Source organism: Mytilus galloprovincialis, chromosome 8 (assembly GCF_965363235.1).
Source record: "Mytilus galloprovincialis chromosome 8, xbMytGall1.hap1.1, whole genome shotgun sequence".
NCBI classification, from domain to species: domain Eukaryota; kingdom Metazoa; phylum Mollusca; class Bivalvia; order Mytilida; family Mytilidae; genus Mytilus; species Mytilus galloprovincialis.
The window spans coordinates 93,338,973-93,462,199 of record NC_134845.1 but is presented as its reverse complement, the minus strand read 5'-3'; the positions used below and the strand labels follow the sequence as shown (position 1 = coordinate 93,462,199).

Sequence of the window (123,227 nt, the reverse complement as noted above, 5' to 3'; positions counted from 1 at the left end):
AAATAAGTCTGTTTATTACAGTTTTAAATTTATATAGGCAAAAAGAAAAATCACAAAAATACTGAACTTAGAGGAAAATCAATTCGGAAAGTCCATAATCACATGGCAAAATCAAATAACAAAACGCATCAAAAACGAATTCGAATGGACAAGAACTGCCATATTCCTGACTTGGTACAGGCATTTTCAAATGGTGAAAATGGTGGATTAAACCTGGTTTTATAGCGCTAACCCTCTCACTTTGATGACAGTCTCATCAAATTCCGTTATATTTACATTGATGCGATAACTAAACAGACACATCTGACTTTGGACAGGCAAATACATACAGAACATGGCGGGTTAAACATGTTAGCGGTATCCCTCTTACCTGGGACAGTTGTGTAACAGTACAATATACGAACCAACTATATACAGAGATCAGTTGAAAAAGGCTTAACTAATCATATTAATACAATTGGAAATACATCTAACAGAAACACAGAGTGAACGTGGCCATGCAGGTACTTGCATATGTATCCCAACAACAAAAAGACACCAAGTTGAAGTCCGTTCGTTGGTCTTTAATGGTTTACTTTGTGAAATCTGTCTTTAATGACTGTATGTATTTGCCTGTCCAAAGTCAAGTGAGAGGGTTAGCGCTATAAAACCAGGTTTAATCCACCATTTTCTACATCTTTTCTACCTTTTGAATAAAAATTGACAGCTTAGACAGCACATTACTATTACAATATTTTAAGCATGCCAAGTTTTTTTTTCCATTTGGATATTTTAATTAATATGCATGAGGTATGAACTTCCCCCTTAAATCTTTAACTTTAATATTGGTAAATTTACATATATAGTGGTATATCCCCAAGACCAGCTTTACAAAGTAGACAAATTCTCTCATTTCGTGGTACATTTCTCCATCTGCCTGTTTCGATGGGAAAGTTTGTATTACATACCCTTAATTTAACATAAATATACTCTTTGATCCCGCCTTAATTTTAACAGATATGATTCTAAGACGCTGCCTTACATTAATCTTAATATAATCAAAATCAACTTGCTCTGGAATATTATATAGTTCACAAAAGCCACAGTCATTAAAGACAGATTTCACAAAGTTAAACCACTTGAAATTATAACCTTCATGCTCATGCATGTACCAAAGTAACCTATACAGTTTACCCGATAGTTTTTTTTTATCATTTGTTGCTAGATCCATCTCTTAAACTTAAATCTCAATATCATCAATATATCGTCGCATAAATCTACAGTGTAGGTGACGTGCATCGTTACACAAAACACGTATCGCTTATTGATCACATACAAAATTCGTGTTTTCAGATTCTGTAGCAGATTGAGAAATATATATTTTTAGCATATCGGTGATGCGTGGTATTCATTCATATATTATTTGTATAGTGAAAAATGATTCCTCAAACCGATTGATAGATACATGAAAAATAGAGTCAATCTGTAGTTAGTGTTTAAAACAATTACTGTCGCTAACAGTTTTTCTATCTATAAGATATAAATATAAGAAGATGTGGTATGAGTACCAATGATACCACTTTCCATCCAAGTCACAATTTGTAAAAGTAAACCATTAAAGACCAACGAACGGACTTCAACTTGGTGTCTTTTTGTTGTTGGGATACATATGCAAGTACCTGCATGGCCACGTCCACTCTGTGTTTCTGTTAGATGTATTTCCATTTGTATTAATATGATTAGTTAAGCCTTTTTCAACTGATCTCTATATAGTTGGTGCGTATAGTGTACTGTTACACCACTGTCCCATGTAAGGGGGATACCGCTAACATGTTTAAACCCGCCACTTTCTGTATGTATTTGCCTGTCCAAAGTCAGGAGCCTGTAATTCAGCAGTTGCCATTTGTTAATGTGTTACATATTTGTGTTTCGTTCAATTTTTGTACATGAATTACGCTGTTAGTTTCCTCGTTTGAATTGTTTTATTTTTGTCATTTCGGGACCTTTCATAGCTGACTATGCGGTATGGGCTTTGCTCATTGTTGAAGGTCGTACAGTGACCTATATTTGTTAATTTCTGTGTCATTTTGTCTCTTGTGGAGAGTTGTCTCATTGGCAATCATACCACATCTTTTTTTTATATTCAACACGGAGCCTTCAAGTTGGATCACACCGAACAGCAAGCTATAAAGGGCCACAAAAAGTATGATACCCAATTTATTGCAAACAACCCTTGAATAAAGTCACCTCAAGTGGTAGATCCATGATTTTCGAAGGGAGAGACTCATCGAATATTTAAATGGGGATGGGTAAAAATTTGAAAAATTAACCTCAATCACAGTTACACCAATACGGGTGTGTGGGAGGTCGGACTTCATTCGATCCTCCCACTCCTAACGAATCAACTTTTGATCAGGCCAAAAACAAAAATAAAGGAACAGACAATTATAATTCAATTTTCGAAATTCTTCCATATGCGTCAAGCCAAGCAAAAACAATAATTTTGGGGACCTTTATAGCTTGCTGTTCGGTGAAGGCCGTACGTTGACTTATAATGCTTTACCTTTTATATATTGTGACTTTGATGGATAGTTGTCTCATTGGCACTCATATCACATCTTTCTATATATATATACGAAACCAAATTAGAAAAAAAAAACAATATCACAAAACAAACTTTTCAAGTGAAACCTTTTGACAGACATCTTGTCATGACTCTCATTTTCACAAAAGACGCTTTTATTAGTCAACCACTGATGGTAAATTTTGTGATCTAAAATTTTCTCAATAATTGCAATCGAAGTATTGTTTAAGTATTTATAAAAAAAAATGTATGCCTTATACTCTGTTGTAGAGTTGTCACTGGTTCAGACGTATTTATAAATAAATAAATAAATCCTTTACAATAGATAATTCAGCTGATCTGAAACAATAACACATTCATGCCTTATATATCATGTACTGTATTACGACGCTAGATTAAAACTGACGAGGAAAGCTTAAGGTAACAGCTTTATTTTTTAGTAATCCAAGGGGGTCTAGTGGTCTAGCGCGTCGGATACAGTGCAGGCGATTTGGTGTCAAGATATCTCAGTAGCATGAGTTTGAATCCTGGCGAGGGAAGAACAAAAAATTTGCGAAAGCAAATTTACAGATCTAACATTTTTGGGTTGATGTTTAGACGAGTTGTATATAATATATATATAATTTCAAATCACATTTGTGTTATCAATTTGAGTATAACTACATTTGTATTACATTCATTCACTTAAATATAATTACAACCAATACAAAACAACAGCGGATATATTAAAATTGATATAGTTCAAAAAGTATAACTATTTACCTACTCTAGTTCTGCTGTCAATCTGAAGTACTTTTGAACTTCAGAATTAAGTCTGACTTTTATATAAGAATTTTATTCTTAAAGTGCTTATAGACCTAATTGTAAAAGAATTTGATAATTGGAGTTCTTATAGACCTAATTGATTTTCATTAATCAATATTCATTAGCTTAAAGTACTTATTTATTATCATGTATTTTGAAATACGAGCAAATAATTTTCTATAGGGTCAGAATTTCAGAATAATTAACTGTTTCAATTATAATTAATGACTCAGTATAACTTTCAAGAATGAAATCGTTCCCCACACCTTTTGAAAATAAGATAATTTGTGTATGACGAATTTTATTTAAATTCTAAAATTTAACCAAAATATTTGACTGCGGGGTTAGTGATATGGATCTACTACCAAAAACTGTTATGTTTCTGATGGTATCATCGTATAAATTTTATTGTATTCCAACTATTTAGTAATGTCTAACCCCCGGCCCATCTTGTTCATTTCGATTTCGGTGTTTTTATGTACACACGTATTTGTAATAATTGGATTAAACAAGACAAAGGTAAAATAAATGTGTTTCTTAAATATATTGTTTAACTTATTTTTTTTATTTTAAATTTTTTAATTCTTATTCGAATTATTCTGTATTCAAATTATGAATTAGCGAATGTACTTAACGTTGAGATGATAAAAGAAGGTGCGGATGGAGTTTTCGGAATAGAGATTATTGAACCAAGAGTAATGAAATAGTATGAACCAGATATATAGAATATTAATAATAATGGGGTGCACAAATATAAAGAAAATAGAATAATGGGTCAATAGTACAGAAACATGGGCTAACAGTTAAGACTAAATATTATAATAGGGGTGTACACATATAATAAAGAATAGAAAATTATGGGGTGCACAAAATAGAGAATAACTGACAAGAAATATAAATAGTATAGACAAACTTCCAAGAAAATAATACCGAAGGACCTCTTATCTAGACCCACCTATCAAATACATTATTTTGTTATTTCGTCTGAGAGAAACCAGAATTTCGTAATGTTTATCTGTCAGAATATCAAGTAGACTGCGTAGATCTGTTAATTTCTATAAAAAGAAGATGTGGTATGTTTGTCAATGAGACAACTCTCCACAAGAGACAAACTGACACAGATATTAACAATAATAGGTCACCGTACGGTCTTCAACAATGAGCAAAGCCCATACCGTATAGTCAGTTATAAAAGGTCCTGAAATAACAAATGTAAAACAATTCAAACAAGAAAACTAACGGCCTAATTTATGTACAAAAATGAACGAAAAAAAAAAAAATAAGTAACACATAAACAAACGACAATCACTGAATTACAGGCTCCAAACTTGAGACAGGCATATATATACATACAGTATGTGGCGTGGTATGTTTATTTGAAACTTTTCCTTATCAATACCAATCACTGTATTTCTATTTTTCTATTTTCACACATATTTCTGTCACAATTTACTTATTTATTTGTTTGAATGTTCATTCATTTTAAAGTTTTACAATATTCATTTTAAAATCAGCATCACCATATTTTTTTCAGGAAAGGATAATAAATGTACATTTTACTGATACTGACTTACCTTCTCGAATGTATCTCGACAGCACCATTCCAAGTAGATACAAGAAATGGTAGGTCTATGTCTTTTCTACTGTTTTATACATATGTGACAGTAGAAAAAGCAGCTTCGTTTAATATTTTTGACTTTAATTCAAAATTCTCAATTTTGATACTTTAGGCTTTAATTCTCTGTGTTTTATACTTCATTTTATTTTATAATTCATTTCATTTTATAACTTCGTTTCTATTTACATTTCATATCCAGGACTTAAAATCAACATGCTTTGAAATGCAATTTAATTCTTTAAGATAGTTTGGACATTGAGTGACATGTTTCAATCGGTTAGCTAATTAGTGACATTTTACCTTATTCATAAAGTATGATCTTAATTGTCATAATCAGATTATCATTTAATATCTATTCTTCAAGTTCTAAAAATAGTTTAATCTTTGTCAGTGAACAATATCACTCAAATTAATTGTTATTTGTTATGTCCATACTTGTTAATTCAATTGTGTATAAATACTTGCTTATAATTTTGATAAGCAAGATTTGGACTCAGGACTTTACACTGAACACAGTCCATCTGTAATAAAAGTATTTGTATTCCATGCTGAATTATTGGTTTATTCATCGCTAGTTCCAGAGTCTCAGAAGTTAGTTTTCACCAGAGTTTCAGAGTTCAGAGTTTTCATTGCTATTCAGAGCAATCATTCGTTGTGTGATCAGGTGCATCACACAGTTTCAGTAACAAGAGGCCATTCAGTCAGGCTCTTGTTACACACCCGACAAGTCACCCAGTTTCCCCGGTGACAGATTGGTGGATGACGACGGCGTGCTGACTTCTATGCTCAGCACACAATCCAGAGACCTCAAGCAGCCAAGCGAGTTCCCCAGACAAGTTGCGTAGACAATATTCAGTGATGGAGTACAGCTTTCGACCACAATGGAGACCATGGAATATCCAGTCAGGTTACAGTCCAGCATGTGGGAGATGCGGTAAATACCATAAACATTATATTTGCAATTCAATCAATCAAAGATGCTATTCGTGTGGAAAATTCGGACACTATTCCACTAAGTGTTTTTCAAAAGCAGCAAAAGACCGACAAAGTACACCAGTTCAAGTGAAATCTAGAAAGCAAAAGGAGCGCGATTCAGCTAGGATACACAGCTTTATTCAACGTAAAAACATTATTCGATCCTTACCGTTCTCTGGTATGAGGAATTCAGCTTTCGTTCATTATTTGGATATTTCAAATGTGCTCAAAACAGAATTAAAAAGTGTGAAGCAGAAAATTATCAAGGAAAAAAATACAAATCTAGAACAGCAAAAGTGCATCGAGGCACTCAAAATTCAATTAAAGAATCAGCAAATTATCGAATCAGAGAGAGACCAGTTCAAGCAAGAACTTGAAAACCTGCGTCAACAGAAAGAAGAAAGTGCTTCGCGCATAAACGTACAGGAATATGTGGATCAAATTCAAGAATTAAAGGACCAAGTAATCGAAAAAGACGGGACTGTTAAAATGGTGCAAGATCTTTACTATATGCGTTCTACCGAATTTACGGATGAAATCCAATCATTGAAAAATGAAAAACAAGAATTAGAAAAAGAAAAAGCAGACCTATGTTCAAAGGTAAATTTTCAAGCGGACTCGATTTCTCAATTGACTTTTCAACTTCAGGACCTTAACCACGAACTCCATCTTGTATCCCGTCAAAACCAACAGCGTCCCAATAACAACAACAGACATAATTACAACCGCAGAGGAGGCCGATTCAGATAGTGCTAAGTCCGAGGACGGACTTAATTGGGAGGAGAGGCATATGTGACAGTAGAAAAAGCAGCTTCGTTTAATATTTTTGACTTTAATTCAAAATTCTCAATTTTGATACTTTAGGCTTTAATTCTCTGTGTTTTATACTTCATTTTATTTTATAATTCATTTCATTTTATAACTTCGTTTCTATTTACATTTCATATCCAGGACTTAAAATCAACATGCTTTGAAATGCAATTTAATTCTTTAAGATAGTTTGGACATTGAGTGACATGTTTCAATCGGTTAGCTAATTAGTGACATTTTACCTTATTCATAAAGTATGATCTTAATTGTCATAATCAGATTATCATTTAATATCTATTCTTCAAGTTCTAAAAATAGTTTAATCTTTGTCAGTGAACAATATCACTCAAATTAATTGTTATTTGTTATGTCCATACTTGTTAATTCAATTGTGTATAAATACTTGCTTATAATTTTGATAAGCAAGATTTGGACTCAGGACTTTACACTGAACACAGTCCATCTGTAATAAAAGTATTTGTATTCCATGCTGAATTATTGGTTTATTCATCGCTAGTTCCAGAGTCTCAGAAGTTAGTTTTCACCAGAGTTTCAGAGTTCAGAGTTTTCATTGCTATTCAGAGCAATCATTCGTTGTGTGATCAGGTGCATCACACAGTTTCAGTAACAAGAGGCCATTCAGTCAGGCTCTTGTTACACACCCGACAAGTCACCCAGTTTCCCCGGTGACAGATTGGTGGATGACGACGGCGTGCTGACTTCTATGCTCAGCACACGATCCAGAGACCTCAAGCAGCCAAGCGAGTTCCCCAGACAAGTTGCGTAGACAATATTCAGTGATGGAGTACAGCTTTCGACCACAATGGAGACCATGGAATATCCAGTCAGGTTACAGTCCAGCATGTGGGAGATGCGGTAAATACCATAAACATTATATTTGCAATTCAATCAATCAAAGATGCTATTCGTGTGGAAAATTCGGACACTATTCCACTAAGTGTTTTTCAAAAGCAGCAAAAGACCGACAAAGTACACCAGTTCAAGTGAAATCTAGAAAGCAAAAGGAGCGCGATTCAGCTAGGATACACAGCTTTATTCAACGTAAAAACATTATTCGATCCTTACCGTTCTCTGGTATGAGGAATTCAGCTTTCGTTCATTATTTGGATATTTCAAATGTGCTCAAAACAGAATTAAAAAGTGTGAAGCAGAAAATTATCAAGGAAAAAAATACAAATCTAGAACAGCAAAAGTGCATCGAGGCACTCAAAATTCAATTAAAGAATCAGCAAATTATCGAATCAGAGAGAGACCAGTTCAAGCAAGAACTTGAAAACCTGCGTCAACAGAAAGAAGAAAGTGCTTCGCGCATAAACGTACAGGAATATGTGGATCAAATTCAAGAATTAAAGGACCAAGTAATCGAAAAAGACGGGACTGTTAAAATGGTGCAAGATCTTTACTATATGCGTTCTACCGAATTTACGGATGAAATCCAATCATTGAAAAATGAAAAACAAGAATTAGAAAAAGAAAAAGCAGACCTATGTTCAAAGGTAAATTTTCAAGCGGACTCGATTTCTCAATTGACTTTTCAACTTCAGGACCTTAACCACGAACTCCATCTTGTATCCCGTCAAAACCAACAGCGTCCCAATAACAACAACAGACATAATTACAACCGCAGAGGAGGCCGATTCAGATAGTGCTAAGTCCGAGGACGGACTTAATTGGGAGGAGAGGCATATGTGACAGTAGAAAAAGCAGCTTCGTTTAATATTTTTGACTTTAATTCAAAATTCTCAATTTTGATACTTTAGGCTTTAATTCTCTGTGTTTTATACTTCATTTTATTTTATAATTCATTTCATTTTATAACTTCGTTTCTATTTACATTTCATATCCAGGACTTAAAATCAACATGCTTTGAAATGCAATTTAATTCTTTAAGATAGTTTGGACATTGAGTGACATGTTTCAATCGGTTAGCTAATTAGTGACATTTTACCTTATTCATAAAGTATGATCTTAATTGTCATAATCAGATTATCATTTAATATCTATTCTTCAAGTTCTAAAAATAGTTTAATCTTTGTCAGTGAACAATATCACTCAAATTAATTGTTATTTGTTATGTCCATACTTGTTAATTCAATTGTGTATAAATACTTGCTTATAATTTTGATAAGCAAGATTTGGACTCAGGACTTTACACTGAACACAGTCCATCTGTAATAAAAGTATTTGTATTCCATGCTGAATTATTGGTTTATTCATCGCTAGTTCCAGAGTCTCAGAAGTTAGTTTTCACCAGAGTTTCAGAGTTCAGAGTTTTCATTGCTATTCAGAGCAATCATTCGTTGTGTGATCAGGTGCATCACACAGTTTCAGTAACAAGAGGCCATTCAGTCAGGCTCTTGTTACACACCCGACAAGTCACCCAGTTTCCCCGGTGACAGATTGGTGGATGACGACGGCGTGCTGACTTCTATGCTCAGCACACGATCCAGAGACCTCAAGCAGCCAAGCGAGTTCCCCAGACAAGTTGCGTAGACAATATTCAGTGATGGAGTACAGCTTTCGACCACAATGGAGACCATGGAATATCCAGTCAGGTTACAGTCCAGCATGTGGGAGATGCGGTAAATACCATAAACATTATATTTGCAATTCAATCAATCAAAGATGCTATTCGTGTGGAAAATTCGGACACTATTCCACTAAGTGTTTTTCAAAAGCAGCAAAAGACCGACAAAGTACACCAGTTCAAGTGAAATCTAGAAAGCAAAAGGAGCGCGATTCAGCTAGGATACACAGCTTTATTCAACGTAAAAACATTATTCGATCCTTACCGTTCTCTGGTATGAGGAATTCAGCTTTCGTTCATTATTTGGATATTTCAAATGTGCTCAAAACAGAATTAAAAAGTGTGAAGCAGAAAATTATCAAGGAAAAAAATACAAATCTAGAACAGCAAAAGTGCATCGAGGCACTCAAAATTCAATTAAAGAATCAGCAAATTATCGAATCAGAGAGAGACCAGTTCAAGCAAGAACTTGAAAACCTGCGTCAACAGAAAGAAGAAAGTGCTTCGCGCATAAACGTACAGGAATATGTGGATCAAATTCAAGAATTAAAGGACCAAGTAATCGAAAAAGACGGGACTGTTAAAATGGTGCAAGATCTTTACTATATGCGTTCTACCGAATTTACGGATGAAATCCAATCATTGAAAAATGAAAAACAAGAATTAGAAAAAGAAAAAGCAGACCTATGTTCAAAGGTAAATTTTCAAGCGGACTCGATTTCTCAATTGACTTTTCAACTTCAGGACCTTAACCACGAACTCCATCTTGTATCCCGTCAAAACCAACAGCGTCCCAATAACAACAACAGACATAATTACAACCGCAGAGGAGGCCGATTCAGATAGTGCTAAGTCCGAGGACGGACTTAATTGGGAGGAGAGGCATATGTGACAGTAGAAAAAGCAGCTTCGTTTAATATTTTTGACTTTAATTCAAAATTCTCAATTTTGATACTTTAGGCTTTAATTCTCTGTGTTTTATACTTCATTTTATTTTATAATTCATTTCATTTTATAACTTCGTTTCTATTTACATTTCATATCCAGGACTTAAAATCAACATGCTTTGAAATGCAATTTAATTCTTTAAGATAGTTTGGACATTGAGTGACATGTTTCAATCGGTTAGCTAATTAGTGACATTTTACCTTATTCATAAAGTATGATCTTAATTGTCATAATCAGATTATCATTTAATATCTATTCTTCAAGTTCTAAAAATAGTTTAATCTTTGTCAGTGAACAATATCACTCAAATTAATTGTTATTTGTTATGTCCATACTTGTTAATTCAATTGTGTATAAATACTTGCTTATAATTTTGATAAGCAAGATTTGGACTCAGGACTTTACACTGAACACAGTCCATCTGTAATAAAAGTATTTGTATTCCATGCTGAATTATTGGTTTATTCATCGCTAGTTCCAGAGTCTCAGAAGTTAGTTTTCACCAGAGTTTCAGAGTTCAGAGTTTTCATTGCTATTCAGAGCAATCATTCGTTGTGTGATCAGGTGCATCACACAGTTTCAGTAACAAGAGGCCATTCAGTCAGGCTCTTGTTACACACCCGACAAGTCACCCAGTTTCCCCGGTGACAGATTGTTAAATTGAATTTAATATTTTCATACGCATTTTCCCAATAGTATACATTTTCCTTAATAACAATTGAAAAATATTGACACAGAGCCGGCCCGTGTCATTTTCACCTCCTTCTTTTTTTACATCTGTCCATGGAAATTTTTAGTAAATATCAAATTATAACTTATGTTTTGCTTTAAACTACAGTTTGTATCAAGTTTTGCTGATTTTGAATATTTATTTATCAATAAAAACGACATAATTATCAAAATTGAAAATTTAGTAAAAAAAGTATGCTTCGTCTGTCAGATATGTATTAACTGACTCATTAAAATAATTCATGCTGCAGTTGAAAACAAATCGTCATGAACATGCATGAAATATTTGCCACTGGCCGCAAAACAAACAATGATCAATCACTGAACAAATCTAATTAAAATATAGATCTCTGATTTCGCTATACTACATTTGATTAGATTGCCATTACACAAATAATTCTTTCGCTGTACTTATACTTATATAATTTAATTTTGGATGTAACGCGTCTTCTGATTGGATGACGTTATTTTGTTATGAGCCCATAGACATAATTTAGTCACGTGACCGTGACGTCATCAACGTTTTTTCATGGTTTTCTAAGGTTTAAAATGGAATTTAGAATTAAATTATAAGAAATGACTGTAATATTTTTTCTGTCTATTCGAAATAACATAAAAAATGTGGTGCACACTGTTAAATAACCCGCTACGCGCGTTATTCAGTGTGCACCAGATTTTTTATGTTATTTCTTCATAGACAGAAAAAATATTACAGTCATTCCTTAAATATACATATAATAGTAGATATGTTTGATGTTCCATACTGATATATACATAGAATAGTAGATATGTTTGATGTTCCATATCTATTTGACCTTCTTTTATATTATATGACTGATCGAGATTGTAAGGAGAGAATCTAAAAACAAAAGTATCATAGAAAATAACCCCCGTATAATTATGTTATATGTGTAAATGTACCGGTCTCAAGTCATGCACAAATTTATTTGTAAAAGAGGGACGAAAGATACCAAAGGGACAGTCAAACTCATAAATCTAAAACAAACTGACAACGCCATGGCTAAAAATGAAAAAGACAAACAGAAAAACAATAGTACACATGACACAACATAGAAAACTAAAGAATAAACAACACGAACCCCACCAAAAACTAGGGGTGATCTCAGGTGCTCCGGAAGGGTAAGCAGATCCTGCTCCACATGTGGCACCCGTCGTGTTGCTTATGTGATTACAAATCCGGTAAACAGTCTGATTCGGTAGGTCACATTCATGAAAGGGAAGGGGATTGTAGTTACGACGTAAGGAACATATCCGATATCATTTGTGAAACGGTTATTCCATAACGGTCAACCAACTCGTGATGGCGTCCGTAAAATTTACGAAGGATAACAATTTACAAGTATTTTTGTCAAATTGTACTGTTGAGCTGGTGTGTCTTTATTTGTGTGTCGTTGTTTGTTTTTTTTTTTAGCTCTTTGTCGTATTCCATATCGTCACTGGGCTTCTAAAATGTTGTAAATTACAAATTTTTCAAGAAAAAAATATCTCACAAACAGGCTTTGAAAATTTTGTCAAAATGCATGCTTCCAAAATGTCGTATGTGAACTTGAACATTTTTGTGAATAGCAGTGAAATAACAACTTTGACATTTCTGGATTATCCAAGAACTTAAATTATTTTCACTGAAATAAACTTGTCACTTAAGGAATGTACAATTATTTTTCCCCAAAAGCCATTCTGCAACGATTTTCAACTTTTCATACAACATTTTGGAAGCAAACTTTACAAACAACTGACATTGGAAACTTTGTAATATGTCTTATTTCAAACGTTTTGATTACCAAAGATTCCCTCCCGCCCAGACCATTGGTGTCAAAAAGTATTTTTAGCCAAAAAAGTCATATACGACATTTTAGAAGCCGAACGACGATATGTATTGTACTCGTATTTCTTCTAAACAGGAAATTCCAAAACAATATGTTTTGCTCTTGCTGCTTAGCGGAGGAGTTATCTATGACCTCAAGGGCAAGATAAGATAAAATACCATGTAAACATCATGTTAAGATCGATCGAGGTGATTTTTTTCGATATTAAAAAAATAAATTAAAATAAAATATATTGTGTGGTATATTTATCAAACATTGACTGGATTCTCTCTGCTTTTGATTTCTAAGTTTTACATTTATTTTTTTTTTGGTTCCATTTTTCTTTTCTTTTGTTACGATACATCTGTACTCCCTAAATATAATTATTCTTAGTTGATTCAATACAATTTACTTCACATTCGAGCGCATTGACAAATGAGCCCATTGAAAAATAAATTCACATTGATGCATTGAATATATTGTTTATAATGAAATAAACACATAGTTATAAATTTCATGCGTCAGAGCGGCTTTCTGAAATAACCTTCTTTACAAACGCACGAACTGGAACATGACATGGCTATTAATGAGTGAATATGTTAGAAGTTAAAGTAAAAAGGACATATTAAAATCTATTTTTCAGAGATATCCAAGAAGATAGATAAAAGAGACGGTAATTGGTATAAGTTAAGAATGAATTGTTTGATTGATTGATTTATTGGTGTTTAACGTCATTTTCAGCAACTTTTGTGCTATTTCGTGTCGGTCATTTTCATTGGAGTAGAAAATAATAAGTTGGACAGTTTCTATGATTTTTATATTATCAAAACATGCTACACTTATCACACAATAAAAAGTGCAAGGCGTGAACAAATTAACATTTATTCATGTTTTGTTGTTTTTATGACAATTACCACGGGGAAAACATCACGATATTGACTTATTTCGAAGAGTACATCGTAGATTTACATATATTGATACCTGCTTTTTACACACATCAACGCGCACAATACGAATATAGACAATTATTTGCATTTTAAGCTTAAGCCATCTCAAGTCTTACATATTAAGGTACTGTATTGATGGTTTTGCTCGTTCCCACCCTTCTCACCGTTTCAAAATTTAGTAACTCTAAAGAACAAGTATACATTGGTACAGGCTCAAGTTTTTACTATAATTATCAAAAAAAGGGTCAGAGATAGCCAAATAAATTAACTGAAAACAATTATCATAATTTATATAGATATAAGAAGAGGTGGTATGAGTGCCAAATAGACAACTCTCAATCGAAGTCACAATTTGTAAAAGTAAACCATTATAGGTCAAAGAATGGTCTTAATCACGGAACTGTGGCTTACACCATATTTATAGATATTACGCAATTACTGAAATTACTATCAGTATCTACAATTAAAAGTTGATTGCCGATTTCTTTTTGTAGCAACTTGTGATTTACAGAGATCCCCATTGGGGGACACGTATTTCCGAAAAACTACACCTTGGGGAGTGGAGTTTGACTTGCCATGTCCAACAGGGACATTATTTAAACTGGGAGAATGTAGTTGTGAAAAGAAAAGTAAGTTTGTTCCTCCCCTCTCAATGAATGCTAGGCAAGTTTGAAAAACACAATAAATCAAATTAAAAGAGTAAATTTCAAACATTTCCCCGGATTAACCTTTTTTTTTGTGTCTACATTTTTTTATAATACCGTAATTGGCCGTATAGTACGCAGTTATGTATAAAATATATACACTTTTCGATGCTCAGTTACTGTGTAATTCTCGTATCACGGTTTTGAGTCATTAGTAGAACTTACGAGTGGCGTCAGAATGGGTACGAAGAAGTTATCAGCGTTGTCACAACAACCAATATTAAAAATAGAAACCAACAACATTCTCTGAGTTATTGACTCAAGACAGGCACATTAAGAATGAGTGATAGGAGTAAACAATATAAAACAAGAAGATGTGGTATTGACAATGAGACAACTATCCACCGGAGGAATAGCACCCAATCCTCGCTAACATTGTACAGTGGTGTAGAAGAAAAAAAAACATTTGAACAAACTGTAAGAATCTGTTGGAAATCGTTCGACTCATCATTATTTTCACGAAGCTACATATAACCACATACAACTACTTTTTTCTCTCTCGCTAGCACGAAGTACATATATGAAATGATTTAATTTTAAGAAACGTAACAATCTTAAGAAGAAACAATACTCATGCAAAACTTAGCTGTAACCAACTATGATGATCCACTATAGAACGCACAACTAAATTACATAAAGAACATATTTGAGGGCCCTCATGGGGTTTTTGATTATGTGATTACTTGGCCGTTTTTTTAATGATTATTTGATTATTAAGCCAAATATTTCATGATTATTTGATTACCTAGGACTGTATTTTTAGTTTATGATTATTTGATTACTAAAGATAAGCAAATATTTAATGATTATGTGATTATATTGGCAAAAAAATGGTGATTATGTGATTACTAGGACCCCCCCCCCATGAGGGGCCTCATATTTCAGAGCTAATTTCCAAATGCTAGTATAGAAAGACTTTGGTTGGCTTGCTTTTTTTGTTTGAAGAAATGTTTGCTCAAGCATTTTAATTAAGATTAACATCTAAAAACAATATAGATAAACGGAGTTACACTTACAATGCTTAAGCAATCAGACTCGGACTTCTCTTGAACTGAATTTTAATGTACGTATTGTTATGCGTTTACTTTTCTACATTGGCTAGAGGTATAGAGGGAGGATTGAGATCTCACAAACATGTTTAACCCCGCCGCTTTTTTGCGCCTGTCCCAAGTCAGGAGCCTCTGGCCTTTGTTAGTCTTGTATTTTTAATTTTAGTTTCTTGTGTACAATTTGGAAATTAGTATGGAGTTCATTATCACTGAACTAGCATATATTTGTTTAGGGGCCAGTTGAAGGACGCCTCAAGGTGCGGGAATGGTTTTGCTCGTTCCCCCCTTCTCACCGTTTCAAAATTTTGTAACTCTAATGAACCATTAAACATTGGTACAGGCTCAAGTTGTTACTATAATTTTCAAAAAAGGGTTAGAGATAGCCGAATAAATTAACTGAAAACAATTATCCTAATTTATATAGATATAAGAAGAGGTGGTATGAGTGCCAAATAGACAACTCTCAATCGAAGTCACAATTTGTAAAAGTAAACCGTTGTATAGGTCAAAGAATGGTCTTAATCACGGAGCTGTGGCTTACACTCAAACAATATAAAACAAGAAGATGTGGTATTGGCAATGAGACAACTATCCACCGGAGGAATATCACCGAATCCTCGCTAACATTGTACAGTGGTGTAGAAGAAAAAAAACATTTGAACACCTGTAAGAGTCTGTTGGAAATCGTTCGACTCATCATTATTTTCACGAAGCATACATATAACCACATACAACTACTTTTTTCTCTCTCGCTAGTATGAAGTACATATATGAAATGATTTAATTTTAAGAAACGTAACAATCTTAAGAAGAAACAATACTCATGCAAAACTTAGCTGTAACCAACTATGATGATCAACTATAGAACGCACAACTAAATTACATAAAGAACATATTTCAGAGCTAATTTCCAAATGCTAGTATAGAAAGACTTTGGTTGGCTTGCTTTCTTTGTTTGAAGAAATGTTTGCTCAAGCATTTTCATTAAGATTAACATCTAAAAACAATATAGATAAGCGGAGTTACACTTACAATGCTTAAGCAATCAGACTCGGACTTCTCTTGAACTGAATTTTAATGTACGTATTGTTATGCGTTTACTTTTCTACATTGGCTAGAGGTATAGAGGGAGGATTGAGATCTCACAAACATGTTTAACCCCGCCGCTTTTTTGCGCCTGTCCCAAGTCAGGAGCCTCTGGCCTTTGTTAGTCTTGTATTTTTAATTTTAGTTTCTTGTGTACAATTTGGAAATTAGTATGGAGTTCATTATCACTGAACTAGCTTATATTTGTTTAGGGGCCAGTTGAAGGACGCCTCAAGGTGCGGGAATTTATCGCTACATTGAAGACCTGTTGGTGACCTTCTGCTGTTGTTTTTTTCTATGGTCGGGTTGTTGTCTCTTTGGCACATTCCCCATTTCCATTCTCAATTTTATTAATACAAAAAAGCAAGCAAGCTAACCAAAATCTCATTATACAAGCATAAGAAATTAGCTCTTATTCTATAATTTATTCTATTATTTATAGATTGTACAGTGATGGCAAATGATCCCACATCTTACTCAGAATACATTGACAGCATTCAGGACTGGGTGACGGGTCAATGTCCTCAAAATATGGTATATAGAACGGATTATTGTATGTGTACACTACCAAGTAAGTTCAATATTGTACTTCATGAGTTGAAGGCAATAGTATATCCATCTATATAATCATGTAAATGCAGGTATTTATATCTCGTGGCCATTTGTTGATTAAGAAACATTGGATCCTTAACCTTATAACTCTCAATGAAGAAACCAGATACGTATGAACTGGACAATCCTCTATTGTACATGTACTTACTGTCTTATGAAAGCAATACGTTTTGAGGCTCAACTGGAGTATATTGAACAAGTAGTTCAATGCTGAATAACAATTTTGATATTCATACGCAATTACAATGATACATGTAAAATAAACAAACTTAGACCAAATTGATAGATGGGATGAACAGTCCTGGCTGAGCATGAATCAACCGCCATAGGAACATACCCAAGAATATAAACAGCTAGCTATTTGTAGAGATAATATATAATTATATAAAATAGAGCAAAATATATTATATGCAAAATAGAGGTGAAAGATACCACCTTATAAGGGAGCTACCATTTGATTTTTAGGGGGGGGGGGGGGGGGGGGGCTAGGATGAAATTTGAAAAAAAAGGCAGGACAAATGTTTTGAGTAAAAAAAAGTCAGGATGAGAATTTAGGTAAAAAAAAGTCAGGATAAATTAAAAAAAAAAAAGGCAGGTCCGAACAGAGTGAAAAATAAAAAGGCAGAACAGAGATTACAGCTAAAAAAAAAAGGCAGGACAACATTTTTCATCCTACCCCCCCCCCCCCCCCCCTATAAAAATCAAATGGTAGCTCCCTAAGTCGAAATCAAACTGACAATGCCATGTCAAAACCACGAAAAACGAGGAGACAAAAAAACACCAAAAAAACCCACCCAACCAAAACGCAAGTAACGCAACATAGAAAACTAAATACTGAGCAGCACGAATCTTTCAAAAACACCGGGGGTAATCTCATGTGTTCCGGAATGCTTGGCAGATCCTGCTCTACATGCGACATAGAATAAAGATATTTAAAATACAAATAACGAAACGTACCGGTTCAAAATTCAAATGTTCCTATTCAATTGAATCATTGCCAATATAGAACAAGACTCATCATTGATTATTTTTTTTGTAGAGGATTACATTACCCCAGGTCCACCAACATTACTGGTAACTGTTCAGCCAGAAGGTAAGTCACGTGATGGTAACTTTTCAGCCAGAAGGTAAGTCACTTGATGGTTATTGTTCTGCAAGAAGGTAATTCACGTGATGGTTACTGTTCAGTCAGAAGGTAAGTTACGTGATTTTATATTTACAACAGGCTTATCTTTCAGGGGTACCCAATAACCCGAAAAATCCATCAAAAATCCAGTCGTTATATTGCACTCAATACGAACATGGCCGTAAGGGGTGATGTAAGTACTTAAGTTAGTGTATTCAAAAGTGTTTTAATGATGTATCCTGAATTAAAATTTTACTTTCATTTCGTACTTTAACAAATAATGAAGATGTGATATTCTTGCAAATGAGATATCTACCCACTATTCTGTGACACTTTCCTTTGCTTGCTACTAAGGGAGATACCATTTAATTTTATTGGGGGGGCTAGGATGAAATTTGAAAAAAATAGGCAGGACAGGAGTTTTGAGTAAAAAAAAAGGCAGGATGAGACACTTACAAAAAAAAAAGTCAGGACGACAATTTAGGTAAAAAAAAGTCAGGATAAACTATAAAAAGAAAGGCAGGACCGAACAGAGTAGAAAATGAAAAGGCAGGACAGAGATTACAGATAAAAAAAATGCAGGACAAAAAATTTTCATCCTAGCCCCCCCCCCCCCCCCCCCCCCCCCCATAAAAATCAAATGGTAGCTCCCTAATGTTGTGTTGCGTTGATGTCATTATAGACGAATTTCAGCCTGTCTATTGTGAATGATTATGAACAATGCTTCTGGAAATACCTTTCGAGGTAAATAAGAGGACTGTACGTTCCAAAGTATAGAACAAAAATAAAAGAGAGCCGAAAAATACCAGGGGGACATTTAAACTTATAAGCCGAAAATAAACTATAGAAAATAGTCTTAGATGCATGTTTTTTTTTATTAGTTGTTAGTAGCTTTGAACTAGCTTTCAGATAACTGCGAATACTCTCAGAGCTGTTTTTATAGTGTCTTTTTGTTGTCGGGATGTACAAGTACCCGGCCACGTCCACTTGTATTTTTGTCAATCTGATGAGTTAAGCCTTTTTCAACTGATTTTTATAGTTCGTTCTTATGTTGTACTGTTATACCACTGTCCAAGGTTAGGGGAGGGTTGGGATCCCGCTAACATGTTTAACCCCGCCACATTATTTATGTATGTGCCTGTCCCAAGTCAGGAGCCTGTATTTCAGTGGTTGTCGTTTGTTGATGTGTTACATATTTGTTTTTCGTTCATTTTTTTTATACAAACAAGGCCGTTAGTTTTCTCGTTTGAATTGTTTTACATTGTCATATCGAAGCCTTTTGTAGCTGACTATGCGGTATGGGCTTTGTTCATTGTTGAAGGCCGTAAGGTAATATATAGTTGTTAATGTCTGTGTCATTTTGGTCTCTTGTGGATAGTTGTTTCATTGGCAATCATACCACATCTTCTTTTTTATATTAACAACACCATAGCTTAAAAAGAAAAAGACAAACAGACTAACAATAGTACACAAATCACAACATATAATAAAGAACAATCCAATGTCGAAAAAAAACCCGGACGACGGATTTTTACTTTTTTGACGAAAAGTTTAGAACATACATTGTAACAAAGACTTACAATATCTTAATAAAAGACACTAATGAAACCTCTAAAACCACAAAACTAGTAAAACTTAAAATGGTATACAGAGGTGAATATCGAATTCTAAACCAGCAATTAAAAAATCTTGCAATACGTCAAATTGTTGTGATTATGGACCACATATTTCTTGAATGAAATAGCTATAAATATTTCGATTTATATATTTCAGATTGTCCCTAAAGACAGAAAGGTCCGTCGTCATACGAGCTATCATTACTATTACGATTGTTATATTTTAGATTGCCATTATAGACAGAAAGGTCCGTCGTCATACGAGCTATCATTACTATTACGATTTATATATTTTAGATTGCCCCTATAGACAGAAAGGTCCATCGTCATACGAGCAATCATTACTATTACGATTTATATATTTTAGATTGCCCCTATAGACAAAAAGGCCCGTCGTCATACGAGGAGTATTTTCCGTCCGTTGATGATTGGGTCACAAATTACTGCCCACATGGAACAATATATAGTGCTATGTACTGTAAATGTATTTCACAAGGTATAATATTTTGTTTATGGTATTAGGAGGCGGTAATAAAGTATTACGCATGAATATTTTCAGTAAATAATTAAACAGAATTATTCCAGTGTTAAAAAAAAAAAATAATATTGGTTTACAAAAAAATAAATAAATATGTGTTTACCACTTCTCTTAAGCTAACGCAGGGCAGATTATATCAATAAAGGTAACAGTAGCATGCCGCTGTTCGAAATTCACAAATTTGATAAATTGATAAAAAAACCAAATCCAATGTCTTTTTTATTTTTATAAATAATCATTTTCATAACAGCGTGGACAAGACCATTTCTTAGCGCGCTCAGGTATTGCTTGAGTCAGATTAGGTGAACGTTCGTCTGTAACGCCCACTTTTCAAATCGTACGTGTTTTAAGTGTTTAAACTATAGGGTCGCTAAAGGTTCTAAACGCCTAAATCAAATAATACGAATAACTAGCAGAGGACTAAACATTGCATGCATGTTGATTTAAATGTTGAATACATAAACTTTTTTCTTTTCGTGCATCTGCATGAACTTTACATTTTTATTCTTAAATTCTCACTGGAGGGCCCCTGACAGACTACGTGAGCGTAAACTCCAACATAAGAATTGCGGTTGTCCATGCTGTTATGAAAATGATTCTATCACTATTATTATATTTGTTCCAGCGAAACCCTATAATTCAAATGGATGGTAAATTTATAACAAAATATATAAGCTGCTTTTTACTTAACACCATTGAAGTCAAGACTTTAGCTTGACAGACTTAATTTAGTTTGTGATTTTTCCCCAACAGATGCATCGACACATTCACAGTCAAATAAAAACCCTACAGAAAAAACGTCACCGATTGTTTACACTTTTCAACCTCCTGCAAGTAAGTATATGTATTATTGGATGATTTTATTATTAAGTTTTTCATCAGTAGGCCTGTATAGATATATCTTGATGTATCTATCGTCTGTTAAAGAAATTATATGTTATAGATTTCTTTAAATACCTAAATATAGTACACAAAAATAATAATACAAAATTCAAAAACGTAATTGCTTACCAACGGAGTTATTAAAACAAAAACATATTACAAAGATCAAGTGTAATACATATCCAATATAACTGATCTCCTTTCTCTTTATACAGACTGTCCATACACACAGGATGGACCTTCATCATATAAGGAATACATAGACAGTCTTGGGAATTGGCTGACTTATGACTGCTCTTCTGGGAAGGTATATAGTCCTCTCTGGTGTACTTGTCTTATAGAAGGTAAGATATCTGTCGATGTATGAGGGCCGGAATGGGTTTCTCGGAAAAAAAATTAGTGCAAAAAGGAATAGAAAATAAATGCAAAAGTAGTATACTGCTATTTGATAATAATAATTCGATATAACCGATACAAATCCGGGTCACAAACAAAGAACGAGGGGTATAAATGCATTAATCCGGGTCACAAACAAAGACCGAGGGGTATAAAAAAATTAATCCGGGTCACAAACAAAGACCGAGGGGTATAAATGCATTAATCCGGGTCACAGACAAAGACCGAGGGGTATAAATGCATTAACTATAAGAGGAAAACAATGGAACAACAGAAACACTGAACTGCTACAAAAACAAACGCCAACACATATATAAACATAACAACAATAAATAAATTTGAGAATTTTGAGTAATGGGAAGCTAAAATATTAAGAATAGAAAATTGACTAGGTCTTGATGAGGTTTTAATAGAATAATAAACTAAACAAAGAGAATGAAACTGAAAAAAAAAATAAGAACAGAAAAAATAGACAAACATATAAAGTTAAAGACACCCTTGTAGATTTCGAAAAAGAGCAGGCTAATGCGACTACAATGCAGTTATCGCACCTGCAAAGTGGAAAGGGATTAATATAAGTTGCAAAACTTGTTTCCCAATCAACTATGAATAAATATGTTTAAACTAAATATATAAAGAGCACAAAATAGTGGGAGAGATCCGTTGGCGCCAAAAATGCGTCCTTTTGCGCCACTACTGTTTTCTCCAAATGCTACGTTTGCGCCAACTGTTTTAAAGTTAAAAGGTATCATTTGCGCCAAAAAAAAACAACATACGATTGCGCCAATAAGAAGAAAAGTTACTTTCCTCCTCCTTTAATTGGACTTTGAACCTGCAGTTTACACGGCAAATGTTTCCTTTTTCTGAAACATATCTTCTTATTACTGCTGCTGCATGGGTACTTCCAAATTTAATGTATGTAGTAGCTTGTAACTTCACTTTAGTGTCTAAAATCACAAATATTGAAGGATGAAATGCATAAAACGGTTAATTATAATTCCTGTGGTATGCTTCTGCTCCATTACTAATATGTCTTGCTGAAGATAGAGTGTCAGCCGATACAGACGGTGGGAACAAAGCACTGTGTCATCAACATGTGTGGCTGAAACATAATCAGCAAAAGCTTCTATTTTCTTCTCTTTTGGCATATCTTGTATTAAATATTCAGCAAAGTAAAGTTTTATTCTCTCTCTATACATTGACTGTCTAATGCATTTAAGTCATTTTTCTTCAGATGCTCATCTTCATGGTGAAATATCTCCGAACATATTATACTGTTTCAGCCAAAAAATAAGAACAAATATATTCTAATCATTAATATGTATGATAGATATGTGTACAGGTAAATTGGCGCAAATGAGTTACGAATATTGGCACAATTGATACATTTGGAAAACAAAACTTGGCGCAAATGATATCCCTGAAAAACAGAAATTGGCGTGAAAGGACTGCTGCCAAAATAATGGGGGTACTGAAATATAAAAAATAAAATAAAAATCCAATTAAAGAATATTGAAACATGGCATACATATGAAATAATACAGAAATTAAGAACCCCATGTAGACACTCAGTAGTAGACAACTAGGATTTTGTCATATAAACCCCGTCCACGATGACAGCGGGCTAAATCTCTAGAATGTTCCCTTTACACACCCTACAGTTTGGACACATCCTTTCTTTTTTGAAACCATTCAACCATTGGTCTACTATACATTGAACAAACATGGCTGAACTTTGAATTGAATATTATAAAGTAAAACAATGACGGTACCAATATTACTGCATCAGATCCGCATTTAAACGTCTCATCAACAATCCTCAATGCAAAACTCTTCTTGAATTCTAACTTAAACATCTAAAGGACTGATAAAACAAAACAAAAAACATGATTTAACCTTGTCATATATCTTAATGCTCATCTTAATGTGGTGTGTTAGTTCGAGAATTTTATGTGGGTTTAAAGTGCAGATCGTGACTATCTAATGTATTCAATATTTGTACAGACTCCAGACGATTAAAAGCTAAATCAATCGATATATAACCCAAGTCAAGAATATGACAGTTGTTTTCCATTCGTTTGTTCTATTTGAGCTTTTGATTTTTGCCATTTTGAATTTTCCTCTTGTTAATTTACTTTTTGTTGAAGACTGTAAATTGTCATCTTAATGTCTTAGATCTGTGCTTTATTTGCCCCCCCCCCTTTGTTTAACATATACCCCACTTCCACTTCAATTCTGATTAGAATTGCAGAATGGAGTTTGATGCGTCAATCAATGAATTATACATTGAATATGAATACAGATATTAGTTTTTGAAAATCTGTCTCAAATCTAACAATCAAGTTTAATTATATATATTTTTTTAAATATTAATGGACGCTATTGTCTATTATCATCTGTCGTCTGCTTATTACAAAAACCTTGAATTATCATTCCTGATGTATAATTTACCTACTTAGTTTTAATGGAAAATCAAAATCAATAGATAATTACAAATACATATTCATCATCTATTATTTACATATTCATCATCTATTATTTACATATTCATCATCTATTATTTACATATTCATCATCTATTATTTACATATTCATCATCTATTATGTATGCTCGTTTGAAAAACATAATCAATAAACGTAAGTACAAGAAGTAATGAATGTTTAATTTGAAGCATGGTACAATGACCTTTAATTATTTTCTAGGTCAAACACCTGATTACTCCGGTTACATGACAACACCACCCCTTGTAGCAAGTAAGTTTTCTCTATTTTTTGTGATATTGTCACATTTCTTGATCGGTGTGAGAAAATATTTCTCGTAATGTTTCTCACTAGTGAAATTTGTGTCCTCGGCAAATGATTGGTCGAAATTTAATTTTGACGTCAGATTTTCTTAGTATCTTCTGAATTTCTTATTGTGATGTCTTGACAAAAGGCGACCATGCCCGATTACGTCACATATAAAGAGCACAACTTTCGTCCCAATGCGGCCGATTCCGTATCTTCATAGACGGATAGGAGCGGAGTCACCCGAGGATTGCCGATTGTGAAAAGTAACGATAAAAGTCATTAGAGATACAGATTTCACCACTATAACTCGTGTATCTTTCTCTTCTCCAAACAGTTAAATTTTAATTATCAAAATACCAAAATTTATCTGTTTCGAGTGGAGAAATATCGTAACACACTTATTGCAGTGATGAAATCTATATTTCCTCAATATGTGTTAAAGTATATGGAGTGGTTCTTACATCGGGTTTCGGTACGCGACTTTGGCATAGACAGTGTTAACTTCTTTAATGTGTTCATTATTTGCGGTAGACGGTCTTGAACAGAGCATTTTAATCAATACATAAAAAAGTTTAAAATATTATCTTTTAAAACACTTAATTTCTTTTTTTAAACACAGGCATATATTGCCTTTCAAAGTTTTGGTTGTAAATAACTCTCCTTAGTCAATTTGTATTTGGCCTTTACACTTGTGTGTCTTTATCAGGCGAATCGCACGTCGGGTGTACTAAATTGTAATCTAAGGTATCTGCGAATAGTTTTCACGCGGAACAGTCGTGAAAAAGTCATTGAAAACCCATTTCTTTGATTTTTTAAATATACTAGTAATACAATTTATAACAGACTTTTCATTCAATTTGAAATTTTGGAATCTAAAGGCAATAGTAGTAGTCCGCTGATGAAAAATCATAAATCTATTGAGAGAACAAAAATCTGGGGAATTAGTTTAATGGTTTCAACGAAATACCTGTATGAATGAATGATTAAAGTCGAAAATATATGTAGAAATAATATGATTGTATGGTCTATTTAAAATAAAATTTACCAGTAAAAATTTGTTAAAATCAAAAACTTTCTGTTCTTTATCATATTGAAGATGTTAGCCAGTAAGCAGAAGGATGTTCATGATGCGATGTAAACTATAATTTGATTTCAGATTGTTTGCTACAACCTTCCGGTCTGACGTCATACAATGAATATGTGCCTTCATTGGGTGCCTGGGTAACCAATGATTGTCCTGTAGGAAAAGTATTTAGTAAACCACACTGTGCCTGTGTAAATGAAAGTAAATAAAACAATGTCTTTTCACAATCATTAAGTATGGAACGCCATAGCTGTCTTATAATAAAAAAGCAACCCCACATATTAGAAAAGCACCTTCTTATAGTAAGAAAGCACCATCACATAATAAAAAAGCACCTTCTTAAAATACAAAAGCACCATCACATAATAAAAAAGCACCGTCTTATTATAAAAAAAACACCTTCATATAAAGAAATATCCAGGACAGCATATTTAGAATATGACACACAAGACAGCTATGGCGTTCCATGATTAAGTATACATTAGAAATGTGGTACGAGTGCCAATCAGAGAACTCTCCATCCAAGTCACAATGTATAAAAAGTTAACAATTTTAGGCCAATGTACGCCCTTCAACTAAGAGACTTGGCTCAGACCGAACAGCAAGTTATAAACGGCCCCAAAGTAACTAACGTAAACAATTCAAACAGGAGAACAAACGGTCTATATAAATAAAATCGAAAAACAAGAAACACATAAGACACCAAAAAAAGATAACAACAGATTTGAGACAGGTGTATAAAATGCAGTAGTTTAAACACCAACCATAACCCTACTAGTCTGAGACATTAGTGTTTCATTGCAACATAAAACAATTACTACAAAACATCAATCAAAATGGCTCAACTCGACCAAAATGACATGTCAATTTGTAATGAAAATGTTTCATAAACCTCTTTTTCGTTCGGTCAGTATAACAATTGAATTTCATTTATATATGATGAAATATAAATAAAGGCAACAGTAGTATACCGCTGTTCAAAACTCATAAATCCATGGACAAAAAACAAAATCGGGGTAACAAACTAAAACCGAGGGAAACGCATTACATATAAGAGGAGAACAACGACACAACACTAAAATGTAACACACACAGAAACGGACCAAGCATCAGACAAAATCCGACGAGAATAACACATATTATATCAAAACCAAATACATGAATTTGGCATAGACAAGTACCGTGACACGTCTTATCGCAATGTGAAATTACACTAAAAAATAAGAGAAAACAAACGACACAACGTTAAAATGTAACACACACAGACACGAACAATAATATAACAATGGCCATTAAGCATTAAACATAAGCATGATAACTAACCTCAAACATGAAGTAAAAGGAAACATTTAGTCAATGAAAAACTATGTTACATTTTAAGGTGGTACCTAACACTACAGGAAGATAACTCTGTAAAGTCAGCTAAACGTTTTAATTACGTTGTGTTGTAAAAGGAATATTAAGCTTCTCAATGATCAAAATTGGTGTTTGTCAAATTGCTATATAACCAGTGTAATTTTTCTGAAAAAAAACGGTTGGTTCAAAAAATTTTAAATTTTTATATTTTTGTTTATGTGTCAAAGTAAATAATTTGGCAAAATGTTATGAAAATTAAACGAGCCAAATTAATTTTAGTGAAAGTGTTGGGTACCACCTTATTACCAGTTTTCCTCAAATATGATTGATAGCATCATTCTACTTATACCGTTATTTGTTTCATAAGGAAATATCGTAATATTAATTTTACTTTTGTAGATTTGGTGCCAAAATCAGAAATAACAACTTTAGCAGTTGATACAACATACGTCACAAATCCAGGTAATTCTTTTTTAGTTTAAACATATTTATTTATAGTGGATTGGGAAACAAGTTTTGCAACTTATATTAATCCCTTTCCACTTTGCGGGTGCGAGTGCTGCCTTGTAGCGGCATTAGCCTAACTCTTTTTCGAAATCTACAGGGGTGTCTTTAACGTGCAAGATATATGGCTCTCTCTTAACACGGGCCAGCCATTTATCGTCCCCTTCCGACGGACTATCATCGTTTCCTCAAGACCATACTCGCAGATGGTGTCAAGGGATTCTTTTTTATAACATTAATTGGCAGTAACTCTTTGAACGTCATTAGAACGTGTTTATTGCATTGCTTGTAAAATAATAGCAATGTATAGATACAGGCAATGGATTCAAAGAAGGTGACATCTACTTTTGGCTATTTATTTTTTTTTAAATTTTTTGTCGAATATTAAAGGTTTTCAATTTGCATTCGATTAAGAATTGTAAGCGCTTCAAAGACGAGTAGATGAACCCAAAATATTTTGTTCTATAGATAATTTATGAAGAGTGCCATGAGTTTGCTTATGATGCTATTATTCACCAGAGACCAACATGACTAACAATAAAATAGATAGCAACTTACCACAATCAATGAATTAAAAACTTTGACAAAACATACAGAACATGGCCAGCTGAAACCTTCTCTTGTTTTGAACAGTGGTGTACGTGCCGGTTTCTAAATTTTTATAGGTATCAGACATGTTTCAGTCGAATACTATGAGATACTTTATTTGCCAAGCATCATAAATGGCGTGTTGCACATAGCAGGACAACATATTGGGACTAGCTAAAATTGTATTTCAATGCTCAATTATAATTCAGTCGAGGTAGCAGTTATAATTATACATTAAGCAAATGTGTCCAATAATCTTCTTCGAAAAAGAATTAAATTAAATGTTATCAAGCTTTTTTTTTTTATCTTTTCTAATTTTAGATTGTGATTTGCGACCTGTTGGAAAAAGCACCTACCAAAAATATGAGAAAGCGATTGATGCCTGGGTGACAGAGGACTGCCATGTTGGTTTAGTTTTTAATGTCATGTTATGTCACTGTGTTAAAGATGGAGTCGGTAAGATATTGTCAATTTATCTTGATGCTTTGTACTTTTTTTAAAACAAGAACTGTTTTCATAAGGTTAAAGGAAAAAAGAGAGTGTTGGAAAAGTAATACATAGTAGATTATCGATCCTTTTGCAGTTCTTGCTATTCCCTTGCTACCTTGATTAGTTTTCTTGATCAATTTATCAGATTTCAACATCGGTAAACTTTTGGTGTGCATGTACTGTTTTGTGTCTTGAATGGATACCCGATATCTCTTGTTTCTCTATTGTATTGACTTAATTTAAAAGTGTGTTTTTTTTCGTGGTAGCCTGATATATTTTGAAAATATGGCTTGAAATAATTTAAAATAAAAGAGATATTAAGCTGATAATTTTGCACGCAATGCATGTGTCATGACACAGGTAAAACTATCATTATATACAAGTTGAAGATTGTTGAAACATCAACTTTAAACTAAATCCTTGCTCATACTGATTTTCTTAAAAGTAAAACCATATATCTAGTGTTTAAAATCAGAATACATGAATTCGAGTTTTTGATCAATTTGTATTGTCTAAGTTGTTATTTAATATGTGCATGCTGTCCAGGTTACATACAATTGATTGATCTGTTTTGTGTTTGCCTAACGCCACATTAAAACGGCTATAACGTAGATACACATGAGAAATCTAAACACTTACTACCACTCATCAGAAGCATTTGAGTTTGCCAGTATTCTCTCTTTGGGTTTCAGTCGCTTAATTTTTAGTTTTTCTGTGTTCTGTGTTTTGTGGATTGTTGTTGTATATCCTCCATTGACAAATGTTTCATTGCCACTTTATGTGTATCATTTTTTTTTCATTGTATTAATAATTTGATCTTTTCAACAGTTGTAACAGGACTACCCGTCACTAGTACAAAATCGTACACAGGAATCACAAACTCAAGTAAGTACTACTCTCCTTGATCTATTGTTTCCTTCTATGCTACTGTCATACAAGTGAGCTATAAATAGTTATCAAAGGTACCAGGATTATAATAAAACGAGGCTAAATCTACAATTTTTTACATAAGAAAAATGTAACTAGTGAAATTAATGTTCCATGTCAAGGGTAACTTTTTAAATGCACCTCTACTTATCTTTTAATTTTCGATTATGCAAATAACCTTTGATATGCAGTTTAATATTATGAATTATATGTTTTGGTTTAAAACTTAGGCATTGTTGACAAACATATTTCAGCTGTTCCCAACAATCCGAAAGTTTACTCTTAGGATATGTTTTGAAAGATTGATACAAAAATATACCTATAAAATATAAATGAAGTGGTTGAACCATTAAAGGGAGCGAAACATACCAGAGGGGCATTCAAACTGATAGATAAAAAATAAACTGACAACGCCATGGCTAAAAAAGAAAAAAACATAGACAGAAAAAAATAGTACATAAGACACAACATTGACAACTAAAGACTTAACAACGCGAACCCAACCATAAACTGGGGGTGATCTCAGGTGCTCCAGAATGGTAAGCAGACCCTGCTCCACATATGACACTTGTCGTGTTGCTAATGTTATTACATACCCGTCAACAGTATAACAATGGAACTGGATTGTAGTTACGACATTGGGAAAGAGGGACGCATATACCAAAGGGACAGTCAAACTCATAAATCTAAAATAAACTGACAACGCCATGGCTAAAAATGAAAAAGACAAACAGACGAACAATAGTACACATGACACAACATATCCAATATCGAAGTACGAAAAGATGATTTCAACTTCACCATTTGGAACCTCTGGTTTGATAATTCCTTTTGAGCAGCAATCCTCTATCAAGAAAATCATGACATAAAATACAAGCGCGGGAATGTCGTATCAATATCAAGGGAATACTGATAGTTTGTTGAAAAACACTTCCTCCAAACTTAACAAATATGTTGTCAGTCAAGAAATCAAGCATATTGATTATTTCAATCTCAGAGATTTTGTTTGAATTAAAGTGGCTTATCCCATAAGACCAGAGGCTTTCAATATTCCTCCCTTAAAGGTACAGAACATTTTGTTTCAAGTAAATGATGTTTGTCATTTGAATAATATTGTTTGTACATTGCTGTTGATGGTCACGACAAGTTGTACTTGAGTGGGTGGGTACCAACTTTCGTGGATGTTTGATTTCAGGGCTTTACCAAAGTTTTGCATATATTCCTGAACAAGAACTGTTAAACGTTGGGCATTGAAATTCGTTGTTACTCGGTACCACAAAATCCACGAACATTGGTATCCACCGAATAATAATACATCCAAATAAGTTGTATTATTTAGATGACAATTCGACTGCTTCTTTCAGTCAATTTATCCCTACCAGTTGTTTATATTCTTCTTAACAGGTTAAATAAAATAATTTACATTAATTTTCTACGTATTTCTTAGATTGTCCATACGTTCCTGTGAACCAGAGATCTTACAAGGAGTATGTAGCTGATATAGGAGCATGGGTAACAAATGATTGTCCTTCGGATATGGTGTTTAATGTTGTCATGTGCTCCTGTCATCCAGAGGGTAATTAATATGTTACATGGCAAATGCTTAAGTGAAGCAAATATTAAAAACTAAGGTCAAAGTTCCTCAGTCAAAGAAATAAAGGAAACAGCGGTATACCGGTGTTCAAAAGTCATAAATAGATTTGAAAAAAACCAAATCCGTGTTGCAAACCACAACCAAGAAAAAAACCATCAATGAGAGGAAAACAAAGGAACAACAGTAATACCGAAATGCAACAAAAACAAACGCGCTTACGTAGCAAACATGCTACAATCATTTTACTTTGTTCGTCCAAAAGATTAATAAACGATATAAGGCTTGTGATTTTGTACGCCATACACGCGTTTCGTTAACAAAAGATTAATCATGCTCGAATAAAAAAAAGTCACTTCTATAACATACATCACGCAGATGACTGAAATGAAGTTATGAAATTAAATTAAAACAAAAATATGGTTCAAAGTGTCCATCGAAAGCGGAACAATATTTGTTGGCGACAGTTGTAGCATCCACTGGTTTCAAATGAATAGATATATATGTTTTGTCCTTTTTCCGTTCTCATAAATATAAGCTGTTTAGAAGTTTCAATCCTTTTCATTACAGGGTCAGCTGATATCATTGTTGTTCCAATAACAACTGTTCCTCCATTGAACATCCCAACAGTTCCAAGTAAGTTTCATATCTTATATAATTCAATTTTGAATGTAACACGTCTTCTGATTTTCTGACAGTGTTTTGTCTATCATCTCATAGATCACATAAAAAAAGAAAAACATGTGGTGCACACTTTTAAATAACACGCTACGCGTGTTATTTAGTATGCACTACATTTTGAATGTTATTTCTTCAGAAAAAAAACCCATAACAGTCATACCTTAAATACATATATGTATGAATTACTTTGATATTTACAATAAACTCATCATAGATAGATATATACAAAATGTTGCAATGTAGTTACTTACGTTTTCAGAAAGAAAACCGGATTATAAAAAGTAGCATAAGGTCATATTGCAGTGATTTTGATTTTATATTATATTTTTATGAATATAAAATGTAGAAAATAACATTGAATTTGTGACTATAAAGTTTAAAACCATAAATACCATATGATACCACTGACAAATTGTAAAAGAATCTGTAGTTTTCTATCTTGTGTTCTGTGTACTATTGTTTGCTTGATGGTATTCTTCTTTATTAGACATGACGTTTTATTTTTATTTTCGACAAGAGTTTGCATCTACAAGAATTGGAATTGAAATTTAATTTATAACTGAGAAAAATTGGTACAGACAAGGCAAATATTTACATTGTGTGAATATCTGATGCTACGAAAGAGCCAACTTGTAATCAAATTTTAAGGACATAATCATCAAAAAGTTTTTTTTTTTATTACAGATTGTCCTTATAAGAAGTCTGATGATGGATACCTAGAATATATACCGGAAATGAAAATTTGGCTCAATAACGCATGTCCTATTGATCACGGATTCGTTGTGGAATATTGTACATGTCTGTCTCAAAGTAAGTATGAGTTAGATCACTCAAATGATTTTTTCGAAATAAATTTTTATTTGGTTTCATGGATGATATTAAAAACAACTAGTATGACCAGATTTAATTTTCAAGTCTAATTTAAATTCAAAAATAATTTTAAACGGTGAATTTCGCAAATTCTGGTGACTTACCAAAAAGCCAATTCTATATTGTTTTTTTTTCAAATTTCATTTAGAAGTTGACAGTGTTATTTTAAATTTAATGATCCCTTTATCTAATATTGTTAATAAATAATCTCCAAATGTGTTTTACAGGTGATATCAGCAAAATACCAGAAAAGCCATCAACTACAACAATAAAATCGTCAACAACATCAACATCAGTGCCTTCCACTATGACGTCACAAGTGACGTCATCAGCTAAATCTGAACTAACAAACACTCCGTCTTCAATGACAAGTAAAGCTACTACGCCCAGAAAACTTACTACAACTACAACAGCCTCCTCCGAAACAACAAGGACCTCCACCGAAACAACAACGGCAGCAACTGCTCCCAAGACTACAACAGCGACATCTACAACGCATTATGTTAAACCAACATCACCTACTACACCACTGACAACAACAGAAAGAACGACGACAACGATGAAACCATCTCCCACAACAGTTCAAACGACAACAACAAAACCGACGCTTGCACCTACGACAACAAGCGTCACATCAACAACAAACAGCATAACAACAACAAAGCCATCTATAACAACGACACTAGAAACCATTAGTACGTGATAGGTTTTGTAAACTCTAAATATAAAAGAAACTGTATTCATAACTTAAGTAGGGAGCATTTGGACATTAGACATGTTTGATATAAAAACAAAACGTTGTAGTATGATTGCCAATGAGACAACTATCCAACAGTTGAATGATGGCATTACCAATTCGACACACAATATTGTCTGAAGCTCTAGTTACGTTGTCTTATAGACTCTAAAATATTCAGTGCTTCAAATATACTTCAAGTCAGTTCAAGGATAAGCAAGATAAAATTCGAAAAATACACGTATTCATCATTTGCAAAAGGCTTATCAGATCCCCTTCCCCCTTAAAAAGCAAATCGAAAGTGAGATATTATTTAAAATTATCTTTTAAATCTGTTTAACAAAATCAACTGGTTTTTTTTCCTTTACAGGCAATTGTGACAAAATGAAATCGAGACTTGGAGAGAGATATTACACGACAATAGATTCTAGATGGGGAGAACTTACCTTTATGTGCCCTACGGGGAAGGTATATCATCCACCCAGTTGCGACTGTGTATCTAAATCTGGTAATAATACGGTGACCTATAGTTGTTAATGTCTGTGTCATTTTGGTCTCTTGTGGACAGTTTTTTCATTGGCAATCATACCACATCTTCTTTTTTATATAAATTACAATATGATGGAGTATTCAGCAATGAAACAGCATGACCATTAAACGAAAATCAGAATACAAAGTATTTAAATAATTTAATTTATTACTTTAGTTGCAATGAATTACATTGATTTCCACGTGAAATGAAAACGCACAAACGATGTTATTTCACTCCTCGGACTTAAATAAAAATAGGCGTAGTCAAGACGTCGATAAAATCGGATTAAAACTATAGTCGCGTCACGTAAAATTGGCACCATGTTTTTTGTCAAAATTTTCTTAAACATTGACCGCGTTTAATAAAGATCATGTTTTTCAATTAGCGGAAGAAAAATCCTGTCCAAATATCCACTACTGTCCTACCGTTTATTGTGTTTGCAGTGTATAATAATGACCTTCACATAATCCAAGATTATTTGTATGGTGGAATCCGACATTGTTATTACCGGACGTGTTGCCGTGGAGTTCCACGTGCTCTCCATTTACTTGTGTCTCTCGGAGCTTTTCGTCATCTTTACGTTAAAAGCTCGGGAAATTGTATCATCACTGACAATGATATTACCGGAGAGTAACGAATGTTATTGAATAAGGGATCCTCATAGAAACCAAGATGGCAGTTTTACAATGTAAATAATCTTGAAAAATGTGAAGGTCAGGATTATACAGTACAAACACAATAAAAGGTAGGACAGTAGTGGATATTTGGACAGGATTTTACTTCCGCTAAATGTAAAACATCATCTTGAGTAAACGCGGCTGATATTTAAAAAAGTTTTGACAAAAAACATGGTGCCAATTTTAAGTGACGGCGACTATAGTTGTGAATCCGTGGGAAAAGATATAGTTCCTTTCATGTTTTACTTTAATTTCATAAAAAAACATTTTCCAATGTAATAAAAAGAAATCAAATATAAAAACACATTATATACCAAATAAATGGATAAGGTCATTCCGGATGCCGCACTTTTGCATTTTTAAAAATATTTTTTGAGGATGAGTGAATCAGGTGAGTGGGTGTGTTCGTATGTTTTATTACATTGTGCTTCTTGATTTTGAGGAAGGTTAACTTTCTGGTAGTAAGACTCGTCACAGCCAGGCTGGCAAACTGGATAGGTGTCGTTAAACTTATAGACATACCCACATACTTATTTTCGACTACTTGCGGTTCTCTCAATTCATGTTTGTTACTTTAATGTTTTTTTCGGCGATTTATGTGATTCGAACATCGGAAAATTAATGTCGTTTTAATTTGCATACCCTGGCCTCTCATACTTATTTTTACTTTGAGATTTAGGGGGTAATGAGATGGCCACAAATGGATGTTATTTTGTTTCAAGTATCACAACTTAAATAATCATTGATAATTTGTTCTGTTAATTGAAAGCGTTTGGTATTGTTAACGTGTTATGGACTTCTCCTGCTTAAATTTGTTAAAGAGTTTAGTATTTTTGTTTTACTTTTTTATCATTATCCAGTGTCAAAAAATGTGTATGCTATAAACATATCTTCTATCTTCCATAGAAATCAAGACAACAACCAAAAGTGTACATAAAACGACGACACCAGTTACAACAACCATAAGACAACCCACAACAACGTTAGCAACAACAAGGCTTCAAAAAACAACGTCAATGACTACTACAACAAACCCGTCAGATACGACAACAGTTATCTTATCACCAACAACAACTGAAACAGGTTTGTGTATTTGATTAGAAGTAATTTTCCTTTCCATTTTTGATCTTAAAAAAAAACTATCCTATACTGTACTCTATACATATATAAACCCATCAAATATACCAGGATTAAAATTTTGTACGCCAAACGTGCGTTTCATCTACAAAAGACTCATCAGTTTGGACTTCCCCTTTTTTTTAAGTTACCTTGTGGAGTTTTTGTTTCGTTTTAATTCATTTAAGTAGGACGTTAAATGATTCTTTTAAACTATATGATTGTTCATGTATAATCATTTCCTCATTAGAATATTACTGAATCAATATTTCACATGCATTTGTTTCTAGTCTCTTGTTATGATGGCTGGCAATTTCATAAACACTCAATAAAATTCCGAACGGTAATCATATATTGACACATCCTTTTTCAATTATGATATGGAACTTAATACAAAATGACGATGAAAAATGTCCATGATATTACAAATGATTTCATCTATTTTAGCATGTCCATTGGTCCCGTCATCATCAGGTCCAGAATATTTTAAGATATTTCTGGGAACGTTTGGAGCAATTGAACTGACGTGCCCCTCTAAACAGATATTTGATCCTGTCAAATGTAGATGCTATATATAGACTTACAGTATACTGTGGGTATAAGGTATTATAAAAAGTACTTTTGTATAGACATGGATTCTCAAAGACATGGTAATGATTATAAATTAACAGTTTACAAAACTTAGATATTTTTGAAAAATAACCCATTTTATTGATTATATTAGCTGGGATTTTTTTTGGCAAAAACCTTTCAGAATTTTGACTCCCAAAGCTCTGCAACTTCGTTCTTGATTTTGGCCTTCTTAATTTTTTTTATTCGAGTGTGACTGACAATCCTTTGTAGCCGAAATGAGTATCTTGCATACACAAGTTTAAGACTGGTATCTATGGTGAGTTTTTTATGCATAAAAGTTTAGCTTTTTTTAGTTCATTTGTTCGTCTAAATCTTTAAGAATTGGTGAATAATAGGACATTGTTTTTATTTTCAGAAAATGAAGATTTTGTATTCAGCCACAGGCAATCATAACTTCCAGATACATTCAACACTATCATCGATGATCATCAGAAATCCATCACATTTACCAGATTATTCCAATAAATAACTAAGTTAACATGTTGGCGTTTGTTTTTGTTGCACCTCAGTGTTCCTGTTATTCCTTTGTTTTCCTCTTATAGTTGATGTGTTTCCTTCGTTTTTAAATGGTTACCCGGATTTGTTTTGTTTCCATCGAATTCAAACTTTTGAACTCCGGTATACTACAGCTGCCTTTATTTACATAGCATTTGCATTAAGCAATTACCACCTTGCTTTGAATTTGAAACATATGAAAATAGTTTATGCTGTAAATGATCAAAAATCTTACTGTGAAGAGTTTTGAATTATGAATTTTGAACAGCGGTATACTACTGTTGCCTTTATTGAATTATTGAGTGAAAGAACGTCATCTATATAGCGGAGAGTAGAGTTAACGGATATTGAGAACTTCTTATCTTCCTTCCTAGGAAGTTCATGTATGAAGTCAGCCTCATAATAATAAAGAAACAAGTCGGCAAGAAGAGGGGCACAATTGGTTCCCATTGGAATGTCGACAGTCTGTTGAAAAACACGTCCTTCCAAACGTAAAAGTATGTAAGAACAAGCATCTTGATAATGTCAGTTTTAGAGAATTTTTTGTTTGAATCAGAGTGATTCTTTAAAAAGTAGGAGTTATACCTCCCTAAGACAAGATACTTGTATCTACGTATGCCATTCTTTTTTATGAAAAAAAAAATGCAATACCAACTCTTTCAATTTGTCTTTTAGTTTGGAAGATGGAATACTTTTGTTAAGTGTAGAAAAGTCAAAAGTTTTAATACTATTGCAAGATGAAAAAGAGTTAGATTGTATGTACTCTAAAAGATCTTTGGAATTTTTAAGTATCCACATCCGATTAACGCCACCTCTAGAATAGGCAGTTTCACAATAACTTTGAAGCCCGTCTGTGATTGCTGATAAAATAGATGTTAACAATTTAGAAAGAGGTTTCGTGGGTCACTTGGAAGACCCGCAATTTACCGTTGTTTGTAAGGACACTTATGTAGTTTAGGTATCCAATACAATGATGGAAGATCCAGTACTTTATCTTTGGTTTAAATTCCAAAGGAACATGCATAGAACAGACCTATGATTATCCAGGATTTCCTCTTTGGTAAGTGTCGGGAGGGTATATGTTGAGTTTCCAAGTGAATTGTCAATACCTAATTTGTTTATCAAGCAGTTAATGTAATGAGTTTTACACACAAAATCGATGCTGTTTGGGGCCGTATTTGCTTAACACTGTCTAATTGCCACCTCCCATTTTGAATATATTTGATCCGCACATATAGGCTTCTTCTTTTAATTTGTTTAACTCTTATATATACATGTATATATATTATGCAACTAAAATCTGATCAGAAGTTTTGTGGTACATAGTCAATATACTGTTCCAATTGTTTCACAGTAAGATTTTAATGAAAGTTGTATCATGATACTTAAAAAACATGATATAATTTTATGTTTGGACTCATTTGTTAATGAATTAAAACGAACTAATTTAGTTCAGACTTCATACCTATTCCAATATGCAACACAGCATGCACTCTATCTAAATTGAATTCGAACAATTGATTTTATATAAAACTAAAAAGATTTGTCACCATTTTATACAAAATGAAATTCGCCAAGGGTGGTGAGGGGGGGGCTGCGAAAATGTGTAGCTATAAGTAAAAAGGACAAAATTATCCTACAACAAAAGGAAAGCGGTCTAATAGTGAGTTGGGAGATTTTATAGTGTTTCTAATGGATAACCCAATTCGTCCGGACCTGCCTTTAGATACATAGCTTAATCATTTTATAAGGAAGTAAAAATGTATTATTTCTAACGGAAAGCTTAAATATATTTGCATAATTTTGTGAACAAAGGGAGACAAAATTTATATATTATGATAAATTGACCTTTACAGTTCGTCTCGTTTTACTTCAAAACATTTCTCATTACTGAACATGATAAGTAAAATATTTGGTGGATTTTGAGATTATTTTTGTCCCAATCTGCAGATGTTAATTAAACGGGAAATCGTGACGCCAACTCCATGTAACTCTCTTCCTTTACGTGCATATTTTTTATCATTCAAGACGAAACATATCTGTCCGAACTTTTTTTAATGTTTCATTTAAGTTTATAAAAATGTTTTTCTGTTACAAATCATGATGTAGTGCTTAATGTGTATATGTTATGCTGCCCATCAAGGGCCCTTGATTGGAATAATAAAATATTCTTCTTCTTATTCTATCCAATAAAGATATAGAATACCTCAAATCCTTGGAAAAAATATGGGATTCCGATGCCAGAGACTCAATTATCAGCAGTTAGTAGCAACCCGTATCTCAAAGATTTTGAAACGATAACAAAAAAAAAATTAGATTTTAGAACTGTGTTCAAAACCAAAAATATCAATAGGAGTTGCAGTTTTATTAAATAATAATTTTGAATTTAAAGTATTAAAAGAAAAGGGAGATTTAAATGGTAATTACATAGCATTATATATTGTGATTGGTGAACAAAAGATAACTCTTGTCTCAGTTTATGGTCCTAATACAGACAGTCCTAATTTTTATGACAAGATTATGAACACTGTTGAAGATTTTGGAAATGAAAGTTTTATACTTTGTGGTGATTTTAATTTGGTATTGTATCCAAATATTGATTGTTATAATTATTTACATGTAAATAATCCTAATGCTAGAGATAAAGTGTTAGAAATTATAGACCAATGGTCACTTGTAGATCCTTTCAGAGAACTTTTTCCAGAATTAAGAAGATACACCTGGCGAAAAAAAACACCTTTTAAACAAGCTAGACTAGATTTTTTTCTAATTCCGGATTCTCTGTTATCAAATTTATCAAATTGTAAAATAGAGTCTAGCTACCGTTCAGACCACTCCATTGTGGTTCTAGAACTAGAATTTAATCCTTTTATACGTGGTAAAGGACTGTGGAAGTTCAACAATTCTCTACTATATGACAAGGAATATATTGATATTGTTAAAGAAAAGATTTTAGAAGTGAAAAAACAATATGGTGCATTGGTCTATAATTTTGAAAGTATACAGGAAATTTGTAATGATGATCTGCATTTAACTATTGATAACCAATTATTTCTTGAGATATTATTATTAGAAATTAGAGGTAAAACTATCTCGTATTCTAGTTACAAGAGAAAACAAAGGGATATAAAGGAAAAAAAACTTTTACAAGAAATTGAATTTTTAGAAGCTGCTTTGAATGAAAAATCATGGCAAATATTAGAAAGTAAGAAGCAAGAATTAGAAATGATAAGACAAGAAAAATTGAGGGGTAGAATTATACGGTCTAGAGTTAAGTGGGTCGAGGAAGGTGAAAAACCATCAAAATATTTTTGTGGGCTTGAATCAAAAAATTTTACAAACAAACTTATCCCAAGAGTAGAGTTAGAAGATGGGAAAGTTGTTGTTATCCAGTTTGATATCTTGAAGGAGGTTAAAACATTTTATGAAAATTTATACAAGAAAAGGGAGGTAAATTGTTGTAAAGCCAGTGATTTGGAAAGGGATCTAAAAGATTGTAATTTTAATAAATTATCTGTAGAGGAACAGATGAGTCTAGAAGGGGAGATAACTATTGATGAAGCAAGTTGTGTTTTACAAAAGATGAATAATGATAAATCACCTGGATCTGATGGTTTTTCAACTGAATTTTTTAAGTTTTTCTGGAGAGATTTAAAGTCATTTGTTGTAAAAGCATTAAACTATGGATATATTATTGGGGAATTATCAGTTACTCAAAAACAAGGGATTATAACATGTCTGCCAAAAGATAATAAACCAAGACATTTTCTTAAAAATTGGCGACCTATATCATTATTAAATACTGTTTACAAAATTGGTTCAGGAGTTATAGCTAGTAGATTTAAAAAAGTGTTATGTAAACTGATTGATCTTGATCAGACTGGTTTTATTAGTGGGCGTTATATTGGGGATAATATTAGATTAATCTATGACATTTTACAATTTACTGAAGAAAATGACATACCTGGTTTACTACTTTTGATTGACTTTGAAAAAGCTTTTGATACTATTTCTTGGGATTTTCTTTATAGTGTTTTAGAATTTTTAATTTTGGAGAATACATTATAAACTGGGTTAAAGTGTTCTACAAAAATATTTCATCTGCTGTTAATCAAGGAGGTAACCTTTCAGATTTTTTTAAGGTAGGACGTGGTTGCCGTCAAGGTGATCCTTTATCACCTTATCTATTTATACTGTGTGCAGAAATTTTAGCAATCAGAATTCGGGGAAATAAAAAAATTTGTGGAATAAATGTGACGAGAGTAGAACATAAGTTATCACAGTTTGCCGATGATACATCATTAATTTTAGACGGAAGTGAACAGTCTCTTAATGAAGCATTAATTGAATTAGATTGGTATGCTAAACTTTCTGGGCTTAATATCAATTTCACAAAAACACAAGTAGTTTGGATTGGGAACAAAAAATATAGTAATGATGTTTTATGTCCTGAAAGAAAATTATCCTGGGGTAAAACAGATTTTACTTTACTGGGAATTCATTTTGATGTAGATTTAGATAAAATTGTTGATATAAATTATGAGCAGAGACTTCTGGTCATAAAGAAATTAATTAAAACTTGGTCTAGAAGAAATCTTACTGTTATTGGTAAAATAACTGTGGTAAAAACTTTAATTCTACCTGTCTTAAATCATTTAATTATCTCATTACCAAATCCTAGGGATGCGATTATAAAAAAGATTAATGAAATTTGTTACACCTTTATTTGGGATTCACCTGTGCACAGGATAAAGAAAGAAATATTACAAAAAAATTATTGTGAGGGAGGTTTAAAAATGATTAATCTTAACCTATTTATCATAGCTTTGAAGTCAACATGGGTTAGAAAACTTTTTCGTTCAGAATGTAAATGGAAAAATGTATTTTTGTCAACAGTAAATAGAGATAGACTATTCAAATGTGGAAACGGATATTTATCCCAAATTAAAAATAATGTAAAAAACAAATTTTGGAAGGATGTTATAGATGCATGGGATATGATTATTACTAAAGAAGAAACCCATACATGGGATTATTTTTTGTCAAGTTCATTGTGGTTCAATAGATGTATTAAAATTGGTAATAAACCAGCTTTTTATGTAGAATGGTTTAACAAAGGTATTTGTTCCATAAATGACATAATGTCTGAAAATGGAAAATTTCTCTCCATTGCCCAGTTAAAGGAAAATTTTGATATTGAAGAAAATGCTATGAAATATAACAGTATTATTTCTGCTGTTAAAAAAGCAGCAAAAAATTATGCTGTTGATGATTATAAGTTATTGACTCCATTTATTCCATCTTTTTTGAAAATTCTGTTGAGAAGCTCAAGGGGAACAAAAGATATGTATTCAATACTTATCAAGAATAATGTTATATCAAATGGGCAAAGAAAATGGGATGAAATTATAAATTGTGAAAAAGGGGAATGGAAAGAAATTTTTAGACTATCTTTTGTAGTGACAAATAATACCAAATTGCAATGGTTACAGTATAGAATTAATCAGCGTATTTTAGGAACAAACAAATTATTGTATAAAATGAAAATAATGGATAACCCAAATTGTACATTTTGTCAAAAAGAAGATGAAACAATTGAACACTTGTTTTGGAATTGTGAGATTGTACAAATATTTTTAAATGAAACTAAACATTGGTTTCTTTCAAATGGTATAAATATTCCCTTTACTATTCAAAATTGTATTTTTGGAGATATCTCAAAGGCATTTAGTAGAAATGTGACCAACCTGATTTTTCTGCATATCAGACATTATATTTTTAGTTGTAAATACTTTAAGAGAAGACTTACATTATTTGGAGTGCAAAAGAAAATACAGGATCTTTACTGTATTGAGAAACACATTGCTGTAAAAAACAAGAAACTGGAAATTTTCGATGAAATGTGGAATACTTTCACTATATTATTTGACAGTTAAATAAATAAATGTACAAACATATAGAAGCAAACTTTTATGTTTAAATTTGACAGAAATAGGATAGGATGTTTTAAATTAAAATTCATCTAGGCAAAACTTTTTTTATTTTTTTTTTATTTCTTCTCTCTAATTATCAGTTCTCTCCAATATCTGGTCTATAATGCAGAATTCACTATGATTTTGTTTTTTATTCTTTCTTTTTCTACTTCAAACATATTTTATTTTAATTTATATATCTGTATGTTTTGTTATTTAAAGTATAGTAAAATTTAAGCTATTTAGATTGTTAAGGAACATTCAAATTGTTATTTTTGTTATGGTATATATTTTTATTTTATTATGTCATTATAATGTGTAAATTACTAACAAATACTAATATCTGCATATATATGTTATTTACTAATGTTAACGAGGCCGGGATAAGGTACCGGTATTCGATGTATTCAACTAACAAATGTACAGATTTCAATAAAATATGATAACATTTAAAAAAAAAAAAAAAAAAAAAAAAATATCAATAGGAAAATAAACGCAAACACAAGACACTAGTTTTGTTCCAACTTGTTTAACTTCTCACGTTTTCATGTCTTATACATATTTGGTTTCAAAGTTTTGGATTTGATCATGAATATGCCTTTTATTCAAAATTTCGATCATCTTTTTTGAGAAAATTCAATTAGCAATAATTTGGAGAGAAAAAAAGAAATACACGCCTATTATAGCTGATTATGCGGTATGGGCTTTGCTCATTGTTGAAGGCCGTACGGTTACCTATAGTTGTTAATGTCTGTGTCATTTTGGTCTTTTGTGGATAGTTTTCTCATTGGCAATCATACCACATCTTCTTTTTTATGCATTCTTTTTTTCGATTTATAAATTTCAACCAGCCAATTGAAAGTTTTATGCTAAATTTTATTCGAAATGTCTTACATACCATTTACAATATATTGACATAAATAAAGTTACCCTATATGTTTCTGCTCCTGTAATTGTCAAAATGTTTTATGCCTACCAACTAATTGATTGATGTTATTTGCTTAAACGGCCAGGGGCATATATTTCATGTGTATGCCAAACGAGAATGAATCATAGAGGAACCAGCTTCAGATTTTTATTATGATATTTGTATATCTTTATTCTCATAAACCAAAATCCATGGTACAGAGATATAAACAATTAATAATATAACATATAGTCAGAATTAATACAAATGTATGATCTACAACTGGAAAAAATATTTCCAGCTACATGTAATATAAAAAAACGCATTATGCATGTATACAATATTATATAAAAAAGTTATTAAACAATGTTTCCCCTAAGAGTCCAGCTGTTTATTAATCAGTCTGATAAATTTGCACAAATGATTCAACATACTGATGTTTCTAGTATTCATCAAATCATGAAATTTCAATATGTTTGGTCTATTTAGATAATATGGTTTCAAAAACTTTTCTCTATCATGATTAAATTTCGAACATTTAAAAATATAGTGGAATTCATCCCCAATATCTCCTGAATTACATAGTTTACAATTTCGATTTTCTCTAGGTACATTTTTCCACCTTCCAGTTTCAATAGGAAGTTTATGACTGACAATGACTGAGTATCCTGAATCTACAAAAAGTAATAATATTTTTATCATCTAGGATCTTAAAATAGTTTTCTCTTTCAGCATTATCTTTGAATAGACGATAATTAATAGCTTTTGGCGATTCTAATAAGATAGACCATCATCATCATCTTTATTCTCATAACCATTGCAGATACATAGGTACAGAGAGAGTGCAAAATATGTACATGAATGTGCATCTATTTACAAAACATATATAAAATACAGTGGTTTCAAAATAATATACATTTTAGCCAGGAGGACCCACATGTTTATTTATACACTTTATAAGCTTACATAATCTTTTTAACTCTGACTTTTTGTTTACTTTGCTCATCAGTTTTCCAAATTTTAGTGTATTAACACGAGCCAAATAATATTTATCAAGGTATAATTTTCTGCTGTCGTTAAAAAATGGACATTCTAGCAGATAATGTAATTCGTCCCCAATACTACCAATATTACAAAGATGACATTTTCTATCATTTCTATTAACATTATTCCACCTCCCTGTCTCTATTGGGAGTCTGTGGTTTGTGGTTCTATATCTACATAAAATAATACTTTCGTGCATATCCAAGATATCAAAATATTTTTCAAACTTCAATTCTAACTTAAAAATTCTATAATTTACTGCTTTTGTAGACTCTTGTAATTGCGTATTCCACAACTGTTTATAATGGTCTTGTAATCGCAACTTAAGTGCATTTTTTAACCATATATCATTACCAAAACATTGAGAAATCCAAATATTTGAAAAACCACATTCATCCAAAATATTTTTAACTTTACTCACAAAAAATGTACATACATTATTCACAGTAAATAGTGTTTTTAATAGTCTATATGCGATAGAAGATAGCTTAGTCTCTTTAGCGGATAATAACTTACACCAATATGACACTATTTTTATTTTAATATCAATGTCCAAAGGATATCTACCAAGTTCACCGTATACCATATAGTTAGGTGTGGAATTTTTCAGTTTCAAAAGAAGTTTACAGAATTTCAGATGGATTCTTTCTATAATTTCAACATTACCATGCCCCCAAATTTCACATCCATACAAAAGTATGGGTTTCACAACTTTATCAAAAAGATCTAAGTGACATTGAATAGAAAGATTATGCATGCGGCCTGCTTTCAACACATTAAACATAGCTTTTGTTGCTTTTTCTGCTAAGTGTTTCTGTGCTATTTTAGTATTACCAGTTCTAGATAATAATATGCCTAAATAGTTAAATTCTTTAACAATTTCAATGTCCGTGCCGTCTATATCAAAATGCAATTTTGACGGCATTCTGCCTCTAGAAAAAATCATCACTTTAGTTTTCGTGACGTTAACTTTAAGCTTCCAAACATTACAGTATTCACTGAAAGAATCCAGCTGTTTCTGTAAATCATCAGCACTTTCTGCCAATAGTACTGTGTCGTCTGCATAAAGGATTACAAACATTTTTAGATAAATTTGAAGCTTGGACTCCATTTCCTCAGAAATACTCTCAAGCCCCCGCAAGCTTTTGTCTTCCAAAAAGTGTTCTAGGTCATTCAAATATAATGCAAATAATATAGGGGATAAGTTTTCACCTTGGCGGACACCTTTGTTACACATAAAATAGTCTGACACATTACTGTTATATACAATATTTGATTTTATATTTTCATATAAATGTATAATTACATTATACATTTTCCCATTTATATGTTGAGTAAGCAACTTAAACCAGAGTCCATCACGCCAAATGGTATCAAAAGCTCTTTCGAAATCTATAAAGGCTGTAAATAACTTTTTTTTCTGTTGTTTCAAAATATCAAAAAAAGCCGACAAAGTAAATAAATTGTCAGTCGTACTATGTCCAGATCTAAAACCACATTGACTTTCATTCAATACATCAAAATTTTCGACAAATGTCTTTATTCTTTCATTCAAAAGTGCAGTGAATAATTTACTCATACAGCTTAGAATAGTAATAGGTCTAAAATTTTTGGGATTAAGTCTATCTCCCTTGTTTTTGTATACTGGTTTAATATTGCCAATCAACCATTTGCTAGGTATAATACCTGTGTCAAATATCATGTTAAACACTTTTTCATAAAATGGTAAAAAAACATCAACAGTAGATTTTATATATTCATTTATAACCCTATCTTCACCACATGCTTTATTATTTTTCATTTTTCTAATACATAATATTATTTCATCCCTTGTAATAGGGAGATTTATATCATTATTATTTGACCCATGTTGATCTGGGTCAATACCCGGTAAATCTGTGGTCGCTGTGTCAACATCAACAGCATCTAGACCTTTAAAAAAATCGAATAGAAACTCTATAGGTATATCAGGTTGTTGTTTTCTTTTCCCTTGGTTTAATAATTTCCAGAATTCTCCTGGATTTTTCGATTTTAAATTTTTCATATCACTCATCATTTTCTTTCTATGTAAATTGATTTTTTTATCTAAAATTTGTTTATATTTTTTTTCCGTAAGTCGTAAGTTCTGTTTATGTTGAACAGATGATTTTGATGAAATATTTCTCTTTAGTTTTCTATAATTTTGCCTAGCAAATCTACACTCCTCATCAAACCAGGGTTTATCTACTGGTTTTAATTTTTTTCGTTTCTTTGGTTTGAAAATACCAAACGTATTTCTGGCAGAATCAAGCATAATTTTACAAACATCATCAAAAATCGTATCAACCTTCAATTGGTCAATATTATCACTTGAAATTTGATCTAGACTTTCAAAAATCATGTCTTTTCTTTCTTGAGACAAATTATTTTTAAAATCATTTTGTAAATCCCAATTCCACTTTTTAATTTTTTCATCTTTTTCATTTGTGTTTTGTGAAATATTTCCAGAATCAGAATGTTCTTTATACGTGTTCTTAAAGGAAACTGTTATAGGACTGTGTACATCAGAAAATAATCCAGAAAAATCGTGCAGAAAAAAGTTGCACACAAATCTCAACAGATGTACAGATGTGATCACATAATCTACAACGCTAGCATTTCGACAGGTAAAATTTCCCGAGTTACCTCCCATTCGCCCATTTAAAATAAAAAGTGAGTTTGCCCGACAAAACTCTAATAAAAGATTTCCATATCTGTTTTTCGCCTTATCTAAATTTTGTCTTAATAAAGGAATATTAAGTTCATCTAAAACTACATAATCGTTCTCAATAAACCCAAAAATTTCAGTTTGACTCTCTTTATCATTCATTGTTGTATAATCAACGTCGTTACCCGTTCGTGCGTTAAAATCCCCAAGCAGGCAAACATTAATACTTTTCGCTGTGAGGTCTATATATTCATTTGCAATTTGTCGAAATGCATCGTCTGTAGAATATGGACTGTACTCAGGTGGGACATATACAATACCAAAATAAAGATCATCATGAGTTTTTAAATAAGTTTTACATACTTTAAACCACATTACAAAATTACAGTGCCAATTTTGTTTGAATTGGTCTACAACACTAACTTTAACCTTATGATATAACCATGTATTACTAACAAAGTACTGTGAATTCCAAACATATGACAGTCCACAACTATCTAGAATAGATTTTATATTATTAAGCCATGGAATGTTCATCCCATACTTTTTATATGCATATTTATACAAAATAACAGGAAGTTTTTCTTGCTTTCCACACATAAGTTTCGACCAGTAATTTAAAATCCGCAATTTGATATCAATTTCCAAAGGATATCTTCCAAGTTCTCCATAAATCATGAAATCTGGCGTTGACTTCTTTACATTTAACAAGATTTTACAGAAATTAAGGTGGACCCTTTCAATAACAGAATTATTGCCGACTCCCCAAACTTCACTCCCATACAATAAAATAGGCTTGACAATTTTATCGAAAAGATCGAGTTGGCATTCTATAGATAAATTATGTTTTCGACCTTTTCGGATAACATCGTACATAGCGTGTGTGGCTTTTTCTGTTTGCGCCTTTTTTGCCTTAGAAAAACTTCCTGTTCTAGAAAAAATAACACCAAGGTACGTAAACTCATTTACAATTTCTAAAACAGTATTATTATATTTAAATTCTAAATTTGATAATGGTCTACCTTTTGAAAAAACTACAATTTTGCTTTTATTTACATTAACCTTCAATTTCCAAAGTTCACAATAGTTATACAAAGAGTCAAGCTGCTTTTGTAAGTCATTTTTTGATTCTGCCAAAAGAGCTGTGTCATCTGCATACAGAATCAGAAACAGTTTTAAATAGTAGTCTAGCTCAATTTCTATATCATCGGATACTGTTTTTAACCCTTCTACATCTTGTTCTTTTAAAAAATGTTCAAGATCATTAATATACAGAGAAAATAATAAAGGTGAGAGGCTTTCACCTTGACGTACACCGACATTACAAGGAAAATACTCTGAAAATACACTACCATCAAAAATTCTAGATTTAATATTACTATACATATTTACAATGGTATCATACATTTTTCCACTGATAAGATTTTCCAGAAGTTTTTGCCATAAACCAGATCGCCAAACTGTGTCAAAGGCTTTTGCAAAGTCTATAAAAGCACAAAAAAGTTTTTTCTTTCGCATCTTCAATAGTTCAAAAAGAATATGTAGGACAAAAATACTATCTATGGTTGAATAGCCTTTTCTAAATCCTGATTGATTTTCATTTAACAATAAGTAATTTTCCAAAAAAGTGGATAGTCTTGAATTTAGAACTGAGGTAAATAGCTTTCCCATGCAGCTAAGAATTGTGATAGGTCTATAATTTTCTGGGTTTTTTGTATCACCTTTATTTTTATAAAAAGGAATAATGTTACCAACTAACCATGCTTCTGGAATTTTACCGGAATCGAAAACAATATTAAAAAATTGAACATAAATAGGCATAAAAATATGGCATGTGCTTTTAATATATTCGTTAATAATTTTGTCATCTCCACAAGCCTTTCCATTTTTTAAATCTTTAATACAGTTAAATATTTCTTTTTCTGTTATGATACTATTAAGAGTTTCATTGAACTGGTTTGGTACTTGCGAAACAGGGATATCGTCGACTGAATCCGACGAATTCAAGTCTTTAAAGAAATCAAAGAGAACATCGATGGAAATTTTTTGACTACGTTTTTCTCTTTTTTCATTTAAAATTTTCCAGAACTCCTTAGAGTTACTGTTTTTTAAATTTTGCATCTTTTTTCTAAAAGTCTTTCTATACTCTTGTATAGAACAATCCATCTGCTTTTTATACTTTCTCTCTGCATCTTTCATTTGAACTTGATTATCTGTTGTTTTGTTGTTTTTATATCGTCGTTTTGCAATTCGTGAGCACTTTCTTTGCTCCCAGCATTTTTTGTCAAACCATGGTTTGCTTTCCTTTGTGTTCTTTTTAACCTTCGTGTTATAAGTAATGGTACCTAGTACCTTTTCTGCTGATTCCAAAAGTATTTCATTTATATGTTCGGACAATTTATTTACAGAATTTTGCGACAAAACACTTGAATGCAAAAACACTAATTCATTTTCTAATTCTGCAATCTTATTTCCATCAATGTTCTCAATGAAATCTTGTTTTTTTTCATTATCCCATTTTTTTAACTTAATATTTTCACTACCACTTGTTACATCATTGTTTTCAGCTTCAGTTACATCAGTATTTTGCTCAATTTTAAATTTTAACAAAAGTGTCAATGGACAATGTACATCTGAGTAAAGAGACGAAAACGTATCTACATGCATATTTACAACATGATCTAATAATTCAAATGAGCAAATAAAATAATCAACAACACTAGAACTTCTACATGTAAATATTCCCTCTTTATCACCATTCACTCTACCATTCAATATAAACAAATTGTTATTTTTACAAATATCAAGTAAAGCGTTTCCATAAGTATTTTTCGATATATCTTTACTTTTTCTAATACTTAGCATATTTAACTCTTGTAAAGTATTTGAGTAATCATAGCATGAATCTGAATCACTAACTATATCATGTTTGCTATTTACAATATTTGAAAAATCTATATCAGAAGCAGTTCTACTATTAAAATCTCCGACAAGCATAATATATTTAAAGTTAACAGAAAGTTTCAACAACTCTTGCTCAAGTTCGTTTAATGCATCGGTTATTTTGTACAGCGAATTTTCAGGAGGGATGTACACATTCCCAATCACCAAGTCTTCATCAGTCTGTAGGAAATCTGCAGATATCTTAGCCCATAGCACTAGGCTACTCTTAGTTTCAATGATATGAATATATTTAGACATTTCATTTTTATACCCAAAAGCTATGCCACCTGATTTTACTCTAGAGTGTGACTTTCGATTTTTAAATTTAAAAGTATATTCTGGTATGTTAATATTATCAAAATTATCAGTTTTTGTTTCAGTCAAACATATAATATCATGGTCACTTATCAATTTGATAAATTCAGGATACTGCGATTTTCTCACTAAACCGCAACAGTTAAGGTTTAACATTTTAATGTCTTTCAGAAAAGCATCAACTGACTCTCTATGGGGTTGCTAATAGTGTTTTGGCGTCGTTGTACGTTTGCGTTTTTGTACAGGGTTTTTATCTGGAGTATGCGACATTTTTGTGTGAGTCTGTGTGTTCGTAGCTATATCGTCTTCAACATTGCGTTCTTCATTATATATTTCCCCATTGACATACAAGATGTCCCTCACTAACATGACCTGGCAACCTTCAGCTCGTTTTTTCTTCATGAGCGGGTAAAGACTCTTTCTAGCCTGCTCAATTTCGTCCGGGAATTGTTGGTTGACTCCGAACGGTTTACCTTTCAGGCGGTAGGTGTTAGATAGTACCCTTGCAAGATCTTTATAGAAGATAAATCTGGCTACGATTGGTCGCGGGCGGCCTCTTTTTCCTGCGCGAGCTCCACTGCCGAAGCGATGAACATTTCCCAGTTCTATCCAATCTGAAATATGCAATTCCTTGCGTATAAAGTCTTTCACTACTTGCTCTGTATTTTCGTGCTCCGTCTCTTGTATTCCTGTGAATACCAAGTTATTTTTCATCGATCTGCATTGTAAATCGATAACTTTGTTGCGAAGTTCTTCATGTTCCTCTCGCGCACCACTTAAAGCTGATTTAATTTCTGACCTCAATTCGGTTGTTCGGTCGTCTAAGTCGTTAGCTACTCTACTAACAGAAGATCTTATTTGTTTTACATCTTTTACATTGTTGTCATGTTTTACTTTAAAGTCGTCCATAAAATCACTTATACTCTGTAAATTATTATTCACTTCTTTATTGTTAACATGTAAATTCTTTACTTGTTTATCTAGATTTCCATGTTGTGTTTTAATTTGTGATATTTCGGACTCACTTTTTTCGCACCTTACATTTATTTTTTGAACTTTTGATTCAACTTCGTTAACTTTTGTTTTTAACTCGCTAAAATGTTTAGCTAAGGTTGTTAATGTTCTGTTCATTTGGGTGACTTGTGTCATTCCCGTTTCAATGGAAGTAAGTCTGCCATTCATGTTTATTAGCAGTTGATAGACGTTTTGTAATGTTATGTCCTCGCTAGGATCTCCGTAAAGAACATCCCTACTTTCCGTTAATACTGTAGATGTGTCCGTTTGGCTTGTCTCCATATTTTAACCCACTCGTATAGAGCCTCAATATATGAATCGTACTTCTAATTACTGTTCACTTGGAATACAATACACCCCAGGGTACAGGTGATAAACAAATAAATAACAATGTCTCTCGGGATTCTACTTATTGTTGATACTGGATTTCAAAAAATACATAAATTACCAAAAGAATCAGCGTCTTTACCATATTAATAACGGGCGAAAGGTCCCAATATATCAATCAAACACTTGAAAGTTCTAATTTCCAAAATTATTCATTTCATTATCAAATAAGATGACTTATCTTAGGAGCGAAAAAATCAACACCTCCATTCATACATTCGTAGTCTCTCCATATTAGATTGGTAGTAAATTATGCCAAGTACAAAAATGTAATGTTAGGTACCCCCACCCCTTTCCCCCAAAAAAAATAAATAAACAAGGATTGACTTGTAAGGAATTTGGGGTTAAGACACTAACATTCTTTTGTCAAAATCGGCGAAAAATACTAAAACTAATCATATTAGCCGAGAAAATGAACTTATGTTTCCCTCAAGAAGTTGACAACAAAATCCGTCCCTGAATCGGTACATCGACATGAGAAGAACTTATATATTCGTGTTATTCATAATCCTTTCATGATCTTTCATTTATGTACTATGATAAATATAAGAGAGTAACAGTTGACGGGGTTTATACAGACTTGAAAAGTTTGGCCAGTAAGTTCTACCAGAGAATAAAAGACCCTCTCCCCCCCAAAAAAGAACAGAGAAAATGGCAAAACAATAACGAAAGAAAATAATTAATGGGGTAGCTAAGATAAAAATGACAGATAATAACGGTCAAAAAATTAAGAGCCTCATCATGTATTTAGGTTTTGATTATGTGATTACTTAGTTTAAACATATTTATTTATAGTGGATTGGGAAACAAGTTTTGCAACTTAAATTAATCCCTTTCCACTTTGCGGTGATTACTTGACCGTATGCATAGTGATTATTGTATACCAGACCAAATATTTCATGATTATTTGATAATCTAGGACTGTATTTCTTTTATTATCTGATGACCTTATTTGAAAAAGTATTTAATGATTATGGGATTAATTGGAAACCCCCATGAGCGGCCTCAATAAATACTAGAGAAAAAAATGCCAAAAACTTATTGAATGCATTTCAATGAATATTGTAACAAATAACGCTTTATTTTACTATTTATTAAGTTTAAACATATAAATCAACTGAAAGCAGAAATGAAAAACCCCGTCCCTTCAAGACCCTCCTAATACCACATTTGACGATTCGCGTTTTTAAAGCAGAAAACGAAAGAGGAAGTTTAAACCAAGTAATTAAGCTATTAACGACGGAGAATTCCAGTTGAATGTAGGTGAACAGTAAGTTTTGGTCTATTATGTTTTATTTTATATCTCTGGTTACCAGAATCTGTACACATTCTAACTTTTAAAATTCAAAGTTCGAATTAGTTATATCTTTTGAATTAAAATACTGAAAATAAAGCTATTTTTAACTTGATCATGTTGATACGTCTATGTAATTTCTTATGGTAAAATGATATTAGAATAAATTTGATGTTCGTGTGCAAATTGTGACCTAGTGCACTTGTCATATTATATATATATTAGACTGCATAATTCAACATGTGCATGAACATTTTTGATTATAATTGTTGCCTGTAAATGCTCCCGGACCTCGAATTAGAATAAATATAAATGTTGATTTGTTTATATTGGAGTATCGATATAACGGCAATCTTTAAATAAATAAGGATGAAATTATACTTAATTATATATTCAGAAAATATAAACTGCTACTTTAGGGGAAACATCTAATAGTACATGTATATCAGTCATGATAATCATATGGATAATTTATAAATATAAAAAAGAAGATGAGTTATGATTGCCAATGAGATAACTCTACACAACAGACCAAATGACACAGAAATTAATAACTTTAGGCCTCAACAATGCGCAAAGACCATACCGCATAGAAATGACAATGTAAAACAATTCAAACGAGACAACTAACGGCCCATGTACAAAAAATGAACGAAAAACAAATATGTAACACATAAACATGATAAACAAACGACAACCACAGACTGAATTACAGGCTCCTGACTTGGAACAGGCACATACATACAACATGCGGCGGGGTTAAACATGTTAGCGGGAATCAAACCCTCCCCTAACCTGGGACATTGATGTGACAGTACAACATAATCAATGATAAGAGCGAAGTATCAGTTGAAAAAGGCGTAACACATCAGATGGATGAAAGCATGCAATGCAATTATGTAAAAAAAAAAGGCCATAAGTGACACTGAATTTGCATTTTGGATTTTGGCACTATACCAAATTGACGATTAATTAGTGACTTTAACAGGAGTAGACTTTTAAGTGGGGGAGGGAGGTATCAATTGAACGTCTGAAAGTGCATGACAGGCAAAAAAATATAGTAAAATAGTTAATAAGTAAGTCAGTGTTCTCTTTCATTTTCATTGTATTTCCTAATTTGATCAGTTATTATTGGGAACTAGGAAAGGGGAAAATAACCCCCCCCCCCCCCGATGTTTCAATGAATGAACAAGTATTGCTTATTTTTTTGCCATGGCGGTGTGCGTCACTTTATCCTCGACCTATACGTTTGAATGTCCCTTTGTTATCCTCCGCCTCTCATTTAACAATTGTTTACATTGATAAGATAAATTGATGAATACAAATGTCAATGTACATGTACGAGGCTCTGGATGCGGTTTAACGAATAGAAAAATATGAAAATAAAGTGCAGAATGAAGGAAAAATTAAAGAAAAATAATAAAAAAATATATAAAAAAAAAGAACAAACAATCAAAGAAGAATATAGATTTATGGTGGTGTGCTCAAAGTTAAAGAATAGAGTTTAAAAAGCAAAAAAGAAAAAAAGAAAAATGACAATTATTAAATAAACAAAAATGCATACCTGTGATACTACAAGGCAACATTTCTGTCCACCTGAATTCGATTGATTGATTAATTGATTGGTGTTTAACGCCATTTTCAGCATTATAATATATTATGCTAATTCGTGGTGGTCATACTCTATTTTGGTGAAGCAAGTAATTCTTGTCGAAAGCACCTACAACATGCATGCAGTGTTCGAACTTCTCACTTTACTGTCGACAGGATATTGATACAGTAGTTCTAAGTCGTACATCATAACATCATAATTTTTTTTACAAATGAATCCAATATTTTTGAAATGTCCACAAATCATTAGACTGCATGTCAAACATTAGAAATATTTATATTTTTGAATTTCGTCTCACAAAATTGTATTTCAAGACTTCAAATTTCACTCATTTTATGCAATACTGTCTCGTTTTGGTCCATGGCCAGTCCTGTATATATATTACGCTCTAATGTGTCTTATAAATACAAAATAACTTTTGAGTTGGAGAGGTTGTTAATAATAACGTAATATAGTAACCAAAGTCTAACTATGTAGTATAGCGTTCAACATAGATATCTAGAATATATAGCGGCTATATTATAGCTGCTGTACGATATTTCTCCGGGTGCGTAACTTTCTCACTGCGTTGAAGATCATGCAATTGGTGGCCTTCGATTTGTGTCTACTCTTTAGTCGGGTTGTTGTCTCTTTGACATATTCCCCATTTCCATTCTCAGTTCTAACTTAGAAATTACGAATTGTCTTTCAGAAGCTTATGATATCCAAATCAATTCAACGAAGAATCGGACAAAATGTCGGACGTAACTCATGGTAGACTGCTAGTGTGTGCTATAGATTTCGGAACAACGTATTCCGGATATGCCTTTCAGTTAACCTCGGACTTTATCAAGGAACCTTTGAGTAATATAAAAACAAACCAAGTATGGAATGCGGGTGCTGCAGCATTGATGTCCCTAAAAGCCCCAACATGTCTCCTCCTAAACAAGGATAGAGAATTTGTCGCATTTGGATATGATGCAGAGAATCAGTACACTGATCTGACTCTAGAAAACGAACACAATGACTATCTTTTCTTCAGAAGATTTAAAATGTTACTGCATAGGAATCCGGTAAGTCGACTATATCAAAAAAGGAAGAGCTGGTATGATTGCAAAATAAATAACTCTCCACAAATTGAGCAAAGCCCATACCACAAGTTCGTTTGATGTTCCCATAATATTGTTGTTGTAAAGCGTGCAGCAGTTCAATATGAAAATAAGAAGATGTGGTATTCTTGTCAATAAGAAAGCTCTCCACAAGAAACCAAATAACACAGAAATTATACATCATACGGCCTTTAACAATGCGTAAAACCCATACCTATATATAGATATAGGAAGATGTGGTGCGAGTGCCAATGAGACAACTCTCCATCTAAATAACAATTTATAAAGTAAACCAACAAGGTCAATGTACGGCCTTCAACACGGAGCCTTGGCTCACACCCGACGAACAAAAATCTATAAAGGGCCCCAAAATTGCTAGTGTAAAACCATTCAAATGGGAAAACCAACGGTCTATATGTTTGTTTCAATACAACGTCCAAAATTTGTCAGTAAATTAATATTTATACAGAGGTCCTATCGTTTACATATTTCTTGTTTTTTCTCTCGATTTGTTTTAATTTAGTACGAGCAATTCCGAGGATCTTGAAGAGAAAGAATGACAAAGAGTTATCTGATCTTTCTTAGAGATGCCTGTATTTAAATAAAAAATTGGAATAGCTTGAAACTGGAAACTAAAATTAACCCTTTATAAATTTCGTACATCTGAAGCGCTTTCGGGATTTACCTTCATCCGGAACGCTAAAGGTGAAAGTAGGCCTACTCGGACAAAAAATAGTGCATTTGATGTCATTCTTTACTTAAACTACCCAACAAATTTGCAGAAATGAAACTTTTGGTGAAAGAGAAATATATTAAGACTATTTTGAGCCCAAAACTTGTCTATGAGTTGACATTAAAAATTGAGGATTAATGCGCTCCATAGTATACTAATTTAAGATTTCAAGAAAACCAGGGGTTATTTTTAGTGGTACATCCAATCGGAAGGTCTCTTCTTTCTTATATGGCTTTAAAGGTATGCTGAAAATTGGCATGAAGAAAGGTGATACCTGTACGATTCAGGACATACCTGGTTTGAAAGAGGTTAAACTTAAGATAAAAATTTAGAAAGCTATGAAAATTGCAAAATTTGGTTGAACAGATAGGGACTTTTAATTGTTGGTCTGACACCTTTAAGCAAAATGCGGTGAAACATCAAAATCAGAAAACAATTGTTTTTTTTTTGTCTTAACTGATCATTTGAGATAATAGTAGCCACATTTCAATCTTTTTGGTGGCAAAATGTCACATATTGCAAATTTAGAGCCTAAAACTTGAGTTTGTGCTATTTTTAGCTTTTCCCACCCTGACAATATGCTTTTATAGAAAAAAATGTCCTAAATAATGTTATAAATGCACAGAAAGTTATTCTGTGGTGTTAAACATTGAAACATAGGTTGTTTACTACCCCCAAACAAATTTTTTCATGCAGATTTAATGAAATTATTTGATTTTTACCCCTTATATCATTGCGTCATAATATGTACTTGGCAGATAGCATAGCCTAATGTAAACACTGCAAAAACTCACAAAAGTACCATTTATTATTCCAAATGAAATTTTTATATCTTAAATTTTATGAACTGATGTAAAAAAACACAGTTAAATGACCATGGCTGCACTTTTGATCAATTTGTAGTACTTTACTGAGACCAGATGAAAAAAAGGGGGGTCAATATTCCTTGACACTTCAATACCTTGGATTTTTTACTAAATTCATTGCAAAAATTGTGGAAAGTCTTTAAATAAGTAGAACAAACAAGGAAAAATCAGCAAAAACTGATCTTGATATTGAAAGTTTATGTTCCTGTAGCCCAAAATGAAATTTTCAAGTATTTTCTATCAAAGTCATACATTACAGTCAGTTTAAATTGAGCTGTGAAATTTTAAATATAAGTCGCATAATGCTCAGATAGGCTGTTTTTAACTACAAATTGACTAAGGATTAAGAATAAAGCAAAATAAAAGATTTCTAATCAATTTTTTTGTCTCTTTAGGTGTCACACAACCAATTACTCCCTCAAATGAAAATAGGCCTACTCGCACAAAAAATAGTGCATTTGATGTCATTCTTTACTTAAACTACCTAACAAATTTGCAGAAATGAAACTTTTGGTGAAAGAGAAATATATTAAGACTATTTTGAGCCCAAATTTACTTGTCTATGAGTTGACATTAAAATTGAGGATTAATGCGCTCCATAGTATATTAATTTAAGATTTCAAGAAAACCAGGGGTTATTTTTAGTGGTACATCCATTCGGAAGGTCTCTTCTTTCTTATATGGCTTTAAAGGTATGCTGAAAATTGGCATGAAGAAAGGTGATACCTGTACGATTCAGGACATACCTGGTTTGTAAGAGGTTAAACTTAAGATAAAAAATTTAGAAAGCTATGAAAATTGCAAAATTTGGTTGAACAGATAGGGACTTTTAATTGGTGGTCTGACACCTAAAACCCAAGCATTTGAAATACACTCGGGTTGTTGTCTCTTTGACACATTCCCCATCATACAAAAGATTCATTAGTGGCGCTCGATTTAATATGTTAAAAGGCCGAAAGTAATGTAAAAAGTTTAAGAGGAATAAGAATTCAAAATTCCTAAAGGTCTTGCCAAATACATTATCATCTAGATTCTGAGGTATATATAAATAGTTTATTTCTTGGGTAAAAAGTTCCTAGTATTATTAAAACTTAAGAAACATTCGGAGTTTTATGATAATAATGGACCTCAAAGAATAGTAAATTCATAAATGGTAAATGACAGTCTTAGTTTCTTAGCACTTTAATATAAAATATGTGTTTCATGTAGTCAGTATAGAATCACTGACCACTGAGATAATTATACCACTAAGGAATAACAGTACGATCAGTGGTACATGTACAAATAACAGTACTATCAGTGGTACATGTACAAATAACAGTACGATCAGTGGTACATGTACAAATAACAGTACGATCAGTGGTACACGTACAAATAACAGTACGATCAGTGGTACATAATGTACAAATAACAGTACGATCAGTGGTACATATATCTTCCCAATGCTTAGTAAATGAAACAACAGTGTATAACAATTTCAAGAATCATTAAACAATTTCCAAATGATGGCAAAATTAACAAAAATCACCTTCGAGCATAATAGCACTCCAAAAAGGAATATTACAGGTTTTCATAAACAGATTGGAATTCGTGTATCCACATTAGACCCTTGAAAGCACATGCTATATTTATACAAAAAAAAGTTCTACTTACAGATAAGTGCAAACATTTTTTTTGCAAAACCGGTTTAATTTGTTCTTTATGTTTTATAATTAAAGGGTTTGAACAGAGATACAAAGATTGCAGCAGCAAATGGAGAAGAGGTACAGGCGAAAGCAGTCTTTGGACACGGCATATCTTTTCTTAAAAAACACGCACTAGAGAATTTCAAACGCGCAGGATTGGAGATAGATGAAAATGAGGTCCAATGGGTTATAACGGTTCCTGCAATTTGGACAGACGCTGCCAAACAGTTCATGAGAGAGGCTGCACAACGTGTAAGTTTAAAAAGAATATGTGGTATAAGGGTTTTTTGCGACTGTTCCAAGTCAGGAGTCTCTGGCCTTTGTTAGTCGTGTAAGATTTTTAATTTTAGTTTCTTGTGCATAGGCGGATCCAGGGGGCCCCTGGGGGCCCGCCCCCCTCTTTCGTGGGAAAAATTTGGTTGATTATATAGGGAATCATTAAAACATGACTGGAGCCCCCCCCTTAGGTCAGTCAGCGGGGCCCCCCTTAGGAAAAGTTCTGGATCCGCCACTGTTGTGTATATTTCAAAGTTTAGTATGACGTTCACAATCACTGAACTAGTATACATTTTTGTTTAGGGGCAAGCTGAAACACGCCTCCAGGTGCTCGTGTTTCTCGCTGCATTGAAGACCTATTGGTGGCCTTCGGCTGTTTTGTACTCTTTGATCGGATTGTTGTCTCTTTGACACATTCCCAATTTTCATTCTCAATTTTATGAAATTCATAGAGAGTTGCTTTTCTTTTTGAAAACAAAAATCTTTAGACCTTAAAATCTTGATAAAAATAGCACAACTTATTATACTAGGTTCATTAACAATATTTCATTTCTTTAAATGACAACCAACAAACAACAGAAATATAGGGATTCGGCAACAAGAAATAATTTATATAAATCCGTTTCCCTCAACCCATTTTATGAAATATTCTGCTACAACAAATATTTGTTCTCTAAAGCATATATACGAACTGCATGGTTTTTTTTTAATCAATACACTGATAAAGAACACAAAGAAATCTCTAGTGTACTATCCCTCAGGTTTTTAAATTCAAAAGAAGAAAACAAATGTTAATATTACATTTCATCGTAAACTTTAAATTTTTGAAATTTTTAAGAAGTTTTTATAATTAAAACTTGCTTTTGCATTCCAGGCAGATATATTTAATGACCAACTGATGGTAGCCCTTGAACCAGAAGCAGCCTCGGTCTTGTGTAGATATACGTCAGATGCATCTGGACAAAGTATATTCACATCCGGGTCAAAATACATGGTTGTGGATCTTGGAGGTCAGTAAGCAGTAAGGGGATGAACAAGTCAGACTTTTATAACTAAATCACATTTATTTTATGATTTTATTTAAACTTTTGTCATATAAATCCAAGCTTTAATCTATAAGCCATAAAAGTAGTAATGTCTTCCCCTTCACACATTGCAGAGCTCATTGCAAGTGACCTCTGAATTTACCATTCGACCTCATGTTTTAAAATGTAGCTCGATAACTGCCAATTAGTAGAATTTCTGTTTACCAAAGAGCATGGAATGCGAGCATAAATCTCCGTATACACTTTACAAACAATTCGAGCGTCTCTGATGAGTCTTTTGTAGACGAAACGCGCGTCTGGCGTATATACAAAATTTAGTCCTGGTATCTATGATGAGTTTATTCGACAATGTAGTGTAACTTGGGGCGATTCACTGTTCATTTTTATTTCACAGGAGGTACTGCTGATATAACAATTCACCAGGTTGCAGAAGACGGTACTTTGAAGGAACTCCACAGTGCGAGTGGCGGCGCGTGGGGAGGAATCAAAGTAGACCAAGCGTTTGAACAACTATTGATAGATATAGTCGAAGAAGACGTATATGCCAAATTTCAGAAAAGAAATGCCTCGGACCATTTCGATATGGGAAGGGAGTTCGAAGTAAAAAAGAGAACAGTCAAAGAAGGCATGAGCAAAAATACATATATTAAACTGCCATCGGCACTTATTGAAACGTATACTGTGTTGAAAGGCAAGACTCTTAAGGAAGCCATTGAGCAATCGATGTATGTTAACCGTGTTTCCCAAACTGCTGACAAGCTGAAAATTGACTCAGAATTATTGAAAGGTTTCTTTCGGGATCCTCTCGAACATCTTGTTGAACACATCAGAGAAATATTAAATCAACCGGTTGCTAAAGATACAAATATTTTCTTGTTAGTTGGAGGGTTCTCCGAGTCCCCGATCGTTCAGGAAACAATCAAGGCACGATTTCCAAAGCATAAGATGATCGTGCCTCAAGATGCTGGTTTAGCGGTTTTGAAAGGTGCCGTCTTGTTCGGACATCGCCCGAAACTTATATCTGTTCGAGTTAGTCGTATGACGTACGGAATAGGCATTAGCAGACTATTTACTAAAGGCGATCCTGAGGAATTGCGGTTTGCATCTGGTAGTGCTGTGTTGTGTCGTGACGTATTTCACAAATTTGTGGAAAAGGGTCAACCAATCAACGAAGGCGATGAACATTCTATGCCTTTCAGTGCTAAAGGTCAGAATAATAGAGTTCGTGTTTACACTTCAAGCATGAAAGATCCGAAACATGTTATTGATGATAGCTGTAAACTTCTTGGAGAAATGATGATCAACATAAGTTCGGAAGTTACATCCGGGAACAATATTCAGGTCAGAATCGAGTTCGGTGGTACGGAATTGGTTGTTGAAGCTAAGGAGAAAAATACCGGTGAAGTCTTCAGATCGCGATTTGACTTCCTCAGTGATAAATAAATTTGGTGTTTGTCTTGTGGTTTCTAGCACATTGTTGATGTACAAATCATAATTGATTGTGTAAATATGTATCATGAAGAATGATGGAATTATTTTTTTTCATAAAAAAGTCCATGCAAATTTATATAGAATAACATACAAAAGTTAAAATGGCAGAAGATAGAAACATTACGGATTAGTAGTTAATGGAGTTCTATCTGCTCAAATTAGTACTGCGTTTGTAAAAATTACTTTCTTCGATAATTTTTAATTTCATTTGCGTGAAACATAATAAAATATATATATCTCAAGTCTAACCAATGATACGTGTGAAAATTGACAATGCTCGGTTCTTTGAGGTTTTGCTTAAAAGCCATTTGTGTTATTTATGCTTCTTGGGTTAACATTGTATTTAGAAATAAAACGATATTGTGGGATCGCCAATGAGACAACCCTCCACCAAAGACCAAACAACTAGTGGTAACTAATTATAATGGGTCATTGTATGGTCTTCAACAATACAGCATATATAATATAAGGACAAAAACAACTGCTTGTAAAATTATGTTCAATATAATACCACGACTTTCACCTTTTCCATACTTTTAAACAGTTTATTTTCAAGACTTTCCATTAGGTTTCAGTTCCTGTGAAGATCTGTTAAAGGTAACATTGTTCAGTGGTTTAGATAAATAATGATTTATTACAAAAATTATTTGTTAAATTGCTTTTAATAATCATTTAGTACATATTTTCACAATTTTAAAATTACTTGACTACAATTTTCTACAAATGCACTGAATGAATACACGATACACAAAAAACAATACATACAGTTTGGTTCAATAAAAAAAAATCCCCGATGAAATGTACAATTACAAAAAGTATGAAAACACCTTTGAAAGTTCATTCCACCATCCAGTTAAAGATCGGCGAGTATGGCACAGAACTATAACCTAGATTTTATAAAAAGATTCCCGTATATTAAATATGTTTCTTTAATTCATCTCAAGCATTGTTAGAACCTATATATCGATCAATACTTGACATTATAAAAGTCAGATTTCCCGCCTTTGCTTGAACAATGATAATACATCTTGATATTGTGTTGACGGAGTTTTCTGTTTCTATTATTATTTCCGATGATTGATTCGTCTACTGACCCGGTGTTCTACGTTCAAATATATCGTAAATTCAACACATAAAAATATTTGTATTCAAACCTCCTGAATAATACAGGAACATCTACCAAAAATAAGAAAGGAGAATCTCAAATGAGAAAAGAGAATCTCAAGGTGAGAATGGAGAAATTCATTCATCTCCCTGCGCTGAGTGCAAAACGATGTTCTGTGAGAATTTTAACTGGATGATGAACTTTCAACGGTATTTTAAAATTGTATATTGCACAAAACGCCAAAAAATCTAGTTCTTTACATTTTGGTAATGACAAAACCACACATACTTGAGGACGTCATTTACGGCACATGATACTTGAAACAACTATTTCACAACACATGAAAACAACCACCGGCATGAATGACATACTACTTATACGAATGAATATAACTGGTTTAAAGCATCGTTCTTCAATTTATCACTAGCTAAAATAGTCCACGGAAAAAAGTCAGCCTTATCTATCATATAACGTGCTGGCATGGTTTAGTGACTAGACCAGAATGTTATATAAATATTCGCTGAAGAGGAATAAAATTATTGCCAACATGTTTGAATCAATCTAAAAGTTTGCTTGCTGTCAAATAAAGTGGTCGGCATTTACAATCGATATTTTTAATTGTTTTAATACTAATAGTCCTTTGTAATGTGCCTTTTGTAAAAACTTCGCTACTCTTGAGATTTAGAAAGGGACTGACAAACAGCCAGCTATAACTTTGATCTTACTAGGGAGTTCAGTTTTCACAAGTCATTTTAATAATGGTAGGGTTCGTTTTGCTTACTAATAGTCTTTATTTTTCTTTGTTTTGTTTACTATTGTTTGTCTGTTTTGTTTTTCTTTTTAACCATGGCGTTATCAGTTTATTTTCAGGTTTGAATTCCCCTCTGGTACCACCTCTTTTGTATACTTTAAGTCTTTTTTATTTCCAAATCTGACGTGTAATTTTACAAAATACAAAATACAAAATTACCAGATTGTTCTTATTCGTCTACATATATATCGTGGTTGAATTTTCGAGTTATTTAACTTTTATGTCCCATTTTCTTATCGATTAGGCAAACATATGATTTAATCTGACGTTTGGCTGTTTCCCATTACGCCAACATTCAATAATTGTAGAATATCCGCCACAGGAACTTATGAAGAACACGTTAAATTTTTTTTTTTAATATGACGGAAAAAGAATTGACTTTCCGAACATTGAATACAAACGACACCAGGGTAGGTTAATGCAATTGAAATATTAAAAATTGTAAGTCACGAGATAAAAAATCTCATAAATAGAGTACCGAGTATTTTGCCTTATGTTATTTACCAACCCGGGCAGCTAGAATGTACCTACATGTTTATATACAAATATTAATACAAATTAAATGTACTAAAATTGGGTATGCTGGTTACTACTACTTTGTCCCTGATTATTTTTTTGGCTACCAGTTCGTCCCCGTTTATGTTCATCGCTACGACTTCGACCTTGTGTATGTCCGCTGCTACTGCTTCGACCCTGAGCTACTCCCTTGCATAACAACGGACCATCTTTATGTAAAAACATTACGGGCCAAATTATATAATCAACGACATCTCCCGACTCTGTGAATGGTCTTAAAATCTGAAGGTCAAATGAATGACCTTTATATTCCCAATCAAGGTGAATAGGCGGAGAATGGCAAACCATGATCCAGCACAACTCTAGACATTTCTCAAAGTACTGTTTCTTTGATTGGGAAAGACATGACAGTACTTTACCATCAACGTTCTTGGCGATTTTCTGCATAATGCCCTGTAATCAGTAAAATGTTATCAAAGATGTAATCAATAAAATGTAACCGCATATTACTTTGTGATCATTTAAATGTTAGCCACGGGTGTAGCCATTAAAATGTTAACCGCAAATATATTCAGTGATATGTAGTCACAGATGTAATCAGTAAAATGAAACCGCATATATAATTGATTAAATATAATCGCAGATGTAATCAGTAAAATGTAACCACATATGTAAAAAGTTAAATGTATACACAGATGAAATCAGTAAAATGTAATCAGTAAAATGTAATCAGTAAAATATAACCGCATATTTAATTAGTAAAATGTAACCACATATGTAATCAGTTAAATGTAACCACAGATGTAATCAGTAAAATGTAACCACAGATGTAACCAGTAAAATATTAACCACATATGTAATCAGTAAAATGTAATCAGTAAAATATAACCGCATATTTAATTAGTAAAATGTAACCACATATGTAATAAGTAAAATGTAACCACAGATGTAACCAGTGAAATGTTAACCACAGGTGTAATCAGTAAAACATAACCACATTATGTAATGAGTAAAATGTAACCACAGATGTCATCAGTAAAATGTTAACCACGGGTGTAAATACTAAACTGTTTACAACAGATTGAATTATTCAGAAATAACTCATTTAAATTTTATCCATATAGTAATTTTATTTTTTCTAAAATAATGTTATAATTCAAAACTGTAAATATAAGATAAGCATTTAAAAATGTTATTATTTATATATTTTTAAATGGTATTGCCATTCTCCTCTGCGTTTATTCACTTGCAAAAGGTTGTTAAACCTAAAGAATTTCAATTTTGATCTACAATGTATGCGTACCACACTAACGTAATAAGGTATGTTTTACCTGTTTGAGAGACTGTAACTGATTTGATTTCATTTTTTTCAATTGAATTTTATATTCATCTGCTATTTCATTGACCTGAAATAAGAATAATAAGCTAATAAAACATAAAACAGTGACTTATGAGGCCCCTCATGGGGGGGTCCTAGTAATCACATAATCACCATTTTTTTGCCAATATAATCACATAATCATTAAATATTTGCTTATCTTTAGTAATCAAATAATCATAAACTAAAAATACAGTCCTAGGTAATCAAATAATCATGAAATATTTGGCTTAATAATCAAATAATCATTGAAAAAACGGCCAAGTAATCACATAATCAAAAACCCCATGAGGGCCCTCTCTTATAATTTTTCAATCTTGTAAAAAAATGAATAGAGAATGTATCTCACTATGGAACACCATCTTCATAACTCAAGAACAGTTTTAAAGTGACGCCACCTACATTAGACTTTGATCATGGCGGTATGCCACACACTAGTATTTATCTTTCGATCATGTCAAATATCATAGTCTAATGTCAGAATTTAAAAAAAAATATATAATAGATCGTACAAAAAGAGAACACAATTAAAGCAAAATAGTATACCTCCTTCGTTGACCGTGAGACATAATAATGTCAAAAGAGCATATATGAAAAAGAACTAATAATATAACATTGAGGACAAATGCAAAAACACAAATGCCAAAAGTACTAATGATATTATTAATAATTCTTTAAGGGAGAATCACGACATAGTACATTGATTTACGTTAAAGGTCTGAAGTTGTTTTGCAATGATGCCCTTAAAAGGTTTCGCGATATTCCTCTTTTAATCTGATTGAATTTCAGACATGAGCATTACGAAGTCATTGTGCTTTCATATCTCACCTTTATTTGCACAGTAGCACTTCTGTTTTTTAGTTCCAGCGCACAATTTCCTTTGTGTCGCAAATCGTAGCATTCTAAGTATGTTTCCTACAAATTCAAATTCAAATATTTTATTGGACAAAGCACATATGATACAATGCGTATTCCAAGATACAAACACATTAAACATGACAATTTATGCAAATACAACCTACAATGTAATATATTAATAATAAATTCAAATTCAAATATTTATTGCCATGTAAACTTTAAACATTAAGTTTGTGACATACAAAATAATAAACAATATAACTATATTTCACATATATATATATATATATATTATATATATACACAATCATTCATTTACAGTAAATATTCCAGTGTCCCCTGTCCTCAGTTCTAATGACCTTTTGATGTAGGACCCCAATTTATTTACTTGTGATGGTGTTGATGAATATAATGTCATAGAATTGACCAATCAGAGGGAAAGAATAATGTAACGAAAAACAACTGGAAACACGTAAACATAGATGACTATTTTTTGCATAAAGAGTCCATGTCCATGTGTAAGTTTTCTGACAAAGTGTATCATCGATGCTTCAACGTACAAACCGTCAACTGTCCTCATAAGACGTTCACGGATGAACAAGTGGTTAAACCAAACGATAAGGACTCATTTGTTTTTAAAATATTTGTAATTGGACGCTAAACATTCAACAATTAACCAATTATGAATACCCAATGTAAATATATATGTCTACAGCTGCTATGTACAATTGAAACAACTACCACCATATACGTGTTTATACGCGCAGATCATTAAACATGCGTCGTTAATTCTACAACAAAGACAATTATTACAGAATTCGACTTTACATATATTTTATACCGACTTCTATGTCTGTATATCCTCTTTCTGTAACAAAAGTGTGTTTTGAGAACCGTATCGTCGTTTTTCGTTTTTTGCCATGGCGTTGTCAGTTTTTTTTCGAGTTTAAATGTCCCTTTGTAACCTTTCGATTCTCTTTTACAATAAACTCAAGACAAATTAACGTTCAAACAAGAACACATTCTTTTAAATAGACTGCCCAAATATATACATGTACAAACAGGTGTAATTAATATGGTAATACTTACTATTACAACAGTGAGAAGTATTTTTGTTGCTGCTTTCTCATTTCCTGTCACTTGCTCTATTTCTTCAATTGTGTCCGTCCATTCATTATCATATACATTAGAGAATTTCTCTACCAGACTTAATGGTCTATCTGGATCACTAAGGTCTGTTATTGCAGGGTTGTTATTTTTCAGCTGTTTTCCCATCATTTCACTCAACCTATAATGATTAAGAATTGAATGAAGGTGATTTAACGATCATCTATATATATTGATAACTTTTTGGTGATGTGACCAGAATTCTCATTTTGCATCTTATTGACCATTATCCGTAGCTGTTCTTTTTGTATCAATTTAGGCGTTAAAAGGCATATTAGGTAGTTCTATTTTATCTTTTTACAACCTATAGACTGATGAAGACACGATCTGTCGTTGAGGGCTGTATGTCTTTTGTTATTTATATTCTTTGGTTGCTGTCTCATTGCAGGATATCATACATTTCCTTTTATTTTTATTTTATTGTATGTTTTTTTGTTTTGAGAAAATTTTGTAAAAATCGAACTCAAAATAGTTCCCTTTATTTAGAAGAGACCATATGTATATATATTCGACATACATAATGTTCACAGTACCTATTTTGTGCCTCTTCTCTTGCTTTGATTTCTGTATCCAGGTCTCTGAAAATTTCAAATATAAAAATATTTATTTTGTTGTTAATAGATAAACTCTAAAACTCGATTACCAGTACATGTATATCTTGATGCTGTTTATGTGTACTTGTGTACGGTCTATTTATCTTTTCTTATGTTTATGCATCAACTTGAATAGTTTCATTTTTTTAAAATGGACTAGTAATATCATTAGGGGTCATTAACAATAGGACCTTGAAGTTTGTTTCAAAACTTACGACTATGATTGATCATAAGAAATGAACAATTAAGTAGTACTTAAGATCAATCTTAGTGGTATTTTGTGAAACCGACTTCAGATCGCATCTTCTCCTTTATGAAGAACTGAAAATCTGAATTTCTTTTCTCTTTTAAAATGAGGGCAATTAATTTGTTTTATTTAAATAATTGATTGATTGATTTAATTCTGGCATTCATTTGTTCAAATTTTAGAACTCTCAGTCCCACAGTATTCTCCATTATGAAGATAAGGCAAAATATCTCTGCAATACATTTCTGATTTTGCTCATTGTTGAAGGCCGTACGGTGACATATAGTTGTCTGTGTCTCTTGGTCTCTTGTTAAGAGTTGTCTCATTGGCAACCATACACAATCTTCCTTTTTATATTTCCATTGAAAATATATTTAAAGAAGTCACTCGCCCACAGAAATCTGGTGTTGTAAATTGAGGAGTATATTTACGATTTACGAAAAATATAAGAAAAGTATGTATATATCCGTTTGTTGAAATGAAAAATATATTTAAAAACAATATGAAAGTAGGATTTTATCAGCATTTGTTAAACATTCAAAATTCAAACTATCAAAATAGAAAATATCAGAATTCAAGACTTTTTTCCATAAATAATAACAATGTCGGGAATCACAAAATTCTTTCATGTTCATTTAATACATAGGAAATAGGTTTCATCAGAAGTACCTAGATTAAGTCCATTTACAGACAGCTTGTTCCTATACATACCGTTTGCTCCTTCTAAGATCGTCTTTATATTGCTGTAATTGATCCTTATAATATTGTATATCACGTTGGAGTCTGAAAACATAATCAAAAGATGTCTGTGTATTTACAAAAAATGTATAAAGGTTTTCCCGTTTGAATGGTTTCACACTAGTAATTTCTGGGGCCCTTTATAGCTTGTTGTTCAGTGTGAGCCAATGCTCCGTGTTGAAGGCCGTACCTTGACCTATAATCATAATGGTTTACTTTTATAAATTGTTATTTGGATGGATAGTTGTCTCATTGGCACTCATACCACATCTTCCTATATCTATATAAGGTGAAATAGTGTAGTGTGTTACGTATGATACAACAAAATTTCTAACATGTTATTTCTTTAAATCAAAATGTTTGCCACTCAAACTGTGGTGGAATGTCTAAAACATGCATCTGACTGTCGAAGTTATATATATATATTACTTATTCATTTGATGATCCATCAGAAACATGTTTTGTTAAACAGTTTCGCTTATTTGAATTAAAACCACATCTTCTTTTTTATATTTGCTTATTTGAATTAACAACTTACTTTTCATTAGCCTGTTCTCGTACTTTTAATTCTTCTTGCATTCTATAACTAATAATGCAAAAATAAATACTAATTATAGAAAATGTCATATCAAATGAATATTTTTTTTATGTTCTGTATAAATTATTAAAAAAATACCTAATTATATAATTACTGATATCTCAATCGTATCTTCGTATTGTTTGACACTATAGTAGTGATGGTTTGATACGTTCGTAATTAGTTTTATACGTTCGTAATATTAACGTTCGAAATGTTATATGCTATATCTAAGTTATAATCAATCTTTCCCGAAATTGTTTAAAACGAAAGATGCTTCCGGACATATCTAATGTTTCAGTTAACTACTTACGCCACTTATTTTGTATAGAGTCGTGTCGGTTTTAAAATATGATAAATATTGTATTATCTCTTATTCTCGTAAGGCGAAGAATAATTAAGTGCCATTTCGGATTATTTCTGTCTCGCTATAGTTTTATATCTCAATGTATTTAAATAATAGGAAAAAAACTTGAGAAATGGATTATTAAATGTATATAATTCACCTTTTCCCAATAATTGAGGAAGCAATTTCTCGTAGGCTTGTATTATTTGTGTTTATTTATTTATTCTTACTCTAGTTTCCTTGTCTTTCTGTCATCAACACTGTGTGAACGGTAAAATGGTACACGTGAGGTGTCTACTCTGAAAATTATATATATATTGTTTGTCTTTTGTATCATACATTTCAAATTCATTGTTATATTAAGGAGTCGAAACACTTAATTTGTATTCCAGAAAAATAATTTTTGTTGAAGCAGATTGATGCTTTTCAGGTATATATAGTAAATAACATGTTAATATTGGTTTAGTCTGACTTGATGGTCAAAGGAAGCATGTAGCCTTACCCAGTCACATTTGTACGGTTTGGTTTACTTCATTTATAAGGCTATTTTTCTAAACCATTTCTGTCAACATTAATGTCTTTGGTATTACTCGCCCAGGAATTCAACACGCAGGACAGAATGTTATCACGAGACCAGACCACCGAAAATAATATAGTTGTTAACCTTTCCATTTTTTTTTAAAGCTGATCTTGATCGTGAGAATGAGTTCCAAACCTTGATACAACATGACCGTTTTTACAATGTAAATGATACTTTGTCGTTCTTTTAATTAAATGTATTTTTCTGACAAGTAAACTAATAATCGGTATTTTTAAAGTTGATATCATTTCCAAGTCGGTGTTTATCCAATACGTGTATTCAAAGTTACTAGAACCTACATATTCCTCAATAGGTGTCCTATGTCATAAATAAAATTCACTTTTCATTTTGGGAATTTGTTTATTTTTTTAGAATAAACTGTTTCTGTTTATAGTTGATGTAAACATTTAGAGACTCTTAACGATATATGATAGCTCAACATTTTGTATAGCCACATGCAAATAAATATCATAGTTTTAATAAAAAGACTAAAGTTGCTCTCAAGATGTCATCTGTTGTTGTTTTTTGTCGTCACTAGATCGCAGTCTTGTTGACGTTTATAGCTCTCTATGCATATATCCCTTACAAATGTTAATAAGTAAATACCTTTCATTATTCCGACTCTCGCTGTATGTATAATCCGCTATAGGTTCACGTTCGTTATTGTGGACTGTTGCAGCATGTGTAGGAGAATTTGTTCTGTGAATAAATAGCAATAAAAATGAAAATAAAATCGTATGAACTGTTTGCCTTGTCGAAGCTTTATATATTTAAATTTACAGTATAAGGTTTGCTCATTTGCTAAAACCGTATGGTGACATAAATTTGCCTTTATATATGTCATTTTGTCTTTCGCGAACACTTGTGTAATTAGAAATCATACACAATTTTCTTATTCGTAAATTGTACTTTGCTAACATTTTTCGAATCTGGATTCAGAACAGTTTGTTTTGTCATCTGTTTGATCACAGTATTTGTTTTCTTAAAATTGAGGATCAGCATAGTCTTTTTAGTTAAAAAAAAACCCAAACTATATCATTTTAAATTAAATGGACTTTTCCTTACCTCGGTCTTTTGAATCCTCCAGCATCTTCATCAACTCTCCCATGGTCATCATCATCTGGACATTGGAAACACTGGCAGAGGAGGACAAATTTATTAAAAGAAAAAAATAAGCTGAATGCATAAAAGGATATTGTGGCTATACACTCGAAAAAGGTCATTAGACAGCAATATGTATGAACACAGGAAAGACTTTTACAGTAAATTGCATTGAGTGTGTAGGTAAAGGTTATATGTTTGACTAGCTTGTTTGCTAGCTGAACCGTGAAGTTTTTATTAGGTTAGTTTTACTCCAATCGTTTAAGAGTAGACTAGTCCGACAGATAATCTATCTTTCTCCAAAAAGAGATGGTCGTATACTTAGCATAAAGCTAGTCGAAGATATTACCTTTACCTACACACTCAATGCATTTTGCTGTAAGTATAGAAAGGCGGTAGAAGCATTTGGAAGAAGATTCTGTCTCATATTAGTGTCACAGGGGAAAACTGGGTGACTTGTAGGGTCGTGCAACAAGAGCCTGACTGAATGGCCTCTTGTTACTGATATTATGTGATGCACCTGATCACACAACGAACGATTGCTGTGAATAGCAATGAGAAATCTGGACTCTGAAACTCTGGTGAAAACTAACTACTGAGACTCTGGAACTAGCGACGAATAAACCAACAATTCAGCATGGAATACTATTACTTTTATTACAGATGGACTGTGTTCAGGGTAAAGTCCTGAGTCCGAATCTTGCTTATAGAAATTATAAACAAGTATTTATAATACACAATTGAATTGACAAGTATAGACATAACAAATAACAATTAATTTGAGTAATATTGTTCACTGACAAAGATTAAACTATTTTTAGAACTTGAAGAATAGATATTAAATGATAATCTGATTATGACAATTAAGAACAAACATTATGAATAAGGTAAAATGTCACTAATTAGCTAACAGAGTATAACATCTCAGTCACTCAATGTCCAAACTGAGAATTAAATGCAAAGCAAAGCATGTTGATTTTAAGTCCTGGATACGAAATGTAAATAGACACGAAATTATAAAATATAGTGAATTATAAAATACAGAGAATTAAAGTCTAAAATATCAAAATTGAGAATTTTATATTAAAGTCCAAAATATTAAATTGCAGCTGCTTTTTCCCTGGTCACATTAAAGTCCAAAATATTAAATTGCAGCTGCTTTTTCCCTGGTCACATTAGTCTAAAACAAATATTTAAAAGATACCAGACTTATAATTTTGTATATCAAAATTACATACAAGCATTAACTGATAAAGTATATGCATAAATCACAAGTGTTGAAATAAGTTCATTTACTCTTATCATCAAGTTCAGTGGCTTTATTGGGTTCGTCATCTACATAGTTTTGCTAGACTTAAAAGACTAATTTATTTCCATAAGTTGGGTACAATTGGATGGCTATTTTGTAAGGTCTATCGATTTGGTGTCACGATATCTCAGAAGCATGGGTTCGATCCCGGCGAGGGAAGAACAAAAAATTTGCGAAAGCAAATTTACAGATCTAACATTGTTTGGTTGATGTTTAGACGAGTTGTTTACACATAATGTACACAGCCATGCATCACCATTATTGCTGGTGATCCGATAGATAAATCTGTTGTAGAGTTATCACTGACTCAGACGTACTTATATATCTATAATGGTCCAATTTGTCAGCCGTCATCACGTAAAAACGACGAATCAAAGAATTCAACTTTATATATAACTAATATAGTACTAAGGTGTAGATTAAAAATTACACCACTCCAGGCCCTTTTGTTTTCCACGTAATTAATATTGCCAATAATTAAGAAGTTCCGGGTCGAGTCCGATACCGATACCAATAGTATATTCACCTGTTACCTATTACCTTATCTGTACGTTCCGCATCTGACAGGCGCACCAACAAACGGTGTATTCAGGATTAATATGCTATATACACGGGTCATAATCACAGGGTTGACACTACTAAATTGTCGAATTGTTACCTATTGTACTATTTTAATCAGTAAGACTTTCTAAGATAACAATACGAATACTAAAAATCTGGACTTAAAATAAGGCGTATATAGTTACAGTTTTCAATTTGTTAGCGGGCATGACGTAAAACAGCGAATCAAAGAATTCAACTTTATTTATAACTAATATAGGACAATGCTGTTGATTAAAAAATACTCCATTCCAGGACCTTTTGTTTTCCAAATAATTAATATTACCAATAATTGATAAGTTCCAGTTCGACGGGTTCAAACAGAAAAATTTGAAAGCAGAGAAAACTGTGTATCTTGTAATCGGCATGACTTCATCAAATGACAATACTAATACTAAAATAATGCTTGCGCATAGTTATATACTTTAATTCAGTCACGGACCCGCGATATCACGGGTGTGTTCTAGTTAATATATATGTATTTATCTAGTATGAGTTTTTTCGATGTTTGCTGAGGAAATACGAAGTGTGTCGACATTGTACTCTTGTAATTACGTGGTTAGTTGCACACAAAGATGATATCTTTTACCTGTTTAACTTGCTCCATTTGTTCACGTAAATTACTGTACTCATCTCTGTAATCATTGACAGGACTCCTTTTCCCCGATCCATCTTTCTTTAATTTATTCTTTAGTTTCTTTGCACATGCCTTCAGTTCACTCACTCTCGATTGAGCTTCTGTCCCTGTCACAACAACTCGAACTTCAGTGGAAACACAACTGAAAAGAGTCAAACATGTGAATTAAACAGCAATTACTGTCATTACTTGGTATACGAAGAAACTTTTTTGTATTGTTTTGTAATATGCTACATGTATGCATTCTTTTAGCACGAGAAAACGTATTTTTGCAAAATAAAACTTAAGCACAGAACATGAAAAAGAAACTGGAGATTCTCAAGAGCCCGTGTCGCTCACCTTGGACTATGTGCTGTGGTACATATTAAACACAAAGGACACTCTACAATATCAAAGACAACAATAGAATTCATGACAAAATTATCTCTTTTTGTGTTTTTATGGGGTCAATTGACAATTTTGGTCAAGCTTACTTATTTGTAGATCTTATTTTACTGAACACTCTTGCTGCTTACAGTTATCTGTCTATAATTATTAAAAGATTACAAAAATTTACGAAAAATTGTAAAAAGCAGACTTTAAAGGGTAAAACTCCTGAAGGGGTCAATTGATAATTTTTGTCATGCTAACTTATTTGTAGAGCTTACTTTGCTGAACAATTTTGCTGTTTATAGTTTATCTCTATCTAATATAATATTCAAGATATAAACCCATAACTGCAATATTTCCTTAAATTTACCAATTCAGAGGCAGCAACCCAACAAAGAGTTACGGATGCGTCTGAAAATATATCTGGGCAGATTTATCTTGACCTGATGAACATGTTATCCCACGTCAGATTTAATTGGCCCATAAGATTTATTTTCAGAGATATATCACAAGAACTGCACTTACAAATATTTATGAAAAATTTATTGGGTCAAATGATAATTTTGGTCATGCTCACTTATTTGTAGAGCTTCCTTTGCTGAACAAGTTTGCTGTTCACAGTTATCTCTATCTGTTATAATATAAAAAAGATAATGACTAAACACTGTTAAATGTCCTTAAAATTACCAATTCAGAGTTGCTGAAAATTACCGATTCAGAGTTGCTGAAAATTACCAATTCAGAGGCAGCAACTCAACAACGGGTTGTCTGATGCGTCTGAAAGTTTCAGGGCAAATAGAACTGGAAGTACAAAACCGCTTTTCATATTTGCTCTAAAGGCTTTAGTCTCAGAGATATATCCCAAAAACTGCAGTTTACCCCAATGTTCTATTTTTAGCCATGGTGACCATCTTGGATGATTGGCGGGGTCGTCGGATACATTTTTAAACTAGATATTCTAAGGATGATTTAGGCCAAGTTTGGTTTAATTCGGCCCAGTAGTTTTAGAGTAGAAATTTTTTGTAAAAGTTAACGGACAACGGTCGTCGACGACGACAGTCGACGGACGCCAAGTGATGAGAAAAGCTCACTAGGTTAGATAAAAACAACTTTAGCTTCAATCTGCTTTCGAGGAGACGGTTTGTTATTTACATACTATACATGGTTGAAATAATCACCAGTTCGAAAGCATTTGTTTAAAACATGAACATGGCTTGTAAAAATATTGCTACTTTAAAAAAAAATCAGTCTCAGAGCGTTCCAATGTTCCTCGTAGGTGGTTGCACAAATCTATACTCCAAACTTGTTGGTTAAAATCTCACCAAAGCTTGTGATGCCCTTAGATATAAGTAGATGTGATTAGTTGCAAATGACAATTTGTAAAAGTAAACCATTACAGGTCTTCAACACAGAGTCTAGGCACACACCGAACAGCAAGCTATAAAGGGCCTAACAATGACTAGTGTAAAACCATTCAAACTGGAAAACAAACGGTTTAATTTATATTAAAAAAAAAAGAAAAACGAGAAAACACTTATGAACCACATCAAAAACGACAATCGCTGAACATCAGGTTCCTCCTTGTTTGTATACTATTTGTTCTTTGAACTTTTTAAAAATATCCCACAAGAAATGTAAACGTGTAAATATATTAACTGTTTTGCACTGTTCAAAAATTGATCTGACCCCCCCCCCCATATCTCATTGTTGAATTTTGAAAAAAGGATTTGATTGAAAGCGTTGGAAAACTTTAAAAAAATAAATATGACTTGACAAAAAACCATACCCCTCCCCCTTGATGTTAAATGGTTGCTCCCTTATGTATAAAATGAGAAGAAGAGGGAAGAAATAACACTGCAATCTAATAGCCAAAAATAAATTTGGGTAATGAAAATTTACATCAAATGGATAATCAAATCGGGTATATAGTATTATGTGAATGGATGACATTTGACCAATGATGTAGGGAAGCACTAATGTTTTTGTCTTGCTTTCGTCCGGGCCTCTTAGTCATGGTATAAATGTTAAACTTTGTCATTAGGTGAGTTTAAGGGGGACCGCTTATGATAAAGTCAATGATATTTTGCATGCAGTTGTATGGCAAGTAGCTCATTTCAAGGGAGATTAGTAGGCCTTGTACTCTCACACAGTCATGGTAAATTATTAAGCTTTTGGAAAGCGGTTTACATACAGGAGAGACATATCTCTGTTAATCAGTGTGTCATAAGTTTATTATTTAAAGTTGCACGTACTATCTATTATTGTATCCGTTAATGCATTTGCATAAATTAACAACATTGCTACAGGTTCACAAAACCGAAAGTAAACAAAATGCATGTCAATAATTTCAACTCCTGTAAGTGCATATATACAAACCCTGAGGTTTCTGGTCTGTAATTATTATCATCTTTCTGCTTATTTTTCTTCTTTTTTCTAAGGGACCTTCTGATTCTCTCCATTCTAAACGAGGAAGTAAATTAGATGAAGTTCACTTTAAGAAAATCAATTCTTCGTCAGAAAAGGTTATTTTTAAATTTATTATCAGGTGAACGTAGCTGACTGTAATAATGATAATCGATGGCCAACGAATGTTTGCTTTTGTGTTGTAAATACAATAAAATGTCACAGATGTAGTATATTTCAGCATATTAAAATTCTTATTAGTTAAAATTGATTATTTTCATGAAAGACTATATTTTAATTCTTCACAAAAAAAAATATCATTTTTTTTTATAAAAAGTTAAAACCGCAACTATTTTTTGTTTACAATAACACACATAACATAGCAAGGTCGTGTGCTAAATAAATATGCTACTTAAAAAACCCACCAAAAACTGAAAGGAGATATTGACTAGCTAGAAGGATTAAAAAGGCTATATATAATATGGTTAATGCTTAAAATTTGATATGCTATACTCGGGCTATACTCGGGCTATACTCTAAACGTTGCCAGTTAACACCCCGTTTTCAAAAGTCTTGACTCTCATCTGCCAGACATAGTGTTTGTATATGAATTTTTCGGTTTTATTTTTTATTCTAACATCAGCTGAAAAGTCTGAAATTATTAAGTTGAAGTACTGGTCATATGTTTTGCTTGCAGTAAATACAGAACTGTTCTTTAGCTTTTCAGATAATTTAGTATTTTGTTATTTCTTTAATGAAAAAAAAAGTAACTGGAAATAGCTCCCTCTCTGAGGGTATCACCAGCCTAGTGTACTTAGTCAGCACTTCAGTGTTGACATAAACAATAATTAATACGGTCATAATCATAAATTATTGGCGGATCCAGAAATATTCATAAAGAGGGATGGTCACTGGCTACAACAAGAGGAGGCCCACTTTGGTGATTTCTAAGTTTGACCGTTTACAAATATTTTATTTTTTTTCAAAATACTAAGGACTTGCTCCAAAGGAATTGATTATCTTAGCCTAGCCATATCTGCAAAAACTTTTGTAATTTTAGGTCCTTAATGTTCGTCAACTTCGTACTGTATATGGCCTTTCAACTTTTTGATTCGAGCGTCTCGTGTGGGTTTTTCTAGACGAAACACGCAATTAGCGTACACATGATTTTAATCAGTCCTGCCGCGGTATCTTCTATGATGAGTTTATATTTATTGACTGCAAGCGATATATATCAGAAAATTAACTTAAAAGCTGAAAAGAAAATGATAATTTATTTTCAATCTTTTGTGATCAGATCAAGATGACCGTTTCAACATGACACTGTTTAAATTTCCTTCTCGAACAAACTTACGCACTCCAGTTGTCTCGAACCTGTTACAAAAGAACGATAACTCGTGTTGTTAAGCAATGTCAAAAATTAGCACTCAAGATTTCTCTATTTTTATTGAGACATACCGTAACTTAAGCATTATTCAACCAAAAGGAACATCGCATTGGAATAGAGAGACTTAAATGCATGAATTAGATTCAAGGTTTGCAATCGTTTTACTAACTATATTATAGATTAAGTTGTGTTGAATGAGGAAGTAGAATATACATACAATGTAAATACATGTATACTTGTCGTCAGTAGTGTACAATGGTGTACGTGTTTGTTATTATCTATGCTCATTATACTATTTAATTTTTCAGCCTGTGATTCGTTTTAATAAAGTTTTAATTTTTATAAAAACGAATAAAATTAACGAACGCAATATAAATTTGACAAAATTTAGTTTACAAAATATTGTACATTCTTCCAAGAATTAATCTGTATTAATAGGTGAAATAGGTCACGATAAAAAAAAAAAAAAACAATAGAGAGGACAACCATTTACTTTTTTTGGGGAGAGGAGACAACTATAAATATATGATCTTGAACGTTTTCAATAAACATACTCAACTGATAAACTTAATGATAATCATCTTAGCTCCTCTGTACCATGTGTCACGTGTGTACGATATTTGAATATGTCTTTAATCATGTTAATCGGTACTAGCATTGATTTGTTTTTGATTAGATCGGGTGCCTCTGCCGGTTGGTTGCACGGACGTCCTCTTTATAAATAAAAAAAGAAGATCTAGTATGATTGCCAAGAAATAATATGTTCTTGTCCTGTATATTCTTGAAATATTTTCCACTTTGAACAAACAACAATAAATATATTTTGCTACTGGACGTTAAACATTTAACAATACATCATCGAATTTTCGCAAATATGGTCTTCATAAACGATGAATGATAGTCCGTCTTAAGGGGATGAATATTAATAAAGAGAGAGAGAGAGAGACCAATCTAATTAAAATATTGATCTCTGATTACGTTATACTACATATGAGATCTAACAACTATGTAGTATAACGTAATCAGAGATCAATATTTTAATTAGATTGAGAGAGAGACATGCATGTGAAAGACACCCTTGTAGATATCGAAAAAGAGCAGACTTATGCCGCTGCGAAGCAGCACTCGCACCCGCAAAGTGGAAAAGGATTAGTATAAGTTGCAATTACTGGTTTCCCAATACACTTTGAATAAAAAGTTAAAACTAATCCTGCATACATTGGCATATAACATGTATAAAGGCGAAAACTAACCAACTCTACAAATCTATATAGATAGGTTCAACGTGTGTAAGTTATGTTCTGTTGAACTGATGCACTCAAGTAGTTTACATTGTGATTAAGTTGCTACAAACTGGTCAATTTATCTCCCCTTATGCGTAGTCAGGACTAAGGCATTTTATGGACAATTTTATGTGGGATGTATTAATACACATTTTCGTTAGGGTATAATGAAAATAATCTCTAAACCCCATGCTTCTAGACATCCAAAGAAGAATGACAGAAAATGATAAAGATACTTCTTTTCAAGATGAATCACCTGAATCAATATTTTTTTTATTGCTGTCAAGTTTTGTTAAATTGTTAAGAAGAAAATAACAGTTTTTGTGTTTTAGTCTGTTTTTCTAATAATGTATGCAAAAGACATGATAGGTATACTATAGTTTGTGTATGGAGTGATTTTTATGTGCACAAGTCCATCTGGTATAGAAATGAAGGTGTCATCTGACCTTGACCTCATTTTCATGATTCATTTGTTATTATAGTTAAGTTTTTTGTGTTTTAGTCTATTGTTTTATAATAGAATCCAATAGGTCAACTATATTTGGTGTTTGCACATATTTTAGAATGTACATGTCAGTCTGGTATGTTTTGTTTGACCTTGAACCCATTTTTATGGTTCATTGCTCAATGTTAAATTTTTTTTTGTAATATATATTTTATTATTTTCATATCATATTCAAATCTCATCTACAAATAAAGATGCACAAACAAATTATTCTGCTATAAATCCTAAACATATAGTTAACCATACTTGTTACAAGTTATAAAATACAAAGTCAATAACAGAATATAGAATACATCTGCATTGAGCTCTATTTCTTAATAATATTATCAATGTTTGACCATTTTTCTTTTAATCTTATTGCTTTATTGGTAGAGCACAATTTCATAGAGACCATGTCAACCCTATAATAATAGTTAAGCCATTCAATTGCTTCTGCAACAGATGGGACTGTAAATCTAACTCTACATAAAAAAACATATCTCTTCAATATCAGAATACATGTATTAAGAATATCTTTAAATAGATGATATTTAACACCCAAGATTATACTTGATAAGGTTGGGAGAAAGCTTACATTACATACATCTTCTAACTTTTGAAAAAAATTAAGCCAGAATGTTCGAACATATCTGCATTCAAAAAAGAGGTGTATGTATGTTTCTTTAGTTTCGGTACAAAAACTGCACAGTTCTGTTTCACAATGTTAAATTTTGTTTTTTTATCTGTCTTTCTAATACTTTGAGCAATAGGTCAACTATATTTGGTGTATGGAATGAATTTAAGGTGATAATTATCATCTGACTAGGACCTTATTTTCATGGTTCATTGGTCAATCTTATTATAAGTTTTGCTGATTTAGTGTATTTCTTAGATACTATATGCAAACTATATTTAAAACATGTAATGATTGTATGGTGTACTCTTATTTTATTATGCATTACCTTTTTTTTTAGACAGGAACAGATAACTGAAAACATAAGCAGACATGGCCTACTGCCAAGAATATGACCCGAAAGACTCAAACAATGATAGTGACTTTTCCGTCAGTTATAAATCAACGAAGATTTTGGTGGCAGCCATAGATTTTGGAACTACGTTTTCCGGTTACGCTTTTTCTTTCAAGTCCTGGTTTGAAACCGATCCGAATAAGATCGTAACCAATTCGACATGGGTAGCTGGACAGAAGAATTTAATATCATTAAAAACACCAACATGTATCTTGTTACAACCTAATAAATCGTTTCACTCTTTCGGATACGAAGCAGAGGAGAAGTATGCAGAGCTAGCTTTAGAGGAGGAACATGAAGACTGGTACTTCTTCAAGAGATTTAAAATGTCCCTGTTCAATAATACCGTGAGTGGTCTAAATTTTTACTTAAGAATATGATATTGTTCAAATTCTTTTAATGTTACATAAAAACCACCAGATTGTAGCTATTTTTTTATTGTTACGTTTTATTATTTTCTCATCAGGTCGATATCTTTATACACTACTAAAGATGGGAGTGGAAATAAATAAATAATGCTTTACGATTGCAAAAAATTAAAAAACAAAAATACCGAGCTCCAAAGAAAATCAAAACAGAAAGTCCCTTATCAAATTGCAAAATCGTTCAAACACATCAAACGAATGGAAAACAAGTCATATTCCTGACTTCGCACAGGCATTTCAAGTATTCATGAGTTGATTCATTGGTTCTTAATATTTAGTGGATAGTATTACATATATAACAGGCCCGTAGCCAGGAATTTCCAAAGAGGAGTTATTTTGCCTCAAAAACTCGACTTTAACGGTAACAATTCGAACAGAACGTTGACTTTAACAGTCCTTATTTGTTTTCAAGGGGGTCCACCCCACGAACCCCCTTGCTACGGGTATGTACAAAATGTATAAGCTGGACAAACCAGAGCCGGAAACATTATAATGATTCCAAACAGTCTGTGGTTTTATCTACTGTTACATTCCAAGTCCTTAGCGAAAAATAGGCAAGTTTGACATTCAAAGTCTTTGGTTTAAACCATACTAAGCACGAAAACGGATCCCCTCCAGGCGAGGTAAGTATAAACAATACTTAGTTAGGAGTGTTGTTTCCCATTCAAGTTGGCCTCGGTGGATTTTCAAATATGAAAATTGTAGACCTTAAAATTAATGTTTAGACAGCTGATGACTAATTAAACCTTCATATTGGGTTCATACATGTTATAAGAACATTAAGATTGTTTTGCACATGTTTTATGGGACATTTTCTGTTTGACTCGTATTTTCACATCCAGATTGGTAAATGGTCCAGAATTAATGAAATGTTTAAACACTTTTCTCACACGAACTTTTGACGCAAAAGACTGGCTGCATAAAAAACAAATAGACATAATATGACTTCAGGTACCGGTGCTATCCGTGGCAACACTAAATATAATGAATAGAATCCAAACAAAAGACTTTAACTCGCAATTTCGTGCTTGTAGAATGAAAATGTAATAATGGGAAATAAATACTTCTTTTTGTACTTCCATAGAGTTGTAAAAGTGTTAAAATTACAAAAAAAAGAAGCATTCAATTTTAATCGCAGTTTCTAAATCTAATACATTATTGGTAGTAGTTTCAAAAGCGTACACCAAAACGTTGGGATAAGATTAAAACGTTCTAAATATAAATGGAAATTGAGCCAATGACGCATTCTTATTTTTATTTTGGTGTACGAATAATGAGATTAACCATCATAGTCCTTTATATTCTGAAATTTATTTTAAATAATTTTGCAGACTTTATCAAGAGATACTGAGATACCAGATGATTCAGGGAACAAGAAGATGCCTGCACAAAAAATCTTTAGTCACGGGATATGCTTTTTGAAGAACCATCTTGTAAAACATTTGGAGTCCAGTCATACTGGTCTAAATGAAAGTGATATTCACTGGGTGCTCACTGTACCAGCGATCTGGAATGATAGTGCTAAACAGTTCATGAGAGAAGCGGCTTCACAGGTAAATTAGAAGTTCATGATGGGTGTTGCTTCAAGGGCACATTTTTCACGAGGTCGGTATGTACATGTAATTAGAACAAGAGGTAGACAAAATCGCAGGTGCATGTAAATAGTTCATGAGGTATACAGTGTCATAGGAACATCATATTGTCAGGTTCAAGTTCACGAAATATGCGACATCGTAAAGTTCTCGAGGTAGGCAGGATTGTAGATGCATGGGAAAGGTTCCGAAGTAGTCGGCATCATATCTTCCTGTGAAATGTTCACGAGGTCGTCGGTATCATAGATACATTTAAATAGTTCACGAGGTAGTCGGTATCATAGGTGTATGTGAATTATTCAAGAGATATATAGGCGACATAATATATAGGTATAGTATGTATAAAGAGTTCATGAGGTAGGCGGCATCATATCTTCATGTAACTTATTAATGAGACCGGCGGCAACATATTTCACGAAGCACGGACATCATAGGTCCATATTATGATGTAACTAGTTCACATGAAGTTGGTAGAATCATAATTAAATGTAAATATTTAACGAGGTAAGCGGCATCATAGGTACTTGTAAAAAGTTCTTGAGGTAGCCGAACAAGAGTGAACTGTAAGCTTTAAAGAGACTCAAATGAACATTTTTACATTTGTTAGACATTTCATTATGTGTTGTCAATTTGTGTACTGACGATTTCGCGCAAAACGGGTTTTTTGTTTTTGTATGTTTTGTTTAATTGAGGAAGCATTTATCACTGAGTAGATGAATAAACACTTGTATTACATGTTATAAATAAGTTCTAAACGTTTATAGTTACATGTAGGACTGTGTTTAATATCTAAACATGTTTCTAATAAAACATATTATTAGTAATAGTTATATTGAAGGCTGGAATAAAAGACACCCATTTGATGATTTCCTTGGAACCAGAGGCGGCAGCCATGTATTGCAGAATACTTCCGGTTGAAAAGTTCGTTTCCGGTGGTGGTGGTAACTTGGGAGTATTCAAACCTGGTTCAAAATATATGGTTGCTGATCTAGGCGGTAAGTTAGATTCAAGGAAAAGTGAAATAAATGGCAGAAAGTTGGTGTTAAAGTCTCTTATGACATTTTTAATATGCATATAGAGTCCATGAATTTAATCGTTTGACAAGTAAAAGCAACAACTATTAAAGACCTGAAATGTAAAATTATACGAGAAGAAAAAATCCACTAAGATTTTACTCGGGATATCAAGATGTTGTCGTATTTACATAGTACATGTACGTCTTTAAAGCAGGCTTTATACCTTCAAAGCTGTGTTGATAAGACGCTCAAAATACTAAATTTAGTTTACATAGTCTTAATCATTATTTTGTTGTAAATGATTTCATTTAGTGCTTATAAAAACTGACGTTGCATACAACCCAATATGAGTATTGCTCATTGTTGAATGCCGTACGATGAGCTTTAGTTTATTACAGACATAGCCTAATGCATTATAGAACACTATTTCATAAATGTCAATAAAAGTGGAGGACTGGTGCAGTTTTTGTCACTTAGACGACAAATAGTAATCCAACGAATGTCCTACTCTGAATAAGATTAAAATATTTTGTGATTACGTTATTATTATATTCGTCCATACTGAATCTCATGACCAAAACATTTTACAGGTGGCACTGTGGACATAACTGTACAGGAAGTTCTGGAAGGGGACAATCTGAAGGAACTTCACAAGGCAAGTGGCGGGGCATGGGGAGGGACAAAAGTAGATGAAAATTTTATGCAGATGATCGTAAAAGTTGTCGGTGAGCCAGTTATACAAAGATTCAAGTGCGATAGCAAATCTGACGAACTTGATCTTCTTCGGGAATTTGAGATCAAGAAACGTTCTATCCGTCCCGATGCCACTGGTAAAACAGCATTTCGAATACCTATATCTTTAACGGAAGCTTTCGAAGAGATAAATAACGGCGCAGACTTGAGACAGAGCATCAAGCAGACGCCATATGCAAAACACATGAACTGGGTCGGGGATAAGTTAAAAGTTGATAATGCGATGATTAAAGAACTTTTTACCAAAGTTTCCGATAGTATCGTCCAACATTTAAAAGATATTCTAAACAATCCTGTTAGCCGAGGTGTCGACACCATTTTGATGGTAGGGGGCTTCTCAGAATGTGCAATGATACAGGAAGCAATCAAGACAAACTTTTCTCATATGAAAATCATCATTCCGGAAGACGCTGGTTTGGCAGTGGTGAAAGGAGCAGTATTGTTTGGTCACAATCCTGCCACAATTGTTTCTCGGAAAGCGAAGTATACATATGGAGTCAAAATAACGCGAGACTTCAAAGAAGGTGACCCACAAGACAAAAAATATCAAGTCAAAGGACGAAACAAATGTAGTGACGTCTTTTCAAAACACGTGGAAATAGGTCAAACGGTCAAGGTTGGGGAATCTTTAAATCCGCAGTCATATTTTCCTCTGCACAGCGACGTTGAAGAAGTCGTGGTTCCCCTATATATCTCTACTGATGAGGATCCAAGCTATACCACAGAACCGTCATGTAACTACTTAGGAAAGATTGTAGTGCCTCTGAAAGGTTCATCTGTGAAGGACAAAGAAATAGTAGTCCAGATGACCTTTGGAGGGACCGAGATGACAGTAGAAGCAGAAGAAAAGAAATCAAGCAAAAAGTTAAGAGCCCAATTCGATTTTCTTGATCACTGAAGAATTTTTGTTCAATTTTTGTCTTGTTTGTACAAATATTTTTTAGTTTGGGTTCGGGTTAAACTCCAGTGCACATATTTAACATTTAAGATTTTAACTGTTCGTAACCTCATTGGATTATTAATGTTTTAATATAGCTACGAATTAATCGACGAAACCTGTTTAAAAGTGTTACAGACTAATTTTTTTTTGTAGATTTTGAGCTCAATTTTAATGAAATAGGATTCATGGTTTGCTTTATATGTGTTTGTTTACAATAATTGCAGAGGATTGTTTTGTTTGAATTAAACTTTGTTTCGGAGGTTTTTTTATTGACCTCGGGGCTCTCATTCTTTTAAACTCGATCAATTCCGTTCTTCCTTCAAACGGATAGGAGAGTAGCGAAATTACTCGATGATTGCCGATTTCGAGGCTCTGTGCGGTAATGATGTCCCTTTAGATTATGTTTACACGTGTCTTCGACGAAAGAGATGTGGAGTTTTGGATAAAACCCGAGCTTTTCTCTGACATCTAAAGCATATGCTTTTATCAGAAATAAATATGCAATAAATTTAAGAAATTTAAGAATTTTTTAGAATAGCATTTCGCCTATTTTTTTTACAAAATACTCCATTCTAGGCAGCCGTTCTAGAATACGCTTTGTTTGTTTGTTTTACCTGTTTTGTATTTTAGATGACATGTTTTTTTCAGAGTTTTTATGAATGTTTGTATTATATTTCATTTAGTATTTATAGTAAGAGAAAATCAAAACGGAAAAATGAATGAATAAAAGACGGATTTGCCAACATTAATCTGTGATACATTGTTATTTTACATCTGTGTTCCCTTTATCATGTCAATTGTATGTATATATAACTTTTATAAATATGAATTGAATTAGATTAAATGTAATGTACTTTAGCCTATTAGATTTGATAGTATTAATATATATTATATAATAAATGTAAAAAACTATTTTTGAGCAAGTCTAAACGGGTAAAACGTTATAACATCACACATAAATAGTAAAATCGTAAACAAATATTAAATATTTCGGATATAAACTGGTATCCTTCAATAGTAAGATGTCAAATGATCCATGTCTTGACATGCGGTTGTCGAACTTGGGCGGGAATACTAATCTTGACCGTCATACAAATTATCACGAATCAAGACGTTGGTAATTTTATTCAGTATTGATATATGGCTAAACAAATGCATGTTATTAATTTAGAAAGAAGATGTGGGATATACGTGAATGCGAAAGTAATCCAACTATACAAAAAGACGCAAGGCAGATACATGTACATACACACGTAAATATATGGCCATCAACAATGGGGAGGCATGCATACTGTAAACCAACTGCTCATTGTCTCATTGGCAATCATACCACATCTTCTTTTTTTATATAATTTTCGCGACTTTCGCGAATATAAATTGTCGCAAATGTGTTAAAAGTTTACTTTATCCTTAATAAACTACATCAATTACATAATGATCTGAAAACTGAAAGTCTCTTACTTATATCCCTTCTTTTTAAATTAATGACATTCATTAGTTTAGCCATTATATCAATTTTGATAAGAAAAAACAACAACAACAAAAAAAAAAACCCAACAAAAAACAGCTTATTGATTTGTGATTTTCAAATCGCCGTGAAGTGCCAGACTAAAAAGGAATAAACGCAAAATCACGTATCCGCAAAAATATTGGTTTACGATCATTTTCAATCTCTAAATTAGCCCGAGACTAAGTAGAAGTGAATCACTTTTGTTAAACTCATCCTACATACAAGGGTTAATATTTTGTACCTCAAACACAGTAGCCAGGTAATGCTAACTTCATTAGCAAAATGCTTTAATCTAATATTAGATAGTTCAATTTATCCAGATGAGTGGAATAAATCATATATAATACCTATTTTTAAACAGGGAGACTTACTCGATCCAGCTAATTATAGGGGTATTTCCCTAATGAATTGTTTAAGTAAGATATTCAATTCTGTCATAAATAACAGGTTGATAATAATTTTTGAAGATAACATGAATCCATCACAGTTTGGGTTCCGAAAGAATAATAGAACTTCAGATAGTTTGTTTATTTTAAAAACAGTTATTAATAAATATATAAATAATAAAAACCAAAAATTATTTGGATGTTTTGTAGATTTGAAGAAGGCATTTGACTCAGTTTGGAGACTAGGCCTTCTATATAAATTGATCAAGACTGATAATATTAGACCTAAATTATATAAAGTGTTAAAAAATATGTATGAATGCACTGAAGCTTCAGTAAAATATAAAGAAAACATATCTGATTCAGTATTTATAGATAGAGGCTTGAAACAGGGTGACAGCCTCAGTCCTAATCTTTTTAATATTTATATAAATGACCTTCCTGAAATTTTTGATAGTGACTGTAAACCAGTAAATCTCAATAACATGTCATTAAGTTGTCTTATGTTTGCTGATGATTTACTTTTATTGTCTGAAAGTGCAGAGGGTTTACAGAAGTCATTAGAGAAATTAAGCAACTATTGTAAAAAATGGCAGTTGTCAATTAACATAAATAAAACTAAAGTGATAGTATTTCAACAAAAAAACATACCATACACTAAAGCAGAGTTTACTTTGGATGGTTATAAATTAGAAAAAGTATTAAAATATAAATATCTAGGTAATATTATAGAGGCTTCTGGTAAATTCCATACATCACATATGGAACTATCAAAAAAAGGCACAAAAGTTCTATTCAGTTTGTTTAAATATATGAATAATATAGAAAATATACCTATAAATATACATAAAAAACTATTTGAATCTTTAATAAAACCAATTTTAATGTATAACTCAGAAATTTGGTATATGGACTACTATGAAAAAGTACTGAGGTCTCAGAGTAGAGCAGTAAATAATGATAAAGATTTTGATATACTTACATCAATTGATAATAGCTTTATTGAAAAGGTGAATTTAAAATTTTGCAAATTAATTCTAGGTTTAAGTAAAAAAGCAGTTAACATTGCATCAAGGGCAGAGTTAGGACAATATCCAATAGATGTATATGTAAAGGTTCAAGCACTAAAATATATGGCAAGAGTATCTAACACAGAAATTAATCCGTTGTTATATGATGCATACTGCACAACTAAACTGTTGGATGAAACAGGAACCTATTCTTGGTATACTTTTGTAAAAAATATAACTCATGAAAATAATTTAAATATATCTGATATACAAAATATTGACTTCATAAAAGAAAAATATAAAATGAATAAACACATGAAAGATATTATGCAAGAAAACTATAAAAAGCTGTTCTTTAAAAAATTAAATTCTTTAACAGAAAATAATAAATTATTTATCTATAGTAAAATCAAAAAAAAATATGAAACTGAGCCTTATTTACTTAAAGAGAATAACTTTGAAATAAGGAAAAAATTTACTAAATTAAGGGTAAGTGACCATATTTTGGAAATTGAAAGGGGTAGATACAAAAATATAAAAAGGGAAGAACGTTTATGTCAACATTGTTGTCTAAATAAAATAGATGATGAAGAACATTTTTTATTTACATGTATTAAAAATAAAGATTTGAGACTTCAATTTTTGCAGAAAGTTAGAAATACCTATTCTGATATAGATAATATGGATGATGTGGATAAATTGGTTTTATGTCTTTCGTGTCCGTCAATTATGCAGTATACGGCTCCATTTGTTAAAAAGTCATGGTCACTGAGGAGAGTGGACTCAACAACTGCATGATAGATACTTATATGTATATAATGTTTGTTCTTTTGTTGCTATTTTTGTATGATGTATTGTGTTCATTTATATATGCCTTCAACCCCATTGGGGTATAAATGTGCATTTATTCAATAAACATATTAATAAAGACTCATCATGGACGCTTGAATGATTTCAAATGATCGTCCCCTTTCAAATGGTCGTTCCCTTTCTGAAATGAACATGTGTTTTTAATTTGCATGTACTGATTTTTTATCGGGTGGATTAAAAAAAGTTTTTTTTTAAGTAAAATGACGACGGACAAATTTACACTTATTAAAGGCAAATCTTTCACTTTTACATTTATGATCAGGTGTGTGTAATAGTAAACTGATAGTAAGATAAACTTTGACCCGTACATGATTATTTAGCATTTACATTTAAACAGTACTTCCCCATAACAGAGATAGCATGATTGATCATTTTATCTTATTGATGTGATGACCTACTAAATATGCAGATGTTTCGTAACGGCTATGGATAAAAACTAGATTTTTTTATTTCTATTTCTGTTAGAGACCTCCCGTCTAATCTTCAGTAGTCACTGTTATTCTGATTAAAGAAAATGTTTCTTCCATTATTCTGAAATAAAGAACTGTTTCCATCACACTGAAAGATTACCACAGGCACTTGCACGGGAAACTTTTTCTGAGACAAATGCCTGTGAAGATTACTAACAATGCAAGTCTAGTTATGTTTAATCGAGTTGAAACAAAGACGAGGGAGACGGGGAGGACACGTTCACTTGTTTCAGAAAAAACCCAATCTATAACACCTTAGAATTTATTTTCTGAGACAAGCGCTTGGGGTGGAGGAGGCAAGTCTGTTGGTTTTAGCTCTTAAATATTTGGAAAACAAAACGAATTTTAGAAAACTTGAAGTCAATACGGGATCAACATAACAAAAAATGAAAATTTTCAATTTAGTTATAGTCGTCACATGGTCTTCAACAGTTTTAATACCAAATGACAGATGTCCAGGTCTAAATGTTCAAAGTGAATATACAACTGACAGACTCGGTGACAATAGATATATGGCATACTCTATAAGGGGATAGGAGACATAGGAGGGGGATTGTGCCCACATATTGGAAACAAAAAATATTAAAAACAAATAAAAATGAAAGACAACATTGACTAACTTCTGGACTATTAAGTTTACAGTAAAGTTGTTCTGGTTGTCATTTTCAGTCTATCCATTTTCTCAGACACACACACATTTCAACATATTCATACACCACTACTCCCAATAATTTATTTGAAAAAAGGCATTTATACATGTATGATTTACGACTAGGCTTGATATATTAACATAGGGCAGTGACAATCAAATTCCCCCTCTTTTGTTAAAAAAAGCACAAGTTAAAAATGAGTGAAGAACCTTAAAGCTATGAACAATACGGAATTAAATCAAATTTAGATAATGCTCTCTGAAAGCCAGTTAAAAAGAACTACGTACAAAGCTTTTCCGTTTACACTCTAATATTGGTCGTTGAACAAATAATGTCTAGTTCGAACATGATGGAATTTTTATGTGACTGGGTCGCGAGTGATGCTGTTTGTTTTGTTTTATAATGAGAATAATGTTCTTCCTTTCATTAAGAGTTATCGTTTGCGGATTATAAACAATTGGGGGTGTGTTTGCTTGAATGCGATTGGTGGTGCTGGGTTTGCTTGAATGCGATTGGTGGTGCTGGGTTCGAACCTTTGACATGTCAAACGAAAGACATGATAGTTGTTATTTGCTGTTTCTCTGCTAAGCATACGATATTTAGAAATAAAAGCAAAGACTGGTTGGTTCGGGGTTAATAACGTATCCGCTTAGAGTGACATGTTTTCTGGACTGTTACCTTACGTGTTAACTAGCACTTTGTTTAAAGATCACACTCAGCGTATCGGACTGGTACACAGCAAGTTTTATTCTCATATCACAAAATCAGGTTCTTTTCTTGAAGATACACTCAATTTTTCGCTCGACACTAATTAGCTATATGTTTCTTATCTTCACTCAGTTGCGGGTCCAGAAATTTTCACTAAGAAGGGGGGGGGGGTACTGACTGCCCTAAGAGGAGCTTTGCTTCATTGATTCCCTATATAATCAATATTTTTTCCCTAAAAAAAGGGGGCTGCCCCCTCCCTGGATCCGTATATATGATCTTCCCGCGCATATTGTCTAAGTCAGACCCTGCAGATCGCGCCATTTTGAATGTGATCTGTTTAAAAACAAGAGCATGTTTTTGTTGATCCCCGACACAATGTCACGTAAGTTTTATAGTATATTTGTACAACTATTGTTACCTAGCATATGATAGATAACAGACTTAGATAAGTCGGAGATATCAATATTAAAACAACACAAAACTCTCCACAGGTAGGACACTTGAATTTTATGCTTGAACAAATAAGACTAATTCATGTACGGGTAGCTTTAGAGTTTACTGAATACATGCAGAAAACTTTCTATGTGTCAATCTGTATGATTGGGTGGATCAAAACCATTTTAAACCAGATATACGATCGATAATAGTGTTTTGAGGTTAACACGTTCGTATATATATATATATAAAAAGAAAATACGGTATGATTGCCAATGAGACAACTCTCCACAAGTAACCAAAATCACACAGAAATGAACAACTATAGGTTTTCGTGTGGCCTTCAACAATGAACAAAGCCCATACCGCAAAGTCAGTTATAAAAGGCATCGAAATGACAAATGATAACATTTCAAACGAGAAAACTAACTTACTCGTGTACAAAATAATGAACGAAAAACATATATGTTACATAGCAACAAACGACAAACACTGAATTGGGACAGACACATACAGAATGTTGTGGGATTAAACTAGTTTGTTTGCGCCAACCCTTGCCTTTAACATTTATCTTGATAGTAAAATACTGAAAAGTCGTTTGTTCATTCCCCTTTTTACCTATAGACCAATCATCGTGAAAAAAAAACCCTCTATAAAATTAAAAACCAATTGTTCAGAGAACCATTGATGGTCTTTCCACCAGTAAGGATCTTTTTTTATATGAAAATATTAAAATTCGGTTTTAAATGTCAATTTAAGCGTCAAATGACAGCTTATTGAACGCTGATTCCAAAAATGTATGGTTTCTATACAAAAAGATATAAATAAGGAGATCATTTTTTACTTCCGGTTTAAAAGATGTTACTTTCGGTATGTTTTGATAGTTTACTTGACACTGATTCCAAAAATAGATGGTTCTATATACTTTTACATTAAATTAGTACAAAAAATGTCTACTTCCGGTTTACAAAAGGTCACTTCCGGTTGGATTTTTCAAGGTCACATTGCTTGCAACTTTTTGACAAAAGTCCCATGGCTTTATCATGTATATATAAGAGGGAAAAGCAAAGGTTAAAATCTAGAACGTTAAATTTACCTATGACCTTGAGCTCAATTTCAAGGTCATCAACCAAGGACCTCAAATCAAAAGATTCTAGGCCTCTACTTTATATTGTTAATGAGTTATATTACCATACAACTAATATTAGATATAAAAGGGGGCAAAACTCGCATTAAATGTTACGTACCCTTTTAAGTAAAATTTACATGTTACGACATGTCGCAACTAACAATTTTCTGAAAATATTTTGTCGATATCTTGTATGATTTCTGAAAATAAGAGATAACAAGCCAAAATCAAAAATTTGAACATGACCTTGACCTATGACCTTGACCTCATTTTCATACTTTTTGACCAAGGGCCTCAAATCAAAAGACCCTAGGCCTCTATCACTTATGGTTTTCCAGTTACAAATATATTTCATTTATTTCAATATAAAAGGGGAAATAACTCTCATATAGAGTCTTCGTAAAGCTTCGGTCAAAAAAAAACTAACATTCTGAGGATATAACGAGCAATTTGGAAAAATAAATTTGTCGCTTTCTTTTACGGTTGCGGAGGAGATCTGATAACAAGAAAAACAGTGTTTGGGGAGATAACTCTTACAAAGAAAAGTGTTTGGTTAAACAGGGTGAGTTTCAAAAGCCTAAAGACTGTATGATATCATATACAAAAAAACTAAGCGACATCTTTTGAAACTTTTTTATACCGCAAGAAAAAAATTAGGCGGAAGAAGAAAAAAAAATAATCAGAACAAATTCAATAGGTCAAATTCAAAAGACCTAATAATAGATGAAAAGTGGAGATTGTTATTCCATTGTATGCCTTTAAACATTGTTTTATAACACTAAAACGATGTTGCACGATTTTTGAATTTATCCAAATAATTCACACGATATGCAGTTTGAATGTCAAGGTTTGTATTAACTCCCCCTTTTTAAATTTGATCTATTTTATTTATAGAAAATGGAACAAAACAGAAACAAACTAAATGCAAGGTAAGAACAACAATAAAAAGATTGCCAATGAGGGAGACAACTCTCAATCAGAGACAAAATGACGTAGACGTAACCAACTACAGGCCGTCGTATGGCCTTCGACAATAAGCAAAACCCATATCGCACAGCAAGATATAATCTTGAGTCCCTTAACAAACATAACGTTTATATTTTTTTTAATTACTTGCCTCTATAAATTAACAATCAAAAATGCATTTGATCTTTTTGTTTTTATAAGTTTTCAAATGGAAATTTGCCGTTTGAAGTATTGTAAGATCATTTTAAAAAATTTGTAACATTATATTTATTTTTTGGCGGAAGGGGTGGGGTGGGGTGCAAAAAGCTTCATATCACATTGAAGTGTATGTCTGTCTGTACACGTATCCATTTTAACTGGACATTATAAATGATACTTTGAGTGATTTTAGCTTGGTTTTTAATGTTTTGAAAGTAACAAAGAGAGCCGTGGTGTAGTGGTTAGTGCATCGGACTACTAACACGAAGGTTCCTGGTTCGATTCCAGTCTGGGATGAAAATTTCAGGGACTTAATTTTCGGCTCTCCATTGACACCATTTGCGAGTATGGTCTTGAGGAAACGATGATAGTCCGTCAGAAAGGAACGATAAATGGCTGACTCGTGTTAAGAGAGAGCCATATCTCTTGCACGTTAAAGACACCCTTGTAGATTTCGAAAAAGAGCAGGCTAATGCCGCTACAAGGCAGCACTCGCACCCGCAAAGTGAAAAGGGATTAATATAAGTTGAAAAACTTGTTTCCCAATCCACTATAAAAAAAATATGTTGAAACTAAACAAAGGTTGAACGAATTCGATAACCAGATTGTTAGGAAAATCTTGGGAAATATTATTGTTAATAGTGAGAGTTTTGCGAATTTAATCTGGCTGTATATAGTTTTGAAATAACATAATCAGATATAATCACTCTTTATAAAATCAAAATATAAACATGATGAATAAGATGGTCGAATTATAAAAAAATGTTTCGCAAATCATTTCTTCAATGTTCGTGATCTGTTAAAAAAGGCGATTTTTTAGAATAAAGTCTAATTATTTGTTTCTTTATAGATATGTAATGCTTTTATATGTTTGTCGTGTGTTTATTGGTTAGTTAGATTTACAGTTTACTGCGTCAATGTATTCTTACATTTGATTTTCGTTTCAGGTCCATCAATTACTGGTTGAAAATTCTATTACTTCTATTTGTCACAGCCTCTATATTTATACTTGGACTACAGAATGTGAACTTTCCTTCGACAAACGTTGTCCTCTCATTTACATCAAGATCAGAAGATGCCTTTTTAGTGTACACCTCCGCCTGCAAGATTCCAAAAGTAGATCCCTTTGCTCCGTCAGTCAAAAAACTGTTAAAACCGGGAACAGTGTTGAGATGTGACCCGGATGTCGACATTGTTTACCAAAAAGACAACAAACTTGTCGTTAACCGAACGGCCGTTAATGAATCGCGCAGGTATAAAGACTTGTCATACTGTAAATATAAGACAATTTGGCGTCCATTAGAAAAACCAACGTCTCATGACTATTTCCGGTACATAAATGAAAGCGAGGCTTTCACGTCCGATATCAAACTAAGAAGTGAGGATGAATTTGTTAGATTGAATTGTTATGAAAAAGACGACACTACTATCTACACAAATTTTTTTGCATTTGTTCAGAGAAAAGATCGAGTTGAAAAGAGGTGTAATAAAGTTTATCAAAAATATTCGAAAAATCAGGATGAACGTTTAAGCGTCATGATGCTTGGAGTAGAATCTGTTTCGCAAATAAATATGATTCGTTATATGACTGAAACACGTAAATATCTTTTACAAAACATGTCAGCAATTGAACTTTTAGGATACAACAAGTTAGCCGATAACACTTTTCCAAATATCGTTCCCATGACAACAGGTAAATATCTAGAAGAATTGCCATGGAACGAAACTGTTAAGGATGTACCACTGGATAAACATGATTTTATGTGGAATAAATATTCACGTGAAGGTTACCGGACGTTTTATGCAGAAGATGCACCAAAAATCGCCATTTTTGATTACCACAAAGCGGGATTTGAACGTCCTGCGACCGACTATTATAATAGACATTTAAGTGTTGCCATGGAAAAGGAATATGAACCATGGAACACAGATAATAATTGTGTCCATGCACGTCCAGAAACAGCTTTTATTTTGGATTATTTAAAACAGTTTATGACCGAATTCAAATCCGATCCGTATTTTGCATTTACTTTCATTTCTAGATTGACGCATGACCGGATGGAGCGACCAGCAATGGCTGATCGTTTGTATAAAGATTTCTTTGAAAATCTAAACAAAGGCAATAATTTAAATAATACAGTGCTATTCTTCTTTAGTGATCATGGAATAAGATTCGGAAAGGTTCGGGAAACCTTTATTGGAAAATTAGAGGAGCGATTACCGTTTGGGTTTTTTATATTCCCAAAATGGTTTTATGAAAAATATCCGAAATTAAAACGAAATTTAGAAATTAATTCACGAAGACTTACAACTCCGTTTGATATTTATGCTACTTTGATGGATATTCTTCATTTCAAAAGCAACAGAAAAGAGAAAATACATAAAAGTAGATCAACAAGCTTACTGGATGAAATTCCGGAATCTCGAACGTGTAATGACGTTGACATGTTACCTCATTGGTGCTCGTGCGCAGATCACGAAATGTTGTCAACTAAAGCTGAGAGTGCAGTGCAATCAGCAAAACAAATGATATTAGAGCTAAACCAACAACTCAATAAAACGACTGTGTGTGAAACGTTATATTTAAATGAAATAAAATTGGCTTCAAAACTGATATTGCCGAATAAGGTTCTGACGTTTAAAAGCAGTGATTGGGACGTTATCAATCGAACCGTAGTGTTCGGTAATCGAATAGATTCTTATGTTGACTATCAACTTATGTTAGAAACTAAACCAGGTGGCGCTCTTTTTGAAGGAACTGTGCGCTACAATGAAAAATACAAAACTTACAAATTGATGGGCGAGGTCAGTCGGATTAACATGTATGGCAAGCAATCACATTGTGTTAACGACTCTCATTTAAAAAAGATTTGCTTTTGTAAAAACCAGACTTAACGTTGGCATAAACATATAAGACAAAAGTCATTACTTGACCTTAGAAATTCTTTGAAAGTTTTTCGTCAATGTGATTAACACGATTTATCGTGCAAATAACTATACCGAGTACACATGGTTACTGATAATGTGATATTTCAAAATCAGTTTCCAAGTCAATGTTAATTTTGACCTAGATTTCAAGGTTCACTTAACATGGAATATGATTGTGCGAGCGGAGCATGATGTCATACAGAAAGATATTTTGTTTTAAATAATTAACATTCCTTGCTGATAAACGAATTTGATTTTGTTGAAACTTAATCATTTTGTTATTGACCTGTTTCACCAGAACTCTAACTATCTTTACAAAAAAAATCATTAAACAAAATTGACTTAACATAAATGTTGCATTGAAGAAAGGATAAAAGAAAGTTACAATTTTGAAACATGTACAAAGATTTTTTAAAAGTGGTTTCTTAACGACATGTTCGACTTACGGAGTGCGCTGTGTAAAAGGTCCGAAATCGGTTAGGGACAACTAGTATAAAATCGTTATATGCTATAATTCCTCATGTACGCTACATTTAAGAGTAAGAGCAAAAACAGGTATCCTTGTGATAAAAATAATGTGCAATAAAGGTATTTACGTAAAGTGTCTCTCTAGCATTAAGCAGTGTTGATATGTATCAAATTAACGTGTAATATCTGTCGATGGACGTTGTAATATCATGTCATCAAACGATTTATATTTTTAGTAGAAATGAAATAGGTAGTAGAAGAAATGACAATTTTAACACTCTATACGAGGGTCTCGATGAAGACAGTTACTTTCATATCGACAAAAAGACAGACAGCAGTATATATATGCACATAAAACAACATTGAGACACATACACCTTTTCGCATTTTTGCGCCTTTCCCAAGTCAGGAGCCTCTGGCCTTTGATACTCTTGTATAGTTTTTAATTTTAGTTTCTTTTATATATTTAGTACATATAAAAAAGAAGATGTGGTATGATTGCCAATGAGACAACTATCCACAAAAGACCAAAATGACACAGACATTAACAACTATAGGTCACCGTACGGCCTTCAACAATGAGCAAAGCCCATACCGCATAGTCAGCAATAATAGGCCCCGATAAGACAATGTTAAACAATTCAAACGAGAAAACTAACGGCCTTATTTATGTAAAAAAATGAACGAAAAACAAATATGTAACACATAAACAAACGACAACTACTGAATTACAGGCTCCTGACTTGGGACAGGCACATACATAATTAATGTGGCGGGGTTAAACATGTTAGCGGGATCCCAACCCTCCCCCTAACCTGGGACAGTGGTTTAACAGTACAACATAAGAACGAACTGTAAAAATCAGTTGAAAAAGGCTTAACTCATCAGATGGACAAAAATATAAGTGGAAGTACAGTCAATTTAGCACAAATATGACCCTAACCTTGAAGTAACTGCAACAGAAGATTTTTTAAGTTTTAATCTTAAGCATTATACCCGTAACAACCGTCCCGTAACATACACAGAAAAAAAGTCCCATAAAATCTAACTTGAGGAAAACTAAAAAATCATGGGTTTAAAATGCCTATGGAGATTTGCATTGATATGGGAGATAACTCTGGAAAAAATGCAGAAATATCAATAAAAATTGATACAAATTATAACTTTACCGCTTCTATTCAACATAATTGATTCTTGATATTTTAGCCGTCTTAAGAGTATAACAAACAACTCTAAAGGTGTTTTCATATCTTTTATCAAGCTACAACATAGATTTCATAATTCATTAGTTGACCATTTATTAGATTTTTTGGCATATTAAGGTAAATAATCTCAAATTGAATAAAACTAATTATTAGCATATATTCTTCTTTTTGTGGTTTAAAGTTTCTGTAAACAAAATAGATGCTAAACAAATATAATCTAAAGATATAAACAATATTATACCAAATATTCACATTATTTTTTCAAAATGGTCACAAAGTCATAAATTTGCAACTTTCTATTATGAAAAATGTGCAAAAAAAATAATAAAAATACCCATAACACTTCGGTTTTGTACATTTCATGAGCAGAAGATTGTATTATATAGTCAAATAATGAACTTTTAACCCCATTAAAGTATCATATTTTACTAGAATTTTAAGAAATAAAACATGCTGATTTTGAGTTTTCCTAAAGCTAGATTTTGTGGGACTTTTTTTCTGTGTATATTTGGGGCTTAATGATATAGATTAGAACTAAAACATTTTCTGTTGCAATTTGTTTGAGGTTCAATCTTAGCTTGACTGGACTATTTATGAGTTTAGTATGACGTCTATTATCACTGAACCATTAAACATTTTTGTTTAGGGTCCAGCTGAAGCACGACTCTGGGTGCGGGATTTTCTCGCTGTATTGAAAATCCATTGGTGGTGTTTTCCACTCTTTCGTCGGATTGTTGTCTCTTTGACACATTCCCCATTTCCATGCTCATTTTATAAAGATATCTAAAAACTAACCAACACGAACCCCGCCAAAAACAAGGGATGATCTCAGGTACTCCGGACGGGTAAGCAGACCTTGCTTCACATGTGGCACCCGTGAAGACGATATTAACATATATATGAAAGATACTGTGATATTGAGAGAGAGAAAAACAGCAATAAGAGCTGTTCCATTTTTATTTTACCAAGTGTTTGAGAAATTGAACTATCCTTGATTAAAGTACCATATCCCAACTCCAAGATTTTTTTTTTAGGTACAGTCTATATGCTCCTTTCCAGATGGGTTTCTTTGAGTTCATTAACGCCTATTTAAGCGGAAAACGGGTTGTGGATGTTACTGCTCTTTGTTCAGGTCATTGTCTCATTGACACATTTCTCGTTTCGATTCCCAAATCTATTATCTAGGGTTTATCGCTTTCGGTGTTTGCTACTTTAGAATTTTAAACATTCGATTAAATCCACCAATGACTAGGATTTGTATAAATAAGCTTAAATACCTTGTAAATTTGCATAAGCTGTATCTAAAACCCTCCACAGAAGCTAGTTTAGACTACAGGCATTTGTACTCGTTTTCAAAACAAGCTGAATGATCTTCATATGTATACATGTAATACTTGCCAATGGACATACTTTGCAATCGATCCGACTTAATCGGTTTTGTTACGGCTTATCTTGTCAACCTTTGTAATATACTGTTTTTGTTATCTTTCTTTTTGTTTATTTAGTAAATGCAGCCCTGTTCAATATTTCTCTGAAATGTGTCTTTGTTCAGAATATTACACTTTATACATCAAGCGCGTCCGAAGCTCCCTTTCTGACTGTACAGTAAATCTCATAGTTGAGATTCAACGACCTTTGTGGAGACAAGCATTCTATAAGTATTGCATGGCAATACATATTCCCCTACCAGTTGGAACAAACTGCTTACTGCAGTGGCGGATCCAGAACTTTTCCTAAGGGGGGCCCGCTCCAGTCATGCTTCAATGATTCCCTATATAATCAACCAAATTTTTCCCAGGAAATGGGGGGCCCGGGCACCCCAGCCCCCCTGGATCCGCCTATGTTACTAGATCTTAAACTTGTCATGGTGTTAAACTATATAACAAAAATATCAAGTCAATATTTTAAAGCATGACGCCAAAAAAAAAGTGTGGAAAACTGATTATTTGATCGAATTTTCCAGGTTGAAGGGCCATAAGTTAACCCTGCACAAAATCATCAGACCGAAACAAAATGTGAACTTGATCTGTTACATGTACGTAACTTGTTTCTTTCAATTTTTTCGACAGTAAATTTAAGAAAGCTATGATTTAATTATGCATGGATCAACGACGTCGGACTTTACTGCTATCTGGTATTGAAGAGCTTGCAAATAAGTTAATTTTGCTGTATATGTTTTCTTATAAAAAAATTTGACTAAATTATTTTCTTCACCTCTCGTCTTCTTTAAAATTAAATTACCTTTCTTGATATTTACAGACATAAAACAAGAGTCATTTTAATAACACATATATAGTATTAAAGTGAAAAGAATTATCACAAAAATACTTAACTCTGAGGAAAATTCAAAACGGAAAGTCTGTAATCAAATGGCAAAATCGGAAGCTCAAACACATCAAACAAATGGCCAACAACTGACATATTTCTGACTTGGTACAGGTATTATCAAATGTAGAAAATGGTGGATTGAATCTGGTTTTAAAGCTAGCTTAACGTCTCACTGGTATGAAAGTCGCATTAAATTCCATTATATTGACAACGAGGTAATATTTTGTAAACCTTTTTATTTGATTGAAAGTAAAAACCTTTTTATGTAATATAAAACATGAAATGACATTATTTGATCACATGTTCCGCAAATCAGACAATAAGCCAATTTATTGTTCACAACACGGAATGTTTAAAGAAGATCGAACTGGACCTCTGATATTCTTCCGGTGCGCAGATCTCTTGCCCTGCAAAGAATTTCCGTGTCACCGAATATCAGGGTTTCTTCTATCTCTAGTGTCTGTCCTGCGGAATGGGGCGGTAACTGGATTGTAAGGATGCCAAGCCGTTGACAACTCGGATCCGTGATGTATCGGGGGTTTTCGTCCGTTGATGTGTAAACGGTACATTCCAGTGTAGTTTCGTCCGGTTTGAGAGCCTGGAATATTTGTGATACTTCATGACCGGGAGTTATTCTATCTCCCTTCGTCATATACTTGAAGAAAACATCTTTGCACCTCACTTGGCCATTTATAGTGACTTTTTTCGTTTCCGGGTGCATATCCGGGTCCCAATCCGGCCAACTTTGAATACCATATGTAACTCTCGATATACGTTGGCTTACAACTCTAGGCTGGTGTCCGAATAAGACGGCTCCTTTCAGAACGGCAAGGCCTGCTTCTTCTGGAATGATTAACTTTCTTGGAGCACCAATCTTTGCTCTCACAGCGTCTTGTAATAGCTCGCATTCGGAAAATCCTCCGACCATCAAGATAGTTTTCAGGTCCTCGATTTTATCATTATTAAGTAATTTTCCAACGAGTTTAATAATTTCGTCGATCGTGTTTTTGAACAGACCACGGAATGTATCAGCTGCAATATGGAGTTTTTGCTTTGAAAACTTTACAGTATCTCTATGACGGGATTTTTCAAGTGCCATTTCAAACTTTTTATGCTGTTGTTTAACCAAATCCGTTAACGAAACTGGTAGTGTTATTACAACATTGGTTTGATTATTGTTTCGTACGGAACGTTTCTTTGTTTCAAATTCGCGAAACAAATCAATATAATCTTCTAGTTCAATTGATTTTAAATCTTCCATCACTTTCGTGCCGCATATCTCACACAGGAATTTGAAAAACGCTTCATCGATAGATTTACCTCCCCATGGTCCGCCGCTAGGTGGAACCACTTCTTGTATTGTACCATCCGATATTCTCTGATGAACAGTAATGTCAGCAGTTCCACCTTGAAATTGAAAAAAAATCAATGCTTGCAAAAAAAATAAAATTAATAAACGAACATTAATTTGAATTTTTTGACAGAGGAAATTGCCCACTGAGTTAAAATATCTATAGAGCGATTGCTCTCAGAAACAATAAAAACGACGTGATTTCAAATCGACCGCCTTTTAAATAGAATATTGTACCGAGATGAAAATTATAAGGAAATACTTAAATTTGTAACTAGACTAGTAGTATTTATACAAACTTTAAGGCTTCTCGTTAAACTTTCGGATTTGTACTCATATTAGCAACACAGCAGGTTCCGCTTGAGGCGCAAGATCTGCTGACCCTTCCAGAGCACCTACGAACACCCCTCCTAATTTTTCAGAGGAGGGGTCTGTGTTGCTCAATCTTTAGTTTTTTATGTTGTGTTTTTTGAACTATTGTTTGTCTTTTTCTTATTTAGCCATGGCGTTGTCAGTTTTTTTTCGATTTATTAATTTGAATGTCCTTCTAGTATTTTTCATCCATCTTTTTAAAATTCTGTTATTAAAGTAAATTATTCTAATGTGATTCGTAAAGTTATAGGGTGAATGATATTCTGAGTAAATGGTTCACATTTTATCTTCGATTAAATCATACAGTGAATAAAAGTACCATATGAACACTTTTAAAAACAGTATTGGTCTCTAAAATTGCGACCATGCCATTTAAGAAATCTCCAAGAAATCATGAAAGCCCGGGGCGACTAGTAATAGAAATTTTACAGTCAAATATAGGCCGTACAATTTTGCCATGCTGTTATGATAAAATTTCAATGAAGTAAACGGAGAAAAATTGCTGTCTTATGATAAAACGCGTCACATGGCATAACATGTTAACGTATTAATCAATCTAATTAAAAACCGATCTTTCATCGCTCCTGTTTCTGATATGTCGCATGCGACATATCAGAAACAGGAGCGATGAGAGATCGGTTTTTAATTAGATTGCGTATTAATAAGCTTGTACCAAACACCAGGAAGCTGTGATATGTAGTGTAGTGTAAAACAGAAGGCTAAAATTCTCATTAACAGGACAAATGGTTGGACATGAACGGATATACACCAGACAGAAGGTCAACCCTTTTAAAACGATCGTCACTTTTATATAGTGTGATTTGTTAAGTACCTCCGAGATCGATGACCATGTACTTCATTCCAGATTTAACAGTTTCACAAAAGTCCCTTCCAGTTTCCGCTTTGTCTGTCTTTAATTTCTGACAAAATATGGAGGCTGCCTCGGGTTCAAGGGCTATTGCAAGTTTGTCCTTTTTGATGCCTGCCTAAAACAGAATCATCAGTATTAATAACCTAAACTATGTAGTTTGAATAAAACAATATAACTGGTGTCACTAATACATCATAATGTGATATATCTTTAGAATCTAATAATGTTATTTTGTTCGTGAATTATCATCAATCCAGACAACCCAATACCTATTAAGTCTGCTGGTTGTTTGTTTTCTATGCTTTCTTAATACATGTCATATATTTATATATATAGAAATGAGAAAACGTGAATGAATAACTATCAATTATAGACCACCGGTCAAAGATTTAAACAATAACAGTTCACAGTGCAGTCCTCAGTAACAATGAACAACTATCAAGCTCGGTGGACTAGAGCTCGAGGTATGGTAGCACGCAGAAGAAACAACAAATATGAAATATAGCAACCACGACACAACTGAATTACAGGCGCCTCGCTTGAGACAGTCATTTTAATGACTTACACATGACAAAATACGATATGTCCCTCAATACGACATAGACCCAATACTTATAATACTCATAATTTTGCAATCAAGGTTTGGAACGAATACCATAAACAATCGGGGGCGTTTCTAGGATATTTGAAAGAGGGGGCCCCCTTAGAATAAAATCATAACAAAAATTTGAACCTTTTTTTGCTAAAAAACAAAACTTATGTAACGGTTCCTGACTTGGAGCATTTATATTTTATATATCTTTTTTTAAAGGGAGCGTACGCCCATCATGTCCTTACCTGGACCAGCCCCTGACAATAAAAAAAATGGTAGCAAGGTAGATCTATTCGAAAATACTGTAACAATCATTTTCTTTGAAATACTATGAAAGCTACATAGTATTAAATATCATTTTCTTTGAAATACTATAAAAGCTACATAGTATCAAATTATGTGAATACTTTATTTAGTGCAGCTACTTGATGTATATATGATTTAAAAACAAATAATAAATAAAATTGAGAATGGAAATATTGAATGTTCTAAAGAGACAACAACCCGAACAAAGAATATAGAAAAACAGGCGAAGGCCACCAATGTATGTTGTATTTTTAAGTTGATCGTATATGTATGTGTTATTTTGATGAATGTATTGATCTTAAATGTAGGCTGTATTTTTACTGTTGAATGTGTACTTTATACTATGTCCAATCCAAAGATAATATAATTGAGAATGGAAACGAGGAATGTGTCAAAGAGACAACAACCCAACCGAAGGCCACCAATGGGTCTTCAATGCAGCGAGAAATTTCAACACTCGAAGGAGTTAGTCTCTAAACAAAAATGTAGATCTACTAGTTCAGTGATAAACATATAAAACTTACTGCTTCAGCCGCCTCTCTCATAAACTGTTTCGAAGGATCGTCCCAAATTGCTGGAACTGTTAGAACAAAGTATAAATCATCATCTTGTAAGGCATTTTTCAGACGTTGTTGTATTTTCTCCAACAAGTGATTCTTCAAGTATTCTATGGCAAGGCTGAAAACTTTAATGGCCTGCATTGATTTTTTTGACACATCTTTAATCTCTGTTGTCCTGGTGACTCTCTAAAACATTACAAAATATTCACATTTTCATAATTTAAATCTCAGAATAATGTCTATTTCTTTAAAGTCTTTCTTGAGTATTCTAATATGACGTGCTTCTTTCGCTTTATGAATAAACCCATGCTCTAAATCCAATAATTTTTTTCTGCACATGCGTACATATTGACTACAGCAAAATAATGAACTTTATCAAATTAGCATGCATTTAATATATTTCATAAACTTAAAACTCTTCCAAACTCTTAAATGATGTACATGCATGTTGTTACTAATTCATTTATTATGACTGTAATGTGTTGCATTCCAAAATTGACATATTTGACCTAGATACGACAACCGTTCATGCTGGTTGTTCCAAAACTCCTCCCTCTGAAAAATCACAGTGTCAACTGTTTGCTTCTTTACAAACAAAAAAAGGGAGGTTCATGGAAGAGCCTATACAATCGCTTTACCCTTATACCCATCGGACATAAAAATTACCTTAATTGTCCTAATCAGAATCGAAATAATTGATGCAAGCTATACTTTATTGGTTGTTTTAACATGGATAGGCTTCGTGTTATTTTAGCCCTCACTATCGCTCGGGCAAAAATAATCACGAATATAATGCCTACCCATGTTAAAACAACCAATAAAGTATAGCTTGCATCAATTATTTCTTAACTAATGAGCGCAGCACATAAAAAGAGAAAACTTGAAAACTGTAAAACGTTTTTATTGCATGGCTGTAACGTCAAGTTCTTAATAAGGTGGTATGGGAGTATTTAAATAAAAAAAAAAAAATAGAAATTGTTCATACTTTGCCAACATGTAGTATATAAATGTAATATGTTCAAAAATATAATAAAATGATAGGTAACCGAGCATTAACAGTCATGTAATACATAATTTTAGCTTGCATTTATTTAGTAAATGTGAGCAATAATCATACGATATTTTCATTGATTTGCTTAAACATTCATTTGTTGTGTCTTTTATACTGGAATTACAGAGTTTTGTGTTTAAAAGAGAGGCGAAGGATACCAAAGGGACATTCAAGCTCATAAGTCGAAAATAAACTGACAACTGCATGGCTAAAAAAGGTTAAACAGACCAATAGAATACACAAAACACAACACAACATATGCAACCAAAGACTGCATGAGCAACATGAACCCCACCAAAAACTGAGGGTGATTTCAAAATTTCCGACAGGATAAGTATATCCTGCTCTACATATGGCACCCGTCGTGTTGCCCATGTTATTTCAAATCCATCGATAAGTCTAATTTGTTATGTCAAATTCGGGGAAAAGGGGACGGGATTATAGTTACAATATATTAAATGTAACATATCCGTTGTCATCTGTGAAACGGATATTCCATAACAATCAACCAACTCGTTTACGAATAAACAATTTTAACTTCACCACTTGGAACTCTTAGTTGAATAGCTTCCCTGTAAGCAGTAACCTATTATCCTTTATCAAGAATTCATGATGGAAAATACAAGCCCTTGAATATCGTATCAAATGGGAGATATATACTTCGTCTGCAGGCGCTGCATTAATATTTCTACATAGAAATGGAAAGTTCACAATTTGAAAGATGATATCAACTCTTTTGTCGTACAGTTTTGTTATCAACCGACCATCATATTTGGTCATAATTAAACTTCAGTGTCGATCATCTATGAAACTTTGTTTTTCCAATGATAGATGGGGACAATTAAGAAGGAAGTTTGAAATTTAAACAAAATGTTATACCACACTACATGTTGGTTTGTCAATAAGATTATTTTAAGTCACCTTACTGCCTTACTAAAATTTCAAATATGGTACACAGCTAATATTTTTTAAATACTCAATATAACTGCCATGTCAAATTTGACCTTAAATGTGAACTTATATATGTGATTTATGTTGATTTTCATATTTTATGGTGGCCATCTTAGAAATAGCCGCCATATTTCAAAGTGTGACCATAGTTAATATTGATTGAAATATCTAAATCTGCTACCATGTCAAATTTGGAGCTTTTATCATCAAACTCACAATTTTTTCATTTATCTGCCGGACTTAAATAGAAATGATCAATTATATTGTGTTGGTTTTAATAGTTTAAATTTTATCACATTTTAGTGTTGAATTTCTGTCTCATTGGCTTTAATGTTAAATCACGTGTAACCATCAAGCTTAAAAGCTTTGTTACAAACGTAATTGTAACCTTTCTTTATTTAAAAAGAAATAAACAGTTTTCTCTATTCTTTATTTGTTTTCTCCATTATTTTCTACTCTTTTTTTTTCTTTAACAATTTTTCTGTTTTCTTTATTATTTTTGAACACTTTTTTTAGCCCATTGGTCTAGAATCTCAGTAAACCCATTCAGACCCTCTTAAATGGTTACAAAATATTGTTCTATATGTTTGAGGACTTAAAATAGATACATACTTGATTGTGTAGTAACATTTTGAATTGATGGAAGTAATAATAATCCTCATGTTCGTCGTTTGACAGCAATTCTGAAAACTGATTTTCTGCGTCGTACCCGAAAGCAACTAATTCTTTATTTCCATTGAGCAAGACTGCAGTTGGTGCTTTTAGTGACAACAGTCTGCTCCCTTGCCACGCACTGGTACTGTATTTTGGTGGGTCATTCGCAAAATCCTGTTTAGAAGCGAATGCATAACCGGAATATGTTGTTCCAAAATCAATTGCTACAACAAATATACTGTTTCCTAAATGTGCCATTTTCTTCTCTTTTTTATTTTCCTCTGTTAAACATCACCTAAAATATACCATTACATATTTGTTTTAAAAGGCAGTCCAATATAACTGTAACTACATGTATTGGTTTTATTTATGAATCATTTTAAGTTAACAAAAATTCTTAGTAAACCATATATGTACAATACCGTTCTACGCTCTGATATCGGCCGCTGAACTTCCAAGTTAGAAACAATCGAAAATTTCAGATATTAATTATCAAACGACAACCACAACAGACTCCTGACCAAGAAAACATGACGAGGTTAAACATGTTTGTCCCTACTTTCTGTGACAGTGGTGTTACATCATATCATTAGAACAAGCTGTAAATGCAGTCCAAATGGCTCAACTCACAAGATTAGAAAGAAGCAAAAACAAACAAAACAACATAAACGGATGTTGGAGTTTCTCGCTACATTGAAGACCTTTTGGTGGCCTTCGGCTGTTGTCTGCTATATGGTCGGGTTGTTATCGCTTTGACGCATTCCCAATTTCCATTCTCAATTTTATATATATATATATATATATATAAACTAGAATGTGTCCATAGTACACGGATGCCCCACTCGCACTATAATTTTCTATGTTCAGTGGACCGTGAAAATTGGGGTCAAACCTTTAATTTGGAATTAAAATTAGAAAAATCATATCATAGGGAACATGTGTACTAAGTTTCAAGTTGATGTAACTTTAACTTCATCAAAAACTAACTTGACCAAAAACTTTAACCTGAACTTCGCACTATCATTTTCTATGTTCAGTGGACCACAAAATTGGGGTCAAAACTATAATTTGGCATTAGAATTAGAAAGATCATATCATGGGGAACATGTGTACAAAGTTTCAAGTTGATTGGACTTCAACTTCTTCAAAAACTACCTTGACCAAAAACTTTAACCTGAAGCGAACGGACGCACAGACGGACGAACGAACGAACGAACGGAGGCACAGACCAGAAAACATAATGCCCCTCTACTATCGTAGGTAGGGCATAAAAATAGACACAAAGTACAGACAATATAAGGCTTAAAGCGACTATTCAACGTTACTGAAAGAAGGTGTTATATAAACATTTTGGTTTATACTTTTATACATCATTTGGTTCTATACCCTTAACCATGTTATATATATCTTTTATCTAATCATCAACTGTAAATTAGAAATGCCCACCGAAGTACCAAATCGATACGTTAATTTACTCAATGATCCGGTCCACAACTTTCGTTTTCACAAACAAACATTTCAATCAAAAGTATAAACTTATGATGAAAAATAAACTTGAAAATTATTGAAAATACCTTGCTTTGTTGACGAAATGATGCCTTTGACGTCTAAATGAGAGAATTATTTTCATTCGTCGCCATGTTCGTCGAAAAGGCATCGAGGAAGTAAAATTGAAATGTTCATAATAGATATTGTGTTTACTTTGAAAGTCGTAAAATTTAAGTAATTAAAATAATCTAAATATGTGTACATGCAATTTATATATGTAAAGTTTTGACTGTTTGTCTTTTTCCAGCTTCTTTGGTCTTGAAAGGATATATTTTGCATACTTAATAATTAATATTTGCTCGATAATATTTGTTTAGGAAGTAGGACACCTATCTTTAATACGGTTTCAATCTGAGGTTTCAATGCTTCAAAAAATGGTACTTGTTTGGAAATTGTATTCTTTAATGAAAATATAATGCAAATATAAAATACGCATTGAATCGCTTATGCTTTTAAGGCATCAATTTGCAGAGTTGCATGCATGTGCACTCTACCTCCCCCTTTCAAAAGCAATAAGATATTATATATATTCCAATGCGAATCTCGGTTACGTGCGTTATTATATGATTAACACAAAATAAGGGACAGGCAAAACCACCCCTTGCTTGTCACTGTTATCAATAAAGGATTCATTTATTTATTTTTTTGCGACATATCTAGTATATATACATGAATATACATGTTCATTTTATACCATTCGGAACCTACAGCTTTTACTTATCAAAACGATGATAAAATCCTAAACCTTTCTTGTCATTTAAATATAGATATTTATTTTTACTTGACCTGACAATCGATTGATCAAATACATTAGTGACGTCGCATTTTTATCATTGTTTGTATATATCATTCAAGCAAAGGCTAGTACGGTCCGGGAAGCAGGATATTTCTAAGTTATAAGATATTTCAATAATTCGCTATTACTTTTTCTGGAAATCATTATCAAAAACATAAATTCATTATGACGAATGATATAGATCTGTCAAAATACATAATATCTTTTTAACATAAATAATACAAAAACTTGATTTTTCATTGTTGAGTTAGCAATGGCATAGATGTATTACATCTATGGCAATGGCAACAATCATGACGTTTATTTGTATAGTTCGTGTGTCGTAAAAAATTTCTAGATCGGTATCATATTTTGAATAAATTTTGGATAGCAAATTATTTGGATACCAAAAGCACGTATATGATATGGGATAACGCAAATAGCTATAATCAAAGATATTTGTTTCATTTTTTTTTAAATGAATGGAATAAATTCAGCATACTCCCTCATTCTTTAAATAATGATGAAGTAAATCTGATATTATTTCACATTATTGATATTGTCTTTAGTAATAATTATCTATTTTTTATGCAATGCAATAAATTATACGATCAAAATTTAATATTTGGTAGTTAAAAATGATACAAAAAAAACTTTTTCTTGGCCAAAAATTTGTCTAAACGGCCTTTCTCCTGTATTGAATTACATCAAATTTTAAATTGCTGTCATTTAGGACCATCCACTTCACAAACACTGCGTTCAAAACTTTCAAGGAAATGTTATTGTCTGAATACAGAATATTAAACGTCACAGTGACTATGTTGTTGAAAATTTACCACTTTGGTCTAAGCTAGATTAAAACGGGTTTCTACTGTCTTTTTTTTTTTTAACTCGTCTCGTACTGTATGTACTGTATGTGACGGACAAGTTTTCTCATTTAAAAGTCTGCTGTTTATTAGTATAATAGGTTATCAGTTGCCTCTGGTTGAAATGGTTAATAATTCACATTGAGTTGTTTCCCTTATATTATTATTTACTTCCCAGTTACGAAATATGGCAAAAAGTACACAAGATGAAAAGGGAAAGGACCGGTGAGTAGAATGAATTATTTGAGGTATGATTTGCATGTTGAATGGTTATTTTTAGACATATTATAAATATTTAGATCTTAAGATCACAAACGCTAGTATATTTATGGAAGTTTAGTTCTAGTTATACATGTGTAACTATTTTAATCTGGTGTCACAGTTTTCAAACTTATCATAAAATACTTTTTAAATTGAACTTCATTCAATATTTCAGTACTCAGTAACAAAAATATATTGTTCAATGTATATTAAACTGGTAATATTTTTTTTAAAGATGTAATTCTCGAAACCGAAAGTAGCTTCTTTCCTCCTCTTATACATGTTATACTTTGTCTAAATCTGTGAAGTGGATCAATAGAACAAATATATTATGATCTATTATGCCCCATTTGTCAATGGAGTAAAGTTAATTAATATTTAAAAGATGCCTATCAACTAAACATTTTGCGAATATAATATAATGAAAGACCGAGTTTATCACAATCTGTGTACAGAGGCGGATTTAGAGGGGGGGCCAGGGGGCCCGCCCCCCCCCTTTTTGGGAAAAAAAATGGTTGCTTATATAGGGAATCACTGAAGCGTGACTAGAGCGGGCCCCCTCTTAGGTCAGTCAGTGGGCCCCCACTTATGAAAATTTCTGGATCCGCCACTGGTGTATAAAGATGATAAAGACAATGTTAAGTTGTAACATGTTTGGAATCTGATTTAAAACGAAATGACATTACCCCCTCCCCCTCATGAAAAAGGAAAGAAACATTAAAAAAAAAGTAGCAGAACACATACAAAAGTAGTTCTTTTATGCATAGTGACCTATAGTTGTTAATGTCTGTGTTATTTGGGCTTTTGTGAAGAGTTGTCTCATTGGCAATCATACCACATCTTTTTATTTTTATAGTGACACATTAACGTACCTGTACATCATGAAACATTGATATAACATTTATTTTCCAGCCACGAAATGGGTTCTGCCAAACTTTTTGTGGCTGCCATTGATTTTGGAACGACATATTCTGGGTATGCATTTTCAGCACGAAATTCTCCCGAAACCCTATACACATGCGAATGGAGAAATAATAATTTACTGTCCAGGAAAGCTCCGACGTCCGTTCTTATTGACGAGGACAACCAGTTTGTAGCTTTTGGGTTTGATGCAGAGAACAAATTTATGGCTAGTCTCGAGGATGACTCGGATTCAGATTCAGATTCAGATAACAGTGACAAAAACAAAAGCAAGAGCAAGGACGTATTTCGTTATTTTAGTCGGTTTAAGATGGAACTACACGATAAGGTAGTAATTTGAATGGGGTTTTATTTTTACATATATACTTGTACTGTTTATTGATTTTTTATTTTTCTTTTAAACTGACCCATTTGAATTCAGTTGACATTTTTCACCTCTGTGATCAAAGGTTTGTATTACTTCGATCAGCGCTCATAAAACAATGACTGTAGCAATATGTTTCGTATCCAGCATAATGTGTTATTCAACTTTTGTATGTTTTTGCAGCAATTGCTTTTTACTGTCAGTCATTTTTTGATATTTACAGACAACATTTATAGAGCTACTTGAAGGCACAGACAGTCTTGCACTCAAACGCCAACATGTTTATTACATTTCTTGTGACCGATTATGATTAAAATTCATTATCATTTGTCTACCATACATTACGAAGTTGTCTTGTTTGAAATTAATCGGTTTGCTTATAAATTTTAGTCGTTAGTTTTCTCGTTTGAATTGTTCGACATTATTTATCAAAGTGTCTGCCTTTTATAGTCAACTATATGGTACGAGTTTTCCTCATTGTTAAGGTCGTACGGTTGTCTGTATTCTTAAAGTAGCTAATCTTCTTAATTGGATTGATCTCTATTGCTTAGGTTCTGGTCCTAAAGTAACCTTTCCCTTCTCTCGTGTATGATTTTTAACGGTCTCTGACTGCATACTTGTACATTGTATCAATGATTTCGTCTTTTTTTAATTAAAAAAAAAAAATTATATGAATTGTGATATACAAATGAAATTGAACATAAGTGTTGAGAACTAAACATATAACTTAGTTTCTGAGATATCATAAGGAACTTGAAAATTATATAAAAAAAACAACACCGTTTAAATGCACGGGTTACCTAGACATTGAGGAAGACAATAGATTATTATGCACGGGGATATCTATCGACATCGGAGAAGGGTAATAATTGATTATAAAGGGTATTTTAAAAGTTTATGTCATAAATGTAGTCTACTATAGCAAGCGACGTCAGTTGTTCCTTGTCAGTTTTATTTTCTGCAAGGGATGATCTTTGGACAAAGCGGGATAACTCAGACAGTAATATGTTAAAAAATTAATTCGTATTTGACATGTTTGACATATTGTGGAACTCATCATTAGAAAAGAAATTGATAAAAAAAAAAAAAAAACAACAATTAAAAATATATGCCATTTGATTTGATAATATCCGCAAAGGAATACAACTATAATTAAATTTGCATTTTTGATGCAGATAGCCATTCATGAATAGGAAATTCGAATGTCTTACCAGTTAGTCCATTATATGTTAAACTTATCTACGATATGGATCAATAGAGGGCCACTGTCCCAGCTGAGAATTGTAATAACATTTGTTAACAAACAATTCAATCAAAAAATTTAATAGTAACTATTTTTGTAATGAAAAAAAAAACCCTAAAAATAAGACTTAGGAAGTTTTAGTCTTTTGTAATAATTATTTCAAAATTTATAATCAGTTCAATTCGAGGGACCAACTAGTTTCATTATGTATTCTTAAGTTTTTTTCATTATTGCAGGCAGTAAACTTGAAAACTTTTATCAAAGACCAAAATGGTGTAGAAATGAAGGCAATAGATATTTTTGCTTTTGCAATTAGATATTTAAAGGACCAAGCTATTGGAAAGCTAATCACAAGTTTGAAGAAAGTGGAAACAAAAGATATACACTATGTCCTTACTGTTCCGGCTATATGGGACGACCAGTCAAAAATATTCATGCGGAATGCAGCAGAACAGGTTCGTAATAAATATACATTTTAAAATATTAGTATAGTATCATTGATAAAACTGATTTTATTACTTTAACATTTGACTGACAAACAATCTAAAATATTAAGAAAATTACATACACAATCAGGGATAACAAGTCAAGGCTATTAATAGTATGTACATGTATAAGGCGTAGAGTATATTTGTACACCCCTCCTCGTTTTATAATTTAAAAATTAAGATAAATTTATGATACGTTGACAAAAGCTTTTACTGTGATTAAGAGGTATGTTAAACACTTGAAGCAAAATTATACAACACTTCTTATATTCCCGGCATTCATTGCCCAGTATTTTTAAAGATAGATGGCCTTAGCTTTTTGTAGAAAACATTTACGTACTATCTTTTAATAGTTTATACACCAAATTCTGTGTTAAACAATAATGGGAAGTTTCAAAACTTTGAGAGAATCTTCCTTATGATTAAGGCATTATAGCTTCTGAACAAACACTAGAATTAAAACATTTTCTTGTTTTACTTAGCAATGAAATTATTGTTTTGGTAGTCATTTTTACACTTTTACACGCACACGTACAGCATCAATCTTAGGCAAGACAAAGTTTATCTTTATATTCTCATATAGTCATAAGTCAGGAACCTGATGTTCAGTAGTTGTCGTTTGTTGATGAAGTTCATACTAGTAAGTCTTTCTCGTTTTTTATATTATAGATTATAATATAAAATATAAAGGAGCACCTGAGATCACCCGTAGTTTTTGGTGGGGTTCGTGTTGTTTATTCTTTAGTTTTCTATGTTGTGTCATGTGTACTATTGTTTTTCTGTTTGTCTTTTTCATTTTTAGCCATGGCGTTGTCAGTTTGTCTTAGATTTATGAGTTTGACTGTCCCTTTGGTATCTTTCGTCCCTCTTTTTAATATACTGTTTGAATGGTTTTACACTTGTCTTGTAATTGTTTGGGGCCTTAATAGCTTGCTGTTCTGTGTGAGCCAAGGTTCCGTGTTAAAGACCTTTTGTACTTTGACCTATAATGGGTTTACTTTTAAAAAATTGTACATGAATGGAGAGTTGTCGTATTGGCACTCATACGACAACTTTTTATATCTATATATTAAATAAAATATTAAACTGTGTTTTTTTTTGTATCTTTGTTATTGAAAATACGTGTTTATATTCTCTGTACCTTTTGTTTTCACCTTATCAAGATGCAAATAGGTTAGAGTAAGAGAACTGAAACTTTGGTATTTACCACACCTTATGGTTAATAATTGGTTTTTGCTGGGTTGGAAATATGATTTTGATACAAAAATGAATTTTCACTATACAAATCCTTTTTTGCAGTTACTGAAGGAAATTTATGAAAAAGTAGCATGAAAAGGTTTAAGTAAACACGGTTAAAATAATTATATTGATTGAATATTTGAATTTCATGTCTTCGTTAATCTGCTTGGAATATAAGTGGATGCTTAGAAAGCAAATACCAATCATCAATATCATAAATGGCTCGGTGGCCTCATAGTTGCATACTCCACCAATCTAATTAAAAACCGATCTCTCATCGCTCCTGTTTCTGATATGTCGCTCCCACGCGACATATCAGAAACAGGAGCGATGAGAGATCGGTTTTTAATTAGATTGATACTCCACTAGAGTAAAAAAGGCTCTGGATACAATCTTCGCGCAGTCGGTTGAATCAAAGATTTTCAAATTGACATTTGCTACTAATCCCTAAGAAAAAGGCATAGATTTAAAACTGTAAGAGTGGTCGATTTTGTCTTTCATCGTGTCAGTCTAGTACGTACATGTACACACATATGTATATTTACATCTCGTTAGCATGTTCTCGTTCGAACTATTTATGTGCTATTTTAGCAACCACTTATTTGATTGTCATATTTGTTTCCACTGAATGTTTTTTTTTCTAGGCGGGGATACAAAGCAAAGATTTGATAATAGCGTTAGAACCAGAAGCAGCCTCCATATATTGCCAGGAACTTAGAACTAATGTTGATAAAAAGACAGATAAAACATTTTCAGAAACAATTAAAAAAGGAACAAAATATGTGGTGATCGATCTAGGCGGTAAGTTAATCTTCAAATTTTAAAACCTTCAGTAGGCTGGTTCTTTGGCCAGTGAATTCTGAAAAGGATGTAGGTATTTCGGAAGAAGGAGAATGGCTTTGAAATAAGTTAGTGTCAAAATGGAGCATATGGAATGCATTTATGAAAAAAAAGAGACAAAAATTCTCAATTTTTCTAGAGGCATGAAAAGATTAACCGTCAATGACCGTATTGTATCCAGAAACATTTAATATATATTAGGTACTGTATCTTCTAGTTATGCCATTGCATGTAAATAAAACCAAACCCATACATGTAGCCGTATACTGCATGAGTATTGGTGAGGTATTCAGTATATCTTTTTCGCTTTTGATATGCCGAAATTGAGAATAAAAAGTGTACATTTATGTTTCAAGTTGCTGCGAGTACTTTCAGGTACATAGTGTCTTTTTGTTGTTGGGATGTTGAAGTACCCGGTCACGTCCACTTGTATTTGTAGTATTTGTAGTTGTATCCATCTGATGAGGTCAGCCTTTTTCAACTGGTTTTTATAGTTTGTTCTTATGTTGTACTGTTACTCCACTGTCCCAGGTCACAGTTAGGGGATGGTTGGGATCACTCTAACACGTTTTAATGACCCCGTAACATTCTGTATGTTTGTGTCTGTCCCAAGTCAGGAGCCTGTATTTCGGTGGATGTCTTTTGTTTATATGTGTTACATATTTGTTTTTTCGTTCATTTTTTGTACATTAATAAGGCCATTAGTTTTCTCGGTTGAGTTGTTTTACATTGTCATTTGGGGGCCTTTTATAGCTGACTATGCGGTATGGGCTTTGCTCATTGTTGACGGCCGTACGGTGACCTGTACTTGTTAATATCTGTATCATTTGGTCTCTTGTGAAGAGTTTTCTCAATGGCCATCATACGACATCTTTTTTTATAATTAAACCAATGCGAAAACTTAAACTTGATGAAAAACGAACACACAGATGGGAAGATGCACACACGAGAAAAATAATAATTTATGCTCCCTTCTGTCAAAAGCAAGATATGTTTTCATAAGAAAGATTAATAATATTTGTATTGAAAATATGACCATGCAATGTAGGTGACAATCCTTGTTATAATACTTCACCACTTATTCAAGATAATGAATCATATTTAAATTTTAGGTGGTACTGCAGACATAACCGTACATGAACGTCAGTTTGATGGTTCCCTGGAAGAGGTGCTCCCACCAAGTGGAGGAGACTGGGGTGGAACAGCTGTTGACAGAGCTTATCTAGAATTTGTCAACTCGGTATTCACTAAGAAAGTTATAAGCGAGCTTCATTCAAATCAACTTGAAGACTACACAACTCTTTTTCATGAGTTTGAAGTTAAAAAAAGGACAATTACTACAGATTATAGTACTGATATTGTTATTACTTTACCTGTGTCTTTGTTAGAAATAACACGGAAACATTGCACTTCAGTGGCCAATGCCATTCAGAAGTCGATTTATAAGGAATCTGTTTCATGTAAGGGACAGAAACTTTCTGTAAAACCGGAGGCATTTCGGAAGCTATTCAAGTCAACAATAGATTCAATAATAAAACATGTTGATAAACTGCTCAAACACCCAAACCTTTCCGACCTTCATCATATTATAATGGTTGGTGGGTTTTCCGAATGTGAGCTTGTCCAAACGGCAATGAGACAGAAGTTTCCAAGTAAGAAAATTATTATTCCTGACGAGGCTGGATTGGCTGTCCTAAGAGGTGCTGTTTTATTCGGACATCAACCAAAGATTATTGGAAAGCGAATATTGAGGAAAACTTACGGAATACAAAGCTGGCCGGAATGGGACGCTGAACTACATCCGGAAACCAAAAAAGTGCGAATTGATGGAGTTGATCGTTGCAAAGATGTATTTTATAAATTTGCTGTCAAAGGGGAAAAAGTAGAAGTCGGTCATTCCTCAGGACAAATTTTTCAAGCGTTAAAAACAGACGAAAAAACTCTAGAGTGCACAGTATACATTTCAGATGACACTAATCCCCGATATGTCACTGATCCAAGTTGCCAACGCCTCGGGAATCTCATTGTCCCAATACCTCCCCTCAAAAAGGGAGAGACTCTTGAAATTGAGGAAACAATGATATTTGGTGGAACTGAGCTATTATTCAGAGCAAAGAATATGAGAACGGGTGAAATTTGTGAAAGTCAGTTTGTTTTAATTTAATAAAATAAAAAGTATACAATTGTTTACCAGATAAAATCCAATAGACTATTTCTACAATCAATTTGGTCATAATTTAATTTTGGATGTAACACGTCTTCTGATTGGCTGACAGCATTTTGTCTATCAGCGCATAGACATAATTTTGTCATATGACCGTGACGTAATCAACGTTTTTTCAGGATTTACACCCAAAATTATGTCTACGAACTGATAGACGAAATTGACTTTCATCCAATTAGAAAATGTGTTCAATCCAAAATTAAATTATATGAGTATAATGATATAATTTTTTTATACAATATATATATGTGGTGGTGTTTAACGACCTTGACTGGCCTTTCAGCCCTCGCACGGTCGGCTCGGTGCCCGAAGGCGTTTGGTGAGCTTTAAATATTCTGGAGCCATGGGTCAGGAACAAGTAGTGGAGGTCGCAATATGGAGGCCGCCATCTTGGTTTTGGTGAGTTGTTTTTGGTTTTTGACTATTTTGTTGTTTATTCTTCACTAACGGCTGCTTTCAGGGCCAGTTTGGTCAGCTTGGCAGCCCGCTAGCCTCGATGATGGAGTACTGGTAGATGATCTCGGACGTAGTTTTTATACAATATACTTTAGATCAGCATATATATGACCGAGATGTCAGTTAACCGAAGAAATGCTTGGTAAATGTGACCTACCGAATTAGACTATTTACCTGATTTGTTATAACATGATCAACACGACGGGAGCCATATGTGAAGCAGGATCTGCGTACCCTTCCGGAGCACCTGAAATCATCCCTAGTGTTTGGTGGGGTTCGTGTTGCTTATTCTTTAGTTTTTCTATGTTGTGTCATGTGTACTATTGTTTGTCTGTTTGTCTTTTTTATTTTTAGCCATGGCGTTGTCAGTTTATTTTCGATTTGTGAGTTTGACTGTCCCTCTGGTATCTTTCGTCCGTTTTTTAGTAACTAAAAATATTAGCAAAGAACAAAACATATACTAGCACTTACCAAATATAACAATGCGTTTCATACTTACATCAAGTAATAACCATTGTGTGTACATGCACTCTGTCGTGTCTAACCTTAAATACATGGATGCCAACCTGATATAACTAGGCAAATGTATAATTCTATTCGTCAGTGGTATACGCAAGTTAACAAAATGATAACACAAATGGCTTGAAACAGAATATAATTAAAACATGAAGTCTGTCTTTACATAATTCCGAACATGTAGAGCCAAGACAAATTGCCATCCGACTTTATATATTGGTCCGCAAGCCAATAAACAATTCGTATGTCCTTATGTCCCACTTGGGATGAAGAGAATAAGTAAGTAAGTAATAAACAATTCTTAAGAAAGAGATAATATCTGTCATTGAGATTCAACATTACATTATACAACTAGTACGGTGACCAGACCCATTTTTTTTTTTAATTTAATCGTCAAACATACTATATGACAATTTTATAGATCATTGGATTCGTTTTGGATTATCGATGTCGTCAAAAATAAATGTAGTAACAGTTTTGCATAAATTAACAATGAATTATCTCGAAAATGTAAAAAAAAAGAAACTTATTACTTAGTAATCGATTGATTCTGAAATTGGCGTTTTTCAAACACTTGTTCTATTATACAAGTTCAATACAAATTCCGTTAAAGTCACAGTAGTTACCTGCGGGTGACATTCAACCTCAGCAATAAATGATAAATATTGTTTTCAATCGGAGCCTACTGTCCAAAACGTTTATATTGCAAAAGCTCATGCATGTAATTCATTACCACTTATTACCTCGAAAACAGTTACAATTAAAATTAAAAACCAATTCTTCAGAGAACAATTGAAGGTCTTTCCACCTCGATATAAATAAGAAAGCAATTTAAAAAAAACAGTGTTGGAAAATGTCACTCCTGGTTCATGTTATTTGTTACTTCAAACTGTTATAAAAAAAAATATACAATTATCAGTACTTATTCATAGGAATAGTCTGAAATAGACTACTTCCGGTTAAAATACGGTCATTTCCGGTTGATCTAGTACATGATGAAATGTCTACAACTAAATGCAGAAGACTTAATTGTTTTAAAATGAACCAGTAATAATTTTTAGCAAAGGTCAAAATGTAGAACGTCAAATTGAACTTTAACCTTGACCTCAATTTCAAGGTCAGAAGTTAGTGATCTCAAATCAAAAGAACCCAGGTCAATCACTTGTATGGTTGTGGAGTAATACTAATTTCAAATACATAAGGGGATAAAACTCCTATAAGGGTTGACCAAAACACTTCGACTTAAATAGGTTGAAGTTGCGCCCTATTGTAAACAGTTATTTGGCAAACACATATCATTCGGTTTCTTTTCAATCAAGATAACAAGCAAAATTCAAAATTTAGAACATGACCTTGACCTTTGACCTTGACCTCAATTTTCTCCGAATGGACAAAGAACTCCATATAAAAAACTGTAGGCCTCTACGACTTATAATGTATGAATTTATCCAACATATCACTAATCTTAAATTTTCGAAGGGAAATAACTCTCATAAGATGTCATCCGATCACTCCAGTTTAATAAACCAAACCATTCTTAAGAGTAGACAAACAATTTGGTGAAAACAGTTTGTTGAAATCATTTACGGTTTTAGAGATATAAAGATAACAAGAAAAAGGGGACGCAGGGAGATAACTCCTATAAGAATAAGTGTTCAGTCACACAGGGTGAGTTTTGAAACCCCCATTACTGTGCAACAACATTGGCCAAAAAACTGTTTGATATGTTGTAAAACAAAAAAAAGTATCTCAGACGGCAGAAGAAAAAAAAATAATCATAAGAAAAACAATAGGTCTTTCCACTTTTCGTGGAAAGACCTAATTAAAGATCCAATCAAAATGATCCACAAAACAGATTTTATCTAGGAGTATAATTTCTGGTTCATCTGTTAAGAATTTGTACATAATTCTGACCTTTGACAGGAGCAAAGCTCAGTACATGTAAGGTTTTGTTTTGAACAAACACATGACTTTTTACATAGATATTTTTCCTTACATGATCACACAAGATCATTCAAAATTTCTGTTGACATATGCCCTTCAAATTACACGGGGTGTAATGATTTTTTTAATTTTCGCCAACAGTATTCTAAAGGTGACGGAATAAGGGGTTAGCAATGTGTGATGTGGTCCAAATTTCCGCTTCACAGGGAGGTAACCTGACTTAATCTATATCTTTACTGGTGGCAAGCTTGACGCGCATTATATTCATATCGTGATGGAATGATTTAAAGAGATTCTCCAGATCAAAGATCTATGAAACTAACTTTCTTGCACAAACAAGGGCTTCATCTTTCTCAGTACCCTCGAAGCTCTGCACCTTACATATTCTTGCATGTCCATCAAAGTCTTGTAGACTGTTTTCTTTCCTACTCCAAATAGAGACGAAGTTGTGTCGCATCCGGTAAGAGTATGTACAGCTGTCAGCAGTTTACAAATTGTTGGGTAATAGCAAGCACATAGTTGGTGAATGGGTAAATTTTCGCCCATTCTTTACATTGCTAATGTTCCCCATCTGCACCCAAAACTCGCTTGTATGTGTCGTTTGTTTGTAGTTGCAGAATAATCACACTCGTATTTTTTTTTCTCGGGTCATGTTTTTTCCCTTCACTTTCCTTCTGACACATTTTTGTTTTGTTTTTGTTTTACCGTAGAATCTACCTTTTAATTTAGAAACCGCTTTCCATTGCATTGACATGTGTTAACTGTTGGTGAATAGAAGATGAATGGCGGATTGCATTTGCCATTACACCACACCTTCTTATTTATTTTTTATATCAACCGGCAAGCATATTCAAACTAAACGAACCCTCCCCACCACACCCCCAAATCCGCTACTGGGTGTGGGATTGCACCTATACGAATCAAAACCGGGCGCTACGAACGTTTACCAAATTGAATGCATAAACTGGCTTGCTTCATGTGTGATAATAAGATGGAAACTGAGGAACATGTACTACTTAAAAGTCCCCTTAATGACGATTTAAGGAACGAACTCTATGAATATATAAACAGTGGAGATGAGAACTTTAACATGTTAACGAATCGTGAGAAACTGTCTTTATTGTT

The 123,227-nt window shown here is 32.8% G+C and overlaps 7 protein-coding genes across 15 annotated transcripts; 5 read left to right on the top strand and 2 right to left on the bottom strand.

The window, feature by feature from the left end:
* Positions 1 to 3,801: 3,801 nt before the first annotated feature.
* Positions 3,802 to 36,829, top strand: LOC143042859 (uncharacterized). Of its 6 annotated transcripts, none has more exons than XM_076215335.1 (22): positions 3,802 to 3,886; positions 4,902 to 4,990; positions 13,465 to 13,494; positions 14,263 to 14,397; positions 17,050 to 17,178; positions 18,259 to 18,312; positions 20,329 to 20,457; positions 21,253 to 21,333; positions 21,597 to 21,725; positions 24,481 to 24,531; positions 25,724 to 25,852; positions 27,407 to 27,469; positions 28,421 to 28,555; positions 29,417 to 29,473; positions 30,963 to 31,091; positions 31,677 to 31,742; positions 32,472 to 32,597; positions 32,885 to 33,352; positions 33,764 to 33,901; positions 35,509 to 35,685; positions 36,166 to 36,310; positions 36,707 to 36,829. In XM_076215335.1, the coding sequence occupies exons 2-21, from the start codon at positions 4,915 to 4,917 to the stop codon at positions 36,294 to 36,296; spliced, it is 2,433 nt and encodes an 810-aa protein (XP_076071450.1). In that variant the 5' UTR covers positions 3,802 to 3,886; positions 4,902 to 4,914; the 3' UTR covers positions 36,297 to 36,310; positions 36,707 to 36,829. The 6 variants fall into 6 exon arrangements, with proteins under 6 accessions (XP_076071450.1, XP_076071451.1, XP_076071449.1 ...); XM_076215336.1 differs by having other exon boundaries at positions 36,166 to 36,314; XM_076215334.1 differs by having other exon boundaries at positions 36,166 to 36,321.
* Positions 36,830 to 53,293: 16,464 nt separating this feature from the next.
* LOC143042861 (heat shock 70 kDa protein 12B-like) lies at positions 53,294 to 62,248 on the top strand. Of its 2 annotated transcripts, none has more exons than XM_076215344.1 (5): positions 53,294 to 53,384; positions 55,712 to 56,072; positions 59,426 to 59,644; positions 60,543 to 60,678; positions 61,109 to 62,248. In XM_076215344.1, the coding sequence occupies exons 2-5, from the start codon at positions 55,755 to 55,757 to the stop codon at positions 62,155 to 62,157; spliced, it is 1,722 nt and encodes a 573-aa protein (XP_076071459.1). In that variant the 5' UTR covers positions 53,294 to 53,384; positions 55,712 to 55,754; the 3' UTR covers positions 62,158 to 62,248. The 2 variants fall into 2 exon arrangements, with proteins under 2 accessions (XP_076071459.1, XP_076071460.1); XM_076215345.1 differs by having other exon boundaries at positions 53,310 to 53,373.
* A 600-nt stretch (positions 62,249 to 62,848) lies between these two features.
* LOC143042865 (uncharacterized) lies at positions 62,849 to 77,662 on the bottom strand. 3 transcript variants are annotated; one of them, XM_076215348.1, is made up of 12 exons: positions 77,514 to 77,662; positions 74,721 to 74,910; positions 72,187 to 72,257; positions 71,728 to 71,820; positions 70,772 to 70,840; positions 70,157 to 70,204; positions 69,592 to 69,663; positions 68,574 to 68,618; positions 67,963 to 68,161; positions 66,844 to 66,930; positions 65,969 to 66,043; positions 62,849 to 65,090 (listed from the first exon to the last, which is right to left on the bottom strand). In XM_076215348.1, the coding sequence occupies exons 1-12, from the start codon at positions 77,594 to 77,596 to the stop codon at positions 64,689 to 64,691; spliced, it is 1,434 nt and encodes a 477-aa protein (XP_076071463.1). In that variant the 5' UTR covers positions 77,597 to 77,662; the 3' UTR covers positions 62,849 to 64,688. The 3 variants fall into 3 exon arrangements, with proteins under 3 accessions (XP_076071463.1, XP_076071464.1, XP_076071466.1); XM_076215349.1 differs by lacking the exon at positions 70,772 to 70,840; XM_076215351.1 differs by lacking the exon at positions 71,728 to 71,820.
* A 1,267-nt stretch (positions 77,663 to 78,929) lies between these two features.
* On the top strand, positions 78,930 to 87,360 carry LOC143042858 (heat shock 70 kDa protein 12A-like). Its single transcript, XM_076215333.1, has 5 exons — positions 78,930 to 79,075; positions 81,669 to 82,069; positions 83,479 to 83,700; positions 84,578 to 84,734; positions 85,346 to 87,360. Exons 2-5 carry the CDS (start codon positions 81,701 to 81,703, stop codon positions 86,404 to 86,406), a joined length of 1,809 nt encoding a protein of 602 aa, XP_076071448.1. The 5' UTR covers positions 78,930 to 79,075; positions 81,669 to 81,700; the 3' UTR covers positions 86,407 to 87,360.
* A 5,122-nt stretch (positions 87,361 to 92,482) lies between these two features.
* On the top strand, positions 92,483 to 98,314 carry LOC143042857 (uncharacterized). The gene is made up of 3 exons (XM_076215332.1): positions 92,483 to 92,543; positions 94,511 to 94,545; positions 95,728 to 98,314. The coding sequence occupies exons 2-3, from the start codon at positions 94,514 to 94,516 to the stop codon at positions 97,673 to 97,675; spliced, it is 1,980 nt and encodes a 659-aa protein (XP_076071447.1). The 5' UTR covers positions 92,483 to 92,543; positions 94,511 to 94,513; the 3' UTR covers positions 97,676 to 98,314.
* A 3,614-nt stretch (positions 98,315 to 101,928) lies between these two features.
* LOC143042856 (heat shock 70 kDa protein 12A-like) lies at positions 101,929 to 110,091 on the bottom strand. Its single transcript, XM_076215331.1, has 5 exons — positions 109,992 to 110,091; positions 108,376 to 108,712; positions 105,726 to 105,947; positions 104,265 to 104,418; positions 101,929 to 103,116 (listed from the first exon to the last, which is right to left on the bottom strand). The coding sequence occupies exons 2-5, from the start codon at positions 108,673 to 108,675 to the stop codon at positions 102,062 to 102,064; spliced, it is 1,731 nt and encodes a 576-aa protein (XP_076071446.1). The 5' UTR covers positions 108,676 to 108,712; positions 109,992 to 110,091; the 3' UTR covers positions 101,929 to 102,061.
* A 1,673-nt stretch (positions 110,092 to 111,764) lies between these two features.
* LOC143042855 (heat shock 70 kDa protein 12A-like) lies at positions 111,765 to 119,150 on the top strand. The gene is made up of 5 exons (XM_076215330.1): positions 111,765 to 111,831; positions 112,780 to 113,116; positions 114,632 to 114,850; positions 116,767 to 116,923; positions 118,075 to 119,150. Exons 1-5 carry the CDS (start codon positions 111,794 to 111,796, stop codon positions 119,124 to 119,126), a joined length of 1,803 nt encoding a protein of 600 aa, XP_076071445.1. The 5' UTR covers positions 111,765 to 111,793; the 3' UTR covers positions 119,127 to 119,150.
* The last annotated feature ends 4,077 nt before the right edge of the window (positions 119,151 to 123,227 follow it).

What these genes read in the sequence shown, in the direction of transcription:
- LOC143042859 (XM_076215335.1), top strand. Translation starts at nt 4,915, where the DNA reads ATGTACATTTTACTGATACTGACTTACCTTCTCGAATGTATCTCGACA. An exon ending in CACTTTTCAACCTCCTGCAA is followed by an intron (nt 21,334 to 21,596) that starts GTAAGTATATGT and finishes CTCTTTATACAG; the next exon opens with ACTGTCCATACACACAGGAT. An exon ending in CACAGGAATCACAAACTCAA is followed by an intron (nt 29,474 to 30,962) that starts GTAAGTACTACT and finishes CGTATTTCTTAG; the next exon opens with ATTGTCCATACGTTCCTGTG.
- LOC143042861 (XM_076215344.1), top strand. Translation starts at nt 55,755, where the DNA reads ATGTCGGACGTAACTCATGGTAGACTGCTAGTGTGTGCTATAGATTTC. An exon ending in TGAGAGAGGCTGCACAACGT is followed by an intron (nt 59,645 to 60,542) that starts GTAAGTTTAAAA and finishes TTTGCATTCCAG; the next exon opens with GCAGATATATTTAATGACCA. An exon ending in CATGGTTGTGGATCTTGGAG is followed by an intron (nt 60,679 to 61,108) that starts GTCAGTAAGCAG and finishes TTTATTTCACAG; the next exon opens with GAGGTACTGCTGATATAACA.
- LOC143042865 (XM_076215348.1), bottom strand. Translation starts at nt 77,596, where the DNA reads ATGGAGAGAATCAGAAGGTCCCTTAGAAAAAAGAAGAAAAATAAGCAG. An exon ending in AAATGGAGCAAGTTAAACAG is followed by an intron (nt 72,258 to 74,720) that starts GTAAAAGATATC and finishes CTCCTCTGCCAG; the next exon opens with TGTTTCCAATGTCCAGATGA. An exon ending in CGAGAACAGGCTAATGAAAA is followed by an intron (nt 69,664 to 70,156) that starts GTAAGTTGTTAA and finishes TTATGTTTTCAG; the next exon opens with ACTCCAACGTGATATACAAT.
- LOC143042858 (XM_076215333.1), top strand. Translation starts at nt 81,701, where the DNA reads ATGGCCTACTGCCAAGAATATGACCCGAAAGACTCAAACAATGATAGT. An exon ending in TGAGAGAAGCGGCTTCACAG is followed by an intron (nt 83,701 to 84,577) that starts GTAAATTAGAAG and finishes GTTATATTGAAG; the next exon opens with GCTGGAATAAAAGACACCCA. An exon ending in TATGGTTGCTGATCTAGGCG is followed by an intron (nt 84,735 to 85,345) that starts GTAAGTTAGATT and finishes AACATTTTACAG; the next exon opens with GTGGCACTGTGGACATAACT.
- LOC143042857 (XM_076215332.1), top strand. Translation starts at nt 94,514, where the DNA reads ATGGAACAAAACAGAAACAAACTAAATGCAAG. An exon ending in AGAAACAAACTAAATGCAAG is followed by an intron (nt 94,546 to 95,727) that starts GTAAGAACAACA and finishes TTTTCGTTTCAG; the next exon opens with GTCCATCAATTACTGGTTGA.
- LOC143042856 (XM_076215331.1), bottom strand. Translation starts at nt 108,675, where the DNA reads ATGGCACATTTAGGAAACAGTATATTTGTTGTAGCAATTGATTTTGGA. An exon ending in AAATGTTACTACACAATCAA is followed by an intron (nt 105,948 to 108,375) that starts GTATGTATCTAT and finishes GTAATGTTTTAG; the next exon opens with AGAGTCACCAGGACAACAGA. An exon ending in CATGGTCATCGATCTCGGAG is followed by an intron (nt 103,117 to 104,264) that starts GTACTTAACAAA and finishes TTCAATTTCAAG; the next exon opens with GTGGAACTGCTGACATTACT.
- LOC143042855 (XM_076215330.1), top strand. Translation starts at nt 111,794, where the DNA reads ATGGCAAAAAGTACACAAGATGAAAAGGGAAAGGACCG. An exon ending in TGCGGAATGCAGCAGAACAG is followed by an intron (nt 114,851 to 116,766) that starts GTTCGTAATAAA and finishes TTTTTTTTCTAG; the next exon opens with GCGGGGATACAAAGCAAAGA. An exon ending in TGTGGTGATCGATCTAGGCG is followed by an intron (nt 116,924 to 118,074) that starts GTAAGTTAATCT and finishes TTTAAATTTTAG; the next exon opens with GTGGTACTGCAGACATAACC.